The 110,781-nt window shown below is 30.6% G+C and overlaps 1 protein-coding gene across 13 annotated transcripts; it reads left to right on the top strand.

Moving 5' to 3' along the window:
* Nucleotides 1–4,168: 4,168 nt before the first annotated feature.
* Nucleotides 4,169–106,661, top strand: LOC111612620 (G protein alpha q subunit-like). 13 transcript variants are annotated; one of them, XM_023353857.1, is made up of 10 exons: nt 29,643–29,749; nt 45,933–46,063; nt 62,036–62,095; nt 62,467–62,591; nt 67,289–67,443; nt 69,982–70,110; nt 82,657–82,786; nt 83,122–83,275; nt 90,635–90,742; nt 103,331–106,661. In XM_023353857.1, the coding sequence occupies exons 2-10, from the start codon at nt 45,946–45,948 to the stop codon at nt 103,411–103,413; spliced, it is 1,062 nt and encodes a 353-aa protein (XP_023209625.1). In that variant the 5' UTR covers nt 29,643–29,749; nt 45,933–45,945; the 3' UTR covers nt 103,414–106,661. The 13 variants fall into 13 exon arrangements, 10 of the variants coding, with proteins under 10 accessions (XP_023209629.1, XP_023209628.1, XP_023209630.1 ...); XM_023353859.1 differs by lacking the exon at nt 29,643–29,749 and adding an exon at nt 41,839–42,078; XM_023353858.1 differs by lacking the exon at nt 29,643–29,749 and adding an exon at nt 45,453–45,478.
* The last annotated feature ends 4,120 nt before the right edge of the window (nt 106,662–110,781 follow it).

The following is a 110,781-nucleotide window of genomic DNA, read 5'->3' as shown; positions in this document are numbered from 1 at the left end:
ACATAATTTTATATACGTGCCTATCTTGCCCCATTACTGTTGCCCCTATACCAGGGGCAACTTTAATAAAAATAATTAAAATAATTACAACTTTACAAAAAGAGAGAAGTTGCCGATCTTGCCCCTATACCCGGGGCAACTTCGGCAATTTCTCTCTTCTTGTAAAGTTGTAATTATTTTAATTATTTTTATTTCCAAACTGATTTTAACCAGTTCTATAGTAAGAAAACATTCCAATAGACAATATGCAAAGCTTTTTTTTCAGTTTACAGCAGTATTTATTACACAAAATTTAAGTAAAGCTTAACATGTCGGTCTTGCCCCGGTCTCCCCTACATAAAAATAACATGAAATATTCTTTACTTTTTAAATATTAAAACAATCGACTTAGTTAAAATTGCTCCCTACCAGTGGCTCGTGGATTGAATCAGAGACGATCTTGGTAGGTGTGTGGTGGGTGCATGCAGGCTAAATCCCGAGGGTGCCAATACCAATTAATGTAAAATGCCTCTTTTGTCACATCACTAGTATTTCTCAAATAACGGACAGGGTTGTTGTAAATTTTAAACGTTTCTCACCATAGCTGAAAAATCTGAATTTGTTAAACTTAATAGTCATTTATTTTCTAACTAATTCGTTTTAGGAATTTTTCAAAATTTACAACTTTTAGTCACTTTCATTGAACTGAAAAAATTTCTGTCTTTATTACATCTGATATTACGAAGAAATAAGTCCACACTGTTCTCGGTTAATCTTTTGTTTAAGTAAACTTTCGGCTCTTTCAACAGGGTTTTATTTATGTCCCCAATTCCCTAATCGCTTAATTATTTAACTACTTCTTAAGTAGAAATAAGTCGAAACCGGTTACTTTGAACTCGAATATTTGTAGTCTTGGGAAAGTAGTGAAAGACAAATTCTTACGACAACGGATACATAAATAGTAAATTTAAGAAAAATAAATTCTAGAGCTTTTTCTGTACCTGGTGCATCTCTCACTTTCATTAAATTTAGTTGTAAATGACGCTGTCAAAACAATGGTTAATTTTTTAACATCGTACAAGAATTGTACAAGCATCCCCCTAAATACGAAATCGTAATATCACTGATTTAACATTGAAATCCGTAAGTAATATAAGATGGGAGAGCGGAATAAAAATATCAAATATTTTAATGGATTTTTTAAAACTCCTATCAACTCTACAGAACTATAGTAAAAACATACCAGTAAATTTTTATCGGTTGGGTTAAGTTATAAATCTACTCGTGGTTCGCGTAATCGGGCGAGGGCGGCCAAATATCTAGCGGGCAGGCGGCTAACAGCCCAGAACCAGTCCTGGGTAGAATTGAATGCAGTATACGTGTAGCATTCACCCGAGGTCCTGGGCTTCCATCAGCAAAACCGGGTGAGGTTGGTGCTCTGTAAAGCGCGTGCGCGAATCTGGCTTTTTGGATGCTGACAATACAGCGCTTCCACTCCGCCACTAATATTCGAATATACAATAGCGATCTTTTTTTTTCACGTGCAGTGTAGAAATTTGTAATAAGATACCTAATGCGGTTATAATGAAATGTTGTGCAATTATTTTCTTATAATTAAAATTAATATGTATTTATGTTTTAGAAAATACAAGGGAAGCGGCGCATCCACCGCTTCCAATAACGGCACGCTACTGGTGTAGCCATATGCACATTGTGGGACCAGTAGAGGTGACAGAGATATGCAAGTGATTAAAAGAACAAACAAAGAAATGCAACAGACACCTATTTATTCAGTAATAAATATGCCTCTACGGGCAGCTATAATGGTCACTATACGGTGAGGCATACTATCAATAATGCCATTAATGATTGCCTACTTCAGGCAACCATTAAAGGCATTTATGGCATTATTGATAGTATGCTCGGCAAGGAATACGATCTGAGTTCACTGCGGCGCACATGCCGTCTACATTATGTGGCGGTGGGCCCGGTGCACCTCTCGTTGGACGACGTCCCACAAGCGTTCAATAGGAGAGAGATCGGGCGAGACTGCTGGACATGGATGTGAATTCCGTTCAGGCTGATGAGAGTTCGCCATGCGACGTAGGGTCGGACATTATTTTGCTGGAACACCGTGTCAGGTGCAACCTGCACCATTGGCGAACCACAGACACACAATTTGTGTGACTGGTCCGTTGTCAGAGTCCCGGAAATGTGCACCATAGCTGTTCGCTGATCGAATATAACGTCTCCCCAGACCATGACGTCCAGTGTGGCGCCGGTGTGACCCTCGGTGAAAAGAGCTGGCAGGTAGCATTTCCCGGGATACCGTCAAACTCGTCCAGGACAGTCATTCCTGCACAGACAAGTGGAATTCATCTGTAAACAATATCCGATGCCATCCAGTGGTCTAGTTGCGATGACAACACCACGCGTGGCATCCAGCCTGTGTCGAGCGGTTAATGGCATCCCAGTTACTGGTTGCCGTGCGTGCAGCCTGACGTCATGCCACCTGTTGCGAATAGTTTGGGTGGAAGATGTACCCATTCACATTTACAGGCGGCTTTGATGGTCTGCCGTGGCAAACGCGTCTCGGTGGGCCGTTCGGCGAATCTACCATTCTCGTACGCTGGTGCGATCCACTATCTCTTCGGAGTGTTCGCAGATGTTCCAGAGTCCATCGTGTCACACATCGCTGGATGGCACTCAAATCGCGTGGGAACTGAGCGCATCATGCAACCGACGTTGTGCAGCTCCAGGATACGGCCTCGTACTCAGTTCGCTGTCGTCTCCGAGACATTTTCTACGCTTCTTCGAAAGTTCGGCTGCCGCGAACGTCGCTGATAGCATTTACAGCCCGAGCCTTCTGCCGTCCTTTATAGCGTGAAACTGGGTACTATATGACCCGATGAGTACTCAAACTTAATCATTTGCATATCTCTGTCACCTGTACCGATCTTGCAATTTGCATGGCGCATTCCTTCGTGGCGTCGCGATTTCAGTTTTGAGGAACGTAAATAACTTAATTAAATTTGTAATCCGAGTACTTCGGTGTTTTAAGTGTTTCAATTCCAATATTCAAATACGTGAAGACTTAAGACAACAATTAATTCAGATGATTTTATTTACAATTAACGAAATGAGTCTCGTTAATAATCTCTTGATCGCAGTTTTACGTCATTTACAGATGCTCATAAACTTGAGGAAATTGGATAAAACCGGAAAATTATGATCACGTCCCATACGTATACAGTAACGCTAGTTTTGCCATTGTAAGGCACAAATTTTAATTTCAATAACATTACCTTCTTTATATAAATTAATCGCTATTTCATTATTATGCTGGAATTTTGAGAAACTCCTAAAACAACATAATTAAAATATTAAAATATTCTAAGTTCAAAAGCCCTAATTTGGTAACACTGCTTTGCATTTTTAGGCATGAAAACGTTTTGTTGAGAACATCTGCAAACTGTGACATAAGAGAGGCTCGTTAACCGTACAGTTCGTTAAGTTTTACACATGCAGTCGTAAGAGAACAAGTTTTTAAAATAAATAAATTTTATAATATACAAAATTATATTTCTCGTATAAATTCTATAGTCTATATACTGTCAGATGCGGCATTTCGCAGAAAGAATTATACAGCAAATGTGATTTTGGTTTAGGGCTAAAGAACTTTTTAAGATGTTATTAAAGTATATTTTTATATAAAAGGACTGAAGGACTTAGGAGCAACAAAATGTTATGTGGCAATTACTGGATACCAATTAAATAGTAATGTTAAAATCTACCTTTGAATTAGGCTAAGTTAGAAGTCTTAAAATAAATGGTAATTAGGCCTAGTAAATTAGTATTGTAAATAAGCATTAATCGGTACATTATTCAATGAAAAAAGTGAAGCTAAATAGAACTTAAATTAGAATAAAATTTTAAAATGTATATGTTATAAGCCTATTTAACTACATAACAATATATATGTAATAATTATTATATAATAAATTATTTCCCTATCGACTTTCATATTAATATAAGTGAAAAAATAATTAATCAAAACTTTTATTACTATTATTATTACGAAACCTGCGTTCTTCCTAACAACAGAATGTATTGTTATCTAATCAGGGGAAGACGACCCACGTTATTCTATTTACCAATGTCCTTCCTGCTTCGTTTATAGTTTCATAATTAAATTAACGTCGAACCACTGACAAACTATATTATTGATCGTATTGTTTTTATTAGGTTTCTGTGCTAAATTAAATAAAATCTATCCGGAATTTTTCTCTAATAATTTTTACATCAATTGTGCGTTATTCATCACGCCCCAAATAGAAAAATTTGAAGATTCGGATTCCTGTAACAAAATGAGAAATTGTTTAACATTTTCATGCATTTGATTTTTTTTTTAATTTATTATTTGTTAAATATTTTTATTATTACTTTCTCGGATTTGTTCCAAACGTAGAAATAATTACAAACGGAAATATATTTGCTTATTTTGTAGAATTAAGTTAAATATGGCGTGCTGTTTGAGTGATGAAGAAAGGGAACAGAGAAGAATTAATCAGGAAATTGAAAAACAGTTGAGAAGAGATAAAAGAGATGCCCGTAGAGAGCTTAAATTACTTTTACTGGGTGAGTGGTTGATTTTTCATTTTATCATTGTCTACGCGTATTTTATATTATATGTACTCGACAAACTTTCTTAAAATATTTTAATATTTTATAAAATTAATTTTGTTGAAGATTTAGAACTTACAGAAATATTAAAATATGTACATTTGATATGTGCTGTACATTCCATTACACATACAAATGATACATGTATAGTATATTATGCATAATATATGTAGATCCGAATGTAACTTTAAAGACATTTACTATAAGGCATATTTGAGAATTCTATTTAAATAATATAATACATATATAATAATCATAAATGCTTACGACGTGACGGGCAAAGAAAAAGTAATGATTTTCAAAAATTAGCTTTTTTTTTTAGTGACTACAGATGGCGCTGTATTTTAGAATATTCCACGTGTATTTCCATACTATATTTGAAATGAGATCTATGAATTTAAGTAGAAAATGCACCAATATTTATATGTGCAGACAGTCGCATTGGAGAAAAACGCATATGCCATAATCTCAAACGGAAGACGATGACGTATATGTTTAGTGGTTACGCGTTACGCGTTTTCATTGTTACAATTTTCAATAGTTGCGTTGAACACAAGGGCACCTCGCACATTTGGTGTACTGAGATTTTTTAAATCATCCACAATACTGAGTAGTGTGGATGATTTAATTAACTTGTACCGAATTTCGATATTCGCCGTTTTCACGTGCTCATTTTCTTGTTTTTGGTCATTATTTTCAAAAAGGAATGACCTAATGAAACTGTAATTGAGCTGGAATATATTTTTCCCAAATTAAAGGAAAATAAAAAAAGACTCATTAATTAATTAATTATGTTAGGAGCACAGGATGAAAATTGAATTGGTCTATCTTGTTCCATCCATCAATTAGTAAAAAATTTATTAGTTAAAAAGTTATATATGCAGCAACAGTAGCAACCTCTGTTTTTATATGGAAAAAATTTCTTAAATTTCATTGATGATTACTGAAAACTATATGTGATCTGTTTCCTTAAATACATAATTTTTTGTAATCCATCAGTTCATTTTCAGACACACTATTTTAATCAATAAAACAAAAATGTAAAATTGTTTAATGATGTACAGGATGTTACATGGTTATTAACAACTCTAGATTTTCTCCTCAAAAATCTAAATAGCTTCTGCTATCTGAAAGTTGTCTTCATCTTTCCAGCATTCAGTTCTCTCCACTTGATTCTAAGATACAATGAAATGATCCAGATTTTGTGCTAGAGATGCATTATCTCTACCGAGATGGCAATCTCTGCAGGGTTTGTTAATTCTTGCTGACGTTTTGGGTTACAGTATTAAATATATATATTTTAAGCTTCTACCATCTATTATATTACTGATTGGGATTGGGATTTTATAAATTCTATATGTGTTAAGATAATCAAGTTTCTCTTTATTATTTTAAAATCATACTGTAGTCATACTTTGATTTTTGGAGAAAAATATTTTTGAAATTTTAAATTCTCCTTCTGTTCTTATGTAAAATAAGAAAAAAAAAATTGGAAGTTTTAATCTAATTCTAGAATAAGCATTCTGATATTTAAAATTTCAAAAAACTTTTGTAATTTAATTATAAGTGTTTTTAATATAAAAATGTATTTTATATTCAGAAATTATATTTTAAAATAGAAATCATGTAGAAAATCATTAAAGAATGGACCAAAAGTTTTTACAAAAATTTAAATATTGAAAATTGATTATGCAATTTAATATAAATTTTCTACTTATCATATTTTAATTATATACAAGGGCTGTTCAAAAAAAGGATTGAACTTTGTGATCAATGTGAAAACCTGCACTTTGAGCAGAATATGGCCAGTAGTATCATTCAGCAGCAAGTTTTGGCAACATTGTACCACTTGCCATGCCACACTTTCTGTATTAATCATTCAGCTACAATCATTTGAATGAACATGTATGTTTTTGTATTATTGGACTTCTGACAAAGTGAAAATGAAAGATCTTAAAGAGCATGATTAAAAAGTCAACAAACAATTCTACTGAAAGTTTTAAGATGTTTGAGGGATGATGTGTATAAGAAGAGGCTAAATTAAATGGTAGGAAAGTCAAACCTGAATGTTACCACGACAATGTGCCAGCTCACTCATCACTTCTGATGTGCAATTATCTAGCAAGAAATGACACCCATCATAACTTATTCACCTTACTCTCTGGAGATAACCCAACATTCTTTTTCATGTTTTTTTTAGGTTGAAAACAACCTTAAAAGGATGTCATTTTTAAACCACAAAGGAGATGAAGGAAAATGTGATACAAGAAGATAGAAAACCTGTGTATCATTCCAGAAAATGTGTTCTAACAGGGTGTGGAAGAAATATTGGAAGCAGTATGTCACCAGTAGAGAGGACTGTTTCTAAGGAGATGAGGCCTAACAAACTTGTACATAAGTAATAAAATTTTTATTGCAAAAGTTTGGTCTTTTTCTGAAAAGCCCTTGCATATAAAATCTGAAATGTTAAGAAAAAAGATTATTTAATTAACTATTAAATTATATCATTTTTATGGATGAATATGTAATTCCCAATGATAATTCATTTAATATTTTTAAATGATTGCTGTTGTAATAAATACGTTGATATTTAACAGGAACAGGAGAATCTGGGAAGAGTACATTTATTAAACAGATGAGAATTATTCATGGAACTGGTTATTCTGATGAAGACAAAAAAGGATTTATTAAACTTGTATTCCAAAATATATTCATGGCTATGCAAAGCATGATAAAAGCAATGGATTTGCTACAAATACAATACAAGAATGAAAAAAATATAGTATGTATCAATTAAATTTAAATTGAGTTATGAAGTAATTTTTATAATTTTTTTAATAGAATATTTTTAGAAAAATTAATATTTTAAATCCTAATTATCATAGTTTTGTTGTGTTCAAATTTCAGACTAATAGTTTGCTATATTTGACTTTAAATAATTACAGTTATATGATAACTTGTGAAAGAAAAAGTTACAAAATCAGTATAATATCCATACACTTTTTCAATAGGGAATCTACCTAAGAAACCAATCTACACCAAAATTTAGCCAAATATATACTTTGCTTCATCAGAATCAAATACAGTAGAGCATCATTTATCCGAATCAATTGGGGACTGGGGTTGTTCGGATAACTTATTTTTCAGATAACCAATTATGTACAAAAAAATATATTAATTTATCCCGTGTTGAAATTTTTCTCCGTTGCGTGTTGCTTTGCGTTGAATTTTTGTCGATGTTAAGCCTAACGAAGACTATTGTATCATTAAAAATTATTTTTTTATTTTGTACAAACAAAATAAATATATTGAAAAATATAAAAACAATAAAAAATTATACTTCAGAAGTTAATTTAGTATCAAAAACGTAAAATATTTGAGTAGCCAAAGACAGCTAAAGATTACAGCGCCACAGCACTGGTGAAAATTTAAATTTGTCGACTGGAATTCCTTCGGATAACCGACCTTCGGATAAACGACGCTCTACTGCACGGGTTCCCAACCTATGGGTCGCGACCCAGAAGGGGGTCGCAACGGGTTTTCTGTGGGGTCGCCAACTTATGCAGTAAACTAAAGAAAATTTTCACTATAATGCAATATTTATTTTTAATGGTGCCTTGAAGTTTGAATAATTTCATATATTTTTTAAAACTTAAAATAAGTGTAATCTGGGTAGCTATTCTGTCACTTGGTTGAAATGTGTTGAGAATTTTGAGAGGAATAAATTAAATGTTGAGAATGATATGAGGTTGGCGTTAACAAAATCTCACCCGCGAATTTTGAGGATGGTTAATAACATGCAATTTCAACCATTGCATTAAATTAATTATTAAACATAATTTAAAATAAAATTATACTGAAAAACTAATTTCGTTGTTTTTTTAATTACCTTATTAAAAATGCTTTTTTCAATTGTATCGGGGTCACGGGTCACTTGGCTTTTATAAAAAGGGGTCGCTACCTGAAAAAGGTTGGGAACCGTTGCTCTACTGTATATACTATGAATAAAAGTTTTGGTAAGATTTTAGATTATGTGCAAGTACAATTTTTTAAATTTAAAAACCTGTTCTAATATTTTTGTTTCTCCAGAATGGCCTGGTCAAATTGAATAATCAACTATCCAAAATACTTGTTCTCAACTATTAAAATTATTAATCATCATCAACATGAAAGAATACAATAATAGAAACTATTGTAAAATGTTTTAAATATCAAAAAACTATTGAATTTTGATATAATAGAGAAGTTTTTAAAAAATTCCCTATTATTTATGTAATGTGAACTAGAGATACAAAACTAGTATCCATCAATATGTGTTCATATCTGAATGAAATTATTAATCTCATCAGTATCATTATCAATTGATTAGTTATTTCTTCTAAGCCTATGTCAAGAAAATAGATGAATGTTAAATCTCCTAAATTTTGAGATTCTGATATCTTTCACAATTACAGTTGACCACAGAGAAATTTAATTCATCAGAACTTTTAACCAAAATATGCTAGTGTATAGATGCAGTTCACAAAATTTTCAAAACAGAATATAAACACTTAGATGTTGTATTGAACACAAAGTACTTGAAGTGGTTAGTGCACTTTTCAGCATTTCATCATTCTTCAATAACATATGTGACCTATTTTTAAGTTTAGATGATGATAAAATCAATGTTGCTGAAAAGATGTTAAAAGCCAGTCATAACACAGACAGTTTGTATGAGTACCTGAAATCAAAAAGGCTACTAAGAAAATTATCTTTTAGTTAGTTAGTTTTTGGCTAAACAATCAACTTTCCAAAGTTAACATTAATCAAACTGAAGATTATCTTGATATCATGTCAATGTTTTCAGGCAGAACAATTTAGACATAATGAATTTAACTCTAAATTTAATGTAGATGAATCAAATAGATTCAAGTGTAAAATTTTATTCTTGTTATAAATTATAGAAAGAATATGTCATGTTTATAAAATATATTTTATACCTTTAAAATAAAAAGTCTAAAAATATATTTATTTTTAAATTCTTAAAAACTATCGAGTTAAAATTACTCTTTTTTATCTGACTTCAAAGGAACTTAAAACACAGAAATGGAAACCAAGTTAATATTACTTCTTACTTTATTTGAACTTTTCATCACCATATGCATTTCACTTTTTCAGCCTCATCAGTGGCTATTCTGTCTTACATTCTCAGCACTTTTATGTTCTATCACTACATCCCAGCATGCATCTATGCTGACACTGGTATTCAAATTAATGGTATTTACATAATTATTAATACAATGGTGTTATACAATACATCTCATAATCACATTTTCTATTTTATACAGTATTTTTACATTATTGCAGTCAATAATACAGTTTTTAAGAATTTAAAAAAAAATTTTTTTAGACTTTTTATTTTAAAGTTTATAATAACCAATCCCATTGCTTTTATCTATATTTTATACCATCAAATGAGTCTAAGATTGAAGACTATTGTGCATATGCTAGAAAATTACAAACTGTTAGTTNCCAGTACTCACATACTCTTTTGGAGTTATACATTGGACTCTCACAGATCTTGAGCAACTCCAAAGGAAAACAAGAACAATGTTTACTAAGCATAAACATCATCATCCTAAATCCGCCACAGAAAGATTAACCCTTCCACGTAAAGATGGCGGATGTGGCCTGATTGACAAAGTTAACATTCACTACAAACAAATACAGTCACTGCGAGAGTTTTTCTACAGGAAAGAAGAAACGTCACAATTACATAAAGCAGTAACTCTAGCAGACTCAAATAGCACACCATTAAACTTACACTCACATCATACAGACATGACACAACACATAAAAAGCATAGACAGCATCAAGCAATTGTGGGCTCAAAAGGCACTCCATGGTAGGCATCCCTATGACCTGGCCCAGGATTTTGTTGACAAAACTGCGTCAAACAGCTGATTAGATAGGGGATGCCTCTTTGGGGAGACGGAAGGATTCATGATTGTCATACAGGATCAGGTCATAAATACTAAAAACTACAGAAAACACATACTCAAAGATACAACACTCACAAATGATACATGCAGAAAATGTCACATCATGCCAGAAACTATATAACACATTACTTCTGGGTGCAAGCTCTTGGCACAGACAGATTACTTACATAGACACAATGAAGTAACAAATATAATACACCAAGAGCTTGCAAACAAACACAAATTATTAGACATCCATGAACCATACTACAAATACATTCCACAGACAGTATTGGAAAACAACACGCACAAAATGTACTACGACAGAGCCATAATCACAGATAAAACAATTTACCACAACAGACCAGACATCACACTCATTGACAAACACAATAAAATCACATACATTATAGACATAGCCATTCCAAACACTCACAATGTACAAAACACATGCACTGAAAAAATTAGCAAGTACACAGAACTCGCGCAGGAAATAAGGCATCTGTGGAGGATGGATAGGGTGCTTATTGTACCTGTTGTTCTCTCCTTTTCCTGTTTTCAAAAATTCAGAAAGTCATTATTATTCTGATGTTACTAGAAATTGTATACTATATGAAAGAGAAAGGATCTTCATACTTATTATGTCTTAACTACTATGAGAAAGAACAAGTTCAACTCTTTACAAATGTCTTTATTGCACTTCTTTTATGTAAGACACTGGCCAGAATAAAGGACAAGGATTACTTTGTTAGCTTTTTTATACATCCCCCTACCCCAAGGCAATAGTGTTACCAATCATACAAAACCTGAGGCAATGGTGTTGACCATACTGTATATGACAATATTGTTACAGTATCTGGGTTAATTTGTCAATTAAACAAGAGACTCTTGTGTATTTAATTTATTACAATTTTTTATTGTAGCAGATTAACACTGATAAAAGAATATATTTTTCCGACTGTATCAATGACTGACGTAATCTAATAAAAGTGACAGCATTTTCTGCAGATTTCATTAATCTGAAATGTAAGATTGTCTAAATAGCTGTAATATTGTAAAGAGGATATTGTCAATAGTTGTCTATTATCTAGATGAAAACAAAATGATTTGATTTAGTATATAATGGTTCTTGATTCTCTTGATCTAATAACATTTACAGAAATGAAAATTCAGGATAAGAGTGTGTCTATATATTGACTGTACAAATCTATTTTCATCTTAATTTTTAAGGATCAAGTAGTAGCAATTTGAATTAATTAGTTACTTTTATTAGTTTCTACTTCAAGACTGACAATTATGTATAAAATAATTTTGATTTCAGATTTATAAATAAAACTGTTGTGAAATAATATATATTTTTATACTTTTTAGAAAGTACAAAATGTTAGTATGGTTGAGATGTAACAATAAAATTTATATTTATTCAGTTAAACTCCATTCATTATCAGGCTGGCAAGGAAAGTGTAGTTACAGTATGCCACCAAGACTAATAAAACTGTATTACAATCATGTTTGCCACAGAAGACTAAAAAACTACCAGAAAATTATCCACTTTATTTGTAAGTTTGAAATAAGAATTATTTTATGATTGCATAGTCATGCTCTATAGTTCTGTCACTTCAATTTGATCTTCTTGAGTGAGTCATGCTCAATCTCTGTTTTGCCCTATATTCAATGGACAAAAATAATTTTTTGAGCTTAATATAATTTTCTGAGATTATCCAAAAAGTCATAATTGATTTACTCATAATTGATTTACTCTCTGCTTCTAAATTTGCATTTCTCTGAAAATTATTGAATCATGTAATGTTTGAGATGAATAGCTCCTTATGCTAGTGTATTGAAGTTGTAGGGATCAATGAAATACTGTGAGTTATATATGTGAATGTATCAATAATTTGCCAAAAAAGACAGGAAAAAAATTTCGGACAAGACACCAACAAGAATGTCTGATGTATAAACAAAATGGAACAAAATTTATTCTTATCGAGTTTACACTTACAGGATCTTTTTTGCTTTTTCAAGATTCCGGTTATGGTTGGTACCCAGCAATTGTTTTCTCCTGCCCTTTTTTTCATGTCATGACAGTTTGGTATTTATGCAAAACTACAAAAATAAAATTTGTTCACGCAATACAATAATTATAAACTAAGGCTACTCTAAAACTATCTTAGAATCTAAAACAAGATCAGGAATATGATGCAGGAAGAGAATAGAGATAAAGTAAGGATAGAAATACCCAGGATAATTTTCTTTGTGTTTGGATGATGTTCCTTTCCAATGAAGAGAGGGTTTCACTAAGTTTCACTTCTTTCTTTTGGCACACTACATTTGATGCTTTCTTTTTTTCTTTTATTTTCTCTTCTCAATCACAAGAGTTCACTACACAATTTTGGGGACTACATTTGAGTAATCTGTTGCACCCTTCAACCACTCCAGGAGACAATGCCTCATCTCATTCAACTCTGCTCCTAACACTGCCCATTTTGTCTCAGCTCGAGCAGAAAAGTCTGTCCTCTTCTGATGGTCTGTCAAAAAAGTGAACTACAACTCCTCTCTCAACATCCCACATGACTTCCCTTTTCATTGTGTGGAACAATGAAAAGGGAAGTAATTTCAAGAACTATCTGTTCCAGCTTGTTCTCAGAATGGACCTCCCCTTTGTGTTGACCCAGAAAAGATTGAGGGACAGAAAGTTCCAGAAAGATAAAAGACAAAGAACAGAGGGAAAGACATTAGGTTTAAAAATATTATAGATAATATGGCAGGCAGCCACAATACATTTGTTATAATGAACAAATATAATTTTGACAAATATTTGGTATTTTGACTATTTCATTATATTGAAATAGTCAAATTACCAAAATGTTGAAAAAATTGTTAAATAATGAGAAATGCTTACACCTTAAAAGCAAGGAAACTTTAAAATCAGTTTTTCTATTGCTAGTTAGAGCAAATTTCATACTTTTAAAATTGTTTGAAACCACAATAAATCAACAATGAATGCCTGTAACTTTTTTCTCATTTTATGACACTCTTCATTAAGAAGTCCTTTTAATCATTCTGACCATGGGTGTCAATCAGGCTTACAATACCTGATCAGCAGATCTTACTAACATGCTGGGCTGGTGAGGCCAGACATATTTTAATCAACTCGCCCATGAAAAATTTTGAGCTAGACTCAACTCAAATATTGCCCCCAGTATTGGTATTTTTATTGTCTTGACTATCCAGTTTTTTATGCTTGTAACTAAAAGTTTATTGTTGATGTTGTCTTGAACAAACAACAGAAGAAAAAGTAGCAGGATCATTAATAATTACATGCCTTTCTCCAAAATAGCTATTGTTTATTGATGAAAGAAGTCTGTAGTACTTTTTGTATTTCCTTTGTAATTTTTGATTGTACTCTTAAGTAATCAAAACCTCTATAAATACCTAAACTTGTCACAGCATTCCAATATGCTGTCTGGCAGATCTTTTCAGAAAATGGCATGGGCTTTATGTCATGTTGGCCAGATAATGATAACATTAATTTCATCTTTTACAGTATTAGATGAGCTCAATTTAGATAATTGTAACTACACTAATGATACTACACTATAAACTAAATTGACAATTATGATTAAAATTTATGTTGTCAGATAAACATCAAAACACCATCCAAAGACAATGAGAGATAGCTAAATTTATACATTAACAGATATTCAGACACTGAAGATACCTTTGTATGCAGTATAATTAAATTAATTACTAACCAAAATACAACTTAATTACAGTAGAGTCTCACAAACTTGACTCAATGTGGACTGAGAAGTTGACAAACTACCGAAAATTATGAGTTTTAAGACTCCTGTGTTAAGAGTAAAGTGAGAGAAACAAGTGTCTGTTAAAATGCAGATCAAATTTGACTTATCTTTTCATCAGTGAGAGCATGTTGCCAACACTAGCAGGATTTCACTAAATTTTTTTTAAATTCAATGGCTATTTTCAAGTTAGAGACATTTGCATGATGTTGTTTTGATGTGGCACCTTGGAAAAATGTATATTCTTTGTTAACATGTGGAATTGTTACTATTATCAGGTGTTGCTGGTGAAGAATGATTACTTATTTGATCCTAGAGTTAAGTTACAGATGCAAAAAGTAGATTGCATTTATTTATTTTTTTTTTTTTTGAATGACACAATGAGTTTTCCAGAATTTTGTGTTATCGAACGTCAAGTTTCTGGGACTCTAATGTATTTTTATTTTACCTGAAGATGGTCTTTATTTTTAGACCTTTTTCAGGTAAAAAAGACTAGAAACATTAGTAATTAAATTGTTCTTGCTGCTTAAAAGATATCTTGAGTGTCTGAAAATCCATAGATGCAGCTTGTATTTGTTATATATTTACAGATTTTGTCATAATGATCATAAAAAGTGAACTTTTATTATGTAAAACTGAAACTTTTGTTACAGTGGTTTCTTAAACTGAAGCATTTTTACATTAAGATCATAGTATTAGTACAAGATTGAAAATAAATTCATTATATTAGCATTCATTAGAATGACATTTTACCATATATACTATTCTTATATTTTCAAAGATTCTAATGTATCATAATCATTAATTACATAAAATAAACGTTATCATTTTATTTAGGAAAATGCAGAATTGGTTAAAGCAGTTGACTATGAAACAGTAACAACATTTGATAACCAGTATGTAGAAGCAATTAAATCATTATGGGAAGATGCTGGCATTCAAGAATGTTATGATAGACGAAGAGAATATCAATTAACAGATTCAGCTAAATAGTAAGATATCAATTTATTATAAATTATCAAAATATTGAAGTGTTTATCCCAAAATATTTCTTCTTAGTTCATTTACCTATTTATCATTATTATTCAAATGCATTTGTATTGTAGTTTTTAAATTCATTGTTAAGAATTGGTAAAAAAAACAATCTTATTAGAACTTGTTAATGATATCTCAGTTACTGAGTTACTGAAATGTTATAATAAATGACATTGTGACAATGCACGAAGCACCCTCTATGCTTCCGCACCATGTGACCGAAGGGTTGACATCATGTTGACGATGACAGTCATCAGGACTGACACCACTGTGTCTTTCAGACATACACAGAAATCTTGATGGCCGTTATGTTCATTTTTGCATGAGCGGGCATGTTTGTAGGTGATCGGGCCAGGGATAGAGAAGGTCTGAGAGACAACTGGTAGAAGAAGTGCACTCAACTACAGACTTAACATTAAACAATACCTGTTTATTTACATAAGCATCTTACAATTATTTACATTAGTTATAAGAATCTTAGCTTGATGCTAATTTTATAAGGATCACTACCAGGTAGCTATTATCATTAATATTGTGGGTCCCTGACTGTGAGAGAGAGAGAGTTCACAATAGTCTGTGAGTTGATAAATATCTTAGTTAAATCAAGGTTGGTTCCTTTGGGAATTGGAGGATCGGCAAATTGATGAACTTGTGGTTTGTTAAAATCTTCGACAAGTTGAAGAAGTGTGAAAGTCTCTTGATGTCTTGAGGCAAGTAGATGGTGGGCGATGGCTTAAGCAGTATCCAAAAAGATCAGGCAAGAACACCAGTCCAAAAATGGCAAACTATCGATGATGACGAACAGCGATCATCATTGATTCCCTTCTTTTTATTAGGGGGTTCTTCCAGTTTCTTCTCATGCCCTTATTAGGAATTGTTATAATTCCTAATAAGGGGATGAGAAGAAACTTATAATTCCTATAATTGTTATAATGGTTGAATTTCGATTGTAGGTAACACATTGAATATTTCACCTGGGAAAGGGAAGTGACTCCACTGAGAGATATAATCATATCTTTTACAATTAGTAATTGTGGGAAAAATTATAGCAAGTTTTAATATATTTCGACAAAAATTTTGTTCAAAAATTTATCATCAAGTCCAAGCTTTCACAATATTGATAAATATTTAAAATATATCAACAATTAAATTTAATAAATTTTTCACACGTTTAATTGATCTAGCTACTTATAAAGATAATGTTGAAATTAATACCAAAAGACCTTAACTCTAGTAAAAATAGAATGTTTATTAACAGAACAAATGTTTTTGACCATGTCAATGGCCATCTTCAGGTTCTAGATCAATGGCCATCTTCAGGTTCTAGAATGGAATATAATAAATAGAACAGGAATAAATTAAAAACATTTCAAAAATTACAAATTTACACAGCAAGTCACATGCACAGGAGCATAAATATATTAAATAAAACAGAAAAAAAGGAATAAATAATTAACAAGAAAAATATTAAATACAAAATAAAATAAATAAATACAGTGATATATACAAACATTGTGAGTAAAAACATATAGCAAAATGGTGATAAACAAAACTATAAAACTTCAAATAATGCTCACCAAGCATGTGACACCACTGCAGAATATTTAAAGGTAATTGTTGCTTCTGTGAGGCTCTGGACAGGTTCGAACCTTCACTAAAATTCACATTAAAATTATTTTTTTAAGAAAAAATAGAAATAATTGTTTTGTATAAAAACACAACACAAACTCTTAAATAATAGAAGAATATAAGTCCTAAGATCAACCATCTCTGGTTGGGGATCAAATTAAACATCAATTTTGACCTCTCCTGTGATCTAAGCTGATATCTTATTACAATTAGTAATGAGTGATCAACCTCTTGGAAAGTGAGAACGAGGAAAAGCCACTAATTGGCATGGGCGGTTGAGGATAGAAATGAATAAAAACCTGGGTGAATTCCCAGCTTTTTATTCATTTCAATTCAAGGACACATTGACTTCTCCTGAAAGTTCCAAGTGCTGGACCAGTTGTCATGTGTGTGTCTCGTGCCCATCTTCGTTTCCATCTCTTATACTCAGATCAACATCTTCCCATCACTGGAAGTCAACCGCATTGTCCCCAAGATGTCAAGGGAACTGTCATTTGCAAACCGAGACACTCCTTCATTTGGGACTATCTTGAAAAGGAGAGGAAGACCTAGAGGTCATTGCCAGCTTAGAACTTCCAAGATCATGGAAATCTTGTAATCTCCTTTCATGTTAAATAAACGGTTTCTTGTAACCATAGAGTTTGTCTCAGTGCCAATTACCCGCGTACGACCCTTTGTGACCCCTCGACCCTCTTGATATTTCCACTCACATCAGCAACCTTACACCTCTTCCTTACACCTCTTTCTTACTAGCCTTATAAATTTTGAGACTTTTCAAATATTTAAGTCTTGTCGTAGCTGAAGCTTGACACAGTAGGTTTGCTCTATATCACTGTAAAAAGCAAAAGTCACCAAAGCAGTTGTATATAGGTGCTTCTAATGGTGTTTTGATGTTCCCTGATTCTAGTGCCCAAAGATCTATGTTATTCCAATGTACTCATAGGTATGATCCTCTCTGTTATCCTATAAGGGAATTGAGTAGATCCCAGTTAGTCTTTTCATCAGTATGATCTTTAACATTCCTCAGTAATGAGAAGGCAGCAGGGCTCCTTCTATATGGACTCTACAATTCTAAAGTTGGAGAGTTCACTATTTCCTTGAAGATATTGCATAAAACTGTTCTAAATGACCGTCCTAAAGGGCTTACCATCATCGCACCTGCATTTCATCTGATTGTGGTAACCATCAATTAAGACCATCGTACATCATGTACAAAGGTCTTAATAAACTTTGGTTGGTAATCATGGAAGATACAACGTAGCTCTCCATCCAATCAGAATAATGGGTGTAGGCTCTTTTAAACAGGGCCTTGAAAACAGCTAGCTTATAAGAAAATGGATCTTGCAAAGATGGAGGAATGACTAATGGCTTGTAAGAAGTTTTATGATAAACATTTCTAGAGAGAAAGTTGTTATGTATAGTGATCAAAAAAGTGGACTGGTAATCACTTTATTCTTCAAGATAGAATAGTAAGCCATATGGATTGTTGTTAATTCTTGAAGGGTGTTCACAAGACCAAATAATTAAAATGTCATCCATGTATCTGATATAAAGCAAATTCTGGTATTCAAATTCAGGAAGAACTGCCTGTTCCAAACATTGTACAGTCGACCCCCCTATAAGATCATAGATCATAGATACGTTCCATTCTTTAGGAATCCGATTTCTTACGAGTCCTTCCAATCATAGCCCGACACGTGTGAAATTTACGGACTATGGCTGATTGAAAGGTTTTCTTCCATAAAATTAATCAATTCTAGACTAATCTGACTCAACATTTCCAAAATACGTATATTATTTTTGGGAATAATCTGTATAAACTACGCTATAAACAAAAAATTGTAGGATTATTTACCGAGTGTGCACCATTCGACATTGCCATTGCTAAAGCTTGTTTTCTTTGTGAAGCATCACACCAAACCGCGACCGATTTCTGATAACTTATTTTTCTGCGAAAACTTCGTTGAACTTCGGAGACATCATTAATATAAATAATTTTTATCGCCGTTGAATAAGAAATGTTTCTTTCACAAGAAATGTATAAAATTACAGTACTGTATTAGACTTACGGTAGCTAATTTACATACTGTACAGACGATAGTTAGCGTAAAATCTCCATAGCGTAACGCCACGCAGTGGAAAAAATATATATAATTATAATAAAGTTACAATAAATTAAGTTAATATATAATTATATATACAGTACCTAATTTATATATAATTAATATATAATTATATGTACAGTACCTAATTTATATATAATTTATATAATACTGTCCAGACGATAGAAATCTCTCTGTAGCGTGGCGCTACGGACGGCGGGAAAGTAGTTCGGCTGCTCGATGACGTTTTACGTAATTATAGGAGTTTTTTTTACCTTTTTTTATGGATACTGTCACAATTTTTTCGCAGTTTTATAGGAATCGTAATTATAGGGACCGTAATTATAGGGGGTCGACTGTACAATGATCTCACATAGGATATCCAAAATGGGACTATTGATAGGTACACCTCTGGTTTGGAGATATGTGGAATCCTCAAAGATAAAAAAAGGAAGGAGTGACAAATGTTGTGTTAAGACCTTTTTCACCTTTGAGACTCTTTTGATTTACTAAATTGGATCTTAGAATAATGTTCAAAATTATCAAAACTGCATAAAGAATTATACTTAGTCACAAAGAATATTGACTTTCAGTAATTTTTAATTCTGATATTTTAAACTTTGACTGTCAAGCCATGCTGAGCCAATACCATTTAGTCCTTTCTGTAATGAGAAAAGGGACATCTGGAGAAGGGAATTGGTTGGCATAATATGGGGTCTAATTACTACAGGTATTTGACACGTGTGTATACTACACCAGTGTTTTTCAACCTTCTTGAATACGCGACCCCTTTAAAAAATTCTGGCGACCCCCCTAGGGCCATATTAAAACTATATCAGTGATTTTAAAAACTATGTATTTAATTTTATTTCTGTTGAGACAAATTATTGGTAATTAAAATGAAAATTTCGGAAGAATCAACAATAACTTAACACACATAAAGTATGAAACTTTCTTTAATTATAACATTGGGCACAGGGAGCTGTTGACCTTTTTTTTTTTTTCTGTGATCAGAATTTTCAACTTCTACTTTTCTACCTTTTATTTCTTTTTGCAAATCAACTCAACACTTTTTTGGCTATCATTTTCTGGGGTGGGCCGTAATTCTCACTGAAATTGTAGTTTTTTTTAATGTAGTTTAGGACCTACAAACACTTGTCTTTCTCTTTTACCCATGACCCCCATGTAAGGCTTTGTGACCCACAGGTTGATAAACACTGTACTACACCATAATCTGTCATTAGTAGCCATCTTTACAAGATATAGTTTTGTAATCTTTGTTTTTTTTTGTTATTGTTAAATGTTATTCATTGTTAGTAACATTTCATTATTATTATTATATCTAAAATAACCCTGGAATCCTTTAGGAATAACTTAAATCATAATTACCTTTTATTTCAGCACTAAATCTCTTCTTCTTCAGCTAATGTTTTTGAGTTCATTTATAATCCTTTAGGCTTTCTAATTTGAATTACAGATTTGATGCAACTGTTCTAGTTCTTCAAAACCATTTACCAATGATGTGTTTTGAATTAATTTAAATTATCATTAACATACTCATCTGTGATATGCTGAGATATATAAGGTATCAAAAAGAGAATGTATTAATAAAAATAAAGATACTGATAGCATTTCCAATGCTTGGAAATGTGCAATAAAAGTTAGCCATAGCACAGATGGTTGTGTCAACAATAATTCAATTCAAAACATATCATTGGTAAATGGTTTTGAAGAACTAGAATGATTACATCAAATTTGTAGGTTTGAATTAGAAAACCTGAAGATGGATTATAAATGAACCTGAAAACATTAGCTGATGAAAACCTTCAGTGCTGGAATAAAAGGTAATCAGGATCTTAGAATAATGGTGATGACAAATTCAAAATTTAGTTTTAAAACAAATTTTTATGAAATTTAAATTCAGATGTAAGAAAATACAAAATATATTTTTAACATATGTAACAAATAGCATGTTTGACAAAGCTTACTGGAAAATTTCAGTTTAAGTTAAAATAATTTTTTTGATAAAGTTTGATTCAAAATAATTGTTTGTACAAGAGCAGTTTTTGTTTTAACCTCCAATGGTCCATAAAACTAAGACAAGTGTAAATAACAAAATGAATTTATTACCAAAAGTTAGATACAAACATGGTTACTTTTTGACATAATCATCATGAAGATTGAGGCATTTGTCATATCTGTGATGAGCTTTGCAATTCCCTCTTCATAGAATGTTGCACCAGTGACTTGAAATGAACCTTAACATTGTTTTGAAAATCATCATAGTCTTGATCCTCTGCCCTCCTAGCCACTTTTTTAGTTCAGGGAAGAGGTGGAATTCACTCAGCATAAATCAGGGCTGTATGCTGGGTGTTCAAAAAATTCTCATCAAAATTGCTGAAGAAGCTATTGATTGGGTTACAGCAGTACTGTGAGGTCGGGCATTGTCATGAATCAGAAGAACTCCAGAAGTCAGCATGCCTCTTCTTTTGTTCTGAATGGCTCTCCACAGTCGTCATAAAGTCTTGCAATAAACAGCTGCATTGATCATAGTCCCTGGTTCCATAAACTCAACAAGCAACACATCTTTTTGGTCCAAAAAACATGGTAGCCATAACCTTCCTGTTGTTGAAGGTTTATTTGAACTTTTTTGGTTTGTTTGGCAAGTTTGAGTGCATCCATTGTCATGACTGTTGTTTTGTTTTGGGGTGACGTATTGAATCCAAGTCTCATCTCCAGTCACAAGTTATGTCAAAAAATCATCACCTTCAGCCTCATAACAGGTGAGGAGTGTCAGCACTGCTGCCATTTGATGACTTTTCTAGTCACCAGACAACATCTTTGGAACCTATCAAGCACACAGTTTTTTGTAGCATAGGTGATCTGTTATGATCCTGTAAACAGATGATCTTGAAAATTCAGAAAATTCCACATACAACTGACTTAATGTAAACCTCTGTTTTGTTTTTTCAAACTACTTGGTAAACTCATTGAACAATGTCTTCTATTGTGACAGACTTGCATCCTTGTCCCCCTTCATTGTGAACATTGGTTTGGCCTTCTTTAAATTTCCTACACTACTCATGCATAACACCATCATCATAAGGTTTTCACCGTAATTCCCAGCTCGTCCTTCAATGAATTTCTGCCTCACTATTCCCTTCTGCTTGAAGAAACCAAATTACACTACCCAACTCACATTTGGTGGGAGAGTCAATTGTAGCAGCCGTGTTTATGTGCCTGCAACTAAGCTAACAATGGCATAATGACATTGGAAGTAGCAGTGGCTATAGTAGAGATGTGCAATTGCCCTCTGTGCATATCTGCCTCCTTCTACTTGATTGGCTGTTTACCTGCATGATTGGAGGTTGAAACAAAAACTGCTTATGTATTAATGCGCTTAGAATTCAGTTTAGTACAATTATACAGTTTAATGCATATTCAAAAAAAATTTTTGAACAAAATTCTATTCAATGTTTAAAATATATGCAATATAGTTTTCTAGTATGTTTAGTAAAAACCGAATTTTTTTTATTAATTATTTATTTATACATTTTAGCTATTTAAGTGATCTTGATAGAATATCTGCCACTGATTATTTGCCAACTCAACAAGATATTTTACGTGTTAGAGTTCCAACAACTGGAATAATTGAATATCCATTTGATTTGGATTCCATTATATTCAGGTGTGTTGAAGCTATGTCAAATTTTAAAAAAATATCTATAATGTAATTATTGAAACTTCTAATTATAATAATTGTAGTATATCAGTTTATTTTTATTAATTTATTATTTAGAAAAAATTGAAATCGATATGATGTGTAATATTAAAATATATTTTGTCCTAAAATATCCAAAATGATTTTCTTATTAATACAGTAAAATTTCTTTGTAGTAATCACTTTGGATCTCATTTATTCAGATAACAATAACCAAATGATAACATTTAAGCTGAGTAAATAAAAATGGAGACTGCAATTAATAGAAATTCTGATTTTATTGACTCTGACATTAAAAAGTCACATTAAAACAATTATAAAATTAATAAATCTTAGTTCTAACTATTATTTATTAGTAATAAGAGCTAGTGTGTAATTGATGTAAGAAATTACAGCGATTTAAATTGCTATAAATTATGCAAAAAATGATTAAAACAATTAATGTTTAATGTTTACATGCTGGATTTAGACTGGAGATAGTAACTGATGATAATTGCATATTGAGCACATTAATAATGTACACATTGAGGCTGAAAGTACACAAAAAGACAGCTTTTTACATATTTATATGAAGATAATAATTAAACTCTGATTATGATGATAAAACAATTTTATATGTATATTTTAATTATGTTTTAGTATATTACAATTCTGATTGCATTAAATGACTGATAACAATATACAGGTAACCCCCGTATAACACGGTAGTTACGTTCCAAAAAATTGCCATGTTATGCGAATCAAAGAACTAGTATGAAAAGGAGGGTTAGGTTCCAAAAATTAAAAAACATGCTACTATATTTTCATAATTGAGTTAAATATCTTTATTAAAATTTTCTTAAGTGATACATATTAATATAAATTAAACAATGTTTTCTTTGTCATCACTAAAAGCACTATTAACCGAGAGCGTTTTATTTTTGGCAAGTTATCGTTATCCTCTGAGCATTTTTCTGCATTATTTTCAGATTCATGCTTTACCTTTTGCAAAAAGTGTATGTAATTTTAGATTGCTTGCTTCTAGTTAAAAGATCTTTATAAATTTCCTTATATGGTGCTAAGCACTTATGGAATAAGGGAAAAACATCTGGCAACACCAGAAGCAGAAGCGTCGAGATATGGCAAAATTGAAACAATTTTCGTGAAGGACCATGTGTATGGAGACGAGAAAAGAAAATTTACACACTGAAGTACTAATAGTTCACGAAAATTATTATTTTCATGAACTATTAGTACTTGAGTATGTAAAAATTTATTACATTTCATGTTGTACGAGGGTTTTACCCATGTCAGAGTGAATCCATGCTATAAAAGTACCGTGTTATACAGGGGATGGTACCAATTCTCAGACCGTGTTAGAGTGAATCCGTGCTATAGAAGTGCCGTGTTATACGAGGGTTCCCTGTAAATGAATAAAATAAGTAGATTCTACTGTATATATATATATGATAAAAATAAACAACAAATTATATTGATGTAAAAAAAATAATCTCAAAAACTGTTTTATTAATTTTTAAACAGTAATAAACATCAAAACATTGAACTTGGATGTATTAAATTTAAAATTTATTGTAAAAATACATTGTATTTATTATAAACAGTTTTATAAAATACCAGATCAATAAATATAATAAAAAGAAATTATTTTGAAGTTTTTTCAGTAATTCAAGATTTACTATGCATAAGAAAACTTTATAAATTGCTTTTCACATTATTTTACTGTTTAGTTGCATTATTTTTCTTCCTTATTTAGAATGGTTGATGTTGGTGGTCAAAGGTCTGAAAGAAGAAAATGGATACACTGTTTTGAAAATGTTACATCTATAATTTTTCTTGTTGCTTTAAGTGAATATGATCAAATTTTGTTTGAATCTGATAATGAGGTAGTATAAATTTTAACATAGTCAATTTATAGTGTATATTTTAAATACATAAATATGAATTCTTATTTTCCAATTTCTATCACACTATCCAGATTTTTTAAAAATCTAGATAGAATATAGACAATAATATACTTTCTAATTTCTTAAAGAACTAATTTAGATGGCCTGATGGCTGAGTGGTCAAGGTGACAGCCTACCACTCTGGGGGATATGGGATCAAATTCAGACAGGTTGAAAAATCCCTAGGAATTTTTTAGGGGATAGTCTTTCCGGATATATCAGGCTCCGTCCCTCACCACCAGCCACCCCATTGTGGACCTGCCAAATCCACAATGGGCTTGCTAAAAGAAGCCCTCTTACAAGTTAGTGCCCACAGGGTGGAAAGAGTTTAGAAAAAAAAAAAAAAAGAAATTTGTACAAAAAGTATGTGCTTATCTTTTTTTGAAGATTAAAATGTTTTTAAAATCGTTTTATATAATCATCTCCATTATTTTAACATATTGAATATTAAACATTTCATAAATAATAGAAGGCTATAGAGATTTTTTTGTATATTTTTATTTAAAATTGTTTTCAGAATAGAATGGAAGAAAGCAAAGCATTATTCAAAACCATTGTTACTTATCCCTGGTTTCAAAATTCTTCTGTCATTCTTTTCTTGAATAAGAAAGATTTATTAGAAGAGAAGATCATGCATTCACATATAGTTGATTATTTTCCAGAATTTGATGGTAAGTTTAGTTTTTAAAAATATTTGAATAAAACATTTGGAAATGTTTGCTTTAATATATTATTTAGTCTATTGTATTTGTTTATTATTGTATATATTATATTTAGTCTGTGGGAAGTTAAAAGCATATCTCAAATAATTTCATATGACATACAATTGATAAAAGAAAAAATTCCTGTAGATCAGAAGATATCTTAAACAAACAAATGCTTACTGGAACTAAATAAATAATGTAAAATAAACAACACTGGTTTATTTTACATTAATAAAACGTTACATAACATTGCATAAAATAAAATGTTGTGCTGGACCTTTCACCAGTCCAGCACAATGTTTAATACTTCAAAAAGTTTTTGATCGATTTAAGCGATCTTCTTCAGTTGTTCTATCATTGTAACAAACAAAGTATTCAAATTTATGAAATACAACAATTTAAACCGCAGATGCACATGTTAATGCTAATGCGCATATCCATTCTCAATAAAATTACAATAAAACAAAAATAAAAAGTATAAGCAAACTAATTAAAAGTAAACTGAAAGTATACACTAATTAAATATTAAAGTAACTAATTAATAATGCTGTCTATGAAGATGTATATGTTAAACCATGTTATCATAAAAAGACTTCCAGGCTGAGGACAACCTCAATCGCAGAGAAACCATTGGTATCTCTGCAATTGATGCTCTGTGTGGTCATCTGTGCTTTGTGAATCTCCATTTTTTCCAGGTGTTTCACTGCTTGTGTGGATCTTGTAGCTCTAATAATTGCCGCTTGATCCCAGAATACTGTGATATCCTGCTGTTTGGCAAATGCAGCAAGGATCAAACCATCAATATTTTTATTCACCGAGTATCTGTGCTCATCAATCCTTTTCTTCAAGTTCTGCATAGTTGCTCCTATGTACACTAGGTTGGAGTTAAACCTATGGTCTTTTAAAGGTACAGAGCAGGTATGGCCAAACTTTTATCCCTTAGGGCTACTTTTTTGGTAAAATATAGTCTGCAGGCGACTATGAATATGGGCAAATAATTTTAGGATTTTTATATGCGCATGCGTTAACATTCATTTGCATTGTTCATAGGGATAAATACAAACAGTATGGGTACGTTGCACAGACAGTCTATTATTGTAAGAATAAATTATCGAATTAAGATTTTTAAACATTAATTTAAGTGAAAGCAAATTGTTCAACTTTAGCTTTGCGGGCTACTTTCAAAACCTTTGTGGTCGACCAGTTGACCGTGGTCTACGTGTTGGCCATCCCTGGTATAGAGTATACCCCTGTCAGGCTATTACACTTATACCTTCTCTTATCATTTCTTAACATCCTGTACACATTAGGATTATGCCTATAAATTATTTGTGGATTCCTATTTCTGGCAACTTTCTTAACTATTTTGTTTAGAAACAGAAAGTAATTAAGCACAAGCCTTTCCCTTTGTTCAGCTCCTTGTTACTGTTGGCTCTGTTTCTGAAAATTTGTAATAATTTTATCGATTACCCTTCTTCAGTATCCTTGTTGCACCGCTATGCTCTGTATATAATCCAATTCTTTATAAGTATCATATATACTGATACAATGTGCGTAAGCTCTTTTTATCCAAGATCAAAAAGCTGCCATTTTGATGTGTTCTGGATCTGAGGAATTCCTAGGGATGATAATGGGTTGATAAACCAGCTTACAGTATGTATTTGTTCTGATCCCACCTTCTCTGCATGTTATTGTTAAATCTAGGAAGTTAACATTACTCTCACTTTCTTAGTCTAGCTCCAATGTTAATCCATATGGGTTATTGTTGACTATGCTTATAAAATGGCGTGTGTTATGATTGTTTTCCACAAAATGAAGATATCATCCACATATCTCGCGTATACTAGTATATCTTTCTGGAAAATGGGTAGGATATTGCTTTCAAGCTTACGCAGTACTAATTCACAGAATACAGCCGACATAGGGCTACTTATTGATATGCCCTGGCCTTGCAGGTATGTTTTACCTTCAAAATTGTAGAACGAGGTGTGGCAAATCAAATCAATTAACTTCAAAATGTGCTTATGGTATTTCATCGTATTTTTGATGTTAGTGAATAAAAAGTCCCTCAAGGCACAAAAACAAGGTGGTAATTTAATTGAAAGGTATAATGCTTTGTAATCCAGGACAGTCATCCATTCCTTGTCCTTAAGTGTAATACTCTCTAGTTTCTTTACCAATTGTATTGAGTTTTTTATTGAAAAGGGGTACTCTTGGATTTTTTCCTGTATAAATTTAACTAGCTGCTTTTCTATTCCGAAAGTAGGTGCATTGCATTTTTCTACCACTGGGCATAATTGTGAGCCTGGTTTAACTTCGTCTTAACTCCTTTAGTGCGTCTTTTAAATATGGAGAAAGCTGTCATTCAGGCTTCAAGAATGCCAAGAATCTTTGCCTTTGGGAAAACACATAAACCAGGCTCACAATTACGCCCAGTGGTAGAAAAATGCAATGCACCTACTTTCAGAATAGAAAAGCAGCTAGTTAAATTTATACGGGAAAAAATCCAAGAGTACCCCTTTTCAATAAAAAACTCAATACAATTGGTACAGAAACTAGAGAGTATTACACTTAAGGACAAGGAATGGATGACTGTCCTGGATTACAAAGCATTATACCTTTCAATTAAATTACCACCTTGTTTTTGTGCCTTGAGGGACTTTTTATTCACTAACATCAAAAATACGATGAAATACCATATATTGAAGTTAATTGAATTTGATTTGCCACACCTCGTTCTACGATTTTGAAGGTAAAACATACCTGCAAGGACAGGGCATATCAATAAGTAGCCCTATGTCGGCTGTACTCTGTGAATTAGTACTGTGTAAGCTCGAAAGCAATATCCTACCCATTTCCAGAAAGATATACTAGTATACGCGAGATATGTGGATGATATCTTCATTTTGTGGAAAAACAATCATAACACATGCCGTTTTATAAGCATAGTCAACAATAACCCGTATGGATTAACATTGGAGCTAGACTGTCTCTAGTGTCAAATTACTTAGCATTTAACTAATAATAATAGAAGTAATATAATCTGATATATATTAAAGCCAAACAATTGCTGAATTATAACTATCAGATTTGGATGTTTATATTTGTACCAGCTGTATATTTAAAAAGATTTTTGTAAAATATAAAGAAGCGTTGCAACTGTAGATGTGCTATAAAGAATGATAAGTAGTTTTATTAAAAACAAGTTAACAGAAATAGATTAGAACTATTGTATTATTATATCAACAAATATAGATTAAGCAACTTTATACAAATATCTTCAGGCTATTAAGAGATCTTCTCACAAGAGATCTGTACAATACAAATAACTACAGTAAGTACTCATTTAATATCATTTTGTTATAATTTTGATGGAAAAAAATAGAAGCACATTCATAATAATTTACAATTATTTGATACATAAAAATATTTACAAAGACATCTAAACATAACAGAAGAAATAGTAAGTGAATAGTGAAATTTCTAGTTTTTAGTAATAGTGATTACAAAAAAATTATTTGAATGAGAAAATAATTATGAATTTATGAAATCTAGAGTAAAAATTTTGGATGAACTACAGAAATCTAGAGTAAAAATTTTGGATGAACTACAGAAATGATATTATATGACAGGAATTTTTTCAGATCCAAATGTTAGATTAATCAGCTGTATATTGTTATTAGAGAGCAGAAATAGATGGTTTTATTCAATCCATTCAATTTTTGTAAATATTATAAAGAAGCAGCAGAACTGAATGCGAGTCAATATTTAAAATCATTATACATAGGATAACTTATCTTTTCCCTTATTCTTTTACTTTATTGTAAACGGAGGTTACAGAAAATTTTAAATTACAATAAAATATGACATGAATTTTTTTTATTATGAATTCCTTCTTATTATTACTAACAGATAATGAGCTCAGATAATATAGAGAAGTTTGGAAAAATACCAATTCAAATTCTGCTTTAATCTTTTAACACTTATTAGTACTTTTTAGATAGACTGTGATGATGATAAAAATTGACACACAAAAATATTTTTGTTGCTTATAGTAATAAAACCATTGTCTACTTATTTAGGTCCAAAACAAGATCATATTGCAGCACGTGAATTCATACTTAAAATATATTTGGCTCAGAATCCATCAGAAGATCGGATGATATATTCACATTTTACTTGTGCCACAGGTAAATTAATTTTGTTATCAATAAAAATCAATGTGATAATACATATTATAATATACCAAGAAAAAGCTAAAATGATTTTTACAAAAATCATAAAGAAAAGGATTTGTTTCAGGACTAGCTAAACACAGAAAAGATTATTTGAGTTTAACTTGAAATATTAATTGATCTATTGTGGCAATAAATAACTTTACTGGAAACTTGATACAATTATATGTTAAGTTAAAAACTATAGTTGTAAATACAGAATAAAATATTTAAGTACAGTAAAACCTTGATTTAACAGACTTTGGATTTAACGGATAAAATTTCTGGTCTGTATGTCATACACAAATATTTACACCCTGTTAATTTAATTACATATAAAAAAACATTTTAAAATTAACAGATTTTTTTCAAATCCAAGAGTTACCTGTCTTAAATAAATGTAATTAAAGTATATTTTCCAAAAACCATTTATTTATTTTGATTTAGATTATATTCTTATTTATTACAGTCTCAGAACTACATTGAGTATATAAGTAACCAGTGGTGCACCCAGGTTGTGGGCTAAGGGACCCTGGTATCCCCCAAAGGAAAGAAATGCTAGTAGATTTAATTAGGAAAATATTTTTGGAAAAATTTATTTTTATTCATATTTTGTCATGTGTTCCATTTCTATACTACATATGAATTAGTGGTCACATAAGGTAGGGATTTTATTGAGTTTGCATTAAAAATATTTTTATCTGTTCAACTCAGCTCCCCCAAAATGAAATCCTGAATCCTGTACTTATCACTGTAAGTAATAATATATATAGAAAACTTATTTCTTTCAAATTAAATACATACATAATTACAGAAACATATTTACATAAGTAAAACATAACCTAACCAATTTGTCAATTTTTTTAGTACACACATTCAGAAAACCTATTTTATTATATAATGAATGGATTTTTGGCTTTAGCAGACACCCCACCATCTAAATTAGTCCATTAAATTAAGATTTTACTGTAATTGTTTTATATTTATAATTATAGTTCTTAATTTAATGAATAATCTAAGGTCAAAGTAAAGCAATTGTATATTGTTATACAGTCGACCCCCCTATAAGATAGAGATACGTTCCATTCTCTAGGAATCCGCTTTCTTACGAATCCTTCCAATCACAACCCGACACGTATCAAGTTTACGGACTACGGCTGTTTGAAAGATTTTCTTCCATAAAATTAATCGATTCTAGACTAATCCGACTCAACATTTCCAAAATACGTATATATTTTTTGGGAATAATCCGTATAAACTACGCTATAAACAAAAAATTGTAGGATTACTTACCGAGTGTCACCATTCGACATTGCCATTGCTCAACATTGTTTTCGTCGCGGAACAGCTCAGCAAAGAGCGGCCGATTTCTAACAACTTATTTTTCTGTGAAAACTTCGTAGAACTTCGGAGACATCATTAATATAAATAATTTTAATCGCCGTTGAATAAGAAATGTTTCTTTCACAAGAAATGTATAAAATTACAGTACTGTATTAGACTTACGGTACCTAATTTACATACTGACAGACGATAGTTAGCGTAAAAATCTCCGTAGCGTGGCGCCACGCTAGACGGCGGAAATTATATATTTAATTATAACAAAGTTACAATAAGTTAATATATAATTATATATACAGTACCTAATTTATATATAATTAATATATAATTATATGTACAGTACCTAATTTATATATAATTTATATAATACTGTCCAGACGATAGAAATCTCTCCGTAGCGTGGCGCTACGGACGGCGGGAAAGTAGTTCGGCTTCCCGATGACGTTTGAGGTGTTTATAGGGAACTTTTACTATTTTTTACGGATACCGGTAGCAATTTTTTCGTAGTTTTATAGGAATCGTAACTATAGGGACCGTAATTATAGGGGGGTCGACTGTAATAGATCAGTTTATATTTTATAGGCAATTATTGTTAATTGTTTTTGCTTAGGATTTAACACTGTTGATAATTTTGTTATGCTTCAGATGTCTTTACAATTCATAAAGTGTAATGAGGTATAGAAAATATAATCTTTAGAGAGAACTCATTGGAGAGTTTTGAAAATGACTTTTTTAAATCCAAACAGTATTAAAAATATTCCTTGTTGTTTAAAAATTTGCATTATGGTAAGCTGCAAGACTTGGCATATATCTATGTGTCTTTGGTGGTTTTAGGAAAGAATTTGGTGCCAAATGAATATATTTGTGGTGCATGAAGAATTTTTCACATTTCTTAAAGATATTCTATGTCAGCTGCTTGCTAAATTTACAATTGAAAGTTAAAATTGATAAATAAGCTGCATCATTGCATAACCCTCATCTTCTATCAATCTGACTTTTAACTGCAGATAACCACATCTATATGTTTAGTCATATGAAATTTTGGTAACTTTAACAAATACTAAAGATTCCTCAAAAAGTTTATTTTAAATATTTCTTTATGTAAGGAACATACTCTTATATAACAAAAGACAGACAAAAAACTTCAAAAAAGTTTATTTTTTGTTTTTTTTATATTATTATTTAAAATCCAAAAAATATAGTGCAATGAAAGAAAAAAATTAATACAATAAAACTACAGTTATCTAAATTAATTAGGATTTTGGACTATCCTGATACAGTCGACCCCCCCTATAACACGGTAGATACGTTCTGTTCTTTATGAATCCATTTTGTACGAGTCCTTGCCAATCACAGCCCAGCATGTATGCACTTTACGGACTACAGCTGTTTGAAAGGTTTTCTTCCATAAAATTAATCTATTCCTAGACTAATTCAACTCAACATTTCCAAAATACATATATTTTTTGGGAATAATCCGTATAAGCTATGCTATAAACAAAAAATTGTAGGATTACTTACTGAGTGTGCACCGTTTGACGTCACCATTGCTTAAGCTTGTTTTCCTCGCAGAGCAGTGCACCAAATGGTGGACGTGATTTCTGATAAGTTATTTTTCTGCGAAAACTTTGTTGAACTTTGGAGACATCATTAATACAAATAATTTTATGGCCGTTGAATAAGAAATGTTTCTTTCACAAGAAATGTATAAAATTAGTGCTGTATTAGACTTACAGTACCTAATTTACATACTGTACAGACGATAGTAAACTCAACTTACTCGCCTAAACTCTCCATAGCGTGGCACTGGACGGCGGAAAGTATATATATATATAATTATAATAAAGTTACAATAAATTAAGTTAATATATAATTATATATACAGTACCTAATTTATATATAATTATATGTACAGTACCTAATTTATATATAATACTGTACAGACGATAGTAAACTCAATTTACCTGCTTAAACTCTCTGTAGCGTGGCGCTGGATGGCGGAAAGTAGTTCGGCTGCCCGATGACATTTTACCGAATTATAAGAGTTTTTTTACCATGTTTGTACAGATACCATCGCAATTTTTTCGACGTCATATAGAAATCCGAACTATAGGAACCCGTGTTATAGGGGGGTCGACTGTATATGGAATATTCAGATAATTGGATTTTTGCTTATAGTAGTCATTTTTTTGTATTGAAACATCCCATTATGTACCTGTGTACATGATAGTATGCCCGTAAAATATTAAATTTAGAAATGCACTGTACCTACAAATGAATATAGTTTACCTTCTACATTTAGAAAATAATTACTCTTCATGCATATGCAGTAACTATACGTGTATGTCTATTTATTTTTAACAAAGTCTGAGGGTATTCCAGATAATTAGTTTAACTATTGTGATTGTACATCATATTGTTATCTAATTTTGTCTTTTGTTCTTCTTACAATTTTCCCTGTTCTTTGTTCTTTCTACCTTCTAGAACAGGGGTGGCCAACCTTTTGCATACCACGTGCCAATTTTTTGACAGACGAGTTCAGATGCGCCATATAACTCGAATACTTTTTATACAATCTTACGTTCAATGTTAGAAGTTGATAAATAGAGATAAGAATAAATCTGCTTCGCTTAGGAGAGAAAAAGAAATAACTTTATTATGCAGTTGAATTAATTAATTTATGACAGTTTATTGAAGAACCAATTTACAATAGTCAACAATAATCTCCTGTACGAGAGGGCTATTGCTTCATGATGGTGCTATTGCTGCCAGAGTCTCATTTGGTGAAGATTACTCTGCATTACAATTATTGGCACTGAGAACAAGATCAGCTTGGAATAACTTTAATCACAATAAATGTTTTCGGCCATTTACACGCCTTTAAACTGATCGGAAATAAAGATCGCAAGACTCAAAATACGTGCATTCACTGTAATTTACTATGTGGAGAACACTCATTTTATCTGCAAAATAGACTGTAACGAATTGTGCAACAAATGCCATGACAGACTATAAAAAATTTATTTTTTTATATAATATTCTTAATCGCAAAAAAGCCAAATCTGGCAATTTTGTTCAGAACTAACTGATGCGCCACTTGCAATTGTCTAATGCGCCATGTTTGGCCACCCCTGTTCTAGAACTTTCTAATCTTTTTAATTCTTTTTTCTTGGAGGTGAGGGCCACTTCCTAGAATTTACCAACACAATGTATACAAGATTACCTGAGGGAATACAAGGGATAGAAGATCACTTTTGAGCTGGTGCTCAAAAAGAGAGGATGATGAAAAGAGAGAGACATTATGATGTCTAGTCCCCAAGTAAGTGGGTAAAGTCAAAGCTTCGAGCAGGAATTTTGAAATTTCCAGCCAAAAAATTAGTGTGTTGTGACAGCATTTCAGCTTGAGTCCAAAACTGCAACCAACTATTGGAATCAAATATACAAAAGCCTTCAAGAGCTGAGGAAATGGAAGACAGAAGTGACTATTTTGTGTTAAGAAGTTTACATACGGTTCATCATGGTAACCAAACAATGTTTGCACTACCTGGGTATCTTTTCTATCCTATCCACATCTTCACTGCCTCTCACCCTCTACTTTCTATTTCCTTTTTAGATATAAATTAGTGTTAAGAAGAAATTTTTTGAATATTATTTCAGTTCCTTTTTGTAAGAATCATAATCATGATAATTTTTGTAATTGTTCTACCAAAGACCAAATATTCTGATGACTGTTAGTCAAAAATCTAGAGCTGGAATCCCTTTGCACCTGTACATTATTATCACACACAATAAATTTTTTTTTTCCATCTTCTACTTACCATGTGTTTTTTCCCTGGGTGTTTGCCCTCATCAGTCAACAAAACCCTCTTAATCATCACACTAAACAAATATTGTATCTTAAGTTTTTCAATATATTGACTTAAAATTATTATATATGCATATTTAAATTGATTGTAACATTACTTTAGTTTTAATATTTTTATATTTATAATTATATAATAGTAATCAATAATTTTTATTGATACTGTATATAATCTATAGAATATAATATATAGAAATAGAATATAATCAATTTCTGTAATTCATAATTTTTTAATAAATATTTCTCTAATCTCTTTGCATGCTATACATAGACACTGAAAATATTCGTCTTGTATTCTGTGCTGTGAAGGATACAATCATGCAAAACAATTTGAAGGATTATAATCTTGCCTAAGATTAAGGGTTTGTGAAGTTCCTTGATTATTGTTTTCCTTCCCTTTAATCACCTGCCTTTTCCTGGTTAATTAATAGGGATGATATATTAATATTTTCATACTGATTACTAGAATATTGATAATAGAAATGATTTAGTTTTATATTTTTAATCAAATTACATGAAACAATTATTTTAATTGATTTTGTTAATAAAGCTGAGTCTCAAAATTCTTAATAAGTATTCTTTCCTATCCTATCCACCATCTTCACTACTTCTCACCCCCTACTTTCTATTTCCTTTCTAGGTATAAATTAGTGTTAAGGAGAATTTTTTTGAATATTATTTTCAGTTCCTTTTTGTAAGAATCATGATAATATTTGTAATTGCTCTATCAATGTCCAGATTTTGGGATGACTGTTAGTCAAAAATCTAGAGCTGGAATTCCTTTGCACCTGTACATTATCATCACACATAATAAATTATGAGGTTGAGAGTTTAGTATGAGTAATAAATTAGTATGAGGTTGTGAGTTTTTGACATTGTCAAAAACTCACAACCTCATACTAAAAATTTTGCTCCCTTGAAATTAATGTTTTTTTTAGCTCTTTTGTAAAATTTTAGGAAATGCACATATGAGGTTTTGATCATCAACTGACAAAATTCAGAGTGAACTGGCATCATTTCATGAAAGATAGAAAACAAAGTTCTTATTTATTGCAGAAGTTGTGGATTCCTTTAATATGCACTAGAGATAGTAATACAGTTGAAAATATATCCATTTGATATAATATAAATAATGAAATACTTCTGATAACTTATTCTCTTGTCTTGGTTGAGTTAGTTAGATGGTTGCCTGGTAAGATATCACTCTACCATTGGGGGAATCAAGCTTTGAATTCAGTTTGGTTTGCCATAATTTGTCATAAATATTACAGGTCAGTGTTGTTCTCCATACTTCACTCACGTTGGTTGACTCCATTACTGTCCAGATCACTTACAATGGGTGGCATTGCTGATGGATGCATAGCTTTAATGCAGGGGTGTCCAACCTTTTTGTTTCTCTGGGCCGCATTGGAAGAAGTCAAGGAGTTTTGGGCTACCAGCAGTAGCGTAGCGTAGGGGGGCGGTAGGGGTGGCCCGCCCCGGGCGGCACTTTTTAGGGGGCGGCAAAATTTCGCAATAAAAAATAATAATATCTTGTAAGAATTAGAACTATTTTATTTCATATTTTCGTCCACCTACGACTCGGACTGATTGAAATGAGCACGGCAATAGTGTTACCATTCATCCGGATAGTCCGCGAATCGACTCGCCGTCCAGAGATATCGTGCGCAACCTGTTGACCTTTTTTTATTTTTGTTTTTTGTTTTTTTTTCTTTGATTGTGAGATTCATTCGTAATCATATACACCTCCAATATCCAATAGAGCTAGGTCACTTGCGTTACTCCTATCCAAGTCTCCCTACTCGCTAACTGTAACTGATTTAGAACCGGCATGCACTGCAAATTATTCTTCGCATTGCAAAATGATATACGCATGCGTCAGGAATTTCTGTTCGAACAAACCTCACCTGCCGTCCGGGTCGGCGATTTTAAAAAGGTGGCAATTCTAGCACGGAATTTTTCATTACTTATTCTGTGACGAAACTGAATTTTAGTCTTTTAAATTGAAATACTTAAATAAGGAGGCGGTGAAATTTTCCTTCGCCCCGGGCGGCTGACACCGACGCTACGCCACTAGCCACAAGTACTGTACATATAATATATACTTGTGGTTCAATATACAAGTATATTTAAGGATTAACACAGGGGTGTCCAACCTTTTTGTTTCTCTGGGCCGCATTGGAAGAAGTCAAGGAGTTTTGGGCCACAAGTATATATAATATATACATACTTGTAATTTCCTTAAATATTCGGCCACAAGTATATATAATATATACTTGTGGCCGAATATACAAGTATATTTAAGGACTAACATGTGTAGATAATAATAATAAATATTATAACTTTATCAAGAAAAAAAATATGTTAAAAAATTACTTCTACAGACACTTTCAATTTTTACTTAGAAATAGATAAATTCATTTATTGTAAAAGAAACAAACGAAAATTTATTTGAAAAACACAAATATTTGTTTTATTTGTGTCTCTAATTAATAAAAACGACGAACCACCATTTTGAAGTGCATTTTTATTCAATTTATATAATTATAAATAATATGTAACCGAAAAAGTAGCCAAAGCGCCAAATGATATTTTTTACGTCAAACCAAAAAAAGTAGCCACATTTGGCCCAATGTAGCCAAATCTCGCAACGTTGGAAGAAATACTAAATAAAGCTGGAGCTGTGAATCAAAGGATTATAGACCCAAGTGCGGAAAAAAGAGGCAAAAAACAAAAGATAAAGAAGTGAAAAAGGTTGAAAAATTATGGGTCCATATTTGCTTAACAGAAGATCTATTTAACCTTTCTCACTACTACATCTTTTGTCCTTTCTCATCTTTCCCTCCTTTTCCCAAATTTGGGTATATAATTCTTTGAGACACAACTCCAGCTTTATTTAGTAATCCTTCCGCATTCACACATCTCCAAGTATTTGAAATATTTTCTTTCCACTCAAAAATAAAATATGAATAAAGGTTTACGGCTTTGTGAAACTTTTTTTTGAGTTTATGCCATTGAAATAAATAAATAATAAAAAATTAAAACATTTGTAGGTTTTGTTTACACGTTTATTGGGCCGCATTGGAACTTGCCTTGGGCCGCATGCGGCCCGCGGGCCGCGGGTTGGACACCCCTGCTTTAATGTAAAGTTACTCTCTGCTGTCAGATTAATCCATTTCTATCTTAATTGTTTAGTCATCAAAAAATAATGTGTAATTCTGTCTTTAGTATCCACAAGTTTCCAGAGAAGGGTCATGTATTTTCCACTGTTGTGCTGCCATTAAGGTATTGCAAGAACTACGAAACTACAGAACTATAGAATTGACAATATAATTGATTTTGAAATGACTAATAGAAATTCATTTATAACACCCACTTCCTTAATAATAGGTAAGGATTTTTATATTTTAAATCATAAAGAAATTTCAATTGTTTTTACACAAGTTTCAATTTTCTTTAACATTAAGAAAATAACATGCCACATGCATGGTGAGAAAATGTTTTTTAAAACTGATTAAAAAATTAAGAAAACTGAAATCTTTTTTTTTAGAAGATAATTGGCAAAATTGGTTTTTATAATCTATAATTTTATTAACATTTCACTGTTATTGTCTATCAGGAAATATTTATATCACCATTTTATTCTTAAAGTAGTCCAAAATATTCACAGAATATCATAAAATTAAGTCTAATGCAAAATTTTTGGATTTTTGAATAGTTTCTTCTACAAACTTGTATTTTCTCATTTATATTCAGATAGACAGTAATTTTCACTAATTAGTACTATAAAATCTAGTAGTGGAATAATGATATGAGAGAGTGGTCACTTTTGGAATATCCAGCTATATTTGAATACTTAATTAAAAGTAAAACCTGTGATTACCAAGAAATGCTTAATTATAATTGTTTGACTCAATTATTTTTCAAGTGGTAAAGTAGATAATTAATAAATTGTCCTTAAAACAAATGTAGAGCATTCACAAACTTTATCTGCAAGTTAATCATTTTGTATGAACTTGTGTGCTTAATGATGGAACATTTATTTATCTAGCTGGATTGTACATTTAATTTGGTTATGCATTCTCTTCCTAAATTTTCATTATGTGGAAACAAATGTAACTGAAACAATTCAATACCCAGACAATCTCAACACATCATATTTTTGTGTGCATCACATACAACTTCAAACCACTTACAAAGAATGCTCTGACTATTATGTCAGCCAACCACTGCCACAATACCTATGTGAACTGATTTTATAAGGCATGCTGCCAATGAAAAATTAAAACTTGCAGCTCTAGGTTACACTAACAACTAGCAGTAACTTAATGGTTGTCAAGATGTACGCCCTCATGTGGCAGAAGTCAAAAACACATTTTGGACACTTGTGGATATTCTAGTTTGTTTTCATAAATAACTTCTAACCTGTTGTAAAATTTTAATTCTGTACAACATGCAATTTGGCTTAACCTGATTCATGTTTAGAGTCCTCTGCCATTTGAATTACTGTATAACAAATCAAGTAAAATATCACTAATTATATCTAATTAATTTCTAATGTCATAAATAATTGAGTCCAATGATATTATTATTTAAAATAGTATATAAATTAAATTATTTCAATTCACTTTTGACAGTGTAAAAATTTATTAAATGAATATTAGTTTATACAATAAAACCTGTAAATGCCAGAATTCAATTGGACTAACTTGCTTTTCCATGTCTTGCAGGTGTTACCATTTTTGTACTGCTCTCTATTCCCTATACAAATACTCTGAAAATGTTTCTTTTCCTTTATATGGAATTAGTCGAAAAAATATTTTTAATGATTTACATATGTTTATTTAAGTTAAGTTGTATTTGTTGCAGATGTCTGAATATATTGTAAGGATTTTACATATAAATAAATAGACAAAGTTTACTTTTTAATAAAACAATGTAATTGACGTATTCTGAAACTGTGTCTTCTTTAATTTAGTAGGCGTTTTTTTTCAAGCTCCAATGATCCATAAAAAAAAGACAAGTGTAAATAACAAAATGAATTTATTATACCAAAAGTTAGGTACAAACACAGTTACTTTTCGACATAATCACTGTGAAGATTGAGGCATTTATAATATCTATGAACGAGCTTTTCCATCCCCTTGTCATAGAATGTTGCCGCCAATAACTTGAGATGGGCCCTAACGTTTTTTTGAAGATCGTCATTAGTCTCGAACCTCTGCCCTTCTAGCCACTTTTCCTGTTCAGGAAAGAGATGGAAGTCGCTCGGCACTAAATTGGGGCTATATGCTGGGTGTTTAAAGGTGGTGAAGACGTCCACCCAGCTTAAAACTTTTTTGTGTGTGAAGACTTCCATCTCTTTCCTGAACTGAAAACATGGCTAGCAGGGCAAAGGTTTGAGACTATTGAACTAATGACGACCTTCAAAACAACATTGTTAAGGCCATCTCAATTCACTGGTGGCAACATTCTATAACAAGGGGGATGGAAAAGCTCATCCACAGATATGACAATTTCTTCAATCTTTACAGTGATTATGTCAAAAAGAAACCATGTTTGTACCTAACTTTTGGTAATAAATTAATTTTGTTATTTACACTTGTCTTTGTTTTATGGACCATCAGAGATTGAAAAAAAAACAGCCCTTGTATTATTCATTACTTCACAATTGGGTGCACAGGTAGACACCAGGATCACCAGTGAAGACTAAGTGCTGTTTAGTGCACTAAGTTGGAAAATTTTAACAGTGAATATATGTATTTTAATAGTAGGTGTAATGGTTAGCACCTTTATATTAAACATCCTAAAGATAAAGGTGACAGATGAGGGGCATATGCCTGAAATGCATATTGGCTTGTAAGATATTCCTGAATAAAGATTGATGTTAAAAATGCCCAGTGTCTATATGTGCACCCAGTTGTGAAGTAAAAAATAAAAACAATGTAATGTCATTTGCTTAGTTCTCTTTGATTTTTTAATTAAGTTATTAAGATGTTTTTTGTAAGTCTGTAACCTTATTAAAAAATTCTTGTCTTCTTTAACTTTTCTAAATTCTTTCAAACCCTTCATGTAACTAAAAACTTGTGTTTAATTTAAAGACTCAGGCTCTTCTATTAGCTGGTTATGTATACTACTTCCTATATTTCGGTTGTAATAACACAGTTTCTTCCATTCCATTTGCATCTCACGGGTTTCAGTTTTCAGAGAACATTTGTTAAGTTAATACAATCATTTTACTGAAAAAATTTGAACTTTCCACCTCTGGAAGGTTTCCACCTGACACAGGTTCTGGCTTTCATAGATTTTACTGTACCAATATGTCAAAATTTTAAAATGCCATAACAGTCCTAATAATTACCTAAATTTTAAAAAGTTAAAATACAGAAATTCATCTACAGTATATTATTGAGGAAAATGATTTTTATAACTGAAAAACTGTTTAAATTGTATTTTATTTACTTGATTTTTTTTACAAAATTATTTTTAAAAACTAGAATGTTTCTAGCATATTGAATTTTATCCTAATTTTATCCCATCTTCTTTCCATTCAAATTCTTTAGATAAATATAATTAAAGAATTACTATATATCAAAACATTTTAAGAATAAACTTGTGTACATTACAGGTTTGAATGTCTTTTAGAATTTTAAACACAGCTGTATAAATATAAAAGAAAAAAAAATGACCATTATAATTGATAAAATATGAAAATAGAAATTTAAAATTAGTTTGAATGTGCTAAAATATAAAATGTGAAAAGTACTTACTTCTCTTTGCAGATACTGAAAATATAAGGTTTGTATTTGCAGCAGTAAAAGACAGCATTCTCCGGCAGAATTTGGAATGTAGTCTTGCATAGTTGTCCAGTGACTTAAAAAGAGATATCATTGTTGCCATAGAAATATGAAGTACATATATATGTATATATTATGAACTGTGATATTAGCAAAATTTCATTGAATCATTTAAATAGCCAGAGATTGTGACTACAAGAAACTGAATTGCCACAATTATAAATTTCCTTACTCTGTCCAGTAGCAGCAGTTGACAGATCATCACCACTTGAAATATTTTTAAGCATAGTGCTTCAGAAATGCAGGTGGTGTCAAATTTTTTATTTATGAAAGAGTCATAATAAAATACTGTAAATAAAATTTGTATTATTATAAAAAGAAAAAACTTGATTTTGTTAAAAGAAGAATTATAAATGATATAAATGAACATAAACTTTATAAATAATACAAATTTTTGGCCCTAAATAAAATAAGAAAATTATTCTAAAAATTAAATAACAAATGCTATAAAATATATTTTTTTTGTCTTAAAAATATTTTAATACCAATAAGCACAGGTAGATTGTGCAACATGTTTGTTTAGCATAAACTTACTACTACACTACACATTGAGAAAGGAAACTCCCATTTTTAACCTTAGTTTGTTTCATTTTCCATGCATAACTCCAAAAGTTTTAAACATTGATGATAATGTGTCTGCAAAATACTAAGAAAGAATTTCTTTTGTTATTTATTTATCAGTTTTCACTTTTGCTGCCCTTGTCTAACTTCAAATTTATATAATACCATGAAAAAAAAATCAGTTTGTATATGAGGTCTGAAGAAAAAGATATAATTCTTAAATGTGCCAGCCTTCCATTCATTTTTATTATACATATAGATTAAAACCAAGTTTAAAACATCAAAAAATAGATTTTCTTCTTTCCAGTGAAATGTTTATTAATGGAACAAATAATCATTTTCTTCTGTCCGAAATGCACAGAAGAAAATTGTGTCTTAAGGTCATTCTGTTCCGTGGCTATCAGTGGCGTGCAGTCATTGGAAGCGGTGGATGCGCCGCTTCCCTTGTATTTTCTAAAACATAAATACATATTAATTTTAATTATATGAAAATAATCGCACAATATTTTATTATAACCGCATTTAACTCCACGTGGTTCAGGATTCAGCGAATAAAGTACCATGCTTTTTGTTTTTGTTTCTAAAATCCAGTGGCGTGCCGTCATTGGAAGCGGTGGAATATTAGTGGCGGAGTGGAAGCGATGTATTGTCAACATCCAAAAAGCCAGATTTGTGCACGTGCTTTACAGAGCACCAACCTCACCCGGTTTAGCTGGTGGAAGCCCAGGACCTCGGATGGATGCTACACGTATACTGCATTCAATTCTATCCAGGACCGGTTCTGGGCTGTTAACTGCCTGTCCGCTAAATATTTGGCCGCCCTCGCCCGATTACGCGAACCACGAGTAGATTTATAACTTAACCCAACCGATAAGAATTTACTGGTATGTTTTTATGATAGTTCTGTATACAGTAGTTGATAGGAGTTTTAAAAAAATCCATTAAAATATTTGATATTTTTATTCCGCTCTCCCATCTTACATTACTTACAGATTTCAATGTTAAACCAGTGATGTTTCAATGTTAAACCAGTACATTTTCTTTAGATTTTAGAATTCACAATAACCATATAAAAAGCAATATATTTTTGTTTATTTATTTATTATATACTATTGTCCAACAGAAAAGTAAACTATCTTATTTACAAATCTTTTCAAAATAGACAGTTTGACCGGGCCCTTCTAAAAACCGAGCCCTAGACATTTGTCTCATTTGTCTATGCGATGATCTGGCCCTGTTAATACCAGATAAATGGAATGAAGTCATACTTACAATGATATTTAAACAAGGCAATAGAGATGAACCATCGAATTATAGACCAATCGCATTATTGTCAGGCTTCCGGAAAATATTTACTGCAATTTTAGCTGAATCTGGATTGAAAATTCAAGATCTGGATTGAAAAAAATAACTATAGGAATCCAACACAATATGCATTCGTAGATAAAGGAGGTACGCAAACAGCTCTTTTCGTCTTATTGACAACAATCCAACTACAATTGCTTAAGAAAAGGCACAAGGTCTCTGCGATCTTTTTAGACTTGGAAAAAGCATACGACTCGATTAGTATAGGAGATTTGCAGATCAAATTGGAGAAATATAACGCAAGTAACCATCTGATAAAAATAATAGGAAAATTATTCGGGAGATATGAGACGATTATCAAACAAAATAATAATGTCTGGCCGCCGTTTACAACGAATAGAGGATTGTTACAGGGTGATCCTTTTTCACCATACCTTTTTAATTTTTATCTTTTCGATCTGAATAATTGTTTTGAAAGAGAAAAAGATGGAATCTATATTTATAATCTAAGTATACATTCAATAACATACGCAGACGATATTGTTCTATTAGCACCGACAGCTGCGGCACTGCGTAGAAAAATTCAACAAATATCTGAATACCTGGAAAAACTAAAAGTAAAAATAAATCCGAAAAAGTCAGTAGTAATGATTTTTAGAAACTGTAGTAATCTACCTAATACGATCGATACTCAATGTCGTTCTACATTAAGAAAGAAGAAGTGAAAATAGTAAACGATGTTAAATTTTTAGGAATAATATTTACACCTAATTTATCATTTGAGAAACATTATAAGAGTACAATAAACAAGGCAAAAAACTTAATTAACAATTTAATAGTATTATTTTGTAAAATCAAAACGAAGAACGTGCAAACTCAATTTCAGCTGTTCAATTCAATTGTAATGAATTCAATGGTTTAGGCCTATGCTTCCCCAATTTGGAGCATAGGTAAATTTGATGAATTAGAAAAAATACAAAATATATTCATTCGTAGAATATTCCAATTGGATCAAATCCCAGGCAGTGCTCTTCGACTAGAAATTAATAGATACAAACTAAATACAACATTGATAAAAAGATATATTAACTTCTGGAGACTTAACAACAAAAACACTGTATTTACTATATGAAAAAATCAAGAGATACGGACTTTAAACGTAACTGGATAGTACAATTATCGAAGATTTTAAATTCATATGATTTTTCTATAGAATTATTCTTGGATCAGACTGACAGTTTTGAACTCTTGGGCATTTTATTGAAAGTTTTTGAAATTTTGCGAGTAGATTTGTGTATTATGGAGATTGTTGTTATTAAATCTTGGTAGTTAAAGGTCACGGGGTGGTGAGATAGAGAGGAATCCTGTTTCATATCTCGAGTAGGATCGGACTTAATGATTTTACTCGTTATTAGCATTTGCAATTTTTTTTTTAATATAAAATACATCCCTACTTCAAAATTAAGCGTTTTGATATTTTATAATAATTAAAATTATAAAAAAAATTTTAATAAAATATCATAGTTACACGCAGTTGTAAATGTTGCCGGGAAAGTTAAGCAACGCGTTTCTGAATATTTTTAATGCTATGTAATTTATGCATTATATATTTTACCGAAAAATAGCTATTTTTATAATATAATAAATTAAAATAACAGTTTAATCATATTTTAACTATAAATTCAATCGTACCAGAAATTTTCAAAAAACCCATGTTAAATATCAGAAAAATACAATTATTAGTACATGATCTACTCGATAGGTGTCTAACATCGCTAAGTAAGTGTTCTTAGAATCGTTACTAGAGGCGCTACAATCATTTCACAGCCATGTGTTATTGCAGTTAGACGCTTATCGCTATTCCATTTAATAATGTCCTTCCTGCTTCGTTCGTAGTTTCGTAATTAAATTATCTTCGAACCACCGGCAAACTTTATTATCGATCGTATTATTTTTTATTACGTTTCTGTGATATGCTAAATAAAACTTATTTGGAAATTATTTTTAATTATTTTGATATTAGTTGTCGGTTATTCACCACGCCCAAAAAGTAAAAAAAAACATCTCGATACGGATGTCGCCTTCCTCTAATAAAATGAGAAATTTTTTAATGTTTTCACGCATTTTATTTTACTGAATTATTGTTTGTTAAATATTTTTTATTATTATTTTCACGCATTTATTACAAATATAGAAATAATTACGAACGGAAGTATATTTGCCTATTTTGTAGAAATAAGTCAAACATGGCGTGTTGTTTAAGCGATGAAGAGAGGGAACAGAGACGAATTAATCAGGAAATCGAAAAACAATTGAAAAGAGATAAAAAAGATTCACGTAGAGAACTTAAATTACTTTTACTGGGTAAGTGATTCATTTTACAATCATATGTATTTTCTTACCTATATATAATTAATACAAATGTATGTTATACGTGTATATATATTATTACTCACCTACATTATATATATATATGTGCATTATATTAATGTATATATACACAGTTACTCAAATGTGTAAATTTGATGTTTGTTAAATCATGACGGAGATTATAAATGTTTTTCCTGTTTAGATTAACAGTGTTGTATTTAAATTCTAAAACTTCTATTTTTGTACTTAAAGGAAAAATAGAAGTTTTGATGTACACTACAGTACGTTTCAATGGTTTTTTTTTTTAATTGGTTGGTTGCAAAATTTTGAAAATGTTTATTAATTTGAGTATGTGATTGTATGCAATATGTTTATTATATTATTGTGTTTGACTAATGAATTTTATTATATTTTTTGTACAACTTTATGTTGTTGTTGTAATCAACACACAAATAGAATTTCGTAGATACTTGTCTTAATTTATACCTAAAAATCTTGAAATTTTTAGATTAAGATAAAACTTTTAAATTGGTTATATTTTAGAATCTTTGAATAAGATAATTATATAAATGTAGTTTATTGCTTTGTACTAAACAGATGGATCAAATCTGTGTAACTGAAAAAATTGTACAGTTTATTTATATGTCCTAGAAAATCTTCACTATTTTTAACAAAATTTAATATTTTTAATATCTTATAAATTAGTTGAAGACAGCATACCATGTTTTTAAAATTTATATTTTATAACATTTAAAAAACATTGTAAAATGTTTTTACATAATAATCAGCTATAACTTTATGTTGGATCTAAATTTCTTTCATTTTTAGTCACAGCATGGTTCCAGGATTGTCTATTAAAATATTTTTAATATAATGATTTATGATGTACAGTATTATGGTTTCATTATAGAATATGAAAATTAATATAACAAATAGCCGATTTATCCAGCAAGGAACCCAAAGTTTACTTTTTCTTAAAATACATTTAACAACCTCAATTACAATCTTTTTCTTTCTTTTGACACATACATAGCAAAATATACCATGTACTTAAAATAAAAACCAACAATACACATAACGTGATACAAACATCATCAAATATTTAATTACATACAACCATTACTTAATTTGCACAACAAATGCCAAGAATAATAATAAATACACAAAATTAATTCAAACATATACATATTTCAACATGATATTAACATATTACATTTGACAACTTTACACTATTAATTAAACTATAAAATTAAAGGATATCCTTCATCCACAAACATTTACAAAAACATATAAATACAAAATTCGTAAATCTGAAATAAACCAACATGTACAATTTATACTAAAGCTATAGTATTTTTCATATTTCTTTATTGGGGAAGTTATGTTTTCCTCCTTCTTCTCTTTTCATTCTTCCTTTTCCTTTATTTTCCTCCCTATCAAGAACCAGACTGGTCTTGTCCAACCATTCCTATTTTAGTATATGAAATTATCGCTTCTTTAACAACTACATGAAAGTTAATTTTTTAAGATCTATATCTTACCTAAAGAGATTTCCACATATTAAATGTTACTACTACACCACTACACAACCAATAATCTTAATATTCTTAGACTCCATTAGAAAATTCCAAAACTTCACAACACTTTCTTAAATAACATAACAAAATAAAATTATTTCTTCCCATTCCACAGCTTTATAACATTTACAACTCTTGCACATTCTTCTAAAGTGTTATATATTAATTACTTACACTATTTTAAACAGTCCTTTGATTCCTATTTATCTTCCTCTTTTCATCTTCTATTACAATATCATAGTAGTTCATATCCACCTCCTTTTGTCACCCATATTACATTTTCTGTATCACTGTACAGTGCTCAATTTCTGTACCATTCATTTTTGTCATATCCATTTTCAACTTCTTGCCTCTGTTCTAATCTTCTCAATCTCCATATTTGCTTCAATCTTCTTTTCATCACATATTTAATAACATTGATCTTTCATAATGCTTTCTTTGCCAAGGTGATTAACCAATTCAATATATATATATAGTCTTAACTTTAATATGATAATTTATAACTTTACCATATCCCATGTTTTATCTATTCTCCATCTTTCATCCGTCCACTGCCACACCTTTTTAGCCCTTTCACATCATAAAACACATGGAATATATTTTCCTCTCTTCCACAAGCAGAGCTTCTTGCTATGTTTCATTGCAAGAAACACTCATGATCACTGCATTGAATGTCATCCTCTATTCTGTCTCATGCCATTCAGTCAGCAGATACTTAAAATTAGCATAAACCAATTGCAATTAATCATGGGATGCAACATCCATTCCAACCTGCACTGGAACCCCGGTTAATAAACGTCCTGGTTAACGACCAAATCTGTTAACGAATTTTTATTTTGCAAAAATTTTGTCTCAGATAACGAACTTAATGGCTTTTTGTGTCAAATTTGTAAGCTTGCCGACTTTTAGGGGGAATCAGTTAATCATGTGTCGGTGATGGTCTAGAGTCCATTCGTACATTGGTAGTGGCGGAGAAGACAAAGATGACAAGTATTTTACAGTGAAAATTGTTTATTAGAACGGGAAGATGCTTACATATTTGAGGTAGTTGGAAATGGCTTATCTACAGTATTTTCTCCCGGCATTGAGAAGTGGCGTATCGCTGGTCCTATGATAGTGCAAGCTGATCAGTCGTAGCCCCAGAGCAGACGAGATGGGTTCACTTGGTCACAGAAGCGATGGTAGGTGACAGAGCTGCAATGACTGGAGCAGTCCGCAAGATACAACACAAATTTTAGTGGGTACGACTTCAGGCTTAATTCAGATGAAGATGACACAGATTAATCGCCATAGAATTTTTAGATAAACTGCGTTTTGACCTTGAGATTTGGGGTTTTTATAGTATTTTTTCCTTGAATCTCACCTTACGATTAGTTCTGCATCCCATTCCTCGCATCCCGATTGTTTTCTTCTTTGTCTCCAGGTGAAAACTGAAACCAGATCAGGTCACGAGAAAGGTTTGTTCCAAGGCGTTTATTTGACACCTGTTCGTCGACTCTGATTGGAGATTGTTGATAAGCTTATAAGCCAGGGGTGGCCAACCTGCGGCTCTTTGAATGATTATTTGTGGCTCTTGATAAATGTACCCGAGTTCCGTTTTCATTTTTGTGTTATTATATTTTAAAAAATTATTATTGTTCCGTATGTGTTTCAAAATGTCTTTTAAATTACTAACAACAAATATGAAAGATTAAGTGCAACGTTGTAACAAATTTCATTTCCGTCCAAGTTAAGAATGATATGACTCATGGAAAACTGCGCGAACGAACATAAACAGTGGCGTAATCGTCCGTTATCGACCGACTCCAGACCGATTTTGAATTTGTAAACTGTCATTGCAATGGACAGTTGACATTGTGCTCTGGAGGAAACAATTTGTATCACTCTTGCTACGGATATAATTTGTAATCTGGAATTTTTTGCATACCTTTTTAATACGTATTTAATTGCGGCTCGCGAAAAATTTCAAATTTTGAAAAATGGCTCGGACTATCAAGAAGCCTGGCCACCCCTGTTATAAGCCTTTCACTCATAATTTAGCCTATTGTTTCTGCTATGTGTGATTTTAGAACTTTAACGATCGTATGTGATGTTTTTATACCTGTCAAATCTTTCCCCTTTTCCGAAAATTTAACCTAGATTGACTTTTTATGAGCACGTTTTCCTATATTTTCATTAAAGAAAACCCATTTTACAAATAAAATTACAAAAATACTGATGGCTAGAACGGATTAATTGTATTTGCATTAATTTCTATGAGAAAAATTGCTTCGGTTAACGAATGGACTCGTGGAACAGATTACATTTGTTAACTAGGGTTCCACTGTACTTTAATTGTGTACCATATTGTAAATCGTCCACAGTTGTATTTTCATATTTTTATCAAACAGTTGCTTGTCTTTGTCATACACATAACTACTGTATATTTGTTCTCCATTCCCTAAAGTTGTCATTGTTAATAACTAGAAAAATAAACTTCATACATTTTGTAACTACTGTTATTACAGGCCCAATAATATATTTCATCAAATCAACCAAAGGATGTAAACTTTCTCTTACAACATTAATTACTAATGCCAACTGTAAAGATTCTGCCAAGTCACAAATGTTTCATATCTTTTATTCCCCATTTTTGTATTTATTTTTAATTATATTTTTACTTACTACTTTATAAGGGTTGTTCCAGATATATATACAGTAGAGTGTTGATTATCCGAATCAATTGGGGGGTTGTTGAGAAAATCGATATTTCAGATAACCAATTATGTACGAAAAAATATATTAACCTATCCCATGTTGAAATTTTTCTCTGTTGCGTGTCGCTTCACGTTGAATTTTTGTCGATGTTAAGCCTAACAAAAACTTTTTAAAATAATAATCGTGACTACTGTATCATTAAAAAGTATTTCTTTATTTTGTACGAACAAAATAAATATATTGAAAAATATAAAAACAATAAAAAATTATATTTAGTATCAAAAACATAAAATATTTGAGTATCCCAAGACATAGCCAAAGATTGCAGCGCCACAGCACTGGTGAAAATTTAAATTTGCTGACTGGAATTCTTTCAGATAATTGACTTTCGGATAATTGACGCTCTACTGTATATTGAAGACAAATTCTTTCCAACCATAGTCATAGCAGCCTGTCACGACAAGCCTGCTGGCCCATCAGCTTGCATTGGTAGACCAGTACTCGTGACCTTTTACAATACATCTTCCACACAAGACTATGATCAAAATCTGTGAAAAAAATAATTTTAAAATATTTATTTTACCACAGTTTTTACTTTTATTAAATTTCATTTTGTATTTTCACCATATTCATGACCATCTATTAAGTGATATGTAATAATTTGACTGTGACTCAAAAATTAAAAGAAAGATAAATTTTTTCAAAATGTTTATTATTATACAATATATAGTAAAATCTCAATAATTGTACTACCTAACTATCAACTTGCCAGATGGTAGTTCCCACAAGAAAAATTACTCAATATTTGCATATTCACCAGATGGCAATCTATGCAGAAAATCAGCACATAAAACTGGTATTAACTACAAATAATATATCCAGTAACATATCCATTGATATCCAATATCTGCAAATAAATTCCAACACTTTACTCAAATGTTTTTAAATATTGGTTCCATTCTGTATTTGATTTGTCCATTTGAAAATAGATAAAAATGTTTGTTTGAGTAAAGTGTTGGAATTTATTTGCTGATTTCAAGTGTTAGTGTATATAACAATGTGAGAAATAATATTCACTACTTCCATGTGGCCAAACTTTGCAAAATTGAAAGTATTCACTTCTTACAAGTAAATACGCCTTGGCTATAAGTCCATTTGTATCAGCTGACTATAAGTATCATACAAACTGTATGAAATAGGAAGACCTGTTTCAAGAATGAAATTAATGTTTCTTTGCTGTGCAGTAAATGTTGTATGTACCATACATACATTTTTGCATGCTTTGTATTGTTTGTTATTTTACACATACTTTTCCCCTTCTTTTCTCCTATGATCTTTCCATCAGTGATAAAGTAAAGGTTCCGAAGAGTCTTGCTGAAGTTAATGGCTAAAGTGTTGTCATCTGAGAATCTGGAATTGACCATTCTACATTCTTATAACTTTTAGGAAAAGGAATGAACTGATAAAAAGCTATATCTGGTCAAAAGCACATGAAAAAATGTGCTTATCCTTAGCTAGAGGAAGGTTTTTGCAATTGGTTTCCAAAATAATGTGGAGTAAATATTCCTGTTTCTGACATGTTGCTGCAGGTTAGAGCTATTAAAATAGTTAAAGCAAAACAGATAGTTCAAGTTTTTTAACAGTCAGTTGAGCATTTTAAACTAAGTATAATTTAACAAATATACTACACAGGAAAGAAGCTAACATAGTAAAAATGCATGGATGATATTGAGTTGGCTAAAAGCATTCAGTGAAGAAATGTGTGATTGCAACAAGAATGTTCTACTAATTTTGGATTTTCTGTCCACAAAACCCATAGTAAACTGTCTAATGCTAATTTAGTGTTTTTCCCATTATATTGCATCCACCTGCTAAATCTGGGTATAATTTCATGTTTTGAAAATTTTGTTTCTACATCAACATCTTATAAGAGAAACTGGAACAAGATCAGAATGTAGAAAGGAGGTTATTCTACAAGTTTATAGTACAATCAACAAAGCTTGGGATCTTGTGAATTGTACAGTTACAGAGTTGTGTCAAGAAAGGCAAGATTTTATTTTGTACTGCAAATGTAATTTCTGATACATGAAGATCTGTTTGAAAAGCATCAACTGTTGAACCAACTGAATGTCATGCATGACACATGAAACATCACTTATTTTGAAGCTGAATGAAAGATTTGCATCTTTGCATAATCCAGCTATCAAAGCTGGATTATCTTCACTAATGAGCTGAAAATGCACCTAATAGTAATGACAATAAGTCAGACAAAGCTGGTGATGTAGTTAAGTGTCTGACAGGAAAAGAGAGACTTTCTACATTAAAAACGTTACTAGACTTAGTTGCTTCCTCCTGTGCAATACTCTGTAAAAATTTCAGTTTCAGTTTAGTGATGCAACAGAGTTTACACAAAAAGAATGTAATAGTATGATAAACAAAAATTAGTATCTGATTACTTTACTTAAATAAAGAATAAAAAGTGAAATAGAATAAGATGTACAGTGTTTTTACTTTCCTAGTTTTTATAACATGGATAATTGTCAAATTTGACCCTCTAAGGATTTGCAAAAAAAAAAAAAACCCTCTGAGGGGTTTTTTTTGCAAATCCTGATGTTTCATTCAAAAGGTCGGAAAAATTCCATATATATATATATATATAGTAGCAACTATTCCATTTTGTATCTCAGGATAGAATACAGCTAAATAACCAAAATTTGGTATGGTAACTTGCATATAAGGGACATTGATGCTATTAAATTTTGGAGTACAGAACTCAAGGGAGTGGAAAGATAGATGAGGGTCAGGGTTCATATCTTGACTTAATGAAAATTTTACTTATATGAGTTTAAGCTCCTTTGAAATTATGAAGATTTTCTTATAAAATTTTTTTTCAAAATGGCTCCCCAAATTTAAAAAAACCAATAATATGTTGCATAACTTTCCCAGTGAAGCCAGGAAATTTATGCAATTCATTACTTGATATTTTTTCTTACTTGATAATTGCACACCTCAAGATTTTAGACTTTTGAATGAGCAATTATTGAGGTTTTACTTTTGTTTGTTCATTTGTATATATAATTTTTTGACATACTGTTAGGTGTATAGCAGTAGTTCTTAATAGTCCATGAGCATGTGCCAAATAGTCTATAAGTCTGTACTAGTCATTTCTCTAAAGTTCAATTCTATGCTGTTTAGCCAGAGAAAAGAATATTTTTATGTATTGCTTGTCTATTCTGTAACCTAATGTAAAAGAGATTTTTTGACATGCACTAAGGTGATTTTTACAGAATAAGTGAATCAGTCATTCATTGTATTTACAAACCTCTTAATTTCAGTCACAGTCTATATAACTTCAAGAACCACTGATTTTTAGCTTAATTAGATTTCATTCTGTTTCTTTTTTGTTTTTAGTAGAAAATAATTTACTGTAATATTGAAAATACATATTTGAAATTAGTGACCTCATCCAATTTGATTGTTCTTACAACAATAGATCTGTATATACATACATAGATTCTCTATTCAGTGTATCAAAAGTTGAATGATATTTCCCATGTCATCTGGCAACGTCTTTTCAGCCTTCACATTACAAGAAGAGCTTCTTTATTTCTATCAATGTATGAGCTCATTGAACTTCAGTTATATAATGTTTGTGACTGTATGCAAGGTAGTATATTCATCTGCTAAGTTTTATTGTAAATAAAACCAGGGGTTTAAATTTGCTATTCCTGTCCACTACTATAAATTTTGAAAATACAAGAAAGCAAAGTAAAAATCCATTTAAGAAAAATATAAATCTTATAGAAGTGATACATATGTTATTAAAGATAGTATAATAGCAAAGCTTATTATTAATAACTTGACTTTAAAAAATTATTAATAAGTGATCTTATTTCATCTCTTATTAATATGTAATCTATATATATAATCGAGACGGGTTGATAATAATAATAATAATAATAATAAGCACAGAGCCCAAATGGTTGAAAGTTGAAATTTGGTACTCAGTTAGGGTACGTCACGAGAACGCACACTAAGAAGGGATTTTTCGAAATTCCCCCTCCCCATGGGGAGAGGGACAGGATTAAGTCTTCAACGATGGAAGTGTTAAGAGAACGCAATGTGCAAGATTTACAGGCATAGATGCAGTTTTTTGCGTTTTTGCAGGATATCGAACATATTTTTAGACCCATCTAAAAATTCTCTAATTAGTCTGGAAACAGATGGACCTAATTCTTGCATTCTTTGAAAACGGGTAAGATTGGCTGTAATGTAATAATCTTAATCTTCGCTATTTTTACATTTTGCCCGAGCAATGCCAGGCTTATCTGCTAGTTATTTATAACTTTTTTGTGGATTATGATTTCAATACTACATCAACATTACTGTTAAATTACCTTGTTGGGAAACATTGAGATTTAAAACTAACTTTTCAAAATGTAGGTAACAAATAAAAAACAAATTATGTGAATAAAACTTTCCATGATATTTTTTTGTTAATTTATGAAAAATTTTTATTTATTTTTCTTCTAATTTCCAAAAAAAGCGTAAATTTTGCATTTGAGAGTGCTAAGAAATTAGCACAAAGAGATATGTATATTTCAAAACATTTGCGAATGTTTTTGTAAAAATATTTTTAAGAACTGAATCTTAAGCCAATTTACTCATCTTTTGAACTAACTTTCGCCCCATATTCCTCCAACATTTGTTCATTTCTCACATAATCTCTCCCTTATTGTCACACACATCTCACAAGCAGTAATGCTCTTCTCCAAGTTCCACTAACATGAGCACAGGAACCACAACACTCCCTACACAGTCATTTGTGTCTCAGTGATCAGTAGGATGAATTTTCATGCCAAATACAATATAATAAAATGGAGAAGATACTGAGGTCGGCATTACATGTATGTTTTTTACCGCAAGCACTTTTGACGAACCTGTAGCCGTTGTCATCAGGCAAATATGGAGATTTACTAAAAAATTAAACGGAAATAATCCGATGTAGAATAGAATGCTTAAAATTTAAGTTAAAACTTTTGTCAAAGCTGTTAAGAACACGAAACAAATATTCAAATGCGTTCGAAAACTGAACAAGCAGTAAGCTCCGAGACATGTGAAGTGGTGCATGCACAGATCCAGGCTCACATTATACGTATACTGGAGATTGCTAATAGTTCTTAATCACTTGTACAGTATGACCCATACACTGGGCAAATCGAGGGTAGGAGTGTTGCATGTATCCCAGGTGGTAGTAAGGAGAGATTCCCATATGAAAATGATTTTTTGATCTTTACAGCTCTTGAGCATAATTGCTTGGGACCATAGTGGGTTGTAACCCTGCTTGAGTACTTTTTTCGTGAGTTCTGTGGTGTGCCTACCCCTCACAACATCCTCTTGATGCTCCGCAAGGCGGCTGGCAAGCATTCTAGTAGTTGCCCCGATATATCTTGTGTTTACTCCCATTGCAAGATTTTCTAGTGGAACAGCATATACCCCCGACTTCTCAAGAGTGGAAACTTGTCTCTATCGTTGCAAATGAGCTTGCATAGGTTTGGAAGTGGGGTTAATGGTAGGACAAGGTTGCACTGCTTAAAAATTTTTAAGCAGCGCAACCTTGTTCTACCATTAACCCCAGTGTGATTTATTACTCCTGTAGTATTTCTATTTATTTTTATGTCTGCATAATTTATACAACCTGTTTCAAATTGAATATGTTTATTCAAATTATTTGCAAAGTTTTTGAATTTTTAGTTCATCTATTGTAAAGTATTGACCTTTTAGGAGAGAGGGAACAAAAGAAGCACGACCTTGTCAATTGGACCCACATGCAATCGGGTAATACCACTTGTAAGGTATTAAACTTGTAAACAGAGGGAAAACAAAAGAAGTGCCGGCTTTGTCAATTGGACCCACCTGTAGTCAGACGTTAGACCATTTGCCATATGGTAAACAACTGAATGTAAACAAGTGGCGGACATTTATGTAAGCTTTTTAATAAGAGATGGTGCCTAACGCTTACCTCTAGAGCCAAATTGGTTACGTAATTCATTTACAAAATTAGTCTTAAACTAGCCCGATAGATTTTTGGCATTCGGTTTGTATTTAGCTATATTATATATCGGGTTTAGCGATGTTTGTATAGACTGGTACACGGTAGTCTCAGGCACTTGGAAGGCCCGCTGAGCATAGAGAGAGTGTTCTCCTTGGGTAAACATCTCAGGGACGGGTTAGTGCAGAGACTGGACGGACTGTGCAGTTGAGCCAACTCCACGAGCTGACTGAGGCCTCTTCAAAGTTTAAAAGTTCCCAGAAACCAAGCTAGTACGTGAGTCACCATGCATTGTTATCGTATATACATATATTATGTTTTCGAACTTGTATTTTCTACATATAGAACCTGTAAATAAACTGTAAATATTATCAATTTGAGTGTGGAGGTCTGCTTTCCATCGAACCTGGATCACTATATTGAATCATGATAAACACGAAAACCAACTCAACAAGATGGAGTTGGGAAAGAACTTCCCTTCTATTTTTTCTGAATCAAATACTATTAAAACATCAACTACATATTTTGTATTATAGAGATTATCACTGGTAAGTAGCTAGTTTATTATCAATAGTATTCATACAGATTTCTGCAAGTTTGGGTTCTATCATGGAACCCATGCTAATGCTGTTTTTTTGGCAGAAATAACTTTTATCTATTTTAAAATAATTACTGAAATACATCAATTTAACTAGTTTTTGGATCCATCCTTGTATAGCCAATGCTTATAAGCTTTCTTCTATCATTTTCTATTTTATATTGAGCTACATTGAAATTAAATCTAGACTTAACAATTTGTGAAGGTTCAAATTTTATTTTTAATAATCTGCTAATTAACTTATCTGCAGATGTTTTATAATTCGAATACAGTATATCATTTAGTTTCTTCTTAGGTATTGCTCTAAATTACAAAGTAGAATTTTGAAAATTACTAGCAGTCTGCATTTTTCCTTGGGTTTATGGGTTTTGAATCTATGATAATTTTTAAAGAAGACATTCTGCTGTTTGATGGATCCAATATATAATGTTTTTCTTTGGTATCTATCCATTTTTCTTTATAGATATTCTTAATTTCTCTATTTAAGTTATAATTTCAATTTTGGGATCTTCTTTTAGTTCTATAAAAGCTTCATTTTTGACTAATTCCAACTTGTTTCTTTTCAATTTATTATCAACTAGAATATGTTGTTCACTTTATCTGCTGTAATCATAGTTATGTCATTTTTCTTTAAAAATTTATTAACTATATTATGTTTTTTAAAATAATAGTTTGCTTTTTTATCTGTTATTAGTATTTTACCTTCCTTATTCCTATCTATTATTTTACTGATATCTTTTTTAATTTTTCCTTTTAAATCACTTTTTCTTCTTTTTTAACATTAAGTAAATTTATTGCTTTATCTATTTCCAGTATTATTAAAGAAGTTTTTTTATATATTGGTGTGTTAAAAGATATTCCTAAACTTAGCATATACAGTATATTATTCAGAATCATAATGTTAGCTATTTTTAAAATTAACTTAGTGTTTCAATCTTTTTTTTTTCTTATTTAATATTGTATATCCAAATAGTTTGTGTAGTTTTGTATTTTTTCTTTTTTGATAAGCTTAACCTTTTAAGCATTCTGTGTTGTTTTCGTTATATTTTTTCTTATTCTTATCTACATTATGTATAATTTTTTATTCTTATATTTAATTGGCGATTGTAAAATTTGTCTGTTCTCCAAATGACATGACATTGGATACATGAAGTGATTGACTTTGGTAATCGTAAATTTCTTAGAGTGTATTCCTCTCACAGAAAACATCTGTGTCTTTAATTAAATGGGAGTATTCCGCATAACCTGTACAGTCATTTCTAAAACCCTGTGGTTCAAATTGATATAAAACCTAATGACGTGTGGATAACTCACATAATAGAACACTTGCAGAAACTTCTCATTGAAGATCACATGGCTTTATGATAGCATACCTTTATCTTTTTTCTAGCATACTTGACTCATATTTGTGAGATCACTCATTCAAGTCTCAGTGAATAATTAGTCCTATTATTATTATGTTGGGTTTAGTGGGTTATACTCGGTTCACACCGGTGGCTGTGTACTATGCCAGATCAGAGTCAAGGCATAGCAACCAAAAACAAAAATTAAATAAGTGTGTCAGTGTCTGTATTCAGGAATTTCCTAACAATGTGGCATGTATTCAATATAGTGGCCTTCTGTAGTGTGATGTATGTATTTCTATTCTATTGTAATGTTCCCAGACTTTTGTGTAGTGTGTGTGGTATCACATCTGTATGGGAGAGAATGACAGGTACTGTACAATAAGCACCCTATTCATCTTCCACAGATGCCTTATTTCCTGGGCAAGTTCTGTGTACTTGCTAATTTTTTCAGTGCATGTGTTTTGTACATTGTGTTTGGAATGGCTATGTCTATAATGTATGTGATTTTATTGTGTTTGTCAATGAGTGTGATGTCTGGTCTGTTGTGGTAAATTGTTTTATATGTGATTACAGCTCTGTTGTAATACATTTTGTGTGTGTTGTTTTCCAATACTGTCTGTGGAATGTATTTGTAATACGGTTCGTGGATGTCTAATAATCTGTGTTTGTTTGCAAGCTCTTGGTGTATTATATTTGCTACTTGATTGTGTCTGTGTAAATAATCTGTCTGTGCCAAGAGCTTGCACCCAGACGTAATGTGACATTTTCTGCATGTGTCATTTGTTCTATGAGTATCTGTTCTTTGCATCCCCTGTGATTTCTACAGCAACCTTTTTGTTGTTCTGTAAGAACGTTGTGTTCTTCAATATATTTGTATATTTTGTTTGTTGTTGTTGTTGTTTTTTCTTTTTGTACAACAAGATCTTTTAGGATGATGATGGTCTAGGAACATGTACTATCAAGGTCATTTTTTTCAAGTGCACACCTTTATGCCAATCTTATAATGCCTATTTTTATAGACAAGTAATAAACTTTATCGAGCACATTCAAAATTGTCCATTTTTAATTAACCTACAATGTAAAATGTTGTCCTGAGAAGTTTACTTAAAATTCTTTTAATTATCCATTGTCAAACTATCAGCCCCAATTTTTGCAAAAATATTGTGTTATTCATGTAACTTATATAACTTTGCTTTGTAACTTATGGATGAGAAGGAAAGTTTTATGAATGTTAATGAAGAATGTTTTGCTTTCAATAACCCTATGAATGTAAAAAAGCAGCTTTTGTATGATGTGCAAGATGTCATGTGACTTGTTAATAACTAAGGAAAGCAATGTCATTCTGTCTCTTACTTGTCCATTTGCTTTCAATAATTAAAGCATATTTTTTATTTTTTTGTGTTTTTTGTCAATCAAGTAGCCAAATTTAAAAAAATAATAATAAACTTTAATTAAATTTATTTTTAACAGCAGTTCTGAAAATGAATTTTAAAGAAAGAGAAAATACACATTTTCAATAAAAAATAGACAAATTCTGTAAACCTGTATGTTTTACAATTATTTTATGTAACAATTGCATTGATATGGGAAGGGAAAAAGTTCACTCATTGATACATGAACCAGCAATCTCACAAATATGAGTAAGGCATGCTGCTACTAAGCTGTGTGATCTTTGATAAAAAGTTCTTTGAAACTTATGAATAAGTCACTCAGGAGTTTTTAACTTCAATTTTCTTGAAAAGGTTTGAGAAGCTCATTTTTCCCGTTTTGCTCAATAAATCTTCATTCAAAGGTTCATTCATAGAAACAGTATCATAGAAACAGTGAGGACCATGGTGTGTTCTTTCTTGTTAGATTCTTTGTCTATATGGATTAAAAATCCATTCATGATTTGAAATTTTCAGATTTCAAGGGTATATATTTAGTTCAATGCACAATATCTCAACTAATAATTCTCCTGCTGGGTGTTTACATTTTAAAATCTGGAAACAAACAAAAGTATTTATATTTGTCAATGTACTTCATTTATCACAGTTCATGTAAAATATAGTAATGGGAATTTCCTATTATTGTATTTAACATCATAAATTGTGGTATGTGTAGGGTGAGTTAATTAATTTAAACATTATCTGAAAAACAAATGTGTAGCTTTGATGTTATTCTTTGTAACTGAATAATTTAATGAATCCATATAATATCTATACAAACTATGGAAATTGCAAATATAATGAAAGTTGAGTTTTGTCTTATTTCATTATTATTATTATGACAGTGATTCATTATGTTCAAAAATAGAAATTGCAATATTTGAAATTCAGATACTTGGGAAACTTTTAAAAGCAGCAAAAACAATTTAATTATAAATGTTTTTGGTCATTTTTAAAGATCATCCTCACATAGAATACAATAATGAATACAAGTGTCATTTTATGTTCTGACGTTTATTCATTATATTTTATTTTTCTCTGAGTTTAATTTTTTATTGTGCAAAGATGGTCTTTAAAAATGACCGAAACATTCGTAATTAAATTGTTTTTTTGCTGCCCCTAAAGGTTTTCTGAATGTCTGAATTGTTATGTACAGTACAACTAGCTAAATTGTATGTAAATCATATGGAAGAATGCCTAAGTGTGATGCAGAAGTTGGAAAGTAAGTTCAAATGACTATGGAAATTTAGAAAACTGTATAACCTGTAAAAAAACTTATATAAAAATAATGAACTTATATGTTATAATAAACAAAGAAAACATAATAGTTATACAGTGGGTGATCGGTTAACGAACATAATCCGTTCCAAGACTTTGTTCGCTATCCGAATTGTTCGTTAACCGATTATCGATTTACCATAGGTTTCTATGGGAATTTGATTAATTCGTTCTGGAGATCCCCCAAAATAAAAAAAGTATATACTTTTTTACTACGTTTATTCATATGTAATAATAAAAATACATATATACACAGTCTTGCATTTTTATTAGTCATGTTTTTTATGTTTGTGGGGGTTAAAGAATCTATCCAATGTCGATTGCTTTTCTGTCTTATTCGTGATTTTTCAGAAGTAATTAATAGCATTGTAATTGTAGAGATCCCTAGGCCTATTAACCTCAATTTGGTTTGGATGCCATTTTAAGACCGTTGTTATGACATCTTCCTACTTCTTCAAAAGATCTTTAATAGCAGATATCGACATAAATCCGCATTTTCAGAAGAAAACGTAAAAGAATTGTTTCTGTCAGAAATACAAAAGGCTGGAATTACAAGGGAGAGTTTCAAAGTTCAGGGGAATACTATCCGATCGGTATATACTGGGTAGAACGTCGATGTCGACGTGTCCCGCGCTCCGAAAAGTTTCGAATTGTTGCCTGAAGACAAAGGAAGACCAATCGGTATTCGTTATTTTACGTCGCTTCTTGTGTTTGTTCAGTGAAGTGTTCGTTATTCGAACATATGTTCGTTGTCCGATCATAAAAATCTTTCGCGGAAGTGTTCGTTATCCGATTTGTTCGTTAACCGATCACCCACTGTACTATAATTTTTACCAATATAGTATTGGCTTACAAGTGTTACCAGGTGATTTAATTCTGGGCTATAGATACTCAATTACATATTGTTTTTATAGTTTAATCAAAGCTTACTGATAGTTTACCGAATATTTTAAAATTATTGATATTCTAATAAACTTTTTTTATTTAATAGGAACAGGTGAATCTGGAAAGAGTACCTTCATTAAACAGATGAAAATTATTCATGGATCTGGTTATTCTNATCTCGATACGGATGTCGCCTTCCTCTAATAAAATGAGAAATTTTTTAATGTTTTCACGCATTTTATTTTACTGAATTATTGTTTGTTAAATATTTTTTATTATTATTTTCACGCATTTATTACAAATATAGAAATAATTACGAACGGAAGTATATTTGCCTATTTTGTAGAAATAAGTCAAACATGGCGTGTTGTTTAAGCGATGAAGAGAGGGAACAGAGACGAATTAATCAGGAAATCGAAAAACAATTGAAAAGAGATAAAAAAGATTCACGTAGAGAACTTAAATTACTTTTACTGGGAACAGGTGAATCTGGAAAGAGTACCTTCATTAGACAGATGAAAATTATTCATGGATCTGGTTATTCTGATGAAGATAAAAGAGGATTTATTAAACTTGTATACCAAAATATATTCATGGCCATGCAAAGCATGATAAAAGCAATGGATTTGTTACAAATACAATACAAAAATGAAAAAAATACGGTATGTATCAATTAATTGAATTTCAATTGTATTATAGTGTAATTTTTGAATAGAATTCAAAGAATAAATGAAGAAAAACTGGTTTTATCACACTATTGAAAATAAACCTTTAAACTAGCAGATACATTTTTAAAAAAAAGTAACATTTTCAAGTATTGTTTTAGTTCTAATTAAAAGCCATTGTATATATTGTACAGTACATCCATTTTGGACTCATGATGAACTAGAATATATTAAGAGTATTGCTGATGATCATAGCTTTATTTTTTCTGACATATGTAGAAACTTTTCACTATGTATGCTAGTAGGAGAATAGGAGCACAAACTCTGCATATTATTAGTTTAACATTTTATCCATTAAGATTAAGGAACTTGAAATGGTATTATACAATAGTGCTCTAGAAAATTTATAAGTATGCTGATAAGAAGTATAAGATGATAATTTTAAAATAACATTCAAATATAATCTAATTGTATAACAATTATAGAGAAACAATAAAGAATGATGATAAGACAGCAAACCTCTTGTAAAAGATTAATTTTATATGGACTAATTATACAGATGTAATTTTTAAGCTACTATAGAGTGGAGCATATTTATATCCTGGTAGAAAAATTAAATTATTCAAAAAGTACAAATGCAGTTCAAGTCAAATCAAATGAAATTAATTAAGTTAAATGGACTACAAAATACCATATTGAAAATGTTTGCTTCCAAGCACAATTAAATTCTCTAGGCATTCATAAAATTGGTTAACTAATGCAGTATCTGATTGCTGCTAAAATTCCTTTTATTTTGTGACTGATGCAGATCCTGAAGAATCTGTTGCATTCGAAAGAGATGAACCTTATCTTTAGTTGTCTCCCCATATTGCAATATGTTGCAGGGGTTTAAAGTGAGGCTTATGGAGACTATTTGCTACCACTTCTAGCCTTTTCTGGTACATCTAAATCGGGTGTCCAACCCGCAGGCTGCATGCAGCCCAAGGGAAGTTCGAATGCAGCCCAATAAATGTGTACACAAAATCAAAAATTTTTTAAATTATTTATTTATTTATTTATTTCAACAGCATNGTGACTGATGCAGATCCTGAAGAATCTGTTGCATTCGAAAGAGATGAACCTTATCTTTAGTTGTCTCCCCATATTGCAATATGTTGCAGGGGTTTAAAGTGAGGCTTATGGAGACTATTTGCTACCACTTCTAGCCTTTTCTGGTACATCTAAATCGGGTGTCCAACCCGCAGGCTGCATGCAGCCCAAGGGAAGTTCGAATGCAGCCCAATAAATGTGTACACAAAACCGACAATTTTTTAAATTATTTATTTTATTTATTTCAACAGCATAAACTCAAAAAAAAAGTTTCACAAAGCCGTAAACCTTTATACATATTTTATTTTTGAGTGGAAAAGAAATATTTTCAAATACTTAGAATTGTGTGAATGAGGAAGGTATACTAAATAAAGCTGGAGTTGGCTCTCAAAGGAGTATAGACTCAAATTCAGGGGAAAGGAGAAAAAGACCTAAAGATAAAAAGTAGTGAGAAAGGTTAAATAGACCTCCTGTTATGCAATATGGACCCTTAATTTTCCAACCTTCCTCACTTTATCTTTTGTCCTCTTTCTCCTTTTCCCTCATTTGAGTCTATAATCCTTTGAGTCTCAACTCCAGCTTTATATAGTATTCCTTCCAGCGTTGCAAGATTCGGCTACTTTGTGCCAAATTTGGCTACCCTTTTATTAGTTTGATTTAAAAAATATCAGTTGGCACATTGGCTACTTTTTGGGCTACATATTAGTTGAATAAAAATGCACTTTAAAATGGTGTTTTGTCGCTTTTTATTGATTAGAGACCCAAATAAAACAAATATTTGTGTTTTTCAAATAAATTTTTGTTTGTCTCCTTTATAATAAATGAATTCATCTATTTCTAAGTAAAAATTGAAAGTGTCTGTAAAAGTAATTTTTAAAAATATTCTTTTTTGTGGTAAACTTTTAATACTTATTACTATAATCTAGACATATTAATACTTAAATATACTTATATATTTAAGGATCGGGTCAAAATATACTTGTGGCCCAAAACTCTATGACTTCTTCCAATGTGGCCCAGAGAAACAGAAAGGTTGGACACCCCTGATCTAAATCTATCAGTCTAGGATTAAATACTTGTTTGAATTGTTAAACACTTCTTGAGTGCCAACATTCCCTCTATCAAACTCACAATTACAACTCGTTTCTAACAAACTTCAAAAATTACAGTATTTTTCTACTAGTACATGCATATGTCTCACCCTGTAAGTATGGCTTTTTCATATGTCACAAGAATGGAAAAGAGAAGAGAAAATTATACTAAATTAGTTTAGTATGCAACACTACACACATTTCACACATGATATATTTTTTTTCTTCACCAAGTGAGTACAGAAATTCTTTTTGTTGCTTCATCTCACATGATTCTTTGCATTTGTTAATTGAGGAGAATGTTAAAATAGAAATGTCTATTGACACTTTTATACAATTTTCTATATATTTTATATAATAAATTATCCAAGTAAAAAAATTTAAAATTTACATAAAATATCAATATTGTATTCCTCACTGTCTTTCCCTGTTTTTTTATTAATTTGTTAAATTTATTACACTATTGAAAGTATTTTTCTTTTTGTTAAAGCATTTTATTAATAAGATATGGCTTCAATGAGTGCTTTAGAATGCATATGAAAGTTGCCTCATTTAAATTAAGAGTTTCAATCACATGCATGTTTCTTTTATTTCTTCAAAATATGAACAATCATAAGAAGAAAATAACAATAAGAACACTAATATTTCCTTTTATTTTCCATTCTTATGAAGTGATTGTTAACAACCATGAGAGCAGCACTAGGAGTGACTATGTTATAGTCATTGGAGTATTCACTAGTGGTATTCAATATTGTTGAACAATCAGCTATCAATATGATATTTCCCAAAATTGAAGTCAGAAAAATGTACACTGGCTAATATTATCAATATTTGATATAACTGATATCAAGAATTATCAAAATTTATGAACTTGATTTAATGGCCCAATAATTTCTGAAATTTCCTAAATTAAAAGGTTATTTCTGAAATTATTATTATTATCTTCAGAAACTACTTTTTAAATTACCTCAGAAATTGGCATTTTTTATTCTAAACTTGATCAGTTAACAATATCTGGTGATAGATTCATTCTCTTTAATATACCACTGTTTAAATCTAGGATAAATCATAATTAAAAACTCCAATAGTATAAAATTTAATTGGATAAAAATCAGAGTAGAAAAATTCTAACAAAAATTAACATAAGGTAATAGAAAACAGTGGTACTTTATCCTATGGGAAAAAAGGGAAATTGTCTAGGCCCCCACCAACAGGGGACTCCAAAGAAATCTTTTATAAAATCATTATTGTAGTAAGAATATTGAAATTGAAATTTAGTCTATATCTGGTGACCCTAGATGGCCAGTGTGGCACTGGTGCAGGATGCAAAGACACAGTGCAGAACTTAAATCAAATGAGGATAGAGAAGATTCCTCCAAAAATTTCCCTGAAAAAAAATGTTTGAAGTCAACATTACATGGGATTCCCTAATTCAAATTTGCTTGGTCCTCCAAAGCTATAATGTGCCACTGATGGAAAATGATAACATTCTTAAGTTTTCTGACAATTTCTATTAAGCCACATAAAAATACATAATTAGAAATTAAAATATAATTAGCAAAATTAATTTTGCATACAAATGTGAAGCTTAAGTTAGTATATGCTTTGGAAATAAAGCTGTTTAAAGTTGTTGTAGTTCTGATAAAGAATTTTATCAATTAGTAATCAATATTTTGACAACATTAACCTTAATTTATTTGAATTAATAATAAAAAAATTTAACTATTATTTTAACACAGATTTAAATGTAAATTTCAAGGAGAATAATAATTGTCCAATAATTTTAAATAATCAAGTCAGAATTAATTACATTTTATGCTACTATTTTATTATAAACTTAAGTTAATTCTGCTTTTATATAATGTGGTCTGGAAAAATATTCAATTCTCTTTTTTCACAATTTTTGATACAACACTTTTCAAATAAATTTCTTAGAATAAAAATCTCCATTTGATTTTAATTCTAAGAAAAATATTTATGTTTACTTTAAAAAATAAATTTATTATTATTATTTTTATTTTTTAATTTTAGAATTTGCATCTCTTTGATTGTGTGTAGTGACAATCAGTTTTTCATTCTGACTTTATCTCATAATTGATGTAGTCAGAAAACATTTAATTTGATGTTTAATGATTTGTGTATGATTGTTTCCCAAATTTTTTCAGTACAGAATGGTTTTTGTGTGCATTTGTATTGTATGATTAGTGTTAAAAGCTAGAGGTATTTTGGCATTTACTTGGAAAAGTTGCAGAATTTTTGAGACTGTATCTACCATGTAAAAATAGAATTAGGTATATTTTCAGATTTTCTAGGTGAAAAATTTTTTCTTTTTTATTAAAATGTTTTAAATTATTATCTTGTAAAAGTTTTAAAATGAAGTATTGGCTTTTTTTAATTAATTAATAGTGTCATGCAATAACATATTTTTAATTTTAGATTTTGAAAAGCATTGGTGTATTTAATAAATACATATTTATAATTACATAAAATAAGCTTTATAATAATTTTATTTAGGAACATGCGGAATTGGTTAGGTCAGTTGACTATGAAACAGTAACAACATTCAATAAGCAGTATGTAGAAGCAATTAAATCATTATGGGCAGATCCTGGCATTCTAGAATGTTATGATAGACGAAGAGAATATCAATTAACAGATTCAGCTAAATAGTAAGATATCAATTTTTTTATTAATTTATTGTTAAGAATTGGTTTCTAAATAAAATCAACTTTACCATAACTTTAGATTAAACTGAAATATTTTCTGAATAATACAGATAATGATGAATGCTACAATAAATGATAAATATTTGAGATCTGTCAACAATTAAATTTAGTAAATTTATTAGTTTTATTTAACCCTTTGGTGGTGCACCTTTTAGTGTTTTGAGAGAGCATGTTGTGACTATTACACTACATATATAATATCACTTTTTATTCTCTAATAATTAATATTTTTTTGAAAATATTGATGAAATAAAAGAAGGAATTATTCTTAGAATGTTTTATTGAATTATGAAGCATTTAAATAATTAAAAATATGTCACTTCATTACAGTCTGTTGCTTCCCTTTACACCTGGTACATATATTAATTATATGACTTTTTGCAAACATTTTTATCATAGTCTTAACAGATGAATTTTGTTCAACTGTTCTTGTCTTCTACAAAAATGCCATCTTGTCTAATTAGCCAATTGTTTGGACTCACTGTCCTGATTATATTCTACAATATCCCTATCTTCTGACTCAAATTGTGTCATAATCAGTCTTTTTTATAACTTTTTTCTTTTTTCCTATTAGTTTTTTGACATCATGTTCTAAAGCACCATCCAACTCCTTTAGGCTCAAAGTTGTATGAGAGCGAGAAACAACATGAAAATCTAGCCATCTCAAATGCTGTTTGGTATATTTTCAAACTAATATAAGTCTAAAAATTTATTGAAAGCTATGACATTGTTCAATAAAGATATATATTTAATAAATACGCAAAATATAAGCAACTTTTTCAAATACATTTAAAAAATGAATTTGAATGAATGAAACAAAGTAATCACAAATTATATTTATATCATAAGGTGCATAGTACATGTACACCTCAGTTACAGTATCACATATTTCAAAGTTGAAAAACAACAAAATCGATAAACACAAAAAAATATTTGATATGTAGATAGTAACTTATGGTATGAATGGAGAATATTGAAGAGCACAACTGCACCACTTATGTACTGTACAATGTCTTACAAGACATTATTGAAATTTTGCATTATCTCAACAAATGGCTGATAATGAAGCATCATCAACCACTTGTTAATGACTAATAAATAAAACCAAGACAAATAAATTTTAACATTTATTGTTTTAATTATTACTTGTAGTACAGTGGTTTAATTTGCTGGAATTTCTTATTTCAATTACAGTAATACCTCGACTTCGCTACCCCAACTTATGCGAACTCGAAGTTATGTGATTTTCAAATCTCATCGATTCGTCTTTTGTTTGAACGCCATGCAACTCTTGATTACTCACTACCTCCACACTATTGTTCAGCTTACATGTTCAGATGTGTTGCGTGGAATTGACACATAGCTACAATTTATTTTGTGTTATTTACAGTAGAGCATAGATTATCCGACCCCTGATTAACAGTCACATCAGTTAACCGACCGTTCTAGTCGGCAAATTTCAAATGTCTGCTAGTGATGTGGCATTACAATATTTGGCTATGTTTTGGCTATTTTAATATTATTTTTGTTAAATTTTTGCATGTTTTAGCTGGCATCAACTGTTCGACCATTGAAGGGAGGGCAGTATTTAAACGAGACTTAATTTTCTAATTATGAGTGGTTGTTTGTTTCGTGAGCAATAAAACAATTTAAAAATATTTTTAACGATACAATAGCGACGATTATTATTTTTTAAAAAAATTTGTTAGGCTAAACATCAATGAAAATTCAACGCAAAGTTGGTTAATAGCAATACACTAATAAACTAATTACATGGGTTGGTTAATAGCAATACACTAATAAACTAATTACAACCTAAACATTAGGAATACTAATATTTTAATATACTCTACTAATAGTGTATCTTTTCCCTTCTTTTCGGTTATCCGATTTTTTCAGTTATCCGACCAACCTGAGTCCCCAATTGAGTCAGATAATCGATGCTCTATTGTATTTCTATGTTTGTTATATCTATGGAAACTTGAGAGACTCTATGTGGTGATTTCTTGTAACTGTGAACGAATTAAAAGATGAGATAAGATTAATGAGAATATTTATTAGCTTACATACATCCGACTTGGATTTTACACACACTGCAAAATTATACTCCGACTTATGCGAATTCGACTTACGTGGTTATCGCTCAGTCTCACCTATTGCATAAGTTTGGAGTATTACTGTATATATTAACTGTTGTTACAGATAATGTTGCAAAACAACTGATTAATTAATAATAATAATTCATCAATTATAGTTAATAAATTTTCAAATTATACAATTTTTTAATTGTTTCAACATGTTCTTTTAATGTTAGAATTAATGTAACCAGAATTTATACCAATTATGGTCATATTTACTTACTTTGTTTAATATTACCAGTCTGTTATTAGTAAAGGCAAATCCCAAATGATTACAATAAGTGTATTTTACTGTATATGCAGTTTAAAATTTTATGAATAATTATTGATTCATGTTTTTCAGCTATTTAAATGATCTTGATAGAATATCTACCTCTGATTATTTGCCAACTCAACAAGATATTTTACGTGTTAGAGTTCCAACAACTGGGATAATTGAATATCCATTTGATTTGGATTCCATTATATTCAGGTATGTTGAAGTTGTCAAATTTTTTAATATATATTTATAATGAAAATATTGAATCTCTAATTATAATTGCAGTATATTAGTTCATTTTTATTAATTTATTATTTAGATCAGTGATTCCCAAACTTTTTTCACCCACCACCCCTTGGTTCCATAAACTTACACCCAATGCCCCTAAACCATTTTCCCTTGTTTGAGAAAGGCTTGGAAATATTCTTAGAAAAACTTTTCTGTTTATCTCACACTTATCATACATTGTTCTCCACATCTGGAAACCATTAAATGCAATGTTTCTTCTTCTTCTCTGTTTTAACAGAGGATGGGAAAAGATTGTCAGTGATCCAACCTTCACCTATGGGTACTGTTCAGTTACCCTGCCATCCACTTGCTTTTTTAACCCCGTTAGATTTACTCACTGCCCACAGGGGGCAGTAGCATCCACTTTGAGAATCACTGATTTAAATAAAATTAAAATAGATATTCTGTTTAAAATATGTTTTCCAATATTAAAAATTATTTTATTATTGCATAAATTACTGAAGGTTGCTATTTTATTCATTTTTAAAGCTAATAGAAGTTTTAAAAATTAACTTAATTTTTGTCTAATTCAGTTAGTTATTATGTTTTAAAATGTAATATATCAGGTTGTTACAAAAGTTCTGTCAGATTTTTTTATATGCATTACTTTTAAGTTAAGTTTTAGCTTGACTATGGTAGTACATGTCGACAAGTTATGTATTGTTTTATAGTGCAAACTTCTGTATGTATTATGCAACACTTATCTTTTCAAAAATGCAACATATCTTTGTTTTTGGGGTTTTGGATGAGACCTATTCTATGAGTTCAAACTTGGCCACAAAGCAAGTGAAGCAACTTGTAACAGTAATAAAGCATGGGATGACAAAACTGCTAATGAATGCACAGTATAATGTTGGTTTGAAAGTTTCAATCTGAATGAATTGGACATTGTCCATCAGAAGTTAACTCAAATACAGCCAGCAGTGGTGAATTGAAGAGGCCTCATCTTACTTCATGATTATGCTTGTCCTCATGTGTTACAAGTCATCCTCCAGAAACTGAACCAGTTAGAATATGAAGTTCTCCTTCATCCATCCTATTCACCAGGCCTTCCCCCTTAGACTACCATCTATTCAAGCATCTCAACAGTTTTCTCCAAGAGAAAACATTCCTCCAACAAAGCAGAGGTGGAAACCACCTTCAAACAGTTCATTCAGTCCAGAGTGCCATAGTTTTTCAGCATGGTATAAATACACTTGTAACTCTATGGCAAAAATGTATTGTTTATAATGGAGGTTATTTCAATTAAATAATCTTATTTTTAGCAATGATATGCTGTCTCAAACTGACAGAACTTTAGTAACAACCTGATATTTTAAAAACACATAACAAAAAAATTTTTTTTTGAAAATGTTATAATTTTATAAAACATCATACTGAATTGAAAGTTTTTCTATTTTATTATTATGTTGAGTTTACTGGGTTATATTCAGTTGACACTGGTTGCTGTGTACTATGCCATACCAGAGTAAAGGCATGGCAACCATAACAAGACAAAAATTAAATAAGTGTGTCAATGTGTGTGTTCAAATTCAATAATTTTCTAACAGTATTACATGTATTCAATACAGTGGCCTTCTGTAGTGTGATGTATGTGTTTCTATTCAATTGTAATGTTCTCAGATTTTTGTGTAGTTGTATCACCTGTAGAGGAGATATCACACACACTATCCATCCTCCACAGATGCTTTATTTCCTGGACGAGTTCTGTGTACTTGCTGATTTTCTTCAGTGCATGTGTTTGGAATGAATATGTCTATAATGTATATGATTTTATTGTGTTTGTCAATGAGTGTGATGTCTGATCTGTTGTGGTAAATTGTTTTTTTCTGTGATTATGGCTGTCATAGTACATTTTGTGCATGTTGTTTTTCAATACTTATTATTATTTCAATTTATTTCACTCCAATGACTTAGGTTTATTAATGATATCTTTAAGTGTTATCCTTTGTTCAAAACACTTTTAAAAAGTAATACTATAATTTGTAAATGAAGATATTTTAACATATTACTTCAAAGATCTATATACCACGTTTTTATTTAAGGTCAAATAACTGATAAAATTAATTCAGACAATTTTATTATTTTATAATTTAATTTAGAATGGTTAATAAATTTAACTTAAAAAAATATTTTTTAATTTGGAATCTAATAAATAATGTACTTGGATATTAGAAATGTAATAAATTTTACAAATAGATCTTTGGTACTTTAAAACAGAAAATATTAACTGTTTAGCGATTTTTGTTTTGCTTATATTGTTCAATTAATCATTTTGTCATATGTACAGTATTTATTTATGTATGTGTGTATATCTGTACGAGTCCGTTTGAAAAGTTCTGCTTTCTATGCAATAGTTTTAATAGTGTGTGTGAACTTTATATCTATTGAAAATTTGGAATGTCGTATACCAGGAGATGTCATTATTTTTTTCACGTAGTCATGATTGCTGCCCGCACATATGCCAATGTCAGCAAAGAAATTAGGTGTGTTTTCCTGGCACCAACAATACGTATCTGTTTGCACTTCCACATTGCTGATGTAACTGAATCCCTTCAAGCGTTCTTTAAGCTTCAGAAAAAAAAAAGATACAGGTCTTCACTATGACACAAGTCAACAAACACAGGATGCATTTAGCATCTCAAATTTAAAGAGAATTTTATAACACTTGTACATCTGAATCACACAAATTCACACCTTTCAAATTCTTTTCTTTTTCTGAAGCTTAAAGAACACCTGAAGAGACACTTACACCAGTCTTGCAGACGTACATCACTGGTGCCAGGAGAAGACATCTGATTTCTTTCCCAACACAATGCAACAACTTGTCTGATATTGATATGTGTGAACAAGAATGGTGACTATGTTGAAAAATAATGAGACACTCTGAACATTCCAAGTTTTCAGCAGACAGTTATTGTAAGTATATTATTAAAATGATTGTATAGGAAACAAAATTTTTCAAAATCGCTTCATATATATGTACATTTTAATTAATCCACTGGAATAACTTGAAAAATATTTATCTGGCAGAAAAATTCATCCCACCAAAATTGTTAGACTTTAAGGAGGCCACAAGATGGTGTTGTTGGTTTCATCATAGATGGAACTACAATTGGTGAAAATGAGGCCAACTTCATTTTCTTAAATGGAAACCCCATTTTTTATTGCATATTATATGCATATTATGATATAAAAAATAAACTTTATCTGAAATATTTTTTTCGAAAGATACATTAATTAGAAGTTATGAGCATTTGAAGTTTTACCATAGCCTCCATGTATTATGTGTATATGCATGTATCTGTGGATATCTGTGAAATTCATTCAAAAGGGATGAAAAATGCAAAAATATATATATTAGAAAACTATTATTTTGGAATTATTCTTTTTCTTCTTCAAATAATAAACTGATACAAAAGCTTGTGCAGTATGTTTAAGTTTGTAAAGAGAAGATTGTTGATTTTGATTTCAAATAATAATAATTTTCACATATTTTCTTCTTTTTTTTTTTTTCTTTCTGTTATTCCAGTGGATATTATATAGAAGGATGATCTTATTTATTATATTTATTATGCAGCAGTCAAAAGTTATACCTTGTTCTAGCATAAACCTACTTACCTGAATCCTACCTTTGTTCCTCAAATAATAACCTTTTCTACATTATCAGCCATTTGATTACTATTGAATGTTTTTACTTACTTCTGAAATACAGTCCGTCTATCTTTTATCAGTGGTTTCACCCATCAGATCAATGTTTTGTCCCAAATTACAATTAAGTAAGATATGTTCATTTTAGCATCTGATATATTCTTTGTAATATCCAATATCCTTCTTTTTTATATAATATTTTTGAACGAATCCTTCTTGTTGCTTAGAGTTTATAGTTAAGTCAAGGTAATATAAAATTTTTTGTGAAATAGTTAAATTTACTGATACTATATGGCATTACTAAACTCCATCTATTTTTGTTTTCTAATGTTTCTCTGTTTTATATTTATTATAAAGAAAATAATTGCTTTATTTGTGAGACAGATTGTAAATTTATGCATTTCAAAACACACATTTAACAGTTTTTTCAAATACAGTGGAATCCACTTATTATGATCACTTTGGGATTTGCAACTTTTGATAACAATAACAGCTGATAACATTATTGAACTCAATTTATTAAAAATCAATTACAATACGAATGTGTATAATTTATATTTGTCACAAACTGTGCAGTACCTTAATACATTACACATTTATACACATATATATATTATTACATATATATATATATGCTACATTTCTTATAAACAAGTGATTTTAACTCAATAGATCAAAAATCTAAACTAGAGAAATCACAAGAAGAATATTTATCTTGAAGGTATGCATCAAGTAAAGATCTGTGTGGTACATGTATTTTCTAAGAATTTTTGTCATGTCCCTAAAATATGTAAAAGTTAAAAGGTATGCTTCAATTAAAAGTATGTTTCAAAGAAAAGTCCACTTAGTATAAATTTTTAAAGAATTTTTATTGTTTGTCCCCAAGTGTAATTATTACAATTGATAACAATAGGCAGATTATTTTAAACTAATTTTACAATGTGAATGAAACAGAAAACTGGAATCTGAGAATTTTAATCTCATTATACTTGTGATTAGAATACCTTGTTGTAATTAATATTAGTTGGTTCTCATTATATCAAATATTTTGTTTTATTTATTTATATATTCAATACAATCAGTAAAGTCTTTGTAGATTAGAGATTACTTTATAACAATATATATCATAACAATAAAAAAGATCCTCTAGATAAAAGCAATTACACTATACATAAATAAAAAGAATAGATAAATGCAAACAAATAAATAAAACAGACATTTGTAAAAAAAAATGTGTAATTTTATATGATGTAAGACTTTTTTTGTTACTTTTTGTTTTTATTTTTTTATGCTTTATTACCATTTGCAATTTACATTTTTTAAATTGTATTTTAAAATCACATATATTTTAAAAATATATATATGTATAAAAATATAATACTTTTGTAAATTTTCCTTGTATTTTATTTTTTCTTTGTGAATTCATTATGTTTAGTAACATCTGTTTTTTATGTTAACTTATATTATTACTTTTTTAATTTAGTTTATGTAATTTTAATAGAATGTTATATTGTTAATCAGGAGAAGCACTTCTTGCCCATGGCATTACCTTTATGATCAATTAATAAAGAATAAAGAAATGATCTTTCAGTTGATCAAAACAAATGATTGTTTCACTAAGAGATAAAGGTGAAGCAAAAAAGTTATAGTATCTATCATCAGTTGCACTCAGTCTATTTCAAAAGTGTTGAAGAAGTAGTGTACAATCTTAGTTATGGCTTTGAAAATGACAGGAAAAATGCAAGATGAAACAGATGCACATCTGCTTCAAATGACAACCAGTTAAAACAAATTGTGAAAGTAAAACCAACCATTTCCATATTTCTAAACAATGTCATCATTTGTGGAAAGCTCATGGCAGCATGGTGTTCTAAGAACAACTGTTAAGCAATTGCATGAAATGGAAATGAACTGTTATGTACCAAAATGCAAGTCTTTATTAATTGATGTCTGCATAGAAGTGACAAATTAAGTGATACAAAGAACATATTTACTGGAAAAAAAAGAGCAGTGGTTACAAGTGGTTTTTAATGTTAAGTCAATATTTTGTGTATCCTATAGAGACAAGGGTATAATGATCTGGAAAACAAAACATGAAGTATTTCCTTCCAGTTCTAGTCTACCATGAAAAACTCTGTAAAGTTTCCATAGAGTTTGATGATCTGGAGCTATATGAAAGTAAAGGCATAAAAGAACTAGTAATACTGTATATGATTGTAAATTGAACATTATATCAAGAAATTCTGGAATATTTCTTGTTACCTTCAATGGAAAACATGTTTGGTGGTGCTGATTGCATTTTCCAGCATTACAATACATTAGCTCATTCATTAAGCACTACTAAGAAATGACTTAATGAGTATAATGTTCAAGTACTGACATGGTCTCACAATTCACCAGATCTCAGTTCCACAGAAAACTTGTAGGGAATCATGAAGAAAAAGCTAGCTAAAGAAAAAGAAACTTCAAAAAGTGAATTAATATAGAAGATAAGGAATGTCTGGCATTCAGTTCAGTGGGAAGACTGTGCCAAATTAGTGCATAACATGCCATCTGGATTGCAGACTGTAATCAAAACACATAGAGCACCAACAAAACACTAAATAAAATTAAAACAACTTTATTCATTTATTGTTACTTTTATTTTTTTATAAATTGCATTATTGTGTAATTTTTTTTGAAGTTTTCTACATTAGTCTAATATTTTGGCATAAGGAGAAAGATATCCTAAAATTTTGTCACACTGTAATTATGTTTCATTTCAAAATATAGTAAAACCTCAATTTAATAGATAAAATTTCTGGTTTATGTCATATGTGAAAATTAACACCTTCTTAATTTTAAAATGCTTTTTATATGTAATTAAATTAACAAGTTTTAAAAAAAATCCAGAATCACCACTTATTATCAAAACACATTTGCAACAGGAGTGTTTTGATGCATCATTGAAGATGAATGAATAGGAATATTTTTTTTTTTTTTTTTTTTTTTTTTTTTTTTTTTTTTTTTTTTTTTTTTTTTTTTGTCAAATTTAAATTTTGTTTTCTTTCTAAGAATGCTATTTATTTGTTTAGTTAAATACAATTCAAGTGCATTTTCATAAAAAAATGAAAAATGTTTGTTTATTTATTTCAATTTAGATTGTATATGTGTTTATTACAGTCTCAGAACTATGATAAGTACAGTACATAACCACAAATACATACCAGAAAACTTTTCTGTAAAATTAAATTCTCATACATGCTTAATTTTAATTTCACAAACATATGCTACATAAGTAAAAACAGATAAATTAACTAATTTGTCAATTTTTTTAAAATGCATTTAGATAACCTACTTTATTATATAACAGACTTTTGGCATTAAACATTCATTGTCCAAATTAGTCCATTAAATTGAGGTTTTACTGTATTTGTGATTAAATCAAATGCTTTATGCCATTTGAGAGAGCATCTTCATACACTTTTTATTAATGCTTAGTTTTTTGCAATATATGCTAGCAATTATTTTGAATTCAATGTTATTTAATATAGTACTTTCTTTTTTATACAAATATTCTAATATTTTGGTATGAAGTTGTAGTTCTATTCCTGGTGTTATCCAGCTCTTTATCTTTCTTACTATTTTTCTACTAATTCATTCATTATTACTAAATTTCTAATTTCACTTCCTTTGATATTAGTTTTAACATCCTCTGTCTGAGTCCAGCCTTATTTTAATCTTCTGGAAAAATATAAAGGACAGTCTAAAACTCTATAATTTCTTCTTTATTTGGTTCTTCTGGTATTCCTACTTCTCTCTCCATTTATATTTTCATAAAAGTGTCTTTGGTTTATCATAAAAAGTTGATTCTGACTAAACTGTTCAATCCCATATCTAGTCATCTTAACTGAAACTGCAACAATTTACTCTCTGACCATCTGCTCTGATTTTCTGTTATCAAGATGATTTTTTTTTTTTTTTTTTTTTTTTTTGTCTTTTAGCTTGCTAGCATATGACCTTAGTCTTCTGATTTTCCTTTCTGGTCTAATTTTCCATTTTGATGTGTTACTATATTGTCTTTTTAGAGATTTATTTATTTCATATCCCAACTCTACAGTTATCACTATTGTAATACAGTATATAAGCTGGTACATTTCATGCAATGATGCCATCCCAACAGCCTTAGCAACAATAGCCTTGTTCAAGTTGTTAAGGGCTTGTGTCAGATACTTTGTCACCATTGAAATTTGTTGTAATAATCTTTTCCAATCTTGTCCTTTATTCATATGTTTAATGATTTTTTTCTTTTAATCAATTGGCAATCTCTACCAGCTATACTCTGTTTCTAATGGCAATAAAGCTATTAGAAACAGAGTATAGCTGGTGCTATCTACTCATATTCTGGTTGTGCTTCTCTATTTTGTTCTACATCTTCATGTGTTATCTCAATTTCTTCTGCTTGAGTATCTGGCATCATTTGTTATGAATTTGCTTGAGTATTTCTTTGTACTTTCTGATCACTAGACCTTTATTTATTTTGTGTAATTTCCAATTCAGTGAACTCATTATTCCTTTCTATAAATCTTTGCTAATCTGCAAGCCATTGTTTTAAGATATCCAAATCTAGATGAGTTTGAAAGGTAACAAGCTTAAAATAATAAGTATAAACTGACACTTTTACAGTTGTTGACTTTCATTTTTGATCTTGTAACAGAATTATGAGGACAACAATTTAGTTTTAATTTCTCAATGTCAATTTGTAATATTCTTTTGAAATTTTAGATAATGATAATAAACACAAAACAATGTTAAAAATCAATTATCAATGTTTGATGATAATTAAGACATTTTTACATTATTTTTGAAATTAACTGCATTTTTGAATGTAACATAATTATAAGGTCACTATATTTTTGGAAAAGTTCATATCATTTAATATTTAGTTGGACCGCCTTTCATTTAAATAACATCAAACACACTATCAGGCATACTTTGAATCAATTTTTGCAATTGTTTCACTTCAATATTTTCTCAAGCATCCATAATTGCTAATTTTAACTGGTTTACTTGAGAATAATGCTTGTTTTGACCATAAACTATTTTTATTATTATGCTCCATAAATTTTCTGTTGGACTAAGATCTGGACTTCTAGAAGGCCAATTTAATACATTTTTTATGTTTTCATTAATAAACCAGCTCTTAGTAGATTTTGATGCATGGAGTGGAGCATTGTCTTGTTGAAATATTCAATTATTTTCACTAATTAAAGGTCCAAATACAATTAAATTATTTTTTAACATATTCTGATATTTTGAAGAATCTATTTTTTCATCAACAATGGCAATATCAGTTTTCCTATTGAATCCAAAAACATTCCAAACCATTACAGTGCCACGTCCTAACTGACTACTTATTCTAATTTGGCTTCTCTTTCCACACCATACCAGCAATATCCATAACCATCTAGTCCATCTAAATTCTACTTTTTCCATCAGAAAGCACAACTTTTTCCCATTCCTTGGTCCAGCTTATGACAGATTTAGCCCATTGAAGTCTTTGTTGCTTATGAACAGGTGTCAAATTAGGTATCACTTTCATTGCAATATTTTATGTTGTTATCATGAACATCACCATATCATCTGATGGGACACAGATTTTGATAAATTAGCAGCTATCTGTCTAGTAGATAGCTGCTAATTTACTTGTGTTTAGTAAGGAAAAAACCTTTTGTTTATCTCTGTCATTTAATTTTTTTCTTGCATCTACTTCTCTTCTTCTCTTCATTTTCCATAATTTTCTTGTTTTGTCTGTATATTGGTCACAGCAGTTTTAGAATGATTAATTATTGTAGCTATTTCTCTGAAACTTCCTACCATCTTGTAATTCATATATATTTAAAATTTTAGCCTTTGAAAGTTCACTATTTCTCAGCATTGTGTTATTAATGCTCAACACTGTTAAACTGTTAAGATTTCAAAAGTTAAAATGATTTTCTTTTATATAACTTGGTGTGATGTAATAACCTTTCATTCAATTGTTCATTAAAATATGTTTACATTTGTAGAGTATTATTATTCTAAACTATTCATAATTAACTATCTTTATAATTCTTCTTGCTGCTATTGACTGATTTTCTTTACAGTCTTTATCTTTTCTTCCTTTTTTTTTTTTTTCTTATTGGTTCATCTGGAAATTTATGAAATTTCAAATCTGGATATTTCTTATTGTTGGCACTGAGGCAAACAACAATTAACCAGCATTTCAAAAACACCTAAATAACTAAAAGCAATTTTTAAACATTGTATACACATGGGATAGACGAAACAGAAGCTACCTATCCATAAGCCCAATACTAGCTCTGCCTATTAGTTTCAAAAAGTGCATGCCCTATTTTGTTGAAGTTCCTGAGTCTTGTAGCCCATTTTTTACCAACTATCTGGTCACAGACCAGTAGGCTTAAATGCACTTTGATCTAAAAGTGCACCAAGTGTCCAGATATTATTAACACTTGACTTAGTCCTTATTGTCCTGCAGTGACTAATCTGGTATAAGGTTTGTTTTATGTGTTTGCATCATAGTTATTGGATTCTGACACATTTGGTCTGGTTCCTCATGAAAGGCCTGTTTGGCTTCAGTGTCCCTTCAGTTTAGCACCTTACCTAGCACCTTAACAAGGTAGTATCCTGATGATCCTTACAATTAACCACTTATGCTAAGTAACCACAAATCCTCTCAGTTATTCAGAAAAGTAACATTTCAAAATGTTATTTAAAAAGAAAATTGTAATGATATTGATTGAGTTTCATTTTTCTAATAGCATTTAAAAAATAGAAGAAAAAGTAAACAAGCAAAATGCATTTCCAGTACTCTATGCTCTTTTTACCAATTTAAAAGGTAAGAAAAATGTACAAACTTAAAATATTTATACAATGTATGGAGATGCTATAGTTAAGAGTGAAAATATTGTTTACAATAGTATTTGTATTTTAAAGTCAGAACATTTTGCCTTAAGAATGTTGACCAGATCATTCACTGTTCAAGTAAAGATATCAGAGATAACCAATGCTACATAATTTGAGAGATTACTAAGATTCTGAAAACATCAGATAGCACTGTATTTGAGCAATTAAAGCATCTTAATTATGTCATCACTATGATGCTAATAATTATATAATTTGACAAAAATTATATTTCCACTTGTGCTTCATCACTGGTTGCAACAAAAATGACCCATTTTGAAGGGACTTTGACTATCTCATGTCTTATTTTACAAACCTAGTTTAATTAAAATTAACCATTTGATGTTGGAAAGTGCATTCACTTCTAATACATTCATAAGTTATGATGTATTTGCAACACTTTTTTGTTCCTTTTTTAAGAATACATGACTAAATTACAGAGGAAATGATTTAAGTTATTTTTGAGAAAAAATGGCTAAGAAAAGATTGAATTCTTATTTGTTTTGGTCTGCTAAATTTCTGTAATGACGAATTTTGATGCCCTATTGAATAGCAAAATCATTGAAGCATTTCTTTGCATAAAAAATAGGAAATTCTTCAAGAACAGTCATGAAGTAAATAGCTGGAAAAAAGTACTTACATTATTGAATAAATTATCAATTGTATGCAAAAATTTTCTTTTCAACTTTCTTTAAAAATTACTTTGAACTTTCTAATCAACTCAATAAATTTTTGATTATCAGTTTTAGTAAATATGTGGTATATTAAAATATTTATAAAATAAAATAGAAAATATATTAATGAAGTAAGGAGAATATCAACTTATGGATGACAAAATCAACTATTATGACTTAATTGACAGTACAGTAGTGTGTCAAGTATCCAAAAATCAGTTACTTGAAAAATTGATGAACTTAAATTGACTTAACAGAGTACTAATTTCAAAAATTACAAAGTTTTTATGTAATAACAATTGCCTAAGATCTTCTGTTGGCTCTATTGAGCTATCTTGTTGTCAACACTGGTGTAAAACAAAGCAAAATAAGTAATTTCTGTTTAAAAATATAATTGTAAAAACAGTAGAGTCCCAGAAACTTGACTCAATAACTAGACATGCCATAAAACTTGTGTCATTCAACAAAGGAAAAAGTGCATGTAATCTAATTTTTTTACCTCTAACTAGGATCAAATAAGTTATTATTCTTTATTGGTGACACTTGTTAATAGCATCAATTCCACATGTTAGCAAAGAATATAACTTTTTTCCCAAGGTGCCACTTCAAAATGCCACTAACTTGAAATTAGCCATTGAATAGTCAATAGTTTTTTTTAATTAAACTTTAACTACAAATAGAAATATTCACTATTGGTATGTAGTTAATACATACATGAATTTGTACATATAATAACTTTACGAAAATTTGCAGTTTAAATTAGCATTATTGCAATGCCATATAACTCATTGTTTTTGGTAACTCATCACCTTTTCATCCACATTAAGTCAAGTTTTTGGGAATCTACTGTAATTAATTTTATGTGGTACTGTACTTTATTTAATAATAATTTTACTATTATATATTTTTATTTTAATTCAAAGTTTTATCAGTATGTTGTAAATTCCAATGAAAGAATAGTGCTCATTTTTAATGAATTAGATAAATTTTTTTTGTTATCTCTTATCATATATGTATTAAATTTCTATGCCTTAACACTTTTACTATTATACTGTACTAAAATTAAAATTATTTTTACTTTAACATATTTATCTTTTTATTTTATTTTTAATTTTTATAAAAAATGAAAAATTACAAATTATTTTATTTCACATACTATTTTTCAGTTTAGTTGCATTAATTTTTCTCCTTTTTACTTATTTAGAATGGTTGATGTTGGTGGTCAAAGGTCTGAAAGAAGAAAATGGATACACTGTTTTGAAAATGTTACATCTATAATTTTTCTTGTTGCCTTAAGTGAATATGATCAAATTTTGTTTGAATCTGATAATGAGGTAGTATAAATTTTAACTTGTAATATTGTGTTGATATAGTCAATTTATAATGTATATTCTAAATACATAAATATGAATTCTTATTTTCCAATTTTTATCACACTATCAAGATTTCAAAAAGTCTAGATAGAACATACACAATAATATACTTTCTAATTTTTTAAAAAACTAATTTGTACAAAAAGTATGCTTTATCTTTTTTGAAGATTAAAATGTTTTTAAATCATTTTATGTTAAAATAATGGAGATGATTATATATTGAATATTAAAAATTTCATAAATAGTAGAAGGCTATAGAGATTTTTTTGTAAATTTATATTTAAAAATGTTTTCAGAATAGAATGGAAGAAAGCAAAGCATTATTCAAAACCATTATTACTTATCCCTGGTTTCAAAATTCTTCTGTCATTCTTTTCTTGAATAAGAAAGATTTATTAGAAGAGAAGATCATGCATTCACATTTAGTTGATTATTTTCCAGAATTTGATGGTAAGTTTAGTTTTTAAAAATATTTGAATAAAACACTTGCAAATGTTAAAGCAAATATGCTTTAACATTTTCAAAATAAAGCAAAAAAAATTACTTCACTAAAATTTAGATAATTAGAGTTTTTTATTGTTAAATTTATGAAAAACACATATAGAAAAATATATTTTTTTTCGGACTCAATTATATGTATAGTTCGAAAGGAAATATATTTTTCTATATGTGAATTCGTCCTGGCAAACATTTTTTTAATGTATTTTTTTTTTTTTTTATGAAAAACACTTTTAATAAAATGTTTCAAGTGTTTTCAACATCTATGCTATAAAATTTAAAAACATTTGAAGTATTAAATGTTTTTGGAAATTTAACATGAACAAACTGACTAATTGTCTTCATATTGGTGTATACCATCATTAGTTTGTAATTTATTAAAAAATTAATTTCGAAAATTTTATAGCAAGATCCTGTTTTAAATGTTATTTAGTCTATTCTATTTGTATTCCTGTGGAAAGTTGAAAGCATGTCACACACAATTTCATAAAATTTATACAATTAATAAGAAAATAATTTCTGTAAGATTAAAATGAGACATCCTAAATATCAACAATTGTATATCTAAAGAAATCTTTGTAAAAATATAAGGAATCATTGCAATTGTAGATGTGCTATAAAGAATGAAAATTAATCACATTAAAAACATAAATTAACAGAAATAGCTGAAAACTAATGTACTATTATGTTAACAAATGTAGATTAAGTAACTTTATACAAAGTTTCTTAAGGTGATTAAGAGCATATCACAAAAGACCTGTACAATTCAAATAATCATTTGCATGGAAAAGGAAGCAAATCCATGTTCTTTGTATTAATAATCTCATTTATGATAGTTTTTGGTATATTAAAATGTACACATTTATGATGCAATGAATATTCGGTTACTATTTGATATTCTGCCTGTGTTTCGCTATTCACCCGAATACCGAATATGTAATCAATCATCATCATCATCAACCGTTATCAATCCACTGCAGGATGAAGGTCTCCCCAAGCCTCTTCCACAATCTTTTGTTTTGAGCACTTCGCTTCCATGTTGTGCCAAGATGTCTCTTGATCTCATCAACCCACCGAGTGTGAGGACATCTTCTTGGTCGTTTCCGATCTCTAGATATCCAATCAAGAACTTCAGATGTCCAGCAATGATCAGTTCTTCTTGCAATATGACCAGCCCACTGCCACAAGAGGCAGTGGGCTGGTCATATTGCAAACGATGATATCGGTAACTCCTGTCATTTTCTTGATCCATGTTATACGTTTCTGATCTCTCCTTGTTATGCCAAGCATACACCTTTCCATGTTCCTTCGGGTAGTCTGTAGTCTTTGGATCTCTGATTTTCTAAGAGTCCAAGTTTCTGATCCATAAGTGAGAACTGGCAAGACACACTGATCAAAAACCTTGCGTTTCAGGCACAGGGGCATCTGTTGATTTTTCAAGACTACAATTCCTACCAAAAGCACTCCAGCCAAGTTTTACATGTCTGCTTATTTCCTTGATGTTGCCATCCATTGATATTCTTTGTCCCAGGTAAATGTAAGCATCTACCTTTTCCAATTCCATGTTATCTATTAGTAGTGTTTCTTCACATACAAAACTGTTGTACATAATTTTCGTCTTGTTCAAGTTCATTTTTAAACCAACTTCTTTACTTTTGTTTGCAAGTTCTTGAATCATGTCCTGGAGCTCTGAAGGGCTATCTGTAATGATGGCTACATCGTCAGCAAATCAAAGATGGGTCAGGTGGTCTCCATTTATCAGTACATCTTTATTATCCCAGTTCATTGATTGAAAAACACTTTCTAATACATTTGTAAAAAGTTTTGGGGAGATACTATCACCTTGTCTCACTCCCTTTTCACGGGCAAAAGCCTGGTGCTCTACTGCCATGATGCTCATGTCTGTCCACTACAACTGTCAAGAATTATCACGATTGGCGAAGCATAGTGACAGCGGGCCAATAGAGAGCAGGGTGTGCAATCCTTGCCATAATGCAGTTTGCGCGCCAATTTTCATATGTGTGTTAATCAAGCTGAATAGTTTGATTAACACACGCTCCTGGCTGAATATTTGGTATTCAGCCTGAGGCCGAATATACTATTCGTTGCATCATTAGTACACATAAATATAAGTTCTTTCAGACATTTGGTCATTTGTTCTAGAATAACATAATGCTTTTAAGTTAATTCCCAAATATGTACTTAGCTAATGTTGTTTGATATTTTAATAAAAAAAAATAAAAAGTGTTATCTCACTGAGAACACTTTTCTTTTTCAATTATATCCAGACATAAAGTATGTCCATTTTTGTGAAAATGCTAACAAAATCATTTGTTTGGAGGTTATGTGAAATATACGAGAGAATCACTGAGGTTTGTTGCACATTTCAGTTGATTAATGCACTTGATAGTACCATCAAATCATCTTGTTCCACGTCCTCCAAGAGATCATGACACATTGTTTGGCAGGTGGCATAGTCCTCTGCCTCCAGTTTATGCAACACCTGGACACAATATGCACATTTCAAGGGTTTATATGGAAGATCTTTCATACTGTCAGTTGTGGAATACTGAGCTCCCATCTAAGCCTCCTTGTTGAACATCTGTGACTCTGTTATTTCAGTCTCTACACATTGAACTGTTTTCCAGTATAATGGATCTCCCTGAACATTGTGCATTGTGTACATTAACTGTTTTCCAGATTTTGTTAATTAAAAGTCTGATGTTGGCTCTAGTGGGAGCAGGCTTCTTGAATTTTCAAGTGATATTTCTACTTTTGTATATGTTAATTTTAATCCATTCAAACTTGCACAAACCATAGTGATTCTCTCTTCATGGTCAGAATGTTTTACATGACCTGCAAACAAATAATTTTGTTAGTATTTTCACAAAAATAAATAGATTTTATAATTGCCCTGTATTAATTGTTTTAATATAATATTACAGTTGTGCCATCACTAGAAGGATTTTAACATGTTTTTTGCATATTGAGGCAGGTGAGACTCTCCAAATAAAAATTTGACTCTGCTAGATCAAACTACATTATCTGATCCCAGGGTGTAAAAAAGACAAATTGTGAAGATATTAGATTATAGAATTTTCAAATATTATTTAATATAAATATAGTTGGTGATCCCAACAGCAAAGGAAATATATACAGTGGAACCCCGGTTAACGAACGTAATCCGTTCCACGAGTCCGTTCGTTAACCGAAGCAATTTTTCCCATAGAAATTAATGCAAATACAATTAATCCGTTCTAGCCGTCGTATTTTTGTAATTTTATTTGTAAAATGGGTTTTCTTTAATGAAAATATAGGAAAACGTACTCATAAACAGTCGATCTACGTTAAATTTTCGGAAAAAAAGGAAAGATTTGACGGGTATATAAAACATCACATACGATCGTTAAAGTTCTAAAATGACAAATAGCAGAAACAATAGGCTAAATTATGAGCGAAAGGCTTGTAGGTTTATCAACAATCTCCGATCAGAGTCGACGAACAGGTGTCAAATAAACGCCTCGGAACAAACCTTTCTCGTGACCTGATCTGGTTTCGGTTTTCACCTGGAGACAAAGAAGAAAACAATCGGGAAGCGAGGAATGGGACGCAGGACAAATCGTAAGGTGAGATTCAAGGAAGAAATACTATAAAAACCCCGAATCTCAAGGTCAAAACGCAGTTTTCCTAAAAATTCTATGGCGATTAATCTGTGTCGTCTTCATCTGGATTAAGCCTGAAGTCGTGCCCGCTAAAATTTGTGTTGTGTCTCGCGGACCGCTCCAGTCGTTGCAGCTCTGTCACCTACCATCGCTTCTGTGACCAAGCGAACCCATCTCGTCCGCTCTGGGGCTACGACTGATCAGCTTGCACTATCGTAGGACCAGCGATACGCCACTCCTCAGTGCCGAGAGAAAATACTGTAGATAAGCCATTTCCAACTACCTCAAATATGTAAGCATCTTCCCGTTCTAATAAACGATTTTCACTGTAAAATACTTGTCATCTTTGTCTCCTCCGCCACCACCAACGTACGAATGGACCCTAGACCATCACCGACACACGATTAACTGATTTTCCCTAAAAGTCGGCAAGCTTACAAATTTGACACAAAAAAGCCGTTAAGTTCGTTATCCGAATTTTGTTCGTTATCCGAGACAAAATTTTTGCAAAATAATAGTTCATTAACCGATTTGGTCGTTAACCAGGACGTTCGTTAACCGGGGTTCCACTGTATTACTATTTTGCATATCATTAGCATATGACAGTTTTGGTACTCAGCAAGCATAATCTGAAACTCCACAAGAAAAAAAATATGCAGCCTGCTAAGTTCATTTGCAGCCTCATCCAAGAAAAAATGTTCACTATTAACCTGGAGCATTAGCGGCAATAAACAATTAATTATGACTTCAATTGTAGTTTTGTTTGCTTTAATCACCAGTTTCCTTTTATAACTGATTTACAAGACTGGTACTTGCACATAGTATACATTCACTGGTCTCTGACAGACAAAGTTTCCAGACTGAGCAATCGCAATTGGTCTGCTGTTTTTATAAATTGGATATTAAAATTTTACACTATAACTTGTATATGATTCTTCTTTGAATTACAGTTCATGCAATGAAAATATTGATTTCTTTTGAACATAATTATGAAACAGTCCAAAAGTGGGACATATTTCAAACAGTTTAAAAAACAGGACTGTCTTACCTAATTTGGGACATCAGACTCCAGTTTCCATTAAATTTGAGCACCTTCCCACTAAACATAGCATGATATTGAGTCTGAGCTTGAACACTTGCATTTGGGAATGATATTAAAGATTATTAGGCCCATCATCACAGTCTGCTGAAAAAAGGTACAGTATCTTATAAAGCAATACTGTATAAAAATAAAAATTAGCTCCTGAAATTTCCTACCAAAAATACTATCACCGCAAAATTTCTCAGGGAAACATCAATTTCCTACTAAATTTAGTTGGAATCCACCAACTTGGCAATGCTGACTACAAGCAATGGTAGCATGCTCAGGCTTTAAAAACAATTGAAAATTATTTTGTTTCTTTGCAGACACACTAAGGTGACATATATCAACACTTGGCAACTTATTGACTATTTATCCAACTGAATAAATAGTCAATAAGTTGCCAAGTGTTGATATATGTCACCTTAGTGTGTCTGCAAAGAAACAGCTTAATAACAACAACACGGTTTCATCAGAATCAAATTGAAAATTATTTTAAAAGGATTGTCAATTAGTAATCAATCTTTGTTTTTGTTATTATAGATTGTCAATTAATTTGAGAACTCTAAAATACAGTAACATATAATTGCTTTCTTATATTTTCTTGATAGTCTATATATATTTTTGATTAATACAATGAAATAATATCTTGCGAATAAATAAATGTTTTCTTTCTGAATGATTAACCATTCAATTCACCTTACTTCCAATAATCCATCAATCTCCTTAATCTGACACTGTTCTAGTCCCAAATATGCTGGAACCATGATTGCACTGAATACCATGGTAAAGCCAGAGCACACATGCAGCGCAGCAAGGTAAAGCAGCAGGATGATGTCACTTTTTCTCGCTGCAGAAGTCGATTTTGTGCCACTTTTCTCGTGCCGCAAAAGTTGGCTGAAGTTTATCTTTTGCGGCAACCGCCGCCAAGATGTGTTTCTATCAGCCAATAACAGTTCGTCCAGTAGTCACGTGAGAAAATACAATCATGTGGTGTTTTAATGGCAGAAAGTTTGACGCCGTTAACTGAGATAACTAACATCAGAATAAAGAGGTTTAAAATAAATTTAACACAAATTCTACACAAATAATCATATATAATTTAATTCAAAGAACAAAACAACCGAATCTTACTTGAAATAGTATTCTTTATCGAGGAATAAGCATATTTTGTACACCAGTTCTTTATCAATCCAAGAAAATATCTCTAATCCAAAATCTTCGTTCAAATCTTCTAACTAAATAAAGCAAGCCGTACAAAACAAAATTTGTAAACACGTAGATAGCGACAATATCGGTATTGTTTGCCATCTTGAATACTGAACGCATGCGCCGAAATGTAAGTGGATTGCCGTTTGTGTGGCTGTGTTGTTGCACAGCGAAGATGCATTTGTGACACCGCTTTTCTTTGCCACAACACATGTGTGCATCTGGCTTAAGACAAGGATCTGCTGTATGTTACAGTTATTGCTTATTGTGATTAAGATAATGATTAGTAGATAATTTACATAAGTTGGGAAAATAAGAGGTCAAAGTAGAATTTTAATGAATATTGTTAATGTATACATATCATTTAGAATAGCCTGTAATAATAATAATAATAAGTTGACAAAATTGTGTCAAACAGCTGGTTAGATTGAGGATGCCTCTTTGGGGAGACAGAAGGATTCATGATTGCCATACAGGATCAGGTCATAAATACTAAAAACTACAGAAAAAACATACTCAAAGATACAACACTCACAAATGACACATGCAGAAAATGTCACATCATGCCAGAAACTATACTTAAGACAAGGATCTGCTGTATGTTACAGTTATTGCTTATTGTGTTACAGTTATTGCTAACACATCACTTCTTGTTGCAAGCTCTTGGCACAGACAGATTACTTACATAGACACAATTAAGTAGCAAATATAATACACCAAGAGCTTGCAAAGAAACACAAATTGGTAGACATCCACGAACCATACTACAAATACATTCCACAGACAGTATTGGAAAACAACATGCACAAACTGTACTGCGACAGAGCCATAATCACAGATAAAACAATTTACCACAACAGACCAGACATCACACTCATTGACAAACACAATAAAATCACATACATTATAGACATAGCCATTCCAAACACTCACAATGTACAAAACACATGCACTGAAAAAATTAGCAAGTACACAGAACTCGCGCAGGAAATAAGGCATCTGTGGAGGATGGATAGGGTGCTTATTGTACCTGTCATTCTCTCCTGTACAGGTGTGATACCACACACACTACACAAAAGCCTGGGAACATTACAATTGAGTAGAAGTACATACATCACACTACAGAAGGCCACTATATTGAATACATGCCACATTGTTAGGAAATTCCTGAATACAGACACTGACACACTTATTTAATTTTAGTTTTGTTTTGGTTGCTATGCCTTTACTTTGGTCTGGCATAGTACACAGCCACTGGTGTGAACCGAGTATAACTCACAAAACCCAACATAATAATAAAACTTGCGCATAAAAATGTTTTTGTAGCTTAAGTGATGAAACTATTCTTTTCTTATTTAGGTCCAAAACAAGATCATATTGCAGCACGTGAATTCATACTTAAGATGTATTTGGTTCAGAATCCAGCTGAAGATCGGATGATATATCCACATTTTACGTGTGCCACAGGTAAATAATTAAATATGCATGATATACATAATAATTGTCAATGAAAACTAGTATGATATAAATTAAAATTCATTTATTTTTAAATACATAGATTTTTATACAGATATATTTTATTCAACACACTAGATACAGCGTATAATGGGTGCCACATAGGTATAACCCAGAAATACGTAGAGAAAGAAAGAAATGCTTCTTGAAAAACTCATTTGATAGAAAATATTAAATTAAAATATTTCAATGTATTAACCTGTCCTACGTTGATTCCGAAAATATTCATGTTAACCTCATTGACCTGCATGGGCGATCCCGAAAATTTATTAATTAATATAAATTATAAAGATTTGATAATTTTAAGACAAACCTGGGGTAGGTTTATGAAGTTAGCCAGAAACATTTGTCAGAAGATTAAAATGGTGCTGAAATAGTGATTTAAGGTATTAGTGTGATAGAAATTGATATTGTTATTACTGTGATAGAAAAATAACTGAGATGTAAAAGAGATTAGTTTCAGGTCTTGAAAAAAAAACAGTAATCTATTATTTGAATTCATTGTGGCAATTACTTATCAAATTTTTATATCAAATTATAAGTTAAAAATTTATTGCTGTAAAACAGAATAATGAATTACAGTGATTGTTTTGTATTTCTAGTCATAGTTCTGTATATAATGAGGAGTCTAATGCCCAATGCAAGTAATAAAATTATCTGTAATTATTATAGATCAACTTATATTTTGAAGAAGCATTATTAATACACTATATACCAAAACATAATTGAACATTCTGATTATACATTAGAGGGAATACACTGCTGCTTGAAATTACAAAGGTAGTCCCAGAAGTACCCAACCTAACAAAGAAGACAAAAAATTTGGTAAAACATATCTTTATTTTTCAACATAGTCTCCTTTTAGCTCAATACACTTTTTCCAGCAATGCACAATAGCTTCGATCTCCTGTTTATAGTGAGAACTGTTGGGCTTCTCAAAATAGCCATCAACTACAGACTCCACCTCTTCATTTTTGGCATTCAATTCTTCATTGTTGGCATTCATTCAAATCTTTTATCACCAAGCCATTTTTTTAAGTTTGGAAAGAGAAAATAATCCGAGGGAGCTAAATCTGGCAAATAGGGTGCGTGAGGAAGCAATTTGAACCTTAACTCATTGATTTTGGCCATCGCAATATGTGAACTGGTGCGTTGTCTTGATGAAACAACACTTTCTTTTTTGCCAAATGCGGCAGTTTTTCTTGATTTCATCACTCAAGTGCTGCAATAAGTTTGCATAATACTTGCCGTTGATTGTTTTTCCTGGGCACATCCCAAAAACTGAAGCCATGACCTTGCCAGCAGATGGAACTGTTTTCGCCTTCTTTGGAGCTGATTCTCCCCTTTCAGTCATTGTTTCGACTGTTCTTTCGTCTCAGGTGTGAAGTGATGGACCCATGTTTCATCCATGGTTATGAATCGACGCAAAAACTTGGCTTTGTTGCTGCGAAACATTGCCAAAGACTCGATTGAAACATCCTCACGTCGCTGTTTTTGTCCCATTGTGAGCAAACGTGGCACCCATCTTGCGCACAGCTTTCTCATGTCCAAATTTTCAGTTAAAATGTGATGTACAGCACTTTTTGAAATGCCTACCATGTCTGCTAGCTCTCGCACTTTGAGTTGACTGTCATCCAATACCATTTTGTGGATTTTTTCCACCATTTCTGGCATAGTCATCTCACTTGGTCGACCATTACGATGTTCGTCTTGGCAGCTCGTACGGCCTCGTTTAAACTCTGCCACCCAATATTTTATTGTTGTAAATGAGGGAGCAGACTCCCCCAGAGTAGAATCTAGCTCAGCTTTAATATTGGTTGGACTGAAACCTTTCAAATGAAAGTATTGTATCACATAACAATGAAAAATTTTTTCCATGTTTACAAATTCACTGAGATTGTTCACTATTTATGGCTGCCAAAAAAAATACTATACAACGTAATGTCTTCAAACTTAAGCTTTATAAGGTTGATACTTTCGAACACAGTTGTTTTTTTTGTTTTTTTTTTTCAAACAAGTATCGCCATCTATGTCAGGTCAGGTACTTCTGGGACGACCCTCGTATAAGACCACCAACAAAATTTATATTAAAAAAATGTAACAGAGACTAAAACTATCTTCACTTTTTGCCATGTCCAATCACCAGGAACAACATTACAAATGAAATATTATACAGTGGTGCCTTGTATAACGTACGCCTCAAATAATGGACGCTGCGAATAACGGACTTTCTGTTTGGCCATTACGTGACTCGAGCAACGGACTGGTTGCGGACAACGGATTTTCCGTTTGGTAGGTATGTGAGGCGACCAATGGACTTTCTACGAACAAGTGCGAATGATGTTTCCACTCTTTTACTGTTGCCAATGACAATCTGCTATTTTTATAATATATTAGTATTATTAGAATATATTATCAGTATATCTGAAGTACAGAGCTCCCGTTGGGATTCGGCTTGCTCCCTTGTTTATTAGGTACATCAACACAGTGCAGGGTATTTACATTTATTCAAGTGTTGTGCAAATCATGGCTTCTAAAAAAACAGAAAATTGATTTCAATTGAAACAATGCAAGAAATCATCAGAAGGACTGAAAGTTGACAAAAACTTCCTTTGTCCAATGGAGAGAGGTTCAGGAGTTTACCAACACTCATTATCCAAAAAGAGCGAGGCCAACAGTATTAATGATCTCTACAATGACACCCTTGCCCGTCATTTCCGACAGGTGTTGAAGAAGAGAGAGAAACAGACCACCTTGGACATGTTTTTCAAGAAGCCAGCAGGGAAAAAACAAAGGATGGAACAAGAGGAGTTGACCCTGCAAGCTCTGATAGCCTCTCCTGAATCTGAATCTGATTAAAAAACAATAAAAAAAAAAAAAAAGACCCACTGCAATGTAAGAAGTCTGTATCTGTATGAATATGTGAAGAAAGTGTTCCTCCACCGCCTTCTCATAACATCTGATTACCCGGCATAATTGGTGACTGCTCCATTTTCATTTTTTTTAATGGTACAGTACAGTTATTTAATGCTGCGGAACAAATTATATGTTTTAACATGTATTTCTATGGGAAAATGCGTTTCATATAACGAACTATTCACTTAACGGACGTGCATCTGGAACGGATTAAGTATGTTATATGAGGCACAACTGTACATTAACTGTGCTGGGATTGTCACCTGTGAACTTTTAGACTGTTTTGCATTTTTTGCAGAGGCGTAGCCTCTAAAGAAAGGACGTCTGTGCTATGAAAGACTGTTGTTCCTGGTGGTTGGACATGGCAAAAAGTGAAGACAGTTTTAGTCTGTTACATTTTTTTTAAATAGTAAATTCATCAGCCCTTTTTTACAACATTTAAATTACTTTAAACATACAAAAATTTTTATTGAATGAATGATGATATAATGTAACATGTTACAGAATGGTGTAAATATGACTTTTATTTTAAAACTTAAAGCTAGAAAACAAAAAATGAAAACTTTAACCTGTTCATAAGTATAAAGCCAGTTAAGAAATGACTTTAAAAGTTTAACTGATATTGTGATTAGAATGATATTGTCCTTCTTTGTTTTTATGCATTCAAAAATTTATTTTAGCATACTCCACACCAGTTTTTAAAGAAAATTTACAGGAATGAAATCCCACAGCTTCTTCCAGTTCGAAAATCAATAAAAGTAGCTTTTATTAATTTTTGAACTGGAAGAATTTAAAAGAGGACTGATGAGGGACATGATATCTGAAATGCATAAACTCAGAAACAAATAAAAGTCTACATTTCCATCTTAGTCATGTTCCTGTGTGATTTGTTCTCTAATGCAATTTTATGCTTACTCATAATGAAAGCTGTTTTTCATTATGATATAGATATATATATATATATCTATATCATAATGAAAAACAGCTTTCATTATGAGTAAGCATAAAATTGCATTAGAGAACAAATCACACAGGAACATGACTAAGATGGAAATGTAGACTTTTATTTGTTTCTGAGTTTATGCATTTCAGATATCATGTCCCTCATCAGTCCTCTTTTAAATTCTTCCAGTTCAAAAATTAATAAAAGCTACTTTTATTGATTTTCGAACTGGAAGAAGCTGTGGGATTTCATTCCTGTAAATTTTCTTTAAAAACTGGTGTGGAGTATGCTAAAATAAATTTTTGAATGCATAAAAACAAAGAAGGACAATATCATTCTAATCACAATATCAGTTAAACTTTTAAAGTCATTTCTTAACTGGCTTTATACTTATGAACAGGTTAAAGTTTTCATTTTTTGTTTTCTAGCTTTAAGTTTTAAAATAAAAGTCATATTTACACCTTTCTGTAACATGTTACATTATANATATATATATATATAACAAACCATGTAGCTCCACATATTTTACATAACATTCAAATCAGATGATCAGCAGTCCACTTTATGTAATTGATTCCATGGTCACTCATCTGTTTCATTGTTGCCTAAGAAGTGACACAATGTTATCCTTCTGAAACAAAAAATTTCTCCAAAAGGCTAGGCAAAGGCTTCTTGCTTATGTGTGAATAATGCTGATGTATATTCCTGATTTCATTGTTCTTCATACAATGATTAAATCTGTTTTCACTTGCTGAAACTGCTCCCCAAACCATCAGTGAACCACAGTGGTTTTGATGACTCATCTGGATCACAAGTATTGATCTGAGAACATGCTAATAATAATGTACACTTAAATTAAAACATTTCTCATTGGAAAACAAAACTGTGTCCCACTTAATGCCATCCAAGATTCATTGTTGTACAGTTTCATGTGTGCTTCTCTCTGATGTTGCTTTCGATAAAGGTTTTGGCTTTAACTTTACAAATCTGCTGGTCTTAGGAGTTATGGAACATGTGAGAAATTGTTTGCTATGATGGATTTCTTGGAAAGTGTATAGCTATTTCACTTGCAGACAATTTTTTTCAGTGTTGCCAAGTGAACAACTCTTTTGTCTCTTGCTATTTTTTTGTCCTGTATTTTATGAATGCTATCTTCAAATACTTTAAGTTTTCCAGTTATTTGTTGTGACTAGCCTGTACTGTGTTTATACAATATCTCACAAGTTTCATTTTCTGTAAGCACTTTTCCATATGACATTTTCTTTTTAGTATTAAAACATCGTGGTAAAGCATCTACTCTTGTAAGTAATACTTATCTATATAGCACCATGGAAATTGGTAAATTCCATTTTGTTTTTGTCCTGTTTTTTTTTTTTTTTAAGTAATCTTATATTTATGGACAACTTAAAATTTTCATTTTTTGTTTTTTAGCATTAAGTTTGGAAATAAAAATTATATTTCCACTTTAAAATGTTTCTTTGTATAACATGTTACCTTAAATCATCATCTATTTAATAAAAATATCTATATGCTTAAAGTAGTATAAATTTTGTTGGTGGTCTTATATTTTTGGGAAGCAGTATATTACTGTCATCTCAATATGCTATCAGGCCACCTTTTTCTGTTATCTTGATTACAACTCTTCTTGATAGATTTTATATTAGTTCATAAAGTATCAGCTATAGTATAATTATCAATTGTTTTTTCCAGAATATATTGTACAGTTTATGGAGTCATATATGGCATATTTGTTCTGTTGATTCCACAGCTGTTAGAATTATAAGTGACCCTGAGCCTTGGTCTCAATCCTATCTGTTGAACATCATTCTCATCATGCTCAGTTAGATTAGTGTCTGTGTGAGCGTTGTTATCCTGGAACTATGAAAGTGTCAATTCTTGTTCCTGTTGAATAATGCAATAAGCATCTGTGATAATGCTACTGTGAATGCTAATCAATGAAGATGTAGAAAATATAATTTTCAATGAGAACCTATTTGAAACTTCCTAAACACAACAATAAACATACATAAGCCCAATAGTTATATTATAGTCAAACGAATGGCAGATTAGATATTAATAGTAGCAGTAATATAATCCTAATTAGAAGCATTAGGACATAGGTAAGAAACATAGGTAGGTTAGAAACATAGGTAGAAACATAGGTTAGAAACATAGGTAGGCGTTAGGTGCCGTCTCTTATTAAATTAAATTTAATAAATATTAATTTAATTATAATTATTAAAATTAATAAGAGATATCACTTCTATGTCAAATTACTTAGCTTGTAATTATTAATAATAGTAGTAATATAGTCCAATCTAATCTAGCAATTGTTTGACTTAAAAACAACTTTTTCAAGAAATATCTTTTATTAAAATACACTTCACTTTACTCCAAATAATTCACTATATTAACTGATAAAACAATTCTGAATTATTAGAACACTACTATCAAACTTGATCATGGACATAACACACTCAGGCTGCATGCATTCACTCAAATATATTCATTTGAGTGGAAGAGTGTAAATCTAAATTTTTTGCTCCATAGAATGAATTTTCTTTGCTTAATGGACCAGATCAGATATGCCATAACCTACATTAGATGAGTTGTGTGATTGTGACTAGAGGTTTGTATGTGGCAGCTTTAACATAATATTCCAATGTCTAGTTAGTAATTTATTTATGGAAATGATTACTTCAGTTGGAATGAAAAACTTCTATTAGTATTCATCAGTTGAATCTAGTTTTTACAGAATACTTTGTAGCACCCCATGTACCTATCCATCAAGATTTTATAAAAAAAACAATAAATAAAATACTTTCGTACTGGAACTACACTATAAATAAAAATCAAAACCTTAAAACAATCCAGCAAATCGTTTTTTAATATCTTAAAAATGCTTTCGAATGCTTTAAGCGATCATCCTCATTTTATCATTCTGAATCGAACGAAGAATTCAAAATTTCATAAAAACAAAAATTCAAAAAGCAGTTACATAAATATACGGTAACATTTACCAAGCTTAAATAATTGCAAAAATTAAACAAGATAATTAAAACGAAATAAAAAAATAAAATAAAATATATACATCCAGTAAAAATTATCTTAATTAACCTTCCCGCTTACGTAAACTACGTCAACTCATCGTAGAAGGATTTCCATGCCGATGACAATCCGTCAGCATCCCTATGATTAATGCAGTTTGTGTGCAACTGCACCTTGTGAATTTCTACTTTTTTCAGATGTTTCACGGCCTGCCTGAATCTTGTAGCCTTAATGATCGATGCCCGATCCCAAAAGACCTCGATATTCTGCTGCTTGGCAAAGGCAGCAAGTACTGTAGAGTCTATGTTTTTATTCACTGAGTGCTTATGTTCAGCAATTCTTTTCTTTAAGTTTCTCATGGTTGCTCCTATGTATACCAGGGATCGGGTGTCGATCATCAAGGCTACAAGATCCAGGAAGGCCGTGAAACATCTGGAAAAAGTAGAAATTCACAAGGCGCAGTTGCACACAAACTGCATTAATCATAGGGATGCTGACGGATTGTCATCGGCATGGAAATCCTTCTACGATGAGTTGACGTAGTTTACGTAAGCGGGAAGGTTAATTAAGATAATTTTTACTGGATGTATATATTTTATTTTATTTTTTTATTTCGTTTTAATTATCTTGTTTAATTTTTGCAATTATTTAAGCTTGGTAAATGTTACCGTATATTTATGTAACTGCTTTTTGAATTTTTGTTTTTATGAAATTTTGAATTCTTCGTTTGATTCAGAATGATAAAATGAGGATGATCGCTTAAAGCATTCGAAAGCATTTTTAAGATATTAAAAAACGATTTGCTGGATTGTTTTAAGGTTTTGATTTTTATTTATAAAAAAACATTATCAATTGACCAAAACTAATGTCCTGTGTATTCATTCTACTGGTGAAGCATAGACTGTATTGTTGTTAGGGTGTTGTAGTTTCTGTATTGCAAACTGACAAGTCGCCTATGTGACATCTAATATCCTTCTCAAATTCACACTACTCTACACTTCACAGCATTTTATAGGCAGATTTCACATCAATGTGCTTTACAATACATTGATATAAAATCTACCTTAGGTATTGTGAGGTACATAAAAACCTAAAATAGACAAGCAGTTGGGAACATTTGTATTCAGATGTTTAAAGAATGTTCATTTATTTTTTGATAAGTTAAGTTCTGTGTAAAAATTACAGAATCTGACTTGAATTTTTTCGCAATTCAGATCTCTTTGGATAACAAAAAAGGTCTTAATTGCATTACAAAATATAATAAGAGATGCAGAATCCATTTGGAATCCATCTAAGTGATTTTAATAAAGATTATTTGTATTTTTCAAGAAATACAAATAATCTTTATTAAAATCACTTAGTACAAATAATCTTATTATTATTTAATAAAAAGAATGAATCAAGTTTGTAAGACATGAAAAACAAGTTTCTTTTGAGACTTAAAAAAATTCACATCAAATGAATTCCACTGTGACTTGATCCAGTAAACAATTCAAATTTTAAAAATAAATCATGCTTATATTTCATAGTTGTAATATAGTTCATTTTGTTCTCATATTTCAAAGTTATTCTGTATTGACTAAGATTTCAGAGATTTTTCTAGAAAATATTAGGAAGATTACAATTTAAACATAGTATAAGTTTGTCAAAGTATTGATTGAAAATGTTTATATTTTGTTTGTTTAAATGACATGTAACATTTAATCACTAAATTTTAATGTATATATTTATATTTAGTATATTTTTGTATGATTGTATTCTTACAATACAGAATACAAGATGATTTTTATATAATTTTTTATAATGTTTTTTGCATGCTATACACTGAAAATATTTGTCTTGTATTCTGTGCTGTCAAGGATACAATCATACAAAACAGTTTGAAGGATTATAATCTTGCTTATGATCAGGGATTTGTGAAGTTCCTTGATAATTGTCTTCCTTTCTTTTAACCATTATTTTTTATTTTATTTATTATTATTATTATTATTAGGGATAACATATTTTCATTTTCATATTGATTACATAAATTCAGCTTATTTGAATATTATAATATTGATGATAGAAATTATTTAGTTTTGTAATTTTTATCTTTGGAAACAGATCTTTTATGAAATTACATGAAATAATTATTTTAATTGATTTATTAAGAGACCCAAATTGGAAGGTTATTATTTATAATTAATTTCAAATATTTTTGTTTAGTTTTTTTATTTATTATGGAAGATATGAATTTCTTTAATATGCAATATGGATGGATATATTTTCAACTGTATTATTATTATTATTATTATTTAATATAATATAAATAATGAAATAGTTTTGATAACTGTTTTATTCTTTTATCTTGAATGAGTTGACCAGATGGCTGCTTGATAAGGTGTCAAGATATGAATTCAATTTATATTCTCATAATTTGTTTGTGAATATTGCTGGTCAGTGTTGTTCTCCATCCTACACTCATGCTGGTTGATTCCATTACCATTCAGATCCACTTATAAAGTGTAGTTTGTTGATGGGTGCATAGCTTTAATGTACAGTTACTCTGCATTGACAGATTAATCAATTTGTCTGTCCATTCAATCATAAGTATCCAAGAATAAAGAACATTTCTGTCTTTAGTATATTCTAGTTTATTTTTATAATGATTCTAACTTGTAAAATTTTAATTCTGTGTAGCAAGTTGACATTGCTTGATCTATGATTCCTGATGTTACAGCAAATAGGTGAAGGGTTAGGACAATTTTTTAAGAATCACTTAATAATTACAGTGTGTTCAAAAATATAAAAACACCCAACATTTTATGAATAACTTGAAAGTTCTAGGAGCTATTACTGTCTGATTGTTGTCACTTATTTCTTTCATAAAGAGACACTTGTACACTAACAGTTATGATTGTAAATAAATTAGCAGATTAATTATTTATAAGAAAATGATTTTTTAGTGTTCAATGATAGTGAACACCCAAAATTTAATTATTCATATATATATTTATATATTTATTTTTTTAACATTATTTTTAAATATGTTTATCTGGATATCTATGAAATCAATTCATCTACTAACCTATATTTGTTATTGTTCCTATGGCAACCAAAAATTGTTGTCTGCTTATATAGCAAGACATTGTTAATTTGGAAAGGGCAAAATAGATAATGGCAAGATATTTTATTCTTTTCAAATGCTTAAAGTAAGTGTTTTAAATGAAAAAAAAATAAATAAAAATTAAATGAATAAAAAATAAAGAATAAAAAACTTTCTCCATTCCAGCACACTTTTAATGCGTTGAAAAACGTTTTCAATCATTTTAATCGATCATCATCAGTTCAAAATTCGAACTATACAACAAACAAAGTATTCGAAAAAATACAAAAAATTTCACATTGCTTATTTACAACTTAACGCTAAAGCACATGCGCGTATTTATAAAACGTATAGATTAAACCTAAGTAATTAAAAATAACAACATTATATATCAATTAATATTATAAAAACAAATAATAACGCCGCCTATGCTGTTGCAATAGTTAATCTATGCTATCATAAAAGGACTTCCAGGCTGTTGATAAACTTTTGGCATCTCTGTAGTTGATGCACTGTGCGGTCGTATGCGCCTTGTGTATTTCAACTTTTTCCAGGTGTTTCACCGCTTGTATTGATCTTGTAGGTTTAATAATCGCGGCCTGATCCCAGTATACTTCAATTCCTTGTTGCTTTGCAAACACTGTGAGGACCGTGCTATCAAGGCTCCTATTTACTGAGTATTTGTGCTCATCAATCCTTTTCTTCAGGTTCCGCATAGTTGCTCCTATATATACTAGGTCGGAGTTAAATCTATGGTCCTTCATAGGTATCGAGTACACTCCTGTCATGCTATTACGTTCATATCTTTTCTTATCATTTCTTAGAAGCTTATACACTGTAGGATTACATCTATAAATTATTTTTACATTCCTATTTCTGGCAACTTTCTTAATAATTTTATTTAGAGATGGATGGTAATTAATTACAATTCTTTCCCGTAGTTCAGTTGCTCTTTGTTGCCGTTTCGTTTTTGCATCCTTGTTATCAGTGCATCGATAGCCTTTCTTCCGTATCCCTGTTGCTCAGCTATGCTCCGTATACACTCTGTTTATAAGTGTCATATATGCTGGTACAATGTGTGTAAGCCCTTGTAATTCTTGTAATTTTTCAACGCATTAAAAATGTGCTGGAATAGAGAAAAGTGTTTGTTTATTTTTATTTAATATTTCCAGTAAGCATTTAGTTATTTGTTTTAAATGAAGCTAGTGAGTCAATAAGATCTGTTGATAACAAAACAAGAAGATTGATTTGTATGATCAGGAATTATTTGAAGTTAAATGAAGATTATGGAGTTAAGATGAGTCCTGGAAAACCATAAAAACTTACTTCTCATAAGAATGAAGCAATTTTAAGGAAATTATAAATGAAAGAAGCTCTCTCAAAAATAATTCTGCAAAACCTGAATATGGAGTAAGCTTGGGGACAATTTTGAACATAATTCTTGTTGCCAATCATCTCAAATATACCACAAGAAAGTCAGAACCAAAGCTTACAGACAACTACAAGGCTGCCAAACTGACATGTGCTAGAAATCACCTGACCTGGAAGGAACAGTGGATGAATGTATTGTGATCAGATAAGAAAAAGTTCAGTTTAGATAAGTCTGATGGTTGCCAATATTGTTGGCATGATTTAAAAAAGGAGAGGGAAATCTACTCCAAATAACAAATTGGACTGCCTTTGGAGGGTGTAGGAAAACAAATATTGCCTTTCTTGAAGGAAGGCAAAATGGTAAAGGATCCAGCAGCTAGAAATGCATTTAATTTCCTTTGGAGAAAGACTGGGAGATCATCAGTGGCAGTTCCAGCAACATTCCCATCTATACTGCCACCATTACCTGGGAATGGTTTCAAGCCAATGGTTTTAATCATGGATTGGCCAGAGGTATCACTCGATTTGAATCCTATGGAGAATATCTGGGGACTTCTGGTGAGGTCAGTCTAGGCAAATGAAAAGCAATATGATAACACCACAGACCTAAAGACTGCAATTATTGAGAAATGGGAGGAAATTCCTCAGGATTTTCTTCAAAAGCTGATTGAGTCAATGACAGACAGTTTTCAAAGTAATTGTAAACAAAGAAAAGCTGCCTGGTTATTAGCTTTTGTAATTGACCTTTATATCATTTTCTGTCCATTATTCATAAGTGATCTTCAAGAACATTTCAAGAAACTCATTTATTCAATAAAATTATCCTATTGTTTATATTAGAACTTCATATTTTGTATATAAATGTAAAAACATATTGAAATACATAAAATTAAATTTAGCTATAATCCATTTTACTATTGAAATAAATTTTAAAAACTGAGTGTTCTTATCTTTATTGAATGCACTGTAATTAATAATTAGAAAATATTAAAATATTCTAATAATAAATTTCTTTGTTACAGAAATATCAAAATCTCTTAAAATTTTAAACATAACTAGTATATACGTGTAAATGAAGTAGAAATTAAAATTGTAATTGATAAAATGTCATAGTAGAAATTTAAAACTAGCTTGGATGTATTAAAATATAAAATTTGAAATGTATTTCTCTTTACAGATACTGAAAATATCCGGTTTGTGTTTGCAGCAGTAAAAGACACTATTCTGCAGTCAAATTTAAGGGAGTATAATCTTGTGTAGTTGTCCAGTGACTTAAAAAAAATATATTGCTGCCATAGGAATATGAAAAATATATATATTATGAACTTTGATGTTAGCAAAGTTTCATTGAATCTTAATGTAGCCAAAGAGTGAGGCTGAAGAAAATGAAAAGCAAAAGTTATAAATTTGCTTGATCCATCTGGCAGCAGCATTTTGCAGATCACATCTCTTTTAAATGCTTCCAAGCATAGTGCCTCAGAAATGCAGGTGTTGTCAAACTTTTTATGTATGAAACATTTTCATGTTGGATTTAGAGAACCAAACAAGTGCCAAATTACATACAAGAACATATAGAAGAACCAAAAGTTTAGTTTAAAAAATTAACAACAACAAAATTGAATTTGCTGAAATTATATTCAAGAAACAATTCCGCCCAATGAGACGTTGTATTCAAACTTACTATAGGTGCTGATTTGACAATTAAGAACTATTTTTATTTAGATTTTACTAGTGGGCACATGGCACAATTGTGCCATTGTCTGATATTTCTTATAGTCTGTATTCTAAAAAGATGACAAAAATTTTTTATTAACATGAGAAAAGAAATCATTATCATTTTGAATACGTACAATGTGGATTACATCATTTCATTATGGTTCTATATTGATGATATTGTTAAGAAGCTCTGATTAGTTTACTTTTTGAGACAGTTTTATATATATATATTTTATTACTACGATAGCAAAAACACCGTCAGCTTAATGAATCAAAAATTTCATCCTAAAGCATATATTTAAAAAGTAATTATAATTAATAATAAGAAAAGTAAAAGAAATACGAAGTATGTAAATTTATTAATAACATGTATATAAAATGTATGATATTACTGAATGAAAAGGGGATTTTAGATTTGTTTGTAATACATAACAATGTTAATTGTTGTTTTGAAATTTTTTCATCAGGAAAGAGTTGTGTATATGACAAATGTAATTTTAAGATATTCTATTACATTCATAGGCAGTCTATTGAAATTCATAGAAATCATACATAGAATATCTGGTATTTAAAGTCAAGTGATTTTATACATATAAGAACTTCTGGAAAAATAATATATTTGCCTTGGCTTGGCTGTGTTCAGATAAAATCTGTAACTCATCTGTCATGTTTATGACTTAGCTATGTAGAGTTGGCACTGTGCAAATACTTGATTTTCTAACAGTATCCTCCCCACATGATCAAAACTTTATCCTTAAATCTTATTTATCATCATCATCATCATCATCATAATCATCACAAATGCTAATGTTATTGGATATTGGCAGTGCTTCATTTGAAATGGGAGTTCAGTACCATCTGTCAATGTCACAACAATTCTGAGAAATAGAACTGACCATTTCAGGTGCTTCCAGACAGTCTATGATATGCTGCCCCCATTTGCATGATAGTTAAGTGTGTTCTATTTTAGTCTTGTTTCACATTGATATTTTAGTGCTACATAATGTTAATTCTAGTTCTCAACATCAATTTGTGTGGTGACATTACTTGTGGAGTCAGTTATTTAAAAATTCATTTGGAAAGTTTTTCCCTTCTGTGTGATTAATTATTTCATTTGCACTAATATTGACTTTTTCCTATTGTTCTTAAGCTAATGTTAAACTTATTAATATTTTTATTATTCAAGGCTAGAGAAATTTCTCTAGTACCAGGATAATTTTTCCACAGTTGTTTGACTATCTTCTTGTCTGATGCTTTGTTCAGATTAGTTCTCCATTACTAACACATCCTTGTTTACATTCATAAAGCCCTGTTGATCCATAGAAACAGCATTATTTCTGTACTTATGAGATTGGAGACTATATTTATGTTGTTCACCAGTTGAAATATTTTGAAATGATTCTGAAATTGCAATTGACTAATGAATGCATTGATGAAGTTCTTCCATTAGGTTTTTTCTGATAATTTGTAGCATTTAATGAAAATTACCTTCTACAATAGTCTTCCTTCCAAATACGAATGTAATTCCCATAATTTCTTGTAACAGAATTTTAACAGTATGAAATGGTGCTCATCTTAAATGGTGACATCTACTTTTTGTAGTTTAAGTAATTTGTAGCCATTGAGCTTTGTGTTAAAGCTTTAGTCAATCTGCAATGTTTAATGGAAGCTTGAAGGCAACACGAACTTTCCTGAATTCAGCAGATGCATTGCATCTATTTCAGAACATGCTACAAACAAAGCACTTTATTTATTTTATTTATTTATTTACATTTAATTGAAAACGACAGAGACGATTGTATTCCACCCCCCTAATAACAAAAAAAATTATCCCCAATAAAATGATTACAAAATATAACAGACATAAAAAAAATTATAAATAAAGTAAAACAAAAGTTACATTATATATTATATAAAATAGATTTACATTTATTTTTTAAAAAAATTAAAATCACGATATAGGTAAGGTTCAACAGGCTGTATGTGAGATGCTGTACGGTAAAAAAAGGATCTTTGTGAAAGAGAAAGGCAAAAAAATGGGATGAAGAAGCATGATGTATTACGGGTTCTTACAGTAGGGATGCAGAGACCTAGCCAGTAATTTAAAATTAGACCATTGAAGTATTTAAAGCAGAGAATGTAGTCAAAATATTTTAAGCGATCAGAAAGATTTGGAAGACCAAGGCAAACTCTTGCCACATTGTGGTTGTCAGTAAAGGGTAAATTGCAGAATTTGTGAATCAGAAAATAAACTTTATTTAATTCAGATTGTATTTTTTGAATCAGATAAGGGACAGCCATGGCCCAGACTGGTAAACAATAATCGACTATTGATTGAAAATTAGTAAAGAAAATTGTTCTGAGTATGGTTTTTGAATAGATATTTTTGCAAAAACGCCAGATAAAGCCACGTCTAATTGCAAAAGATATGATCATGGAATATTAAATTTTCATCAGATATGATAATAAGGTCACGATGAGACTGGACATAGTTTATTTTAGAGGAATCAATAAATATGGAAGGATGGTAGGGATTACAAAGTAGAGAAAAACACATAATGACAGTTTTATGGATGTTGATTTTTAGATTATAACTGGCAAGATTAGAACATAAAGAATTGACAGTGATCTAAAGAGAGAAGGGATCATTGGATAAAATTTTGATGTCATCGGCATAGGCAATTACTTTAGAGTGGGGGTTGATTAGTAATTTATCTATATAAGCTGAGAAAAAAAGCATGCTTAGTATAGATCCTTGAGGTATGCCACAGATAGGAGAGAAAGAGAAAAAATCAAAGTCACCAATGTGAATCTTACATAGTCTGGATAAATGGTAATTGTTTAACCAACAGTAAAGAGCAGGATCTAAATCAAAATAATCAATTAGAGTCTGAAGTAGTAATTTAGGAATGATAGAGTCAAAGGGCTTTGGAAATGTCAATATAAATTATGTAGGTGGATTTTTTGTTCTCAAAATTTTGCAAAATAGTATAAGTTGTTTCAAGAAGATTAGTAGTAGTAGAAAGGTTACGGATGCCAGAGTGTTGATGAGGGAGAATCTGGAGGTAATTTGGGTATAGATTTTGTTATATAAGCAAATTTCTTAATATGGCTGATAGAATAGTTATTGGTCTAAAGGAATTATCTTTTTTGGGGAGAACCTTTATATTAGAGATTAACCATTGATTTTGAATGAGACTAGAGTTTAATAAAGTTGTGAAGAGTTTGGAGAGAACAACAGCGGAATTGCCTTTAACTTTTTAAAGAATTGAGTCTGGACTATAATTCGAGTTGTTTAGGCTATCTACGGCAGACTTAAACATCGGAAAAAGAAATTAAAAAAAATTATGTTTACATTGTTGAAAGGATAGGGAATGAAACTTAGCTTCAGGTAAAATGCAAAAATATCTAGATTTAATATTATTAAATATCATATATTTTATCGTCCGGAATAGATTTTTGTGAGGAGGTATTTTTTTTGTTTTGAAAAGTTAGGAATGAAAGTTTTTTGACTACCTTTTTTTGCAGTAAACACATGCAATGTATTGTAAAGATATATTTTTCTAGAACCACAAGATCCATGGATGAACATGCAGTAGTTCTATATGTAGGAAGTTTGATTGGGGATATATCATTCAGCATTATGTATAAATATTCTGCATGCTGGAAATAATATTGAAGGTTGATTGGATTGATTATTCAGTCTAATTCACAGGTGTAGCACTGCATTCTGGAAATATTGATCTATATATTTATGCTGCTATCAGTGTTAACTTCAATTGTAATAAGTAATCTTCAGCCAAATGCATTCTTGTATTGGTTCCATAAATTATTGGTACTCTTCACTTGGGAAGATAGATACAAAAGCCATTTATTTCATATGATATTTGAAAATCTGCAGTAACTTTGTAATTTGAGTTCAACTAGCCAGTCAATTGTTGAAGCAACTTTTTGAATGTCAATCATTTATTCATTAACATTTGAAAGAACTTTAAAACTTGTTACATCTTTTAAATGAAGAAACAAAATTATTCCAATTCTTGTAGTCAAAAAACTATGCATCACTTGGCAAAGAGTCTTTGTCAATTGTATTGTTTTATTTTTCATTCTTCATTTCTGGAAATATATAATATTCTAGAATTTCATAATATTGTAATGTTGAATACAGTACATCAATTCTACCACTCTACTGCAGAAATCTTTAACTTGAACAGTTTAGTTAGTATAATAATCCTTGTGCATTCTGCATTGTTATTTTCAGATTGAAAATATGCTTCCTTTTCATTTGGTAAACAAACTGCCAGTCAATGAGTCATGTGAATTTGGGAAAATCTGCCAAATTCTTTCTGAGGTACTGACATGCTAAGTAGCTGGTTGAGCCTTGATTTCATCATATGCTCCAGTAGTGTCTTTCATTGCATTCATTATTTGCATTTACACTCTTTCTGGATCTTTATGTACATATTTGTCGATACTTTACTATTGCACATAGTTTAGAGTTAATAATATGCTACATTTCTTTGATATACATCTTATCAGACATGATCAGTTGGTTATCCAAATGGCATTCAATTAGGTAATTATGATTTTACTGATATTTAAGATACCTACCTTCATTATTATTTAAAGTTCTCAAAAAGCCTTTAGAAATTTCTTTGAACATCTACTGTCAACCATAAACAATACATTCAATTTCAGTCCACTGTGTAAGGTCTTGAACTTTCCTTGCACAACCACATACATGTCTATAGTTTGCCATCTTAGTTCATAATTAATTACATATAACACTGCAACCATCCATCTTTCTGAAATTTAATGATCCAAAAGTATATTATAACTTTTTCAAAGAAATATGTAACTATGTAAGAATCATGTAAACAAGTTGTTTTGAATTTCTTTTAAATTCATTCAGATCCTTGTCAAAATAGCAGGATAATCCAAGGATGGTTGGTGTTCTGAAATAGTTGTATCAAATAACCAACCTCAAAAAATCAGTGTGGTTATTTAATGCTAATGTTGTATCCAAAGAAGTAGGTTGTTGTATAATTTGTTGTAATCATTTAAGACTGCATGTAACCATAATGAAGAAATGTTTTCCAAGTCAGCATAATGTAGACATGAAATCTTGATATATTTAAATAAATAATCTTTGGCTTCCTGTAAATGAATTGGCAAAGAACATTCTTCCAATGACTGTTGTCTATAGTTCTAGCTTTTTTCTTGTAATCCATAAGTCCTTTCAGCATATGTGAATTGAGCGGTTCTGATCTCATTTTTGCATATTATTGAAACATAATTTCCAGTTTATGAATTACAGAAGATTCATTTTCTGTTATGGGCAAACAATAGCACTGACATTTTAATCTCATTGTCTTACTTCTAGTCTTTTATTATACTATCTGAAATTGCTTAATGGATGTAAAAGTGGTCATCAGCTTTGCATTTCTTTCAAACTTGTGACATGCTTTGCAGACCATCATCTCATAGATGAATGGTAACAATGTTAACAGATATATACAATCACAACTTCATTTTCTGTTATAAAATCTAGACACTTTCGTTTATTGTAACATCTCGCCACTTCATTAACATCAAAGACCATAATAACAATCCTCTCTCATGTTGCTTATGTTCTGCCAAGAATTCATGAGCTTCAGCTCTACCCTCTTACATCTTGTATAACTAAAAATGGGATTACAGATACCAGTATTTTAACCGACATTTATTAGTTATGGAAAATATACAATATGTGCTGGATTTTCAAGAAACAATTGTAAAACGTCTTCAGAATCTATAAAATAACAGTGCCATAATTTACTTGATTGTGTTGTGATGGAACTGTTTGATCAAAATGATATTAAATCATTCAATACATTCCAAAATTTTCTAAATCCCTTGTCCTTGTGACATTGACAGTTTTACTCCCTCCCATTGAAACCATTGCCAAGCATTGTAATTCTTGTGTATTATTAAGAATTTTCAGCATGAGCATCAACTATGGAGTGATGCAGAGGTACAAGGACAATGTTCCCAAAACTGCAGCAAAAATTCATTCCCTTTTCATCACATAGCAGTGCACAAATCTAAATGACATGAATCCACTTGTCATTTCTACATTTTTAGATTATCTTGTTGCATAGTGAAACAACCTTTCCAATGCTTGTACTTCAGACACCCACTTCCAGGTATCTTTGTCTTCACAATTTCTCTTTTTAAACATTGCTATTGATTCTGTGAAACTGCAGCCAAGTTTTACTCGTTGAAATTCCGTCTATTCTGCCACTCATTGACTACGTTATGGCATTCGAATTAATTTTGTCGCCTCCTTTAGTCCCATGACTCATTGCATTCAGACGCGATAATGTTACTATTCCCGTCGATCATGTTGTTCTATCATTGGAAATTTATTAATTAGAAAACACTCATTTATATCAATTACGTCCATACATCAGAAGACATTCCTAAATGTGCAATGTTGTCAACTAAACAATCTGAAACAATTTGCAATGTGATGACTTAACGCGTTTTTGTTAAATTTGTAATGAGTCTTTGTAATCGATATTAGCTTTATATATATAGATTAGATGACTAAATAATATCAAAAACTTTTAACTTAAAATCGACGGAAGGGACACTATATGTGTAAGTTATAAGTTACACATAACTTTAAAAATCATTGACCCAGAATGCTTTTTTTAATTGGCCTTATTTTTTCTAACTTGAAAATAATAATTTTTTAAATACAAAAATGATTCGGATTTGGAAAAATATCTAGTTATGTTAATATTACATAGTGTAAGTTCAACCCTCTTTACGGTATATTTTATTATATTAATTAAATTACGAACAACATTAAATAATCATGTGTACAAATCTGAAACAACATTGTTTATTTTTTATATTTCTAGTTTT

This window comes from Centruroides sculpturatus, unplaced genomic scaffold, assembly GCF_000671375.1.
Source record: "Centruroides sculpturatus isolate CEXI.00-Female unplaced genomic scaffold, Cexi_2.0 scaffold1633, whole genome shotgun sequence".
NCBI lineage: Eukaryota > Metazoa > Arthropoda > Arachnida > Scorpiones > Buthidae > Centruroides > Centruroides sculpturatus.
The sequence above is the reverse complement of the archived record's forward strand: the minus strand, read 5'-3'. Positions and strand labels throughout refer to the sequence as shown.

Bases quoted from the DNA above. Each gene is read 5' to 3' on its own strand.
- LOC111612620 (XM_023353857.1), top strand. From the start codon at position 45,946: ATGGCGTGTTGTTTAAGCGATGAAGAGAGGGAACAGAGACGAATTAAT. The intron at 62,592-67,288 runs GTATGTATCAAT...AATTTTATTTAG, and splicing joins ACAAAAATGAAAAAAATACG to GAACATGCGGAATTGGTTAG. The intron at 67,444-69,981 runs GTAAGATATCAA...CATGTTTTTCAG, and splicing joins TTAACAGATTCAGCTAAATA to CTATTTAAATGATCTTGATA.